The sequence below is a fragment of the Schistocerca gregaria genome, chromosome 11 (assembly GCF_023897955.1).
Source record: "Schistocerca gregaria isolate iqSchGreg1 chromosome 11, iqSchGreg1.2, whole genome shotgun sequence".
Lineage (NCBI taxonomy): Eukaryota > Metazoa > Arthropoda > Insecta > Orthoptera > Acrididae > Schistocerca > Schistocerca gregaria.
The window spans coordinates 107,607,472-107,751,650 of NC_064930.1; the positions used below are offsets into that span (position 1 = coordinate 107,607,472).

At 42.1% G+C, this 144,179-nt stretch overlaps 1 protein-coding gene across 1 annotated transcript; it reads left to right on the top strand.

The window, feature by feature from the left end:
• The first annotated feature begins 30,474 nt into the window (after positions 1 to 30,474).
• LOC126295363 (potential E3 ubiquitin-protein ligase ariadne-2) lies at positions 30,475 to 101,202 on the top strand. The gene is made up of 3 exons (XM_049987842.1): positions 30,475 to 31,330; positions 73,923 to 74,768; positions 95,642 to 101,202. Exons 1-3 carry the CDS (start codon positions 30,735 to 30,737, stop codon positions 95,646 to 95,648), a joined length of 1,449 nt encoding a protein of 482 aa, XP_049843799.1. The 5' UTR covers positions 30,475 to 30,734; the 3' UTR covers positions 95,649 to 101,202.
• Positions 101,203 to 144,179: the final 42,977 nt, after the last annotated feature.

The following is a 144,179-nucleotide window of genomic DNA, read 5'->3' on the forward strand; positions in this document are numbered from 1 at the left end:
AGTCTTGGAATCTTTGTTTTTAATATATATACACTCATGGAAATTGAAATAAGAACACTGTGAATTCATTGTCCCAGAAAGGGGAAACTTTATTGACACATTCCTGGGGTCAGATACATCACATGATCACACTGACAGAATCACAGGCACATAGACACAGGCAACAGAGCATGTACAATGTCGGCACTAGTATAGTGTATATCCACCTTCCTCAGCAATGCAGGCTGCTATTCTCCCATGGAGACGATCGTAGAGATGCTGGATGTAGTCCTGTGGAACGGCTTGCCATGCCATTTCCACCTGGCGCCTCAGTTGGACCAGCGTTCGTGCTGGACGTGCAGACCGCATGAGACGACGCTTCATCCAGTCCCAAACATGCTCAATGGGGGACAGATCCGGAGATCTTGCTGGCCAGGGTAGTTGACTTACACCTTCTAGAGCACGTTGGGTGGCACGGGATACATGCGGATGTGCATTGTCCTGTTGGAACAACAAGTTCCCTTGCCGGTCTAGGAATGGTAGAACGATGGGTTCGATGACGGTTTGGATGTACCGTGCACTATTCAGTGTCCCCTCGACGATCACCAGAGGTGTACGGCCAGTGTAGGAGATCGCTCACCACACCATGATGCCGGGTGTTGGCCCTGTGTGCCTCGGTCGTATGCAGTCCTGATTGTGGCGCTCACCTGCACGGCCCCAAACACGCATACGACCATCATTGGCACCAAGGCAGAAGCGACTCTCATCGCTGAAGACGACACGTCTCCATTCGTCCCTCCATTCACGCCTGTCGCGACACCACTGGAGGCGGGCTGCACAATGTTGGGGCGTGAGCGGAAGACGGCCTAACGGTGTGCGGGACCGTAGCCCAGCTTCATGGAGATGGTTGCGAATGGTCCTCGCCGATACCCCAGGAGCAACAGTGTCCCTAATTTGCTGGGAAGTGGCGGTGCGGTGCCCTACGGCACTGCGTAGGATCCTACGGTCTTGGCGTGCATCCGTGCGTCGCTGCGGTCCGGTCCCAGGTCGATGGGCACGTGCACCTTCCGCCGACCACTGGCGACAACATCGATGTACTGTGGAGACCTCATGCCCCACGTGTTGAGCAATTCGGCGGTACGTCCAACGGCCTCCCGCATGCCCACTATACGCCCTCGCTCAAAGTCCGTCAGCTGCACATACGGTTCACGTCCACGCTGTCGCGGCATGCTACCAGTGTTAAAGACTGCGATGGAGCTCCGTATGCCACGGCAAACTGGCTGTCACTGACGGCGGCGGTGCACAAATGCTGCGCAGCTAGCGCCATTCGACGGCCAACACCGCGGTTCCTGGTGTGTCCGCTGTGCCGTGCGTGTGATCATTGCTTGTACAGCCCTCTCGCAGTGTCCGGAGCAAGTATGGTGGGTCTGACACACACCAGTGTCACTGTGTTCTTTTTTCCATTTCCAGGAGTGTATATATATATATATATATATATTAGCTCGCTGAGGGAGTGACACGTGTAAAGGGGCCCAAATCACAACAGGTGGAATAGTTACTGATGGTGTACAGGGCCACAGCAGATCAGCCCCAAAGCTTGCATTACAAGCCGCCACCACCCCGAGTTACCCAAAACCAGAGGCTGTAGCAAGGGCGGTGCCTGCACAGACTCCGAACCACAGAGACCCACAACCCTAAATCACCCAATCGAGGTGTGAATGAAAACAGCCTGACCGAGAAACAATAACCACATTCCCATGGATAGGCAAATGGAAACTTTGGTGGGACGACCTCAACAAGACCACTGGTGAAGAAACTCGTGCACTTCACTAGAACTTGAAAACCTTCTCTTAACTCTGTTACATACCAACAGCTCTCAACTTCTCACACTCCACCTCAGCGCTAGGAACACGTTGCACTTCCTTGTGTTCATCAGAGCCAACTGCTGCCAGTGGTTTCAACGGCCAATAAGAAGATATGCGGTCCCATGCATTGATCCCCTGCACCACGGCTTCTAAGCTCCATAAGCCACGTACATGCGGGTAAGGCAGACTTAGCCCCTGACAGCCGAGAGATCGGCCAAAGCACGTGGCGAGCAGTTGACGACCCCCGACAACAGGGCCCCGCTAGCGCCACCACCTCTCTCGGTCACCGCCCAGTACGTACACTTCGATAGGTACGCGACTGTACACTTGCTCCACCTCCCGCCAGAGGGCAGTAGCGATCCAAACAGCGCGCCAAACTGAAAGCGCCACAGCAAACACTAGACGCGAAGCGAAAGCACTCTGCCTGGAGCGCTTTTCGAAGAGCCGAACACAACTACTGTTCAATCATGAGGAGGAATATGCCTTTCTGTCGCATATTGTCACAGGTGATAAAACACGGTGTCACCATTTTGAACTGGAAAGCAAGCGTCAGAGCAAGCAGTGGAAACATGCGACTTAACTAACTCCCAAGAAATCAAAGACCGTGCACACCAGTTCTGGTAAGCTCACGATGTCCTTCTTTTTTGACAACAAGGGCCCACTGCTTGTCGAGTTCCTGCAACCGGGAACCACCGTCAATGCCCAGCGTTACCAAGCCACTTTACAGAACCTTAGATAAGCCATCAAGTTGAAATACCTAGACATGTTGTCCAGTGGCGTTATCCTCCACGATAATGCCTGCCCACACACGGCCAATGCAGTGAAGATGACATTGCAGCAGTTTCGGTGGGAAACACTGGAACATCCATTGTACAGTCCTGACCTTTCACGTGTTCGGCCTCTAAAACGAGCTAGTCACGGACATCGATTTGCAACAGACGACAAAGTGTGTGACTGGGTACAGGCCTGGATCCGACAGCAGTCTACTGGGTTCTTCGAGGATGGAATCGAACAGCTGGTGTCGCAATGGGATAAATATGCCGACAGTTTTGGCGGCTATTTTTGAGTATGTGTACTTTGTCTAACTACATTTTTGAGTTAATAAAATCATTACCGTTACCAGAATGAGATTTTCACTCTGCAGCGGTGTGTGCGCTGATATGAAACTTCCTGGCAGATTAAAACTGTGTGCCCGACCGAGACTCGAACTCGGAACCTTTGCCTTTCGCGGGCAAGTGCTCTACCATCTGAGCTACCAAAGAATGACTGACACCCGGTCCTCACAGCTTTACTTCTGCCAGTACCTCGTCTCCTACCTTCCAAACTTTACAGAAGCTCTCCTGCGAACCTTGCAGAACTAGCATTCCTGAAAGAAAGGATAATTCGGAGACATGATGGTAGAGCACTTGCCCGGGAAAGGCAAAGGTCCTGAGTTCGAGTCTCGGCCGGGCACACAGTTTTAATCTGCCAGGAAGTTTCATTACCATTACTTTACACTAGTGACTAGGTTTCATTTGAATGCCCCTTATACAATGGACCAAGAAAAATAGAACCATTAAAGCTAAAAGACATTCAATACCTGAAAGGTTATACCCAAAACATCTTCTTAAAACAGTATTACAATAAAGTGAAGATAGTTCACAGACCAGAGGGAGGGTTGGATGAAGAGAACTGTTCTGCAATGATAACTGAAGATACATAAATACAGTAAATTCCTATGTACTTGAGTAACAATGTTCACTATAGTTTTCCTACTTCTCAATGTAGAAAGGCATGAAAAAATGTCAGAATGTGTTACAGAAACCAAATTTATGAAATATTATTAGAGGAATATGCTTATTAGTATTAATTAAGGGTCATATCTGGTATTAATAAGTTATTTGAAGAGAAAAATACATGCACTCTTAAATATTCAGTACATCTTTTATACCACTGTTAAGATATTGCCATAAGTATATTGTTTGTGTTATGATATAATGTTTTCAACGGTTCTTAATTAGCACTTATTTCTGAAGAGATATGTGTTGTTAAACATTCAATCATTCATAAATTTAGACAACATAGTCTACGGAGAGCAGACGTGATGCTACACACATCAACAGAGTTTTGCATCACCCCAGTTCCCAGAATTCCTGAAGATAGACGTTGACTGTGGATATTGTATCACAGACACAGTCCTTTGACTGTTCAGAGATGTCTCTACACCTGCCCAAACATGTAAACAACCACGTATGAGCAGCACCTATTAGACGGAGGGGTCAGACAGCTGATCAGTTCCAATCATTCCACCAGGAAGGAGGTACACAGCTCGTGTTGTCTATAGTTCAACCGTACCTAGACGGTCAATACCAGGGTTCGAACCATTGTTATTTTGTACCAGGAAGATCTCTCAAAAGGCGAAGTATTCAGGTGTCTCGGAGTGAACCAAAGCGATGTTGTTCGGACTTGGAGGAGATACAGACACAGGAACTGTCTATGGCATGCCTCACTGAGGCCACCCGAGGGCTACTACTGCAGTGCATGACTGCTGTCTACAGATTATGGCCAGAGGAACCCTGACAGCAATGCCACCATGTTGAATAATGCTTTTCGTGCAGCCACAGGACGTCATGTTATGACTTAGTCTGTGTGCAATAGAGTGCATGATGTGCAGCTTCACTCCCAATGTCCACGGTGAGGTCCATTTTTGCAACCACGACACCATGCAGTGCAGTACAGTTGGGCCCAACAGTGTGCATCACGTTCTGTTCACCAATGGGTTTCACACATGCCTTTGGCTCCCTATGGCTGGTGTTGGCTGCCCCTCAGTTTCTGACACCATGCTCGTACTATCATTTGCCTGTTATTAAGTTTATTTTCAAATGTGTCTCTGTTTGTATGAGATAATTTTATTTTCAGCTAACTTTCATCAAACAATGAACAAATGGTTCTACATCATTAGAAATAACTTTTCATGGTAAGAAGATTATTTCCTTAAATGTATTTGAATAAGACAGTTACGTGTTACACAGCGTGAAACAGTACATTTTTCTCAGCAATGAGATAATAAATATTTAACGAGCCTTTATACTGAAATAACATATTCATTAATATTAAAAAAGACGATAACCAACATTTCAGATGGATTTTCCCATGAAAAATATGCAAAACCACACAAAACAGTTAGAAAATTCTAAAAGAGATTATTCTGATTTGATAAACAGCTTCTCTACATTAAATTATGATATTTCCGAATTTTCCAGTTTACAATATGTAATGTACATTTCAGGGCAAGAACAGCTCAATTATCTTGGAATCTGGCTTCTGTGGGTTACCATAATGTTGACCCCAGTTCTTCAAACAGTCTGTTGTCAATAAGTAAACTACAAGTGGGTGGATATTACAGTTTATTCCAAAAGATGATAAAGCTATAAGTGTAGGTCAGACACGGGCAATCTTTGGTGATCCGCACGCCTGATCCACATACATACTTAAGGTAGTTGGCCACCTCGTCATATGACACGACAGCAATGCTCCTAGCACATAAACTCAAACCTATAGCTTCTGTAACATTAATATTTATGGGGCGATGTACCAATTTGAATGGTCCCCTTTTGCAACATGCCACACCAACAAATGATGCCTCAAAACAAGCATTTTTGATAGTATATTCATTATATGCTCACATCATCTTCAGATGTCCACATTTATTGACACATTGTAACACTGTATCTTTACTTGTGATGTTTGACAATTGCTGTCTTAAAAATTCATGTTGCAAAATTTTGCAATACCGTTAGTAAAGCAATAATGTATGTGATACATAAATAAATCTAAACACTGAAGATTGGTTGCCAAGCATCTTGAAACAGCATAACAGAAAAATAACCATCTTTAAAAACAACTGGGTGCAGCTAATTCATCACAAATTACCTTCAATTTCAACAGTTGCAGTGTTATAATATGTCCACAGCAGACAAGAATTATTTATTAACATTATCACAAGAAAGAAAATTTAATGGTGGTTTTTTATTTTTATTTATTATCACTGAGTTTTGAAATTAGTATTGAATTTTATATTATTCTGGCTTTTAAAATGTTTAACTCAAATGCAAGTCTGAATCAAATTAAAATTATCTTTGGCTAAACGAGTCTTCAATTAAAGAAAGAAAATTATGTACTTGAAAAATTATGTAAAAATATTTTTAAATATTGAAATTTGAATGCAATGTTCCAGATACTAACACCATAACATTTATGATTGATATTTTTTAGCTTGGCTCCTCTACTGGGATTGTCTGTTAGTGAGTATAATTTTGGGACGTGATTTACACTTGAAAGTTATTGAACTTAGTTTTGTGAAAAGTGAAATTTTAGCTGCAGGTTCTATTCTGAGCGCAAACTGGAGGAATTACACTGATTGGTGCTGTTAAATGCAATCATTCACTAGCAGATGTCCCCACAGAAAGTGAGCCACATTTAATTATCAAATTCATGAAAAAAAAGGCTGAGGAAGAAAAGCATGCTTAGTCATAATAAAACACAGTGAAATTAAATGGTTATAATTGGGCAAAATGAGCATAAATAACAAAATATCTACATTACAAAGTAGTAGTAGTAGTAGTAGTTGTTGTTGTTGTTGTTGTTGTTGTGGTCTTCAGTCCTGAGACTGGTTTGATGCAGCTCTCCATGCTACTCTATCCTGTGCAAGCTTCTTCATCTCCCAGTACCTACTGCAGCCTACATCCTTCTGAATCTGCTTACTGCTTAGTGTATTCACCTCTTGGTCTCCCTCTATGGTTTTTACCCTCCACGCTGCCCTCCAATACTAAATAGGTGATCCCTCGATGTCTCAGGCATGTCCTACCAACCGGTCCCTTCTTCTTGTCAAGTTGTGCCACAAACTCCTCTTCTCCCCAATCCTATTCAATACCTCCTCATTAGTTATGTGATCCACCCGTCTAATCTTCAGCATTCTTCTCTAGCACCACATTTCGAAAGCTTCTATTCTCTTCTTATCCAAACTATTTATCGTCCATGTTTCACTTCCATACACGGCTACACTTCATACAAATACTTTCAGATACGACTTCCTGGCACTTAAATATATACTTGATGTTAACAAATTTCTCTTCTTCAGAAACACTTTCCTTGCCATTGCCAGTCTACATTTTATACCCTCTCTACTTTGACCATCATCAGTTATTTTGCTCCCCAAATAGAAAAACTGCTTTACTACTTTAAGTGTCTCATTTCCTAATCTATTTCCCTCAGCATCACCCGACTTAATTGGACTACATTCCACTATCCTTGTTTTGCTTTTGTTGATGTTCATCTTATACCCTCCTTTCAAGACACTGTCCATTCCGTTCAACTACTCTTCCAAGTCCTTTGCAGTCTCTGACAGAATTACAATATCATCGGCGAACCTCAAAGTTTTTATTTCTTCTCCATGCATTTTAATACCTACTCTGAATTTTTCTTTTGTTTCCTTCACTGCTTGCTCAATATACAGATTGAATAACATTGGGGAGAGGCTACAACCCTGTCTCACTCCCTTCCCAACCAACCACTGCTTCCCTTTCATGTCCTTTGACTCTTATAACTGCCTTCTGGTTTCTGTGCAAATTGTAAATAGCCTTTTTCTCCCTGTATTTGACCCCTGCAACGTTCAGAATTTGAAAGAGAGTATTCCAGTCAACATTGTCAAAAGCTTTCTCTAAGTCTACAAATGCTAGAAACGTAGGTTTTCCTTTCCTTAATCTTTCTTCTAAGATAAGTCATAGGGTCAGTATTGCCTCATGTGTTCCAACATTTCTACGGAATCCAAACTTATCTTCCCGGAGGTCAGCATCTAACAGTTATTCCATCTGTCTGTAAAGAATTCGAATTTATTCGTATTTTGAAGCTGTGACTTATTAAACTGATAGTTCAATAATTTTCACATCTGTCAACACCTGCTTTCTTTGGAATTGGAATTATTATATTCTTCTTGAAGTCTGAGGGTATTTCGCCTGTCTCATACATCTTGCTTACCAGATGGTAGAGTTTTGTCAGGACTGGCTCTCCCAAGACTGTCAGTAGTTCTAATGGGATGTTGTCTACTCCCGGGGCCTTGTTTCGACTCAGGTCTTTCAGTTCTCTGTCAAACTCTTCACGCAGTATCGTATCTCCTATTTCATCTTCATCTACATCCTCTTCCATTTCCATAATATTGTCCTCAAGTACATCGCCCTTGTATAGACTCTCTATATACTCCTTCCACCTTTCTGATTCCCTTCTTTGCTTAGAACTGGGTTTCCATCTCAGCTCTTGATATTCATACAAGTGGTTCTCTTATCTCCAAAGGTCTCTTTAATTTTCCTGTAGGCAGTATCTACCTTACATCCCTACATTTGTCCTCTAGCCATCCCTGGTTAGTCATTTTGCACTTCCTGTCGATCTCATTTTTGAGACATTTATATTCCTTTTTGCCTGCTTCATTTACTGCATTTTTATATTTTATCCTTTCATCAATTAAATTCAATATTTCTTCTGTTACCCAAGGATTTCTACTAGCCCTCATCTTTTTACCTACTTGATCCTCTGCTGCTTCACTACTTCATCCCTGAAAGCTACCCATTCTTCTTCTACTGTATTTCTTTCCCCCATTCCTGTCAATTGTTCCATCATGCTGTCCATTAAACTCTGTACAAACTCTGGTTTAATCAACTTATCCAGGTCCCATCTCCTTAAATTCCCACATTTTTTCAGTTTCTGCAGTTTCAATCTACAGTTCGTGACCAATAGATTGTGATCAGAGTCCACATCAGCCCCCGGAAATGTCTTACAATTTAAAACCTGGTTCCTAAATCTCTGTCTTACCATTATATAATCTATCTGAAACCTTTATTTCCAGGCTTCTTCCATGTATACAATCTTCTTTTATGATTCTTGAACCAATCGTTAGCTATGATTAAGTTGTGCTCTGTGCAAAATTCAACCAGGGGGCTTCCTCTTTCATTTCTTTGCCCCAGTCCATATTCACCTACTACATTTCCTTCATCCCTTTCCCTCTACCGAATTCCAGTCATCCACGACTATTAAATTATCATCTCCTTTCACTATCTGAATAATTTCTTTTATTTCATCATACATTTCTTCAATTTCTTCATCATCTGCAGAGCTACTTGGCATATAAACTTGTACTACTGTAGTAGACGTGGGTTTCGTGTCTATCTTGGCCACAATAAGGCGTTCACTATGCTGTTTGTAGTAGTTTACCCTCACTCCTATTTTTTTATTCATTATTAAACCGACTCTTGCATTACCCCTATTTGATTTTGTATTTATAACCCTGTATTCGCCTGACCAAAAGTCTTGTTCCTCGTGCCACCGAACTTCATTAATTTTTACTATATCTAACTTTAACCTATCCATTTCCCTTTTTAAATTTTCTAACCTACCAGCTCAATTAAGGGTTCTGACATTTCACACTCCGATCCATAGAACGCCAGTTTTCTTTCTCCTGATAACGACATCCTATTGAGTAGTCCCCGCCTGTAGATCCGAATGGGGGACTATTTTACCTCCAGAATATTTTACCCGAGAGGACGCCATCATCATTTAACCATACAGTAAAGCTTCTTGCCTTCAGGAAAAATTATAGCTGTAGTTTCCCCTCGCTTTCAGGTGTTCGCAGTACCAGCACAGCAAGGCCGTTTTGGTTTGTGTTACAAGGCCAGATCAGTCAATCATCCAGACTGTTGCCCTTGCAACTACTAAAAATGCTGCTGCCCCTCTTCAGGAACCACACGTTTGTCTTGTCTCTCAACAGATACCCCTCCGTTGTGGTTGCACCTACGCTACGGCTATCTGTATCGCTGAGGCATGCAAGCCTCCCCACCAATGGCAAGGTCCATGGTTCTTTGGGGGACATTACATAGACCAAGCAATATCGCTGAGGCATGCAAGCCTCCCCACCAATGGCAAGGTCCATGGTTCTTTGGGGGACATTACATAGACCAAGCAATATATTTTATGACTGTACCAGATAATGGCTGAGAAGGAAGAGAAAGAACAAAAAAGTTGTGAGTCCTTGTTCGCTTAAATTACATAGATAATACAATTACAGAGATATTAATTTCATTATAATTTCAGTGTCTATTGTCTGCGATAAAATCGTCTCAGTGCTACTACGTGAAAACACACATTCAATAAACCCACCAAACTTGGGGAAACATTTCAAACAGATAACAAAATATGGCAGTAAGATAGCCAGTACAATCAAAAATAGTGAGAAACTTTGCGAATTTCTTCCATGCACTAGACTGAGACCAATTGCATGCCAGACATGGCCGACAGACCACAGCATGCTCTCCTGTGGTGTGGTCATGAAAAATATTCAGGCTTGTATACGATTTTGTTCAGTCTTACTACAAGTGCTATGTGTAGTGATTGTTTATTGGACAGTGATGAAAACTTGTGGCACATATGCTTAGAATCAAGACACAAAGGAATTAAAGACATTAGCTGCCAGTGGGCATTGTCTTATGTCAATGGGGCAAGCTGAAAATTTGTGCCAGACTGGGATTTAAACCCAGACCTTCTGCTTACTAGACAGATGCACTGAGACGACAACATCCGGATACAGTGGTCAACACAATGGCACCGACTACCCTAGCATGCCTCCTGTCAGACGCAAATTCTCAACTTACACCACTCACCATTGATTTAACACCCCTGCTCATTAGCCTCATTACATGTGGCATCTCGCCATTTCCTGTCAGAGTTCAAGCTTTGGGGGCATCTGTGCTGAACAGATAAGTGGCTGTCACTGCCTTAATTATATACATTGGTCAGCCAGAAATGACCACCAACCTGTTGTTGTTGTTGTTGTTGTTGTTGTTGTTGTGGTTGTGGTCTTCAGTCCTGAGACTGGTTTGATGCTGCTCTCCATGCTACTCTATCCTGTGCAAGCTTCATCATCTCCCAGTACTTACGGAAACCTACATACTTCTGAATCTGCTTAGTGTATTCATCTCTTGGTCTCCCTCTACGATTTTTACCCTCCATGTTTCATTTACTGCATTTTTACATTTTCTCCTTTCATCAATTAAATTCAATATTTCTTCTGTTACCCAAGGATTTCTACTAGCCCTCGTCTTTTTACCTACTTGATCCTCTGCTACCTTCACTACTGCAACCCTCAAAGCTACCCATTCTTCTTCTACTGCATTTCTTTCCCCCATTCCTGTCAATTTCTCCCTTATGCTCTCCCTGAAACTCTGTACAACCTCTGGTTCTTTCAGTTTATCCAGGTCCCATCTCCTTAAATTCCCACCTTTTTGCAGTTTCTTCAGTTTTACTCTACAGTTCATAACCAATAGATTGTGGTCAGAGTCCACATCAGGCCCCGGAAATGTCTTACAATTTAAAACCCGGTTCCTAAATCTCTGCCTTACCACCGAACTACTATTGCTAAAACCCGTCCAGATGACAACAGTGCCACCTGGTGAGGAATGACTGCTAGTCAGATACACACACGGTACATGCAGTATCAGTGAGCTTGCTGTCCTTGTGTAGAATGTAAAGGCACACAATCTATCTGAGTTTGACCGAGGGCAGATTGTGATGTCCCGGAGGATCGGGACAGCCATTTTGGCAACTGCACGTCTTGTGGAGTGTTCGAGAAGCACTGTGGTGAGTGTCTTCGACAAGTGGAGAAACCGTGTCCAGACATTGTGGGGTCGGGCAGTCACCCCTCATTACCGATGTCGGATGTCGTAGGCTGGACAGACTGGTGGAGCTAACATCAGACTTTAATGCTGGGCAGAGTACAAGTGTGTCTGAATACACGGTGCATTGAACACTCCCAATGACGAGCCTCTGCAGCCAATGGCCTGTACAAGTGCCAATGTTAACTCCACGACATTGGCACCTCTTACTGAAACAGGCCCGTGATCGTTGGCACTGGATGTTGGTGCTGTGGCAGAGCACTACACGGTATGATGAATCCTGGTACATGACTCATCGTGCTGATGGGAGGGCGTGAATCTGCTGTCTTCCAGGGGAACAGCTCCTTAACAGCGGTACATTGATCTGTTGTAGAATTTTAGAACATGTTTTTTGCTCGCATATCGTGTCATTTCTCGAAACCCAGAATCTACTCTGAAGGAATAGGCACGGATTCCGGAAACAGCGATCGTGTGAGACCCGACTCACTTTATTTGTTTGTGAGACCCAGAAAATATTCGATAAGGGCTCCCAGGTAGATGCCATTTTCCTCGACTTCCGGAAAGAGTTAGATACAGTTCCGTACGGTCGCCTGATGAACAAAGTAAGAGCCTACGGAATGTTAGACCAGCTGTGTGGTTGGATTGAAGAGTTTTTAGCAAACAGAACACAGCATGTTGTTCCCAATGGAGAGACGTCTACAGACATTAAAGTAACCTCTGGCGTGCCACAGGAGACTGTTATGGGACCATTGCTTTTCACCATATGCATAAATGACCTAGTAGATAGTGTCGGAAGGTCCATGCGGCATTTCACAGATGATGCTGTAATATACAAAGAAGTTGCAGCATTAGAAAATTGTAGCGAAATGCAGGAAGATCTGCAGCGGATAGGCACTTGGTGCAGGGAGTTGCAACTGACCCTTAACATAGACAAATGTAATGTATTGCGAATACATAGATAGAAGGATCCTTTATTGTATGATTATATGATAGCGGAACAAACACTGGTAGCAGTTACTTTTATAAAATATCTGGGAGTATGCATGCGGAACGATTTGAAGTGGAATCATCGTATAAAATTAATTGTTAGTAAGGCGGGTCCCAGGTTGAGATTTATTGGGAGAGTCCTTAGAAAATGTAGTCCATCAACAAAGGAGGTGGCTTACAAAACAACGAAGGAGGTGGCTTACAAAACGCTTGTCCGGCCTATACTCAAATATTGTTCGTCAGTGTGGGATCCGTACCAGATTGGGTTGACGGAGGAGATAGATAAGATCCAAAGAAGAGCGGCGCGTTTCATCACAGGGTTATTTGGTAAGCGTGATAGCGTTACGGAGATGTTTAGCAAACTCAAGTGGCAGACTCTGGAAGAGAGGCGCTCTGCATTGTGGTGTAGCTTGCTGTCCAGGTTTCGAGAGGGTGCGTTTCTGGACGAGGTATTGAATATATTGCTTTCCCCTACTTATACCTCCCGAGGAGATCATGAATGTGAAATTAGAGAGATTCGAGCACGCACGGAGGCTTTCCGGCAGTCGTTCTTCCCGCAAACCATACGCGACTGGAACAGAAAAGGGAGGTAATGACAGTGGCACGTAAAGTGTCCTCCGCCACACACCATTGGGTGGCTTGTGGAGTGTAGATGTAGATGTAGATGTAGATGTAGATGTACTGTGCTACGGAAACAAGCTGGTGGTGGTACCATCGTGCTACATGGAACATTTGTGTAGGCATCCGTGGGCCCATCGGAGCTCGAACAAGGCACTATGGTGACCGAGGAGTAGCGTAAACTGGTTGCAGACCATTTACACTCCTTCATTATGATCATGTTTCCCGACAGCACTTGTACTTTCCAGCAGATAATGTGCCATGTCACAAGGTTAGGATTGTAATGAAAACTATATATGACGGTAGTATCTGTTCCTGAAAGAACTGTTACCATAGATGAGATGCAGATTCGCTAGAAATGAAATGATTTTTAAATGGACACCCTAGCTGCAAACTTGTGTTGATGTACTTCATCGGGGACATATTGAAAATGTGTGCCCCGACCGGTACTCAAACCTGGGATCTCCTGCTTACATGGCAGACGCTCTGTCCATCTGAGCCACCGAGGGCACAGAGGATAGTGCGCCAGCAGGTACTTAAGGCCCGTCCACACGCAACGACCTGTCTGCGCACATCAGATCTGCGCAGACAGATCATTGCGTGTGAATGAAGATTTGCACCAACCTGACATGTGTGTAGATCTGGAAGTTGGAGTTGGAGGTTTGAGCGAAACCTCTCAAATGTTTGAGTTCAAACCACATCTGCGCAAACAAGTTGGAGCGTGTGGACAGGTGATCACAGCAAATCTGGCACGAAACAGCTGTTTGCTCAGTCTAGTGTTTGTATTTGTGCGCACAGGGCATTAAAATGACTGATACTCGTCAGTGTACTCGAGAGTTTGTAAGTGAATTCATTGAAATACATAGAAACCACCCATGTTTGTGGAAGAGTAAAGTAAAGAATATAGTGACCAAGACAAAAAGACAGCAGCATACCATGTTCTAATTGAAAAATTGTGGGTATTATTATTTCACTGAATTCTTGTTTCGATTTGGCAGTAGAAAATTCCAAATCATTGTAGCTCCTTCCTGTTGCTAGGAATCTTAATGTTACCGCCAGCCGTTCATGAGGAGAAATTTCCCTCCTCTGTACAAGTATTTTTTCTCATAATATGAGGGGTTACAAGCTTTAAGAGATAATTATAAGTTTTGACATCCATCCGCAAATAATTTCGCCAGTCGTTACGTTCGCCCTGCAACTCTCGCAGTAAATTTACGTGAGAAAACTGCTTTCGCTTTAGCAGCCACTGTCTACACCATTTTGACCGCTTTCTCTGTTTCCTGCAGTCAGTCTGAATGTTTTTTGCAATACAACTTGCAAACACAGACCACAACAGAACTTCCTCCATTTCTAAATTTCCAAACAACTGATTTAAATTTTTGATGTTTATGGGGAACGTAGTCACTTGCCACCGATATTTCTTTTCTACACCGACAGATGGCGGGCGAATAGCGGATTGGGGTTTGTGTCGTATGAACACACCACATTTGCAGTGAACTTTTTCACATACAGACATCTGCGCTGACGTCTGCGCAGACAGATCGTTGCGTGTGGACCGGGCTTTATCCCTTGCACGAGTAATGAGTATGATGGGCAAACATCTACTAAGCGCACTGCAAATGTAGTGGTGTGGACGTGTTGGGAATGTGGGTCTCACGGGGAGCGTGCAAGGGATAAGTTCCTGCAGGCACACTATACTCTGTGCCCTCAATGGCTCAGACGGATAGAGCGTCTGCCACGTAAGCAGGAGATCCTGGGTTCGAGTCCCGGTCGGGGCACATATTTTCAACCTGACCCCGATGAAGCACATCAATGCCCGTTTGGAGCTAGGGCATCCATTTAATTATCATTTAATTGTAATGAAAAGTTTCAAGGAAGGCAGTGGTGAGTCTCAACTGATGTGTTGGCTCCCCAACTTGCTAGGTCTGAACCCATTCGAACACATCTAGGGTGTGATCGAAAGTGGTGTCAGAGGTCATCGCCCCCTTCCCAGGCTTTATGGAAATTAGGTGACTTGTGCGTGCAGATGTGGTGCCAACTCCCTCCAGCGACCTACCAGATCTCATTGTTTCCGTGCCAAGATGTGTCATTGCTGTTATCCTTGCCAAAGGCGGACAATCTGGCTATTAATTAGGTAATCGTAATGTTGTGTCCCTGCGGTGATTGTTTTTTCAGACATATCTGAACGATCAGATAACATTTTGATCCTGCAGCTACTTTGAATCAAGACACAATAGAATTAAAGACATAAACTACCCCCCCCCCCCCCCCCCCCCTGCCATGAACCACGGATCTTGCCGTGGAGAGAAGGCTTGTGTGCCTCGAAGGTACAGATAGCCGTACCGTGGGTGCAACCGCAACGGAGAGGTATCTGTTGAGAGGCCAGACAAATGTGTGGTTCCTGAAGAGGGGCAGCAGCCTTTTCAGTAGTTGCAGGGGTAACAGTCTGGATGATTGACTGATCTGGTCTTGTAACACTAACCAAAATGGCCTCGCTGTTCTGGTACTGCGAACGGCTGAAAGCAAGGGGAAACTATGGCCGTAATTTTTCCCTAGGGCATGCAGCTTTACTGTATGGTTAAATTATGATGGCGTCCTCTCGAGTAAAATATTCCGGAGGTAAAATAGTCCCCCATTCGGATCTCCGGGCGGGGACTACTCGAGAGGACGTCGTTATCAGGAGAAAGAAAACTGGCATTCTACGGATCAGAGTGTGGAATGTCAGATCCCTTAATTATGCAGGTAGGCTAGAAAATTTAAAAAGGGCAATGGATATATTAAAGTTAGATATAGTGGGAATTAGTGAAGTTTGGTGGCAGGACGAATGAGACTTTAGGTCAGGTGAGTACAGGGTTATAAACACAAAATCAAATAGGGGTAATGCAGGAGTAGGTTTAATAATGAATAAAAAAAAAATAGGAGTATGGGTAAGCTACTACAAACAGCATAGTGAACGCATTATTGTGGCCAAGATAGACACGAAGCCCACACCTAATATACTTGTACAAGTTTATATGCCAACTAGCTCTGCAAATGATGAAGAAATTGATGAAATAAAAGAAATGATTCAGGTAGTGAAGGGAGATGAAAATTTAATAGTCATGGGTGACTGGAATTCGAGAGTAGGAAAAGGGAGAGAAGGAAACATAGTAGGTGAATATGGATTGGGGCTAAGAAATGAAAGAGGAAGCTGCCTGGTAGAATTTTGCACAAAGCACAACTTAATCATAGCCAACACTTGGTTCAAGAATCATGAAAGAAGGTTGTACACATGGAAGAATCCTGGAGATACTAGAAGGTATCAGATAGATTATATAATGGTAAAACAGAGATTTAGGAACCAGGTTTTAAATTGTAAGAAATGTCCAGGGGCAGATGTGGACTCTGACCTCAATCTATTGGTTATGAACTGTAGATTAAAACTGAAGAAACTGCAAAAAGGTGGGAATTCAAGGAGATGGGACCCGGATAAACTGATTAAACCAGAGGTTATACAGAGTTTAATGGACAGCATAAGGAAACAATTGACAGGAATGGGGGAAAGAAATACAGTAGAAGAAGAACGGGTAGCTTTGAGGGATGAAACAGTGAAGGCAGCAGAGGACCAAATAGGTAACAAGACAAGGGCTAGTAGAAATCCTTGGGTAGCAGCAGAAATATTGAATTTAATTGATGAAAGGAGAAAATATAAAAATGCAGTAAATCAAACAGGCAAAAGGCAATACAAACGTCTCAAAAATGAGATAGACAGAAAGTGCAAAATGGCTAAGCAGGGATGGCTATAGGACAAATGTAAGGATGTAGAGGCTTATCTCACTAGGGGTAAGATAGATACTGCCTACAGGAAAATTAAAGAGACCTTTGGAGAAAAGAGAACCACTTGTATGAATAACAAGGGCTCAGATGGAAACCCAGTTCTAAGCAAAGAAGGGAAAGCAGAAAGGTGGAAGGAGTATATAGAGGGTCTACACAAGGGTGATGTACTTGCGGACAATATTATGGGAATGGAAGAGGATGTAGATGAAGATGAAATGGGAGATACAATACTGCGTGAAGAGTTTGACAGAGCACTGAAAGACCTGAGTCGAAACTAGGCCCCGGGAGTAGACAACATTCCATTAGAACTACTGACAACATTGGGAGAGCCAGTCCTGACAAAACTCTACCATCTGGTGAGCAAGATGTATGAGACAGGCAAAATAACCTCAGACTTCGAGAAGAATATAATAATTCGAATCCCGAAGAAAGCAGGTGTTCACAGATGTGAAAATTACTGAACTATCAATTTAATAAGTCACAGCTGCAAAATACTAACGTGAATTCTTTAGAGACGAATGGAAAAACTGGTAGAAGCTGACCTTGGAGACGATCAGTTTGGATTCCGTAGAAATGTTGGAACACATGCGGAATAACGGACCCTAAAACTATCTTAGTAGAAAGATTAAGGAAAGGCAAACCTATGTTTCTAGCATTTGTACACTTAGAGAAAGCTTTTGACAATGTTGACTTTAATACTCTCTTTCGAATTGTGAAGGTGGCAGGGGTAAAATACAGGGAGCAAAAGACTACTTACAATTTGTACAGAAACCATATGGTAGTTATAAGAGTCAAGGGACATGAAAGGGAAGCAGTTGTTGGGAAGGGAGTGACACAGGGTTGTAGCCTCTCCCCAATGTCATTCAATCTGTATATTGAGCAAGCAGTAAAGGAAAAAATAAGAAAGGTTTGGAGTAGGTATTCAAATCCATGGAGAAGAAATAAAAACTTTGAGGTTCACCGATGACATTGTAATTCAGTCAGAGACAGCAAAGGACTTGGAAGTGCAGTTGAATGGAATGGACAGTGTCTTGAAAGGAGGATATAAGATGAACATCAACAAAAGCAAAACGTGGATAATGGAATGTAGTCAAATTAAGTAGGGTGATCCTGAGGGAATTAGATTAGGAAATGTGAGACACTTAAAGTAGTAAAGGAGTTTTGCTATTTGGGGAGCAAAATAACTGATGATAGTCGAAGTAGAGAGGATATAAAATGTAGGAAAGCGTTTCTGAAGAAGAGAAATTATTAACATCGAGTATAGATTTAAGTGTCAGGAAGTCATTTGTGAATGTATTTGTATGGAAGTGAAACATGGACGATAAATAGTTTGGACAAGAAGAGAATAGAAGCTTTCGAAATGTGGTGCTACAGAAGAATGCTGAAGATTAGATGGGTAGATCAAATAACTAATGAGGAGGTACTGAATAGAATTGGGGAGAAGAGGAGCTTGTGGCTGAACTTGACTAGAAAAAGGGATTGGTTGGTAGGACATGTTCTGAGGCATCAAGGGATCACCAATTTAGTATTGGAGGGCAGCTTGGAGGGAAAAAATTGTAGAGGGAGACCAAGAGATGAATACACTAAGCAGATTCAGAAGGATGTAGGTTGCAGTAGGTACTGGGAGATGAAGAAGCTTGCACAGGATAGAGTAGCATGGAGAACTGCATCAAACCAGTCTCAGGACTGAAGACCACAACAACTACCAGTGGGAATTGACTTGTATCAATGGGGTAAGTTGAAAATTTGTGCCTTACTGGGATTCGAACCTGTGTCTCCTGATTACTATTCAAAAGTACTGTGTATTGCAATATGGGTTATTGGTGAGAATGACCTGTGTTCTGCTGAAGATGCTCATGCTGGCAAAAGATGGTCATGTCTTTTATAAACATTTTATGCAGTGTGAAAAATATACTGTGTGTAACCTGATCTCTGATCTGTGGGAATGGTGTGCATGCAATGATGTAACATAGCATGGATAAGGTACAGTGGTGAGTGTGGTAACGCTTGCTGGATGTGGACATTTATTCCTTAGAGTCATTAATAATTGGATCTGTCTTCACAACTGATGTAATTATTTGAATCAATACAGCATATTATCATTGAAGATGTGTTTGTCATTTGGTAACTGTAAATAGTGAGACATTCTCTTACAGCATCACCCTGCCTGCAGACAAAGTCAAGATGAATAAGTTCGCAAATGGCCTCAGTACAGAGTAGCTGGACCATGAGAACAAAAACAAAACAAAAATGTGACCATATTTAAAGAGAACAATAAAGGGTAGCATCAAACTGACAGATCTGCCAAGCAGTGTTCCCCACTCATGTTACAGTCAAGATCTCTCTCTCTCTCTCTCTCTCTCTCTCTCTCTCTCTCTCTCTCTCTCTCTCTCTCTCTCTCACACACACACACACACACACACACACACACAGAGAGAGAGAGAGAGAGAGAGAGAAAACAGACTATGGATATTGTATCACAGAAACAGTCCCTTTGACTGTTCAGAGATCTCACTAAACCTGCCCAAAGATGTAAACAACCATGCACGAGCAGTGCCTATTAGACAGAGGGGGTCAGACAGCCGATCAATTCCAGTCATTCCTCCAGGCAGGAGGTACACGGCTCATGTTGTCTGTAGTTCAACCGTGTCTAAACGGTCAATACTGCACTTCGATCGCGTCTGCAATGCTACTTTGTGCCAGGAAGGGCTCTCAACGGTCATCCTGCAGACATCTATTGAATTATCTAGGGATCCTCACATTATATATATTCACTTATGAAATTTGTTGTTAATAATCCTACCCAGTTCAAAAGTAATAGCAGTGTGAATAGCTATAACACCAGCAGAAAGGATGATCTTCACTAAGCACGGTTAAATCTGACTTTGGCACAGAAAGGCGTAAATTATGCTGCCACAAAAGTCTTTGGTCACCTACCAAACAGCATCAAAAGCCTGACAGATAGTCAACCAACATTTAAAAACAAATTAAAAGAATTTCTAGATGACAACTCCTTCTACTCATTGGCTGAATTTTTAGATATAAATTAAGGGAGGGGAAGGAATAAAAAAGAAAAAAAAGAAAAGAAAAAAAACTTAAACATTAGTGTCATGCAATATTTTGTGTAATGTAATATCTTGTACAGACATCTTTTATTAACCTGACATGTTCCACATCATTATGAAGTGTCGTATTCATGATGTATGGAACAAGTATTAATCTAATCTAACATCTTGGAGTGAACCAAAGTGATGTTGTTTGGACACGGAGAAGATACATATACAGGAACTGTCGATGACATAACTCACCCAGGCTGCTCGAGGGCTACTACAGCAGTGGATGATCGCTACCTACAGATTGTGGCTCGGAGGAACACTGACAGCAACGCCACCATGTTGAATAGTGCTTTTTCTGCAGCCACCGGACTTCGTGTTATGACTCAGACTGTGCGCAATAGGGTGCACGATGCACAGCTTCACTCCTGACATTTGTGACGGGGTCCATTGCAACCACAGGAACATGCAGCACGGTACAGATGGACCCAACAACATGCCAAATGGACTGCTCAGGACTGGCATCACATTGTTGCATATGCTTTCAGCCAGACAATCGTTGGAGAAGTGTCTGGAGACCATCCGGTCAGGCTGAACGCCTTAGACACACTGTCCAGCAAGTGCAGCAAGGTAGAGGTTCCCTGCTGTTTTGGGGTGGCATTATGTGGGGCCAACATACGCTGCTGGTGGCCACGGAAGGCGCCGTAACAGCTGTGCGATAAGTGAATGCCATCCTCTAATCGACAATGCAACATTATCGGCAGCATATTGGCGAGGCATTCGTCTTCACGGACTACAATTCGCAACCCCATCGTGCACATCTTGTGAATGACTTCCTTCAGTATAACGACATCGCTCGACTAGAGTGGCCCCAGCGTGTTCTCCAGACGTGAATCTTATTGAACGTGCCTGGGATAGACTAAAAAGGGCTGTTTATGGACGATATGACCCATCAACCACTCTGAGGGATCTACGCCGAATTGTTGTTGAGGAGTGGGACAATTTGGATCAACACAGCTGTAGAAATATGGGGTGCAGCAACTCAAGCCAACCTAAGCACATTATTAATACTACAGAAAAAAGTTATCAGATTTATTTGTGGTGCCAAACCTCGAGAATCATGTCAGAATCTGTTCCCAAAATTAGGTGTGCTTACCATTATAGGTGTAGACGTATTGAAAGTTATATTGCTTGTGGAAACAATAAATCCAAATTTCAACTGTGACCTGCGCCAGTATGATACAAGGCAAAAGTTCAGATACCATGTAAATAGCCACAGAACAGCTTTATATGAAAAAATGCACTTCATGCTGGGCTGAAGCTAGCCAATACCCTACCAAAAAGTCTCACAACCCTTCCTACTAACAAATTAAAAATCAGCTAAAAAGAATTCTAATTGAAAACCCTTTTTATTCCCTAGACGAGTATTATAGCTGTATGAAAAGTGCTTCATAAGTATGTCAAGCTCATAGTTTTAAGTAACCTACAACTAACATAATGTTGATAACAACAATATTTGTAATACTGTGATTGTATACTACCAAATGTAAAATGCATTGAAATGTAAAATTTATTAATGAAAACAAATCTTTAGTTTGTAATTTATAAACTGACGTATTCAGAAGAATAATCTGTATGATGTCCTGAAACTGTATTATTTCTAGGGATTGTAATTGATTATTCGATGTTGAATAAATATTATTATTATTATTATTATTATTATTATTATTATTATTATTATATAACACTGCCTTGATGAATTTGTGGATAGTATGCTACGATGAATACAGGCAGCCATCAATGCAAGAGGACGCGCTACTGGGTATTAGTGTTGTTGTTGTTGTTGTTGTTGTTGGGATGTTTAAGGGGGACTAAACAGCTAAGGTCATCAGTGCCCCAGGTATTAGAGGTGCCGGTGTGTACAGCGATCTGGACCACCACCTCTGAAGATCTGGCTGTGTGGTGGCACAACATGCAATGTGTAGTGTTCACAAGCAATAAAAAGGGTGGTAATGATGTTTATATTGACCTCTATTCCAATTTTCTGTACAGCTTCCAGGACTCTCGGAACCGACGTCATGCAAAACATTTTTTGATGTGTGTATATGAAAAGGAAACATCACAGCTGACCACTATGCCATCCCAACACAGTGGTTATCACACCCACCTCCTGCCAGACCCAATATCTCACCTCTCTCTCACTGGCAGCTGTCTTCAGTTCCTTTGTGTCTTGATTCATAGTGGCTACACAACTGATATTGTGTCCATTCTTTTGGACTCGGTATCAAGCTGAGGACTGGGCAAAGTAAAGTTTTATGAACCTGCAAATAAATACTTGGGTTGCACAGAAGGTAAACAAATGCCGTTTACTACATACTCAGTCTGTGTTTGTGCCAGATGACCACTTGAGCTGACACACACTTATGTGCTTGGTGTGCAACATTAGTTTATTCTGTGGAAAGAAATAGCGACTTCGACTGACAATTATGCTCACTTTACAGCAACTTATACTCTTCAAAGTTGGAATTGTTTCATTATTTTAAAGTATATTATGGAATGGCTATTACTCATTTTAACTTGAAAACCAGCATGAGTACATTTCAAGTAAAATGATGGAATTCTTTGAAGAAAAGGGTGAGCAGTTAGAGTTTACATAAGTTGTACATTTCAGCCAGTCATAATTTCAAAACGACTAAATTGTAAGATAAGATAAGATAAGATACTTTATTGTCACATAACATGTTTTTATACAATCATTTGATTGAGAACATTGGTGACTCATCAGTCTTTAATCTAAGTTGTTACAGTATTTTATATACTACAGGAAATACGTCATACATACATTGCTTATTATAATAAAAATACAACATTATATTTTAAATATTTTCGTAACTCATCGAATCATTACTATAGCCTTCACACACCTATATGAAGTATGGATGTACTGAACGGGATACAAACCACCATATAATTCTATATATAAACATGAATATAAAGTTAACGTGTATACTTTGTATCTATATGGCTTCAAAAGTATACCATTTGTACTTGCATCTTTACTCCCTATTCCTATTTATAAATTCTTAACTATAACATTGCTTTTTATTCATTTAGAAATTCCTCTAGACTATAATAACATTTGCTTTTTAGGTATGTGCCAATGGTCTCCAATGTGGATTCACCAAATATTGACCTTATCTTATTTCTGATCTTCAAAGCCATGTAATATGGAGTATTTTCATATACTGTGAGTCGGTGACGAGGTAGCATGTATTTCAATTTATGTCTAGTTTCATAGGCATGTGTGAATGTATTTCCTTCAAACAGATGTGAGTTTTTCTGTTCAAAGAGAAGTATTTCATATATGAAGATGGAAGGAATTGTCATGAAGTCCAGGCTTTTGAATAGTGGTTTGCACGAATGTCTACTATTGGTTCTTGTCATTGCTCTGATTTTTTTTTCCATATCTTATAAGTGTTATGAAATATGCGTGGTATACAGTTTTCTTCACTGTTAAATCCGTTACTTTGTGTAGTACCCTCATTGCATAAACTAAACTATTTAATCTCTTCAGTAAACTGTCCACATGGTCGGTCCATTGCAAGTTTTTATTTAAAGTTACCCCAAGAAATTTTACAAAATCAACTGTGATCAGTTCTTTACCTGAATATTCTATTTGTGATATACATTCAGAAGTTTGTTTGGTCCTGAAGTGTATGATTTGGGTTTTTTCAAGATTTAATTTCATAGCATTGTCTTTTATCCAGTGTTCAAGTTCTTGTAGAGTTCATTTCGTGGTCCTTACTAATTCATCAGTGTTTTTGCAGCAGATTACAGCAGTTGAGTCATCTGCATAAAGTATTGTATTTGTATTTACTTTGCTAGGCATGTCATTTATGTAATATAAGAACAGAAGTGGTCCTAATATCGAGCCCTGAGGCACGCCTGCTTGAATTTCTTTCCAGCTAGAACAAGTTTTCTCTCCCTTTTGATGTATCACCGCCCTTTGGTATCTGTTTTTGAGATAAGATGAAAACCATCTTATAGATTTTCCATGGAAGCCATAGGTACCCAATTTTTGGAGCAGTAGCTTATGGTTTACTGTGTCAAACGCCTTTGAGAGGTCACAAAAAATACCAGATACACTTTGTTTGTTGTCAAGGCATTTACTTACTTTGGAGATTAGTTCATTTACAGGAAAGGATCGCATAATTCTCGGACGCAAACTTGGAAATCAGTGTTGGTCACAAGCTGTAATAGAAGCTGTTTTTATCATTAATCATAATCCTACTTCAGCTTTAGATGGAAAAATTCCAGCAACCCTACAGTGTAGAAGTCCTGTAGATCATACATTTTGTACAGCAACACACATCTTGATATAGGACAGTCAATGTGAAAATTATGTTAAGATGGTGTATGATGAGAGATGACAGTAGTGGTACATAACTCACACTGCAGAATACATATAGGATAATTTTTGGAAATTTGTGGTAAGGTCTTATGGGACCAAACTGCTGAGGTTATCAGTCCCTAAGGTTACACACTACTTAATCGAACTTAAACTAACTTATGCAAAGGATGACTTACACACACCAATGCCCAAGGGAGGACTCAAACCTCCGACGGGGTGAGCTGCACGGACCGTGACAAGACACCTCAGACCGCACGGCTACCCCACGCGGCTAGGATAAACTGATAAAATATAAGAAAGGTGGTGTGTGATGAACAGTGACAGTGATGGTACATAACACACATAGCAGAATACATATAAGAGATACAGACATACAATAATTAATTATCTTACTAATTAGAAATATCTACAAGTGATATACAGCTTATTACAAGTAATTAAAGTTTTGTTTCAAGAAATTCCTGTACGGAATAGAAACAGTGATTTAGTAGTAATTACTTTAATTTGATTCTCATTATTTTTGAGTTTTTTTGCTTGTTTTTATGTCTGCTGGGAGGTGTTTGTATATTTAATGCCCATACACTTAACCCCATTTGCATACAATTTTGTGTTGTGAGGTATAATTTGTAATTGAGTTTTGTTTCTGGTGTCCTATGTGGTTCAGTCTGCATTTATGTGGAGAGATTCCAAGTGCTGTACAGTAAAACAAGCTAGTTCCAATATATAGAGGCATGGCAGCGACAGGATTTTTAACTGTTGAATCAGTGGTTTACAGTGTTGAGTTCTTTTTTTACATTTCATTATTCTTGCCACTTGTTTTTGTAACTTGAAAATTATGAGAGATTCAGAGCTATTTCCCCAGAAGATTAGGCCATAGCTCAAGACAGACTCAAGCAGGGCATGGTACACCAGCTTTAAGGTATCTACACAGGCTGTTTCTTTTAATGATCTTAACAAATAACAGGTTTTCTTAAGCTTTTGTGACAGTACCTCAATACGTGGTTTCCAATTTAGAGTGTTACTGATGATAAGTCCAAGAAATTTGGTGTCCTGCCTGTTTGTAATGTCATCTTTGTCAATAACTGTAACTGCATTGAAGGGGGTAAGATTATCTAGTGTCGAAGTTCATACTTACAGTTTTTTGAGTATTTATGAGTAGTCTATTTGCTTCAAACCAAGATTGTAATTGACAAGTAGTTTCATTGTCTGCATCTTGCGGTCGGCATACAGAAAGGAGCTGACATTAGGTTGGGAGATCATTTACGAACAATACGAAAAGAACAGGGCCAAGAACAGATTCCTGAGGAATGCCATTTATGTACGGTATCTAGTGTATCTGACATGCAGTGCCTGTATGTATTTGATTTTCTTATTTCTACATATTGTTTTCTTTCACTAAGATAGCTACAGAACCAATTGTGGGCTACATCTCTATTCCCATACTTCTGGAGTTTCATAAGAAGCAGCTTATGGTCGACCATGTCAAATGCCTTGGGCTGATCGAGAAATATACCAACAGCAGGTTGTTTATGATCAACAAAACTTGAGCACTTTTCTAGAAATGCATACAAAACACATGTAGTGGACCTGTTTTTTTCAAAATCTGTATTGGGAAGATGTGATTATGTTGTTAGAATTTAAAAAAATTTCTAATCTAACTGACATACAGTATTCAAATATTTTTGAGAAGGTAGATAGTACAGCAAATGGCCTATAGTTTGCTATGCCTGTTTTCTCTCCCTTCTTGTAGAGAGGTATTTATGATATTTGACAGGCGTCCACTGATGTAATTTGAACACTTATGAAGTAAGAAGCAGGGTATCATATCATGCCCTGCAGAATAAATCTTTTTAACTCTTTTTTTAAATAATATCTTCAATTTCATATGGTGTTGTAGGAGATAGGAAAAAGGAGTTCAGATGAGTATTGTTTTTGAAAAGAGAGTGTACAGTGTTTGGAGAGTTAGTCAAGAAATTTGTGGGAAGAGAGTGTATAGTATTTGAAGAGTTGGTTAGGAGATTTGTGGAAAGTTCTGAAAAGTAGCTGTTGAATTTATTGGCAATTTTATGTGGATTTTCAGTCTTTTGTCCTTCTATATTTAGAGTGATTTTATCCTCTATGTTTAACTTTCTACCGGTCTTGAAGACATTATGCTTGTTTGGGTGTGTTGTGCACTTGCAAATTCCAAAGGAATTAATAAGAAGCAAGTGTGACACCAGGGCATCAAAGAGTTTTGTGACTGGATGGTTACACATTATGGTGTCCCAAACAACACAAATTTGTGTTCGGAAGAGACTTAAACTTTAAAAAGGACAAATTTCTATTTGATGTTGAAAGTAGTGATGACTGAATCATGAAGCAAGCTATTTAAATAGACAACATAACACAGAACACAGCAGAAGGTAAACATTGCCAGAATGAAAAAACTTTGGGGGATCTGAAGAAACTGCTGAAGCAACTCAGAGCTCTTGACTTCAGAAGAGATGCAGAAAACAGACCCTTTGCAGCAAAGCAAAAGAATAATAAGAAGATCCAGATACTTGGATGGCTATGTTATTTTGGCTTTGAATACAGAAAAAATTGTGGAAAATTTATCTCAGAATTTTGACGATGTGAAGGATAAGCACGATGAGGAAGAATAGACAAAAGCAATAAAGGAGTGATATTGGGCTCCCTATCATGCAATGGAACTTAGACTTATGTAACACTTTCAGAAAGCCATTGACAGCATCTACATCTACATTTATACTCCACAAGCTACCCAATGGTGTGTGGTGGAGTGCACTTTACATGCCACCGTCATTACCTTCCTTTCCTGTTCCAGTTCCATATGGTTCGCGAGAAGAACGACTACCGGAAAGCCTCAGTGTGCACTTGTATCTCTCTGATTTTACATTCGTGACCTCCTCGGGAGGTATAAGTAGGGTGAAGCAATATATTCTATACCTCATCCAGAAACGCACCCTCTCGAAACCTGGACAGCAAGCTACACCGCGACACAAAGCGCCTCTCTTGCAGAGCCTGCCACTCGAGTTTGCTAAACAGCTCTGTAATGCTAGCATGCTTACCAAATAACCCTGTGACGAAACGCGCCGCTCTTCTTTGGATCTTCTCTATCTCTTCCGTCAACCCGATCTGGAATGGATCCCACACTGATGAGCAATACTCGAGTATAGGTCAAACGAGTGTTTAGTAAGCCACCTCCTTTGTTGATGGACTACATTTTCTAAGGACTCTCCCATTGAATCTCAACCTGGCACCCGCCTTACCAACAATTAATTTTATATGATCATTCCACTTCAAATCGTTCCACACGCATACTCCCAGATATTTTACATAACTAACTGCTACCAGTGTTTGTCCCCCCTGTCATATAATCATACAATAAATGATGCTTCTTTCTGTGTATTTGCTATATATTACATTTGTCTATGTTAAGGGTCAGTTGCCACACCCTGCACCAAGTGCCTATCCGCTGCAGATCTTCCTGCATTTCGCTGCAATTTTCTAATTCTGCAACTTCTCTGTATACTACAGCATCATCCGCGAAAAGCCGCATGGAACTTCCGACGCCATCTACTAGGTCATTTATATATATTGTGAAAAGCAATGGTCCCATAAAACTCCCCTGTGGCATGCCAGAGGTTACTTTAACGTCTGTAGACGTCTCTCCATTGAGAACAACATGCTGTGTTCTGTTTGCTAAAAACTCTTTAATCGAGCCACACAGCTGGTATGATATTCCGTAAGCTCTTACTTTGTTTATCAGCAAGTAGATGTCAAAAGTAAAAAGAGATGTATCTGAAAATAGTAAAAGGTATAAAGCATGCCATTACAGGCTGACCAAGGGTAAAAGAGAGTAACTGTGAGGAGGGATCTACACCTACATCAACATCTGTACTTGGTAAACTACTGTGAAGTGCATGGCAGAGGTATTTCCCATTATACCTGTTATTAGGGTCTTCTCCCATTCCATTCATGTATGGAGTGTGGAAAAAAGATTGTTTAAATGTCTCCATTGTGCTGTAATTAATCTAATCTTGTTCTCACAATCCCTATGGGAGTGATAAGGATTGCAGTATAATTTTGGAGTCATCATTTAAATTTGATTCTTGAAACTTTGTAAGCAGGCTTTCTCAGGATAGTTTATGTCTATCTTCGAGAGGAAGGACAGCAATACAGCAGTCCCATTGGGCTTTTTAATTATTATTGCATACCAGATTTCAGCTATAAATAGCCATGTTAACTGCATTTGAGTGAGCTATAGTCAAACTAACTCCAGTCACCAAATAGCTTTATTGGTGTACAGTCAGGAGTAAACTGGTGACACGTACTGCTGGAAATTTGTTGGATTATTACTCCCATTGCAACTGGTTGTGGTATTTCTATCCTTCCTTATAATAATAGGTGGTCGCTGTCCACAATGGTTAAATATGGAGTCAAAGATGGTGAAGTGTCTCCGAAAGACTGCCAGCTCAGTTTCTTCAGCATCTGTGTGACACTCTCCGACAGATCAAACATTCGTCTTCCCCTTCTCTGTATATGTTCAATATCGCCTGACCCCCCTTCATCTTACCTAGTATGGGTCCCACACGTTTTAGCTGTATTTTAGGATGGGTCAAACAAGCGACTGGTAAATAACCACTTTTGTAGAGTGACTGCATTTTCCCAGTTTTCTATCAATAAACTGAAATCTGCCACCTGCTTCATCCATGACCGAACCTATGTGATCAGTCCATTTCATATCCCTACAAAGTACTACACCCCCAGGTAATTTGTATGCGTTGACCAATTCCAAATATGACTCACTGATATTGCATACTAATAGGATACTACGTTTTTTTTTTTCATTATGTGCAATAAAAAAACACAACATTTTTATCAAGTAAGTGACTGTACAAAATGCTTTCCTACACATAGAGCTAAATTTATCTGTGAAACCTATGACAGTTTATGATGATTATCATCGTGCATACAGCTACTACAGAAATGTGAACATAGAGTGAAGTATGTGGAAATAAAATACAATTTTATACAACTGTTCTACATTGGACATCTAGATGTTCAGTTATCAGCTCCAAGGAAAAAAGTGGCAGATATCTTAAGAAAGGAATTTATGAGTTCACAATTCAACAGTGTATTTCAGGTTGGGGACATTGAACCTGAGAGATGCTTGGTGTGTTAATATTTGTGCTTGTGATTTGCCACTATGTATGTGTCATTTTTGGAAGTCCCCAATTGGAATTATTAAATAGAGGGGGATGTTGAAGTATGAACAACTTGGTAATAATACTTTTATATTTTATCCTCTGTTATGTGTATTCCTCTCAGCCATTGTTCTTGTTCAGTACCTTGCAAGCAATGGTTACTCTCCAGTAATTGTAATATTGGTTAAACTATTATTAGCTTACTTGTCTAACTGTGGTTTCCCAATTTTTAACAAGATAATATTCAGAGAAGTTTCTAGTTACAACATACGGCTTGCGAGTGGCGAATCACTTTTACGTTTGGTATAGAATTTCTGCAAGGATCTATAACAGAGGGTTGCAGAACCACGGAATAAAAACACCTACATTGGCAAAATGATTGTATCGAAATGAATGAGAGGACAAGCATAATAAGAATAGCTCAAACTATGTCTGATGTAGAGATCATTAATAGTTTCTTTTTACATTTGTTTACGCGTGTGTGTGTGAACGAAGACGTCGAAGTATGTACGTTACATTTCTGGCCTGCACGCCCTGCACCCTAATCATTGTTAGTTTTCTACTTTTTAGTTACAGTTTCATAAAATGGAAAAAAAGTACGCGAATCAGTTTCGAATGTACCAATGTTCCCTTTGGTACAGATTTACTTCACATGTTTCTCTTTTAATTCAGACAGATATAATTAAGAAAATAGCCATATTTAGTTACGACGTTGTCCACATCTGTAATATTTACTCTCGCAATTTGAAATGAGCAATCATTAAATTTATTCACCACCAGTGCTCAGCCGCCATTTTTTTAAATGATTTCTGTTGCTGCCAACTGTCGGTGACCACACGCACTACGAGATGATCCGCAGCGCTGTTATGCGGTGAAGTTTTGCAGTAGCTGCGACAGCAAAAGTTAACCTACACACGAGTGGCTTTTGACATTAGTGTCGTCACTGGGTAGAGTGTTGATGCGATCAATAACATTTTAAGAGTGTGTTCTCCCTCGCTTGTTATGTGTACTACTTCATACCGTCGTCCAGTAGCAACAATAACAACAACAATAAAAGTTATAACGAAATCGTTTAGTGCTGCAGCTCATCGCTAGCAGCAAAGATGTCTGGAGAGGAATGCGAATCAGGAATGGATTATTCAGAGGACGAGTGTGGCTACGCGGATTATTACAATGACGAGGATGATTGCGAAATGGAGCAACCGGATCCGACGAAGCGAGATCCAGAATATTTTAGCTACGAGTGCCTGAGTGTGGAAGAAGTGGAACGGCATCTAAACGTCTCAGTTGAAGCATTAAGTAACAGCTTGCAGATAACCCCATCATTAGCTAAAGTGCTGTTGCATACTAACCGGTGGTCAGTGCAGGACATAGTGAAGAAATTCGGTGACGAATCTGTGAACCTCCTGGACCGCAAGTCGTCTGCGTCTTCTACAACGGGGGCGGTGGATCAGGGACAGATCCGCACAACCCTACAAGCCATCCAGTGTCCAGTGTGCTTACTAACGCAGCCGCATGATAAATTTAGCGCCCTTTCGTGCGGTCACAAGTTCTGTAAGGACTGTTGGTCGGTGCACTTTGAGGTGCAAATACTGCAGGGAGTTTCGACAGGCATTGGCTGCATGGCGAAAGACTGTGACGTTCTCGCTCCAGAAGACTTCGTTCTGTCACAGGTCTCACGGCCTGCCACCAGAGAGAGGTACCTTATTTCTCATAATTTTCAGCTTGTAATTAATAGACTTATTTTTCACCCCCCCCCCCCCCCCTACACACACACGCACTATATATATTCTTATACAGTTTAGCCTCAAATTTTATGTCCCAGTTGTTATTGTATTGGCCATCCTTCTCCAACAATCCCTTGTGTCGTTTTTAAAATGTATTCTGCTGGGTAACTTCTGTTAAATAACATTTGTATCATGTTTCCCATGTTATTCAAAAACAATACAAGAAGTTCTAGAGACCATTGTCAATGTAATTATTCATCCAGAAACTTGCTTTAAATGCTCAGAAATTAAAAATTGTGCACTTCGCAAAACGAAAAATGTATTATGACTGTGATATCAGTGAGTCACTATTGGAGTCAGCTAACTCATACAAATATCTGCTTGTACTACTTTTTAGGGATATGAAATGGAATGATCACATCGTCTCAGCTACAAAGGAGGTTGCTCACAAATCACATGTGTAAGTGGTTCTAGAATGTGTGTGTGGGACCTGTACCGGAGAGGATTAACAGGAAATACTGAATAGAAGGACAGCATGAATGGCCCCTGGTTTGTTTGATCCATGGTAGAGTGCACAGAGATACAGAAGGCAGTGAACTGGTAGACTGGTAGAAGATAGATATAAAAGTTTCTGTCTCAAGAAAGTATATTATCAAGGTTTCAAGAACTGGCTTTAATTGATGACTCTAGGAATATATCACAACCCCCTGTGTATTGCTCACATAGGGATTCTGAGGATAAGATAAGAATAATTACTGCATGCCAAGAGGCATTCAACAACATTCTTCCTGTGCTCCTTATGTGAATGAAATGGGAAGAGACTCTAATAACTGGTACAGTGGGGTGTACCATCTGCCATGCACCTCTTGGTGGATTGCAGAGTATAGATATGGATGTACAGGTAGACTGTTGTGCAGTTTTCTGTGGAGTCTCTCCCACCATTATATGCACACTTATGGCAGATCAGGGTGGTGTGTGGTTCAATTGAATTCAATTTGATAATATTTATTGGCAGTAGAATTGTCTGTAATTCACTGTGGTGTAGTACTCAACCCCTCCAAAAAATCATTGCATATTTGGAGTGTTCTATAAATGTGGGATCAAGGCTCCAGTTTTGGATACTACCCCAAATATGACCACTCTGGTGTAATTAGTAAAATTTTAAGCTTCTTTTGAATACCAACTACTCGCAAAGTAACGTATTACAGTCAAAATGAAATGTTCTGTTCAGTTAGGTGTTGATGCCTTTTCTTGTTTGGAGTTGTAATTTTGTGAAAAGGTCTATTTTCAAGAAGTTGAACTTAATAGCATTTTTATTTAAGCAACGCAGTATCAGTTTTACATATTCTGCATGATTAAATAAAACATCAATAGAAACTTAATCTGTTAGTAGGTAAGGTTTCATTTCTTACAAGTTAAATGTTGTACAACCCAAAAGTACACTTCAACTTCTGTGGCCAGTAACAGATCAATATTTATTCTTGGTTCCGTGTTATGGCCATGTTTGTGTCCGTAAGTGGAGACATATGCATGTCCTGTTTTTGCCACTCAAAAATGTATACGAAACATCTAAATACAAGTTTTGTCTGTATTTTAACTAAGCTAGTTTCATTTCAGTGGGCCTATTTAAAATATTTCTGGTATTTTTTAATATCAAGATAGACCCAATTAGTAGGATTGCTGGAGCATCCCATATTAATTACTCTATCCTTGTAACATACTAAAATATGCAATATAAATTATGAAATGTAACATTTTTTAACTCAAGGTTTTTGAGTTAACCAAAGAACAAGAGGTTTCAGTAATCTCCCAATGAAGTTAAATAGGCCTTGGAGGCTATTGTTGAGGAAAGGAAGGCTGCTACTGGTTTTACAATGCTCCAACAACATTAAGAAATGCAATTTCTGGTCTACCTCCACAAGAATCTACTGTCACCGTGTTTTTTTCTCTAATGGGGTTTCTAGGTACTAAGAAAAATCTCCATGTGTCTATGCGAAACCTTACTGAAAAGGCAGGTTCGTAAATTTCTAAGTCTCCTTTGCAAACATTCTGCCTGAGAATAAGTGATATGACTTTCTGTAGAGATACAAAAGTTTAGGCACAAAGATGCTGAATGTTAGTGGGGTCAGAGGGTGGGGAAAAAAAGGTTCCAGGAAGAATCTGAAAATGTAAATGATAAGGATATGTCAGATGATCCTAACAGAGTTTTTATTATGGATAAAACCTTTTTTCTGGCTCCTGAAGGGGAATTAATCATAGATTGAATTAACAACAATTTTCATTAGGCTAATTGTTTTTCTGTTCCACTCAGTTGTAACTTTACGTACTTTGTGCTATTTTGTTTCCTTATGTGCTTGTGTAAACAACAAATTACTTTATAACAAATGGATTTTACAATAACTTAAAGCTCTAGTTTTATTATAGGTTCCTAATATGCCGTCAAAAGTGGGGAAATGACTGGGCAGCCATATCTAGAATTAATGTGGCCAAAACTTGGGAAATGTATGAATTTATTCAATTTTTTTTTCATTTGTTATGAAACTTAAAAACATATATTCCTACATAGTTATAATGTACAGGCTTTGAAACAATAGGTATTATTTTTTGAAGTAATTTGCAAACTTTATTTCTGTAGTGAACATATAGCCTATTTTGAATTGTGGTGCCTTTGCCCTAATTACATCTAATCGTGATGTGAGTGCCTCCCTCCTACGGAGGCACAAAGATTTGCGCTGTGTGAAACTTTGTTTTTGTTTATGCTCTGAGTGTGTTTTTCCCCCTCCATTTTGCAACATAAAGTATTATAAAAATTTGTTTTTCTTTCTTGCTACAAATGTATCTTTAATCTACCACTAAAAGATCAGAATGAAAGTGGACAAGTCCATTAAAGTCAGTTTCCAGAGTAATGTCTGGAAAGGGAAACCAACGTTAATTAATTAAGCATGCAATTTCAATTGTTTCACAGTTCAGGTACTATATCTTTGGTAAGTATTTAAACAAGCTAGTATGCTACTTGATATTCACTTACTTGCATACAGTTATTACGCTTTTACCCATTGTAGATGTGGAACACTATAAAAGATAAATGGAGGTTATTGGAATGGCTGCAGGCAGTCATTTTTCATGATGGTAGAGATTGTTTTATTTTACCATCACCAGTTTTGAGGTGCATAGTGACTCGTCGTCAGATGGTATACACGTCTTCTTTGATTGTTAACTTTTTTGCAGATCAATGTGTGCAGTGCTATATTTGCCAACATCACATGTGCTCCAAGAATAAACACAGATTGTAAATAACTCCATATGTAAATTCCCACAAGGCTACTAACGAATAAGAAATGTATGCTGTGTGATGAGGAGTTGCTGTGTGTCTTGAAAGCAGTGGGGCTGTGGTAAACAAAAAAATTCCATCGTCACATAGGTGACCAGTTGCATTCATTTTAATGATCTTCGTACTGTTATTGCTTGGAAGGATAAAATTTATTGGATGTTGTTCACTTTCTGTCTGAAACTTCAAGGAAAATGTATGGCATGAAATTTATTATCAGTATTAGTTTTGTCTTAAGGAGTATACATATCTGTTTCTCATTATATCAGTTAAAACACCTTTCATATTCTCTATTTTCAAAGAATTGGTGCTTAGATACCCTGTAATTTTATTACACATAACACAACTGCATAATGAAGTTCTTAACATTCGAATAATAAGAACTAACATTGTCTTTCTGCAAAGTTCTATTGCTGGAGCATGTCTTCAAATCTACTGCAATGTCATTAAAGTATATGTGATTCATTGGTGTATCATATTGCAGGGATGATTTCAAATTGCTCTTCTCTTGTACCCTCACTGGTCTTCTGGATGTATCAATTGAATATTGATGCATAGTTGCATGACTTTCCAGAGGTCTTCTTTGTCCTTTGTTTCCCAGATTACCCTTTTGAAAGGACAAACAGAATTTGTTTGTTCGAATACTAATTTAGGGAAAGCCTTATTAAAATTTTGGCTAGCATATAATCATGCAATTGATAGCCCGTCTACTTTCAAATAGTATTAAGCTTCCAGAGTTCTGGTGCTTGCGATTTATTTCTGGGAACTACTGTGAATTTAGACATAAATTCCTCTTTGTTGATTTTAGAGTTATGATCCAATGCGCTGACATGTAAATATATTGTTGTTTTGTAACAATATTATGAAATTGATACTTGCTACTCACCACATAGCGGAAATCCTTAGTCGCAGATAGGCACAACAAAGACTGTCAGAAAGTGAGCTTTCAGCCAACAAGACCTTCATTGAAAATAGCTGTGGTGAGTAGCAACTATCCTTTTCATAAAATTGTTACATTCCATCCTGGATTTTCCATTGTTTCATTGTTCTTTTTACTATTTTTTTTCAGTTATATCAAGTCTGAAATCCTAGATAGGAGGAATTTTGGATGCATAGCATCTGTTTTTAGATCCGAAACTTGATCCAGTTTTAATTGAGATGTCACCATACCGACGTTTCAATTTTGTCCAGTACGTGAGTCTAGAAGCAGAATGCTTGAAGTTTCAGACATTCTGTCTTAAATATTCACCGATACTAGATTCTGTCAATATTTTTTTAAAACCGTCTGCCACTTCATGGAACCATTTAAACTCAAATACAAGTATTGCTGTTTATTTACAAAACATTAAAACTGAAAAGATAGGGACTCCAGGTGTCTGTAAATGTTATAAAACAAGACTGTTGTGAAGTTGGTTCACTAAAACTGAAAGCAGCTGCCTGCCTTTTTTAGGGAAACAGGTCTGGTGTAACATGGTGAAAAATTGATGCTACACTGTCAAGTAGCATTCCTATTTTGGTTTTACAGAGTACTCTGCAACACTTACCTCTTGCCTAGCTCGAATTTATTGCTAATCTCTTGCCCGGTGCAAAGTCCCTGGGTGTCTGGAAAAAATCATAAGTGACTCCTGTATATCAGAAGGGTAAAATAACTGACCCGCAAAATTATGGACCGATATCTTTAACATCTATTTGCTGCAGAATCCTTGAAGATATTCTCAGTTCGAATATAAATCATTTCCGGGAGAAGGGAAAGTGTCTGTCCACAACCCAGCAAGGGTTTTAAAAAGTGTTGCTTGTGCTAAACTCAGCTTGCTCTTTGCTCACATGATATGCTGCTGCAAACTGTGGGCGAAGAGCGAGAGACAGATTCCATATTTCTATGTTTCTGAAAAGCCTTTGACACAGTGCTGTTTATGAAAGTAGAAGCATGTGGAATAGGTTTCCAGATACGTGAGTGGCTCTAAACCTTCCCAAGTAAGACAAACCAGTACATTGTACTCGACCACTAGTGTTCGTCAGGGACGAGGGTATTGTCAGCAGTGCCCCAGGTAAATTTGATAGGAGTGCTGTTATCCTATATATACGAGGGAGAGTTTGAAAATAAGTTTCCCCTGTCGACTGTGGGCAGAGTTGTGTGATACGGGTGAAAGACAACACAGCAGGTGAACACACAAGTGCGAGACACCGATGCACTATTGGGTAGAGGTTGACCGTGACGAGCAGATGGGGTTTTCGCAGTGCCTGCGCAAAGTGGAGGCCAACCACTCAATCTTTTCCCGGAGTTATGGAGAGAAGGTGTGTTTTGGAATTGTGGTCACAGGCAAAAGTGAGAGCTGTTATCTGCTATGAATGAGTGTGTGGTGTATCAGGCACAGAAATTCATAACCACCTTGTCGAGGTGTACGGGTCAGGTGTGATGTCAAGGCAGATGGTGACAGCAATTCAGTGACGGATGTCAGTAAGTGCAAGACATACCGAGACCTGGACGGACGTGCACGGGCACTACAGATGCAAATGTCAGGAAGGTGGATGACACGATTAAAGTGAACTGACGTATCTCCATCGATGGAGTAGTGGCAGAACTTGGAATCGGACACGAGCGAGCTCACAAGATCTTCTAAGACATTCTTCGATATAGGAGGGTGTCAGCACAATGGGTGCTCCGCCAACTGACCCTTACACACACGGAACAATGCATGGCGTTCAGGCTGGAACAGCTCGTGCGTTACCACAGATCTGTCACTGACCTTCTGTTTTGGATTTTGACGCGAGTCCACCATTACACGCCAGAATCGAAGGCCGCATCTGTGGAGCGGAAACATCCGTCATCACCTGTCCGAAAGAAGTTCAAAAGAACTCCATCTGCGGGTAAAGTGCTACTCACCGTTTTCTGGGGTGCCAAAGGAGATTCGCTGCTGGACTTTCTGGAGGATGCAACCGTCAATGCTACATGGTACTGTGCCACTCTGTCGAAACTGAAAGAGATTATTCGGAAAAAGCTGCCTGGCCTTCTCAGATTCTGCCTTCGGATGGCAATGAGAGACAACACACGGCGACGGCAATGCAAAACCGTATTGCAACTCTTGGTTGGGAACGCCTACACCATTCGCCTTACAGTCCGGATCTCACCAAGTTACTTCCATCTGTTTCCTGCTTTGAAGAATACTCTTGGCAAAGCACTTTGGCAGTGATGCTGATGTCAAACCAACCATTGAACGCTTCTTCCGCATGCAGAACCCAGATTTTTTTCCTGGAACGCTTTTTGAAGCTTATAAAGCGGTATGACAAATGCCTCAATGTACTTGGAAATTATATAGAAAAATACGAGGTACATTCAATTTCTAAGGCCTCTGATTTTTTTTCTAATTAACTACTCACCCAAAATCGATGAAACTGGCATTACTTCTTGATGTAATCGCCCTGCACACATACACATTTTTCACGACGCTGACGCCACGATTCCATGGCAGCGGCGAAGGCTTCTTAAGGAGTCTGTTTTGACCACTGGAAAATCGCTGAGGCAATAGCAGCACGGCTGGTGAATGTGCGGCCATGGAGAGTGTCTTTCATTGTTGGAAAAAGCCAAAAGTCACTAGGAGCCAGGTCAGATGAGTAGGGAGCACGAGGAATCACTTCAAAGTTGTTATCACGACGAAGGTGTTACGTAACGTTAGCTCGATGTGCGGGTATGTTGTCTTGGTGAAACAGCACACACGCAGCCCTTCCTGGACGTTTTTGTTGCAGTGCAGGAAGGAATTTGTTCTTCAAAACATTTTCGTAGGATGCACCTGTTACTGTAGTGCCCTTTGGAACGCAATGGGTAAGGATTATGCCCTCGCTGTCCCAGAACATGGACACCATCATTTTTTCAGCACTGGCGGTTACCCGAAATTTTTTTTGTGGCGGTGAATCTGTGTGCTTCCATTGAGCTGACTGGCGCTTTGTTTCTGGATTGAAAAATGGCATCCACGTCTCATTCATTGTCACAGCCGACGAAAAGAAAGTCCCATTCGTGCTTTCGTTGCGCGTCAACATTGCTTGGCAACGTACCACACAGGCAGCCATGTGGTCGTCCGTCAGCATTCATGGCACCCACCTGGATGACACTTTTCACCTTTTCAGGTCGTCATGCAGGATTGTGTGCACAGAACCCACAGAAATGCCAACTCTGGAGGCGATCTGTTCAACAGTCATTCGGCGATCCCCCAAAACAATTCTCTCCACTTTCTCGATCGTGTCGTCAGAGCGGCTTGTGCGAGCCCGAGGTTGTTTCGGTTTGTTGTCACACGATGTAATGCCTTCATTAAACTGTCGCACCCACGAACGCACTTTCGACACATCCATAACTCCATCACCACCTGTTTCCTTCAACTGTTGATGAATTTCAATTGGTTTCACACCACGCAAATTCAGAAAACGAATGATTGCAAGCTGTTCAAGTAAGGAAAACGTTGCTATTTTAAGTATTTAAAACAGTTTCATTCTCGCCGCTGGCGGTAAAATTCCATCTGCCGTACGGTGCTGCTATGTCTGGGACGTATTGACAATGAAAGCGCCCTCATTTTAAAACAATGCGCATGTTTCTATCTCTTTCCAATCCGGAGAAAAAATATCAGAGGCCTTAGAACTTGAATGCACCTCGTAAAGATATGTCTTATCTTTAATGTCTCATTCTCTTTGTTTTTCCTTCCACAGTTGACAGTTGAAACTTATTTTCCAACTCCCCCTCGTACATAAATGATCTGACAGAGGGGCGGGCAGCAATCTGGTGTTGTTTGCTGGTGATTCTGTGGTGTATAGAAAGGTGTCGTTGAGTGACTGTAACGGGATACAGGGTGACTTAGATAAAATTTGTAGTTGCTGTGATGAATGGCAGGTAGTTCTAAAGTAGAAAAAATGTAAGTTAATGTGGATGACGTTGAAAAAATGTAAGAAATGGAATGAGCACGTAAAGATTGTACTAGGGAAAGTGAATGGTTAACTTTGATTTATTGGCAGAATTTTATCAAAGTGTGTTTTATTGTGTAAAAATGTGTAAAATGTGATTTATTAGTCTCATTACATACGTTGTACAGATCATATGATCTGTTGTACAGGAGACACATCAAGTTTAGCAAAAATATAATTATAATGATTTACAGAAATTCTTTTTACACTATTTTAAGAATAATGCCAATAAATAAAACACTACAATATTTACTATAAAGCAACAGTTTACCAATTTCCTATGTTGTACACAGACAACACTACAATATTAGCTATAGATTTTTATTGTTCAAAGTGTCAGACTGTTTTCCACGAATTCTTCAATGTTGACAGGGGATCTCAAGTTGATTCCGTATTTCTAGATTTCCGGAAAGCTTTTGACACCGTTCCTCACAAGAGACTTCTAAACGAGCTGCGGGCCTATGGGGTTTCGTGTCAGTTGTGCGACTGGATTCGTGATTTCCTGTCAGGAAGGTCACAGTTCGTAGTAATAGATGGCAAATCATCGAGTAAAACTGAAGTGATATCAGGTGTTCCCCAGGGAAGCGTCCTTGGACCTCTGCTGTTCCTGATCTATATAAATGACCGGGGTGACAATCTGAGCAGTTCTCTTAGGTTGTTCGCAGATGATGCTGTAATCAGCTGCAAAGCGATTTAGAAAAGATTGCTATATGGTGTGGCAGGTGACAGCTGATGCTAAATAACGAAAAGTGTGAGGTGATCCACACGAGTTCCAAAAGAAATCCATTGGAATTGGATTACTCGATAAATAGCACAATTCTGAAGGCTGTCAATTCAAGTGAGTACCTGAGTGTTAAAATTACGAACAACTTCAGTTAGAAAGGCCATATAGATAATATTGTGGGGAAGGTGAGCCAAAGGTTGTGTTTCATTGGCAGGACACTTGGAAGATGCAACAAGTCCACTAAAGAGACAGCTTACACTACACTTGTTCGTCCTCTGTTAGAATATTGCTGCACGGTGTGGGATCCTTACCAGGTGGGATTGACGGAGGACATCGTAAGGTTGCAAAAAAGGGCAGCTCGTTTTGTATTTTCACTCAATAGGGGAGAGAGTGTGACAGATATGATACGCGAATTAGGATGGAAGTCATTACAGCAAAGACGTTTTTCGTCGCGGCGAGATCTATTTACTATATTTCAGCCACCAACTTTCTCTTCCGAATGCGAAAATATTTTGTTGAGCCCCACCTACATAGGTAGGATTGATCATCAAAATAAAATAAGAGAAATCAAAGCTCGAACATAAAGGTTGAGGTGTTCGTTTTTTCAGCGCGCTGGTCGGGAGTGGAATGGTAGGGAGATAATATGATTGTGGTTCGATGAACCCTCTGCCAAGCACTTAAATGTGAATTGCAGAGCAATCATGTAGATGTAGTAACATTTCTCTGTTAAAATATTTTGGAGTAAACTTTTCAGCAAACCATGGTTATATGTTTATTCCTTTTAATTTTTTTATATATTATATGTTACATAGGAGACCACATATAGGACACTAGTGCAAGTGTTTGGGAACCCCACCAGATTAGATTAAAGGAAGAAATTGAAGCAGTTCAGAGGCGGGCTTCTAGATGATACTGGTAGGTTTGAACAACTTGCAAACATTATGGAGATATAAATGTAGGCTTCTGCAGCCATTGTCACAGTCAAAATTTTTCTGGGTTTGGGACCGCATTCTCAGTATACAGGATGAGCACAAAGTCTTTCCCTGATTATAACAATTTATTAAAGAATAACTGTTCAACGTAATAATTAACATTGATGCCGTTACATAGGTTAGTGTTAGTAGTTTTTATTTTAAGACCACTTACATTAGTAAACCTCAATGTGTGCTCCCTTGGTAGCTCGGAAATTGTAGAGGCGGTATTGCAGTTCCCACCAGATGTTTGGTAATGTGTGTTGTGTCACAGTACCCACAGCAGCTTCTATCCTAGCCTTCAGTTCGTTGACATCAGCAACTGGTGTGAGAAAGACTCTGTCCTTGATACAGCCCCAGAAAGAGTGTTCAAGTGGCGTAATGTCTGGTCTGGAGAGCGGGGTGGCCAGACTGATGGACCGTTTCTTCAAATCTACCGATCTGGAAATGTTTTATCCAAGAAGTCACGCACAGTCAGAGCCGGGTGGGGGTGGGGGGTGAGTGCTCCATCTTGCTGGAAAAGTATCCATGGTGGATATTCTTCTAACTGTGTGGCAGTGAACTGTTGCAAAACGTCTAAGTAAATGTTAGTGGCAATGGATTTTTCCACAAAAAAAGATCCAAAAACCTTGTTATGCATGAGGCCGTACCAAACATTAACTTTTTTCCTGTCTCGCTGGAACTGTACAGTAGCGTGTGGAGACTCTGAACTCCATATACGGACATTGCGTCTCTTTACCATTCCAGTGGCATATGAAAGGTGGATTCATCGGTAAAGCATACGTGATTCAAGTAATTGTTAGTGCCATCAATCCTGTTGAGAATCTCAGTAGCAAATTCAGCACGTGTCAGCAAATCATTGGGTTGCGAGACCAGCACGATTTGCTCTTTGTAAGCATGCAGCCTAAGCCTTTCGTGAAGAATCTTCGCCACACTTACTTGCAGTATTTGAACTTGACTTGATGCTTGACGAGTTGATTTAGACGAACTCTGCTGAAACGATTGCAGAACACAATTGACAGTTGCACCACCTACACGAGGCCTACCACTTTGAGGACGATCTTCAATGCTGCCCGTTTTGTTACACTTTGCATACCATCGCTTTATTGATTTAATTATGCCCATAAGAAGCCCGAAATTTACGCCGAACACTGACGGGCGAGTTTATTTTGTGAAACGAAAGCACACATTGTGCTTTCTCCTGCTTCGACACAATTTAGCTGGCGACTAACGTGACCTAACGGACCGTGTTGGTGTTGTAGAGTGCTAGTGTCACCTGTTGCTCACAACAACTAGTAACACTAACCTATGTAATGGCATCAAAAGTAACTTATTATGTCAAACTGTTATTCTGTTATAAATTTTTATAATCAGGGCAAGACTTTGTGCTCACCCTGTGTATAAAACTACCGACATTTCGGTCCCTGTTCACAACCTGAGGAAGGTTGCTTCCAACAGACACCAAATCATCAGTAGTTTTATAGACAATGGGGTCACAAACCAAGAAAAAAATTTATTGAATGTTACGGAGATATTTCGGGAACTGGGATGAGAATCACTGGAGGAAAGCGACACGTTCTTTTCGAGGAGCACTATTGAGCAAATGTAGAGAACAGACATTTGAGGCTGACTGTTGAACGATTCTACTACCTCCGATGTACAATTTGCATAAGGACCGTGAAGATAAGATTGCAAGTGGAACAGGAAAGGAAATTACTGGCATTGGTACTGGGTATGCTCCGCTACACATCGTATGGTGGCTTACAAAATATATATATATAGGTGTGGAATTGTTATGATATAGCACATGATAGAAGAGTGATTCAAAAAGTAATGGCGAAGTATTTTTTGTGAAGCCTGTATTTACTTACAGCTACAAACAAGATGTCACTTTTAAAGATAATTATCCTCCTTTTTGGTACACTTCTCATACCGTTACACCAACTTTTCTGTTCCATTTGAATAAAAGAACTTCAATTGTGTCTGCAACACAGAGTGCACAGCTTCCTTAGCCTCTTCTTCACTTTCAAATTGTATTCCTCTGAGAGCATCCTGCAGGGGAAATCCGTAGAAACAAGATCAGGGGTGTATAGGGGATGCAGTATGGCCTGAAATCTCAGTCTCTGAATGGTGGCAAAAGTTGCGGTTGCAGTGTGGGGGCACTTGTCGTGAGGGCTAGCTTTAGCTTGTACTCCAGTGTGGTGCTGGACCGAGCACACATTCACTGTTTCACCCCTTTTCTGATAGTGGAAGAAGTCAAAAGAACCTTTGCAGCAGAGTGTTGAGACTCGAATTGTTTCTTGGCTAGAGAAGATGTGGGTCGCCCATCCACAGCTCGTGTTCTTGCGGTCGTGTTCTCGCTTCCCGAGCGCGGGGTCCCGGGTTACATTCCTGGCGGTGTCAGGGATTTTTACCTGCCTCGATATGACTGGGTGTTTGTGTTGTCCTCACCATTTCGTCATCATTCATGAAAGTGGCGAGATTGGACTGAGCGAGGTTGGGAATTTGTACGGGTGCTGATAGCCGCACAGTTGAGTACCCCACACATCTATCATCATCATCATGTTTGTCGCCATTCCAAAGACTGTCATTTGCTTTCTGGTTCATAGTGATGCACTCAGGTTTCATGTCCTGTTAAGACACGTGTCAGAATGTCGTGTCCTTCAACATTATATTGCACCGGAAATGATGTGGCTGCCTGAATACGGGTCATCTCGTGTTCAACAGTGAGCGTCCTAGCCACCTGTCATCCACACAAAATACGATATTGAGAACCTCGCTAATTACGGTACAACTAGATTCAACACTGGTACTCAGATCTCTGGCTAATGCTTCTACAGTAATATGTCAGTTCTCATGAATCGTGGCATCCGCAAGTCGCACAACATTAGTAACGGCCTTGCTGGGACGACTAAAGTGATGCTCTGTGACTGACATACGTCTGGTTTTAAAGGCAACTACCCACTCGCACACTCTTTTCTCACTAATGCAGCCATCTTCATACATTTCCAATATCCTTCTACAGATTTGTCATGGTTTTATGCCCTCCGACCACAAAAATTGTTTTTTCTACAGTGCACACAGATAGGAATGCGGCCATTTTGTTTCCTTTCCTATTCAGCTTGTCTTGCCATTTGTCAACATATGCCTGAACTTCTCAAAGCACACATATTCGCTTCCTGCAAGTTTAAATGACTGATGTCTTAATTGCATTTAATAGTGATAGTTTGTTATTACTTTTTGAATTACTCTTAGTATAACTTAGCATTGTGGTGTTTAAGGGGGAAAATCTACATAAAATATCTACATAAGAAAAAGAAAAAAAAGCTGATTGAAGTATAGGGTAGCCCAAGCTCAAAGTATGGGAGTTTGGTTGAGAGTTGACAAAGCCAGCAAATGTGTCAAAATAGAAATCAATGTTTATTAAATGAAGTTTGTGGTGACAACCAAGTTAAATTTATGTTCCTGATCAAAACCCCTATTTCCTCACTGTGATTTGATATTTCCACTTTTAACATGTATGATGATGGCATTAGTTAAGAACATTCCTCGACCAAATCCCCTACACTTCGTAATTTCGTGTTGTTAATTATGTCAACCATGTGTCGTTCCTTGAGGTTTGTCTCTCTCACACGTTAGCTGCATCATTGTTTTGTAGGCACACTATTGCTTTGATAAGTTTAACTGTACTGGTGAGAAACATTGCAGTGTTAAGAGTGGAAAGCAGGTGTTTAAGATATGTCTCCTCAATAGCAATTACGGGGTCAGCGGCTTTCCCATTGCATGCTGTTGTCAACAATAGATCATGTGATGAATGAAGTTGACACTACAAAGCTTGACTTGAATGAAGAGAGAGAATTGGATTCTTGTTCTTTATTTCCTATGGTTTGCAGATGATATTATGTTCCGATAGATTGGAATGCAACGAAATCACCGGAATTTCCAGCCAAATTGGAAATAAGACATAAAAGTAGGTTACTGCAACAACAAATGTACACTGATTAGCTAGAAAATTATGAGACCTGACCTACTATCAATGTAGACCTATCCAGGTGATAGCTGTGTCACCTGGCGAGGAATGATTGCAAGTCACACACACACACTTTACATGTAGTATCAGTGAGTGTGCTGTCTGTGTGTAGAATGGGGAAGGCACACGAAGTAGCCGAGTCGACCGAGGGCTCATTGTGATGGCCTGGAGGCTCAGCACAAGTATTGCGGAAACTGCACGACTTGTTTGGTGTTTGGGGAGTGCTGTGGTGTCTTCAGCATGTAACAAAACTGAGGTGAAACTGTATCCAGACGTAAAGGGATTGGGCAGCCACCTCTCATTACAGATGTGAGACACCGTAGCATGGGCAGTCTGGTAAAATACAACAGGCGGTGAACTGTGGCAGAACTACACTGCTGGCCATTAAAATTGTTACACCAAGAAGAAATGCAGATGATGAACGGGTCTTCATTGGACAAATATATTATACTAGAACTGACATGTGATTACATTTTCACGCAATTTGGGTGCATAGATCCTGAGAAATCAGTACCCAGAACAACCACCTCTGGCCATAATAACGGCCTCGATACCCTGGGCATTGTGTCAAACAGAGCTCGGATGGCGTGTACAGGTACAGCTGCCCATGCAGCTTCAACACGATACCACAGTTCATCAAGAGTAGTGACTGGCGTATTGTGACGAACCAGTTGCTCGGCCACCACTGACCAGACGTTTTCAATTAGTGAGAGATATGGTGAATGTGCTGGCCAAGGCAGCAGTCCAACATTTTCTGTATCCACATTGGCCCATACAGGACCTGCAACATACGGTCGTGCATTATCCTGCCGAAATGTAGGGTTTCGCAAGTATCGAATGAAGGGTAGAGCTATGGGTCGTAACACATCTGAAATGTAATGTCCGCTGTTCAAAGTGCCGTCAATGCGAACAAGAGGTGACCGAGACTTGTAACCGATGGCACCCCATACCGTCACGCCGGGCGATACGCCAGTATGGTGATGATGAATACACGCTTCCAATGTGCGTTCACTGCGATGTCACCAGACACGGATACGACCATCACGATGCTGTAAACAGAACCCGGATGCATCCGAAAAAATGACGTTTTGCCATTCGTGCACCCAGGTTCGTCGTCGAGTACACCATCACAGGCACTCTTGCCTGTGATGCAGCGTCCAGGGTAACCGCAGCCACGGTCTCTGAGCTGATAGTCCATGCTGCTGCTAACGTCGTCGAACTGTTCGTGCAGATGGATGTTGTCTTGCTAAACATCCCCATCTGTTGACTCAGGGATCGAGACGTGGCTGCACGATCCGTTACAGCCGTGCGGATAAGATGCCTGTCATCTTGGCTGCTAGTGATACGAGGCCGTTGGGATCCAGCACGGCGTTCCATATTACCCTCCTGAACCCACCGATTCCATATTGTGCTAACAGTCATCGGATCTCGACCAACGAAAGCAGCAGTGTCACAATACAATAAACTGCAATCGTGATAGGCTACAATCCAACCTTTATCAAAGTTGGAAACGTGATGGTACGCATTTCTCCTCCTTACACGAGGCATCACAACGTTTCACCAGGCAATGCCGGTCAACTGCTGTTTGTGTATGAGAAATCTGTCGGAAACTTTCCTCATGTCAGCACGTTGTAGGTGTCACCACCTGCACCAACCTTGTATGAATGCTCTGAAAAGCTAATCATTTGCATATCACAGCATCTTCTTCCTGTCAGTTAAATTTCACGTCTGTAGCATGTGATCTTCATGGTGTAGCAATTTGGATGCCCAGTAGTGTAACATCAGGAGCACAAGTGTGTCTGAACACATATTGCATCTAACACTTCTAAAGACAGGCCTCTGCAGTCGACAACCTGTGCATGCGCGGGTGTTAACTCCACGATATTGGCGACTGTGAGTGGAATGGGCACGTGACCATCAGCACTAGACTTCAGCACAGTGGCTGAGCGATGCACGGTCTTACGAATCCCGATATCTCCTTCATCGTTCAGACGGGAGGGCGTGAGTTTGTCACCTTCCAAGAAAACAGGTCCTTCAACCTGTACTGCGGGACAGAGATGAGCTGATGGCGGCTCCATTGTGCTCTGGTGATCATTTGTGTGGGCATCCGTGGGTCCAGTGCAGCTCATGCGAGGCACTGTGATGGCCGAGGAGTATTGTACATTCTTTGCTATCTATGTAAACCCTGTCATGACGATCACGTTTCCCGATGTCAGTGGCATTTTTTGACAAGATAACATGCTGTATCACAAGGGCAGGACTTTGATGGAGTGATTCGATGAACAGAGTGGCGAGTTCCAGTTTAGCTCACCAGATCTGTACCCGATCAAAGACACCTGGGACGTGATTGAACGTGGTATCAGAGCTCATCACCCCCCCTTCCCAAATTGTGTGTGCAGAAATGGTGCCAACTTTCTTCAGCAACATACTGAGACGTCATTGCTTCCGTGCTGTGATTAGTCGTTGCTATTATCTGTGCCAAAGGTGAACATTCCAGCTATTAGGTAGGTCGTCATAATGTTGTTTATTTATTTATTTACTTAGTTACATGTCTAGTTCCATAGGACCAAATTGAAGAACAAATCTCCGAGGTCATGGAATGTCAATACATGAAAAGGAATAACAGATAAGATGTTAAGTCGAGCTGTAAGTTTAATTACACCCAGTCAACAATATGACATAAAAATCAGTTTAATTTTTCAAGCAACTCCTCAACAGAATAGAAGAAGTGACCCATGATGAAGCTCTTCAGTTTCGATATGAAAGCACTTTGATTACTGCTAAGATATTTGAATTTTTGTGTTTGTTTATTGACGATGGATGCAGCAGTATACTGCACACCTTTCTGCGCAAGAGTTAAGGAAGTCTGATCCAAATGCAGGTTTGATTTCTGCCAACTATTAACTGAGTGAGAGCTGCTTATCCTTGGGAATAAGCTAATATTATGAACAAGAAATGACAGTAAGGAATATATAATATTGAGGGACCAATCTCAGAGTACCCAGACTTGTGAACTGGGGTTGACAAGCTTGTTTCTGAGCCAAAAACATCCTTTTAGAATGGGAAGAGTTACCCCAAAATATAACACCATGTGACATAAGCAAATGAAAGTAAGCAAAGTAGACTGATTTTCATGTCGAACGATAACTTACGTACCGTTTGAATAGTAAAAATGACAGCATTAAATCCTTGAACAGAATTCTGAATGTAGGCTTTTCATGACAGTTTACTGTCTATCTTGACACCTAGAAATTTGAGCTGTTCAGTTTCACTACTCATATGCCCATTTTGTGAAGTTAAAAGTCAGGTTTTGTCTAAATGTGCGTTAGAAACTGTAAAAACTGACTCTTACTGTAGTTTAGAATTAGTCTATTTCTACAAGCCACGAACTTATGTCATGAACTGCAATATTTGAAACCGAGTCAATGTTTCATACAACATCCTTTACTACTGAGCTAGTGTCATCACCAAAGAGAAATATTTTGGAGGTACCCATAATACTAGAGAGCATATCATTTATATAAACAAGGAACAGGAGTGGCCTCAAAACTGCCCCCCCCCCCCCCATTTGCCCATACCCCACTCAGATCCCACATCACAGCCATTCTCAACACTGTAAATAATGATGTTTTGCTGTCTGCTGTTAAAGTAAGATGTTCCAACTTCTGGAGCAATATTTTGTTATCAATACAATCAAATGCTTTAGTTAAATCAAAAAATATGCCTAGCATTTGAAACCTTTTGTTTAATCCATCCCATACCTCACAGAGAATATAGCATTTTCAGTTGTTAAAACGACTTCTAAAGTCGAACTGTACATTTGACAGCAAATTGCTCAATATCCTTTCATATGCAGCCTGTTCAATAACTTTAGCAAACATTGATGTCATAGAAATAGGTCTAAAATTGTCTACATTTTCCCTTTCTCCCTTTTTATAAAGTGGCTTTACTACTGAGTACTTTAATCATTCAGGAAACTGACCCTTCTTAAAGGAAAAAAATACAGATATGGCTAAGCACAGGGCTAACATGTGCAGCACAGTACTTGAATACTCTGCTAGACACTCCATCATACCAACGAGAGTCCTTTAGTCGTCAGTGATTTACTTATTGACTCAATCTCCCCCTTGTCAGTATCACAGAGGAGTATTTCAGACATCAGTGTTGGAAAGGCATTTTCCAAGGGAGTTATATAATTCCCTGTAGAGACTAAATTTTTATTTAATTCACTAGCAATACCCAGAACATGATTGTTTAATAATGTACATATGTTTGATTTATCAGTAACAGAAATATTTTTACTACGAACTGACTTTATACCATTGACCTTGTGCTGATGACCAGACACTTCTTCCTTCACAACTGACCACATGGTTTTAATTTTATCCTGTGAATTAACTATTCTCTTTGCCTTCCTAATAACATTTTAAGCCCCTTACAATACTGTTTGTAGCTCGATTGTGACTGCTTCTAACATTTTGATATAATTCCTGCTTTGTTCTACATGATATCCTTATCACACCAGTCAGCCTTTAACTGCTGGTACTGCATGTAGAACGTTCTAATGGAAAGAAACTCTAAAAGAGCATGAGAAATGTGTTGAAGAAAGCATTATTTTGTCATCTGTGTTATCGCCACTATAAATCTCCTGCCACTCTTGTTCCTTGACAAGGTTAAAAAAAACTCTATATTGCTGTTGGTTTAACTTTCCTACATAGTTTGTAATTATATGTGACATTTGTTTGAATACAAAAGCCTGTCAGTGTTAAAATTTGTGTGTCATGGTCTGAAAGGCCATTCACCCTTTTAGTAACAGAATGCCCATCTAGTAATGAAGAATGAATAAAAATATTGTGTATGGCTGTGCTACTGTTCCCCTGCACACTAGATGGAAGATACACAATCTGCATGAGATCATATAAATTTAGGAATCTACCAATGTACTTTTTCTTGCTCCATCATATACAAAATTTATATTGAAGTCACCACATATAAATAATTTCTGGTACTTGCCACAAAGTGAAACAAGAACTGCCTCCAGCTTGTGCAGAAATGCTCTGAAGTCAGAGTTAGGGGACCTATAAACAACAACAATTAGAAGTTTAGTTTCACTAAATTCAACTACCGCTGCACAACATTCAAATGTGTGTTCAGTCCTGTGCCACGATACGTCTATGGACTCCAACGGAATACTGTTTTTTACATACATGGCGACTCCCCCACTCCACAGAGAACTCCTTATAAAACAGCCAGCTAATCTGTTTCCAGGTAAAGGAAGCCTCTGAATTACCGGTAACTTTATCTCTAATACCTCTTATATTTTGATGAAATATGCTGATTCCTTCTCTGCTTGGATACCTGACCTCCTCTGAAGGTGATTTCTTAGTTAGAGGGACTCTCTTTAAGCAGGTATACTTATCAGATGACTTCAGTCTAAAAACGGTGCAGCTGTAACACCAACTACTACAGGAATTTTTCCACGAGTGATCCCACCACTACCCACTACATTGTCACCTATAAACTTTGCCAGCCACCCCTTCCCATTGATGTGCAGGACATGCTTGCTGAAACCTGATCTACTGACAGGTCCAACTGGCAGCTCTGAGATGTGACCCATGCCCTCTGCCATCAGCGCCCTCTCCAGTCCGATGTTAACGCACCTAACAGCCACATTAAGATGAGGCCGATTGTGACGCTGAAACAGTTGCACGAAATGCACATTAGTGCCACCAGTTTGAGTAGCTGTCTTTACAAGGTCACCACCTACATCATATTCCCCGTTCCTGTCAAGACTACTCCCTGCTGCATCCATGATTGATACCTGATGCTGTTTTGTAAAATTCGTACATAGCTCTCCTATACTCCCAGACACCTGAACCAACCCTGCACTAGGCTTCACAAAACTGGTGACCTGGTACTCGCTCCTCAACACTTCCTGCAACTGCTGGCCCACACCTCTTCCATGCAAACTGCCTAGCAGCAGAATCTTCTTCTTTCTGTTAGACTTTAACTGCTTTCCTCCTAACTGCTTAGACACTGGACTCGCATTCGGGAGGACAACAGCTGGATCCTGCATCCGGCCATCCTGATTTAGGTTTTCCGTGATACCCTAAATCACTCCAGGCAAATGGTTCCTCTGGAAGGGCATGGCCGACTTCCTTTCCCATCCTTCCCTAATCCGATGAGACCAATGACCTCGCTGTCTGGTCTCCTTCCCCAAACAACCCCCCCCCCCCCCCCCCCCCAGCCCCCCAGTGAAAATATTTGAATAATTCCCACACCATAACCCACTATTCACAAATCTACAACAAAGCCCATACTTCTCACTTGTGGTAAAATTTTACAGTAACTGAAAAAGCTATACATCTACATTACCTAAGTTCAATTAAACTCGTGGAACTATTTACAGGGTGTTACAAAAAGGTACAGCCAAAGTTTCAGGAAACATTACTCACACTCAAAGAAAGAAAAGATGTTATGTGGACATGTGTCCGGAAACGCATAATTTCCATGTTACAGCTCATTTTAGTTTCGTCAGTATGTACTGTACTTCCTCGATTCACCGCCAGTTGGCCCAATTGAAGGAAGGTAATGTTGACTTCGGTGCTTGTGTTAACATGCAACTCATTGCTCTACAGTACTAGCATCAAGCACATCAGTACGTAGCATCAACAGGTTAGTGTTGATCACGAACGTGGTTTTGCAGTCAGTGCAATGTTTACAAATGCGGAGTTGGCAGATGCCCATTTGATGTATGGATTAGCACGGGGCAATAGCCGTGGCGCGGTACGTTTGTATCAAGACAGATTTCCACAATGGAGGTGTCCCGATAGGAAGACGTTCGAAGCAATCAATCGGCGTCTTAGGGAGCATGGAACATTCCAGCCTATGACTCGCGACTGGGGAAGACCTAGAACAATGAGGACACCTGCAGTGGACGAGGCAATTCTTTGTGCAGTTGACGATAACCCTAATGTCAGCATCATTTATGGGGGCATTTGAAAGCTCTCGTCTACGAAACCCTGGTACCAAATGTAGAGACTCTTCGTGCTCGTATTGTGGACGGCTGTGATACAATACGCCATTCTCCAGGGCTGCATCAGCGATTCTGTGCGACAGAGGGTGGATGCACGTATCCTCGTTAACGGAGAACATTTTGAACATTTCTTGTAACAAAGTGCTTGAAGTCACGCTGGTATGTTCTGTCGCTGTGTGATTTGAAGAGAAGTCATAAAATGAGCTCTAACATGGAAAGTAAGCGTTTCCGGACACATGTCCACATAACATATTTTCTTTCTTTGTGTGTGAGGAATGTTTCCTGAAAGTTTGGCCGTACCTTTTTGTAACACCCTGTATAGACCTAACAATATTGGTCTCCAAATTCTTTCTCCACTAAGAGAGCACCAATTTTTATTAATACTAGTAAACCATAACTAGTACCAATACCAACAAAGCTTCAAACAATTTATTAGCTAAAACCAAAAATTCAACTGGCCACTGGAACACTCAACGAAGTTAAAACACTGAATGAAAATTTTACTGGTATATTTCACTAGAAACAATAAGAACCTTCAGCTGCAAAATACCGCACAAAATTTACTAAACGATTTCAATGCACAGAAAACTCAAAAACAGTGAGCGAATGTTTCCAAAAGTTTATTAAACTGTTATTTTGCTATGAACAGCATGAGACACCATTGTAAACTACTAAATTTAATAACTGCATAACAGTGCACAAACAACTTTGTTAGAACTTAACATAAAAACCGCTACAGCTAAAACTGCACGTTGTGAGATGTAAACGCACTGCTAATATTTGAATGAACGTTTGAAAACTTCCAAACTTAATATTCGAATACAGTGCACAAACAACTTTGATAGTGCTTATCTTTATAACCGCTAAGCTGCAACCGCATACTTCGAAATGGAAAGACACTACTGAGGCGTGGCATGTGGATGAATGATTTGAGCACACTTGTGAATAACAGACCACTCGAGTCATTAACACAGAAAGAAAGACTGAGTTGAATGAAATCCAGTAGTAAGCTACTTTTACAGCAAATATTTACAAAAATAAACTTTAAAATAAGTAACTGAAGACCAAAACTTTATAAAATATTGACGAGCAATTTCAACAGCAGCCCAAGTCATGTGACGTCACACCAGAGACCAAGACCTACACTGGCTTGAGCAGTGTATATCTCAGGTTATGCCACACGTCAGTGTATTATGGAAATTGTATGTTCATCTTGAGTGCTAATTCTCTTCACTCGCAAGCAATTTAACACATTCCATTCCAAACTAGGCCTCGGGCTACGCTATAGGTCAGTTTTTCGCTACTTGTAGTTTTCTCCTATTTACATTCATTGGCTCCACCACTCACAGCCAAACTGTCACTTTCTAACTGATCTTTGCCTACACTAAGGGTCAGTCTGTCACTACGTGTGTCTCTCTTCAGTTCACATTCATTGACACTGTGAACTCACAACAAAATTGCCGCACTCCAGCCTAACCTAGGCTTCAGGCTTTGCTAGATATCAGTCTGTCAGCTCATGTGGTTTTTTCAGCACCAAAGAAACCAGTAAGCAACCTTAATATTCATGACAACCAGATCAGCAAAAGTTATTCTTGCACTCCCCATGTTGAATACAAATGTAATTAACTTGTAGCTTTTGCAGAAAGAAATAATTAGTTGTAGTGATCCTCATCAACTACCATGTTACTATCACCTGATTGACTTTGACGGATGTCAACAAATTCCCAACACCGGTACACAAGACGAGACCCACGTACACCATTATTGCACTATACCGTATTCCTTTTTCTACCTTTCGGTTGATGGATCTGAAGATCCCCATGACTGCTTCTGTGAATAGTTTTGTTGATGTTGAATCTTTTTGCCTGATTCCTCTTCAAATTCTCTGTAACTCACTGTCCTCGTGACGTCCAGTGAGAGCTGTGGCACTAGTGTATGAAATCTTCAAAATACCCCTATATTGGTTCAGTGAGTGCCTTTTTTCTCAAGGATTGCTAATTATAATCTGTCATAGATCCCTTGCACGAAACACCACACCCTGTTCTTGGAAAAAAGCACAGATCACACCTGATTACAAGAAGAATAGTAGAAGTGATCCACAAAACTACCATCCAATATCCTTGACATCAGTTTGTTTTAGAATCTTGGAACATATTCTGAGCTCAAACATAATGAGGCGTCTCAAACAGAATGACCTCTCAGTGCCAACCATCGTGGGTTCCGAAACCAAAATCTTTACTAACAATTTCAAACATGTGATAGGTACGATAGGCAATTACATCTCTATCATTAAAACTTTCAAGACCAGGTACACTGGAAACTCCGCTACCTCCTCTTACTATGGCAACGGTGAACCATCCATTTCCATGTGAGAAGGTGTCGTTTATATCCAAGCTAAAATTAAGAGAACATCCAAGAAATACACAGGGTCCATCGACGAGGGCGTGGGTTGCAACACTCTTCACTGGAATGCGATTTTTCTTGTCTCCTGATGTTGTAAGTTCAATGTTTTCTATGGTTTTGTAGACTGTTGTGCAGGTACGATGATACCTCCTGTAGGGCAGGTTGGCAGCGTTCAATGCAGTTGCCTGTGCAGCAGCAAGACACAGACCTAACGTAGCGCTCGCTTATATACTGTGGGAGAACTTTGACCTTAGATAAGGACTTAGAGTTTTCGCAGTGGCCAGCGGAACATTATGCCGGACGCGTACACTAGCCGTACTAGGTGTGCATGTCCCCGCTGGCGTACCCATACAACAGTCTACAAAATAATAGAAAACATTGAACTTACAAAAACATCTGGAGACAAGAAAAATCGCATTCCAGTTAAGAGTGTTGCAGCCCACGCTCTCATCGATGGACCTAGGATGTTCTCTTAATTTTAGCTTGGATATAAACGACACTTTCTCACATGGAAATGGATGGTTAACCGTTGCCATAGTAAGAGGTGGTAGCGGAGTTTCTAGTGTACCTGGTCTTGAAAGTTTTAATGATAGAGATGTAATTGCCTATCGTACCTATCATATGTTTGAAATTGCTAGTAAAGATTTTGGTAAATCAGTTTATGACTCAACATCTCCTCTTTTGAGCTCAAACATAATGAGGCGTCTCGAACAGAATGACCTCCTCAATGCCAACCGTCGTGGGTTCCGAAAACATCAATCGTGTGAAACCAAACTCGCACTTTTCTCACGTTACATAGTGAAAGCTATGGACTGAGGCAGTCAGGTAGGTGCAATATGTCTTGATTTCCAAAAAGCATTTGACTCGGTACCATACCTACACTTATTATCAAAAATACAATCACAAGAGGTATCAAGTGAAGTTTGTCACTGGTTTGAGGACTTTTTGGTAGGGAGGGCACATCATGTTATCGTAGATGAAGAGACGTCATCAGAAGGAGAAGTAACTTCAGGTGTGGCCCAGATTGTGATTGTGATCTATTACTGTATATGTTATGTTATTCTCACAGATCGTAAATGCATTTACATCAATTTCCACCTTTAAGGTTGTCCTGTTTCATTAACCCTGTACAGGAAAAATGCGTGCAATACCAAATACCTACATAAACACGTTTTTACGACAAATAACCGTGGCTTTATATGAATTTTCAGCACTGTATTTGTCCTTAGTGAAAAAACCCACTGTTTTCATCTTATTAACCCATTTAGTCCTGACAATATGAAAAATATATAATTTTAAATTTTTTCTCGTAATGAACCTTTATGATTATAGTAAGCAATGAAAACAAGTAGTAGTTGGCAAAAAGTAAACAATCAGTCGAGGCACAGAGAACAATAAGGGCCTAAAGCACACTGTCGTTGATTTTGAGATTGTAGCATTATGCAGGCTCCTGACATCTTTTGATCTTATGATGAACCAGCTTTATAAGAGCTGTTCTCCTTACTCTCTGTACATGAACATTTTTGATAAGCCGTCTCGCCAACTTCTCCAGTATTCGCTTCTGTAAGGGTCCAAAGCACAAATTTTTACAGTTGTAGGAATGCTACCTGGCCACACTGATGCCTGTTTCTTCACAGTAACTGGAAACTCTTGAAGGAATACTCTACCTTCATCTCTTGGTTTCAGCATTCCAGCTCTTAAAATTTACAGTGAAGGTTCCAGAACCTTAGAGAGTGTTACTGATCTCACTACCAAACAAAAAGTTGATTTTGGTGGTAACAAAGTACATTTCACAAACTTTACAAAGATGAAGTTTTCAACTGGTTGCCATGAAATGTTGTTTGAAGTAACATATTCTTCATTGAACAATGGAAAATCCAGCATAATATTATTCTTCATTGAAGTCATGGGAGACTACCATTTTCTTTAAGCCACATCAAGGCAGACCACAGTTTCTCATTTCCTCTCAGTTTGTAGATCTGTTGCAAAATCTAATGCCCAAAGACATTATGTGGGAACCAAATTTCAAAACAGAAAGACTTAACAAAATGACTAGATCAAACTTGAAACATACGTACCTAACAAAATTAGTAGATTTGATGTCTAAAGTGAACAGACAGTTTCATCTGAACCTCAAGGCAGAGAATGGGCTTCACGAAAATTAGGACCATGAGGTTTTGGGATAGGTTGTAATTGTGCGAGCCGTGCATTTTGCTATCTGTTTTTTATGTTCTGATTCTAGTGTTACATTAATTACAAACCACATAACAGTCAAAGAGAGACTGTTGCCACTAGCATATACATGAAAATTTTGCAGATTAGCTTCAATAGTAATAATAATAATAATAAAAATAATAATAATAATAATAATAATAATAACTAAAATGTGGTATAATGTGGGTTCATGATTTTTTATATGAAATGTAGGATGTTGAGGTTTGATTAAAAAACAAGTCAAGCCTATGAGACTGATAGTTTGCTTACAAATCTGATTTTTGCAAATATATGTTTTTCTCAAAAATTTTTTTCTGTGCTTTGGGTCCTTATGGTTCTCACAAGGGAACCTCCCCATCGCACCCCACTCAGATTTAGTTATAAGTTGGCACAATGAATAGGCCTTGAAAAACTGAACATACATCAATCGAGAAGACAGGAAGAAGTTGCGTGGAACTATGAAAAAAATAAGCAAAATATACAAACTGAGTAGTCCATGCACAAGATAGGCAACATCAAGGATAGTATGAGATGAGGAGCAACGTGGTCCCGTGGTTAAGGTGAGCAACTGCAGAATGAGAGGTCCTTGGTTCAAGCCTTCCCTCGAGTAATAAGTTTATTTTTTTTATTTTCAGACAATTATCAAAGTTCCAGCACTCACACATAATCAACTTCGCTCTACAAAATTCCAGGACATGTTCAGACTTGCTTGGACATATGCAGGATTTGACGGTCTACACATGGAAAAATTTGAAAACGTTAAAAACATGTTTTGACAGTGCACAGAGAAAACTGTGCGGCTGTGAAACTCTTGCGTTCATTTGTTGCAGTTTATGTGACAAACTCTTATGTTTTCATTACTTTTTTGGGAGTGATGATCACATACACGAGAAAACCTAAATTGGGCAAGATAGAAGAATCTTTTTACCCATTCGCCAGGTGTACTAGTTAGGTGGGTCGACAGCATATTCCTGTCATTTGACGCACATGCCGTCACCAGTGTCGTATAGAATATATCAGACGTGTTTTCCTGTGGAGGAATCGATTGACCTGACCTTGCGATCAAATGTTTTCGGTTCCCATTGGAGAGCCACGTCCTTTCGTCTACTAATCGCATGGTTTTGCGGTGCAGTCGCAAACCACAGACACTAAATTTATTACAGTGAACAGAGACGTCAATGAACGAACGACAGATCATAACTTTGCGAAAATAAAGAAAGTAAAATTTACTCTACTCAATGGTCCGAAGATGACCACAGTAGTGGTCGAAACCAGTCCCCTTGATAAATAAATCGTGATCAAGACTGTTTTTAATAGTAAATAAAAAACAAAAGAAAAGGAAGCAACAAGTAGTGGTACAGGGTACCCTCCACCGTGCACTGTACGATGGCTTGTGGAGTATTAATGTAGATGTATATGTATATGTATATGTATATGTATGGAGCATGGGAAAAATGATTGTTTGAGTGTTTCTGTATCTGTTGTAATAATTCTAATCTTAACAAACCTGTGACAATTCGCACCTCCTCCTCTGTATACGTTCAATATGCCCTGTTAGTGCTACCTGGTATGGGTCCCACACACTTGAGCAATATTCTAGAACTGGTCAGATGAGTGCTTACAAGCATTCGCCTTTGTAGACTGATTGAGCTTCCCCAGAGTTCTACCAATAAACCGAAATCTACTACCTGCTTTACCCACAACTGGGCCTATGTGACCATTCCATTTGACGTCCCAACAGTGTTACACCCAGATATTTGTAGGAGTTGACTGATTCCAGGTATCACTCACAGGTATTATAGTCATAGGTTACGTCTTTTCATTTTGTGAAGTGCTCAGTTTTATGTTTTTGAACATTTAAAGCAAGTTGTCAATCTTTGCACCATTTTGAAATCTTATCAATATCTGACTGAATATTTATGCAGCTTCTTTCAGACTGTACTTCATTGTAGATAACTGCATCATCTGTGAAAAATGTGAGATTATTATTAATATTATCTGCAAGGTCATTAATATGTAAAGAACCGCTAGGGTCCCAATGTACTTCCCTGAGGCACACCCAAAGTTACTCCTACATCTGACTATGAATCTCCATCCAATATAAGATATTGTGTTTTCTCTTCCAAAAAGTCCTCTGTCCAGTCACAAATTTTGCTCGATGCCCCATATTGTTGTACTTTTTACAAGAAGTGTAGGTGTGGTACTGAGTCAAATGCTCTTCAGAAATCAAGTAATACAGCATCGACCTGACTGCCTCGATCCAAAGATTTCAGTACGTCGTGTGAGAAAAGTCCGAGCTGGGGTTCAAATGATCGATGTTTTTGGATTCTGTGGTAGTTGGTGTTGAGGAGGCCATTGTGTTCAAGATACCTCATTGTGTTTGAGCTCATAACATTCTAAAATCAATCTGATGTCAAATTGAATGGTATTTTGTGTATCACTTCTACTTCCCTTCTTGTAGATAGGTGAGCCGTACATTTTTTCCTAGAAATAGGCACAGTTTTTTGTTTGAGGGATCTTTGTTGTTGTTGTTGTTGTTGTGGTCTTCAGTCCTGAGACTGGTTTGATGCAGCTCTCCATGCTACTGTATCCAGTGCAAGCTTCTTCATCTCCCAGAACCTACTGCAACCTACATACTTCTGAATCTGCTTAGTGTATTCATCTCTTGGTCTCCCTCTACGATTTTTACCCTCCACGCTGCCCTCCAATGCTAAATTTATTTTAGTGCTGCCACCTTCTGTCTGTGAGCGATTATTGCACAGTGACGTCAAACGTAGGCGGTAGTCACGTTAATGTAACTGTCTGGACCGTGTGATAAAATTTGTTGTAGACATGCTTGCTCATTTACAGATGACTAGGATACAGAAATTTTACACTCGAATGTTTATGGGAAAATTCCCCAATTTCATTCAGTGAAATTGTATACACTTGCAACCCAAAGTTTGTTTTATGCTGAACATTTTTCTCCATTAAGCCGAGATACTGTGTTCTAACTAAGGAACGTGGCATCAGTCTGGTCAGCAGTATGAGCTGCCTCCCGAAGGAAAAACGGAGCAACTGTGTCACACAATCATTGTTTGCAGTATTCCCAGTGGTTCTGATAGAAGACATTTTTGGTCTTCAGAAATGTCACAGTACGTGCTTTGGAAATGTCGTAATACGAAGATCGTTTAGTAATTGAACAGACAAATTGGTCTGGGGGAAAAACTGTTAGTAGGGCAATTTTGGCACTTTTATGACCTTAAGTTGGTGTCACTGGCACTGGCCCTGATCACTGATATACCAACATTGTTTTGTTTATAACCTCAAGGTCGCAAGTCCGCTCGAAACGACCACATTAGTCGAACAACCCCCTGCTATTCATTTTTTACTTGCTGAATTCAAGAAACCAGTGGATATATGCTGTAGAATGTCTAAAGTTTATGGTGAAGGTCGTATGAGTCGCGCAAATTTTTACAAGTGGCTAGAGCAGTTCAAAAATGGTCACGACACAGTGAGTGACGTAACACCGTTATGGCCGACCAGTTGCAGTTTCAACTCCCTTATTTGAGAGTCGAATTGCTGACATTATTCGTGCTGACCTCTGTCTGACTGTGGAAATGCTAATTGATAACATTCGAGTTAGTACTCGGACAGTTCATAACATTATCTGTAAGAAGCTGAAGTACTGCAAAACATGTGCAAGATGGGTCCCAAAGGAGTTGACGTGGCTTCACGAGGAAACAAGGTTGAGAGTGTGCACGCAGCTAAAGGAACGTTATGAAAGAGAAGGTGAGCACTACCTCGACAAAATTTGAACTTGTGATAAAACGTGGGTTCACTATTACGAGCCAGAATTAAAAAGACAAAGCACCGAGTGGAAGCACACGAACTCATCTGTCAAGAAAAAATTCAAAACCCAAGCATCAGCACAAAAAGTGCTGATGGTGTTTCAGGATGCTGAAGGTCCAATTTCATGTGATTACCTTGAAGAGCAGTAGACAGTGAACAGCCACTATTCAGATTTGCTTTTTAAAAATGTGAAGCCAGCCATGAGAGAGAGACTTCGTGGATCTCAGAGGAGAGGTGTGTCTCTCCAGCAAGACAACGCACATCCTCGTACTGCCCCATCTCCCTTACAGTCCTGATTTAGGACCTTGCAATTTCCATTTGTTTGGTGCACTGTAGGAAGCATTACACGGGAAGAGGTTCCAGGACAATGAGGATGTGAAAAAGTTTGTGGGAAATTGGTTCAAACATCAAGGTAAAGAGTTTTTTGCAGCTTGAATAAAAAAGCTTGTAGCTCGTCTGAACAAGTGCATAAATGTTCAGGGGGATTATGTTGAAAAGTAGAAAAAGTATTATTTTGTAAAAATAAACGCTTTTTTCTACAGACCAATTTGTCTGTCGAATTATTGAATGACCCTCATACACGAGCATAAAATATGTTGTAAAATTCTACACGAGACCGACGTAATTGAGATCGGCCCATTATTGTGTGTGTTCGCTTAACGATAATTCTCGAAAATGGAAAAGGTGTGTGCATTTTTCCAGTCACTGGGAATGTTTCTGACCTATACTGACCTAACATTTACTGCTGTTCGAAGAGAAGCAGGTTCGTACACATGCTCTGTTTGGAATCCAGTAGGTATATGTCCAGGTCCTCTGCTTAGCGAATTTACTTGATTTTGTATGTTTTGGAATCTCAGAACTCTTCTTGTAATAATACTTAAGGTCAGCAAACAAAACCTATTACATATATATGTAGTGTCTCTTCTTTCAGACTCGGCCGTGACTGGTCGTCGTCTTAATTCGATCGGGACAGTTGAATATTTGTGCCAGATTAGGTTCATCTACATCTACATTTACACTCCGCAAGCCACCCAACGGTGTGTGGCGGAGGGCACTTTACATGCCACTGTCATTACCTCCCATTTCTGTTCGAGTCGCGTATGGTTCGTGGGAAGAAAGACTGTCTGAAAGCCTCTGTGCGCCCTCGAATCTCTCTAATTTTACATTCGTTATCTCCTCTGGAGGTATAAGTAGGGGGAAGCAATATATTCGATACCTCATCCAGAAACGCACCCTCTCGAAACCTGGCGAGCAAGCTACACCGCGATGCAGAGCGCCTCTCTTGCAGAGCCTGCCACTCGAGTTTGCTAAACATCTCCGTAACGCTATCACGGTTACCAGATAACCGAGTGAATAAACACGCTGCTCTTCTTTGGATTATCTCTATCTCCTCCCTCAACCTGACCTGGTACAGATCCCACACTGATGAGCAATACTCGAGTATGGGTCGAACAGTGTTTTGTAAGCCACTTTCTTTGTTGATGGACTACACTTTCTAAGGACTCTCCCAATGAATCTCAACCTGGTACCCGCTTTACCAACAGTAAATTTTATATGATCATTCCACTTCAAATCGTTCCGCACGCATACTCGCAGATATTTTATAGAAGTAACTGCTACCGGTATTTGTTTCGCTATCATAAAATCGTACAATAAAGGATCCTTCTTTCTATGTATTCGCAATATATTACATTTATCTATGTTAAGGGTCAGTTGCCACTCCCTGCACCAAGTGCCTATCCGCTGCAGATCTTCCTGCATTTCGCTACAATTTTCTAACGCTGCAACTTCTCTGTATACTACAGCATCATCCGAGAAAAGCCGCACGGATCTTCGAACCTTGCTCTCTGGCTTACTAAGCAGATGGACTGACCACTGCACCATCTGTGCACACAGTAGCTAATTTGTATTGGCTGCTGGACCAAAATGGTGTCTGTTCTTTCAGTCACGTCTGTTTATATAATTAAGGCGACAACAGCCAATGATGTCTTACGTGCAGATGCACACCATGCTCGATCTTTTACAGGAATCAGCTAAATGCTGCGAGTAACTTGTCCCCCTTCTTGCTGCTGTGTAGCGTAGGTCTCTAGTAGAGCGTAGCGTTCCAAAGGATTTGAAAAGGGCGCATGTTACCCCGTTTTCAAGAAGGGACATCGGACAGATGTGCAGAACTATAGACCTATATCTCTAACGTCGATCAGTTGTAGAATTTTGGAACACGTATTATGTTCGAGTATAATGACTTTTCTGGAGACTAAAAATCTACTCTGTAGGAATCAGCATGGATTTGGAAAAAGACGATCGTGTGAAACCCAGCTCGCGCTATTCGTCCACGAGACTCAGATGGCAATACACACGGGTTCACAGGTAGATGCCGTGTTTCTTGACTTCCGTAAGGCGTTTGACACAGTTCCCCACAGTCGTTTAATGAACAAAGTAAGAGCATACGAACTATCAGACCAATTGTGTGATTGGATTGAGGAGTTCCTAAATAACAGAACGAAGCATGTCATTTTCAATGGAAAGAAGTCTTCCGAAGTAAGAGTGATTCCATGTGTGCTGCAGGGGAGTGTCATAGAACCGTTGATATTCACAATATACGTAAATGACATGGTGGATGACATCGGAAGTTCACTGAGGCTTTTTGCAGATGATGCTGTGGTGTATCGAGAGGTTGTAACAGTGGAAAATTGTACTGAAATGCAGGAGGATCTGCAGCGAATTGACGCATGGTGCAGGGAATGGCAATTGAATCTCACTGTAGACAAGTGTAATGTGTTGCGAATATATAGAAAAATAGATCTCTTATCATTTAGCTACAAAATGGCAGGTGTGCAACTGGCAGCAGTTAATTCCATAAATTATCTGGGAGTACGCATTAGGAGTGATTTGAAATGGAATGATCATATAAAGTTGATCGTCGGTAAAGCAGATGCCTGACTGAGATTCATGGGAAGAATCCTAAGGAAATAAAGTCTGAAGACAAAGGAAGTGGGTTACAGTACGCTTGTTCGCCCACTGCTTGAATACTGCTCAGCAGTGTGGGATCCGTACCAGATAGGGTTGATCGAAGAGATAGAGTAGATCCAACGGAGAGCAGCGCACTTCGTTACAGGATCATTTAGTAATCGCGAAAGCGTTACGGAGACGATAGTTAAACTGCAGTGGAAGACTCTACAGGATAGACGCTCAGTAGCTCTGTACGGGCTTTTGTTAAAGTTTCGGGAACATACCTTCACCTAAGAGTCAAGCAGTATATTGCTCCCTCCTACGTATATCTCGCGAAGAGACCTTGAGGATAAAATCATAGAGATTAGAGCCCACACACAAGCATACCGACAATCCTTCTTTCCAAGAACAATATGAGACTGGAATAGAAGGGAGAACCGATAGAGGTACTCAGGGTACCCTCCGCCACACACCGTCAGGTGGCTTGCGGAGTGTGGATGTAGATGTAGATAATGGGTGAGGCGCACAACATTATTCGTGTGTGAATAAATTGAGAATTTTATCTGTTGGGAGACGTGCTAGGGTAGTCTGTGCATTTGCTTTGACCACTGTGTTTGGACGGTTTAGCGATCAGCACGTCTGCCTAGTAAGATGGACACTCAGGTTCAAATCCCGGTCAGGGACAAATTTTCAACTTTCCCCATTGATTCGATTTAGTGCCCTCTCACAACCTATCTCTGTAATTCCCTCGCGTGTTAAAATCTACGAGGGCTGTCTGAAAAGTAATGCCTCCACCTCGGTAACTCTTTGACAGATGGCAGCATTGGTATGCACCAGGTACTGGATTCTTCTGTAGCCTCTTCTCTACAGCTCCAGTTGACGGGAAGCCTCAGCATTGAGCGGTTGTGTCATTACAGTGTAAAGTACGGAACCCTGCGCAGCTGGTCGGTCAGTGCAATTTAAGCAACGTGCAGTCATTGAATTCTTGAGAAGGTGTCACCCCAAAGGATATTCGTCAGAGAATGAAAGCAGTTTATGGTGATTTTGTTGATGTGAGTACCGTGCATCTTCATTCTCGTAACACGAGAGGAGTTCCTGGCAAATTTCAAGTCTGTGTGCTTTCATTTCAGGAGTCAGCGTCCGGGATACCCGTCGTGCACAGATCTCATGATAGCCGAGCATAGCAATAATGTGACCCACACGTTCTTGTGAAATGCCAGTTGTGCCTGCAATTTCTCTCTGAGTGATACGATGAACGCCCTGAATAAATCTGTCAAGATTTTCCTTGTGAAACTCGGTGGTTGCCATCACAGAACGTCAGACTCTTTGTTTGTCACGCAGGTCAGATGTTTCCACCTCAACATCTTTAAACTTACTCACCCAACGACGCACAGCACTCACATCAACACAATCACCGTAAATTGCTTTCATTCTATGAATCTACATTGTGGTGACACCCCTGTTGCCAACAGTTCAATGATTGCAGTGAACGACTGTCTGAGCAGGATTCCATATTTTACACTGTAACATAGCAACTCTTCAGTGCTAAGGCTTTCCACCAACTGGAGATGTAGAGAAGAGGCTTCGGAATATGCCAGTAGCTAACGCATAACAATGCTGCCAACTGTTGAAGAGTTATGAAGGTGGAGGTATTACTTTCCAGTCAGCCTTCGTATTATACACTACTGGCCATGAAAATTGCTACACCAAGAACAAATGCAGATGATAAACAGGTATTCATTGGACAAATATATTCTACTAGAACTCACATGTGATTACATTTTCACGCAATTTGGGTGCGTAGATCCTGAGAAATCAGTACCCAGAACAACCACCTCTGGCCGAAATAACGGCCTCGATACACCTGGGTATTGAGTCAAACAGAGCTTGGATGACGTGTACAGGTACAGCTGCCCATGGAGCTTCAACACGACACCACAGTTCATCAAGAGTAGTGACTTCCGTATTGTGACGAGCCAGTTGCTCGGTCACCATTGACCAGACGTTTTCAATTTGTGAGATCTGGAGAATGTGATGGGCAGGACAGCAGTCGAACATTTTCTCTATCCAGAAAGGCCCGTACAGGACCTGCAGTATGCGGTCGTACACTATCCTGCTGAAATGTAGGGTTTCGCAGGGTATGAATGAAGGGTAGAGCAACGGATCATAACACATCTGAAATGTAACGTCCACTGTTCAAAGTGCCGTCAGTAAGAACAAGAGGTGACCAAGACGTGTAGTCGCTGGCACCCCATACCATTACGCCGGGTGATACGCTAGTATGGCGATGACGAATACACGCTTCCAATGTGCGTTCACCCCGATGTCGCCAAACACGGATGTGACCATTGTGATGCTGTAAACAGAACCTGGATTCATCCGAAAAAATGACATTTTGCCATTCGTGCACCCAAGTTCGTCGTCGAGTACACCATCACAGACGCTCCTGTCTGTGATGCAGCGTCAAGGGTAATTGCAGCCACGGTCTCCGAGCTGATAGTCCGTGCTGCTGCAAACGTCGTCGAACTGTATGTGCAGATGGTGGTTATCTTGCAAACTGCATCTGTTGACTCAGGGGTCGAGAAGTGCTTGCACTTTCCGTTAACAGCCATGTGGATAAGATGCCTGTCATCTTGACTGCTAGTGATACGAGATCGTTGGGATCCAGCACTGCGTTCCGTATTACCCTCCTGAACTGACCGATTCCATATTCTGCTAACAGTAATTGGATCTCGACCAGTGCGAGCAGCAATGTCGCAATGCGATAAACAGTCGTGATAGGCTACAATCTGACCTTTATCAAAGTCAGAAACATGATGGTACGCATTTCTCCTCCTTATACGAGGCATCACAACAACGTTTCACCAGGAAATACTGGTGAACTGGCGTTTGTGTATGAGAAATCGGTTGGAAACTTTCTCATGTCAGCACGTTGTAGGTGTCGTCACCGGCGCCAACTCGTGTGAATGCTCTGAAAAGCTAATCATTTGCATATCACAGCATCTTCTTCCTGTCGGTTAAATTTCGCGTATGTAGCACGTCATCTTCATGGTGTAGCAATTTTAATGGCCATCAAATACAAACCCCCCCCCCCTCCCCCACACACACATACTCGCTAATGCAACTCACACAAACATGACCACAGTCTCTGGCTGGCTGCTGAGGCGCTGCTCGACACTCGACACTGCAGTGCATTATGGGAGAGGCAACTGTGTGGTGGGGGTAAGGAGGGAGCTGGGGGGTGAGGGGGTGGAATAGCAGGGTAGGGGTCGGGAATGGGAAAGAGCTGCTCATTGGAGCCTACAGGGAAGGCGCAGGGCAGCTAAGTGCAGTCGGGAGGTTAGACTAAGGGCAAGGGGGCGGAGAGGATAAGGAGAGAAGTAAAAAGACTGTGGCTGCATTAGTGGACTAGAGGTCTGTGTAGTGCTGGAGAGGGGATGCGGAATGGGCTAGGTGGGTAAGGATAACGACTAACGAAGGTTGAAGCCAGGTGGCTCACGGTACCATAGGACATACTGCAGGGAGAGTTCCGTCCTGCGCAATTCGGAAAAGCTGATGTTCGTAGGAAGGAGCCACGTGATACAGGCTGTGAAGCAGTCACTGAAATGAAAACCTTCGTGTCTAGCAGCGTACCCTGCGACGAGACAGTCCAGCCGTTTCTCCACCACAGTTTGTCGGTGGCCGTTCGCGTGGACAGACAGCTTGTCGGTTGTCGGGCCCACGTAGAATGCAGCACAGTGGTTGCAGCTTAGCTTGTAGATCATGTGACTGGTTCCATAGGTAGCCATGCCTTTGATGGGAGAGTTCATACAATGTTGGTCAATATTTGGAAAACATAAGACATGTTGTTGTTGTTGTGGTGTTCAGTCCTGAGACTGGCTTGATACAGCTCTCCATGCTAATCTATCCTGTGCAAGCTTCTTCATCTCCCAGTACCTACATCAGCCTAAATCCTTCTGAATCTGCTTAGTGTATTCATCTCTTGGTCTCCCTCTACGATTTTTACCTTCCACGCTGCCCTCCAATACCAAATTGGTGATCCCTCGATGTCTCGGAACGTGTCCTACCAACCGGTCCCTTCTTCTAGTCAAGTTGTGCCACAAACTCATCTTCTCCCCAATTCTATTCAATACCTCCTCATTAGTTATGTGATCTACCCACCTAATCTTCAGCATTCTCCCGTAGCACCACATTTCGAAAGCTTCTATTCTCGTCTTGTCCAAACTACTTATCGTCCATGTTTCACTCCCATACATGGGTACACTCCATACAAATACTTTCATAAACGACTTCCTGACACTTAAATCTATACTCGATGTTAACAAATTTTTCTTCTTCAGAAACGCTTTCCTTGCCATTGCCAGTCTACATTTTATATCCTCTCTACTTCGACCATCATTAGTTATTTTGCTCCCCAAAAAACAAAACTCCTTTACTACTTTAAGTGTCTCATTTCCTAATCTAATTCCCTCAGCATCGCCCGACTTAATTCGACTACATTCCATTATCCTCGTTTTGCTTTTGTTGATGTTCATCTTATATCCTCCTTTCAAGACATTCTCCATTTCATATAACTTTGCAATGTTACACCCAGATATCCAAATGACATGACTGTGTCAGCCAGGCCGCTATTAGTGCTTCAAACAATACGGGTTTGAAACTTCCTGGCAGATTAAAACTGTGTGCCCGACCGAGACTCGAACTCGGGACCTTTGCCTTTCGCGGGCAAGTGCTCTACCAACTGAGCTACCGAAGCACGACTCACGCCCGGTACTCTCGCAGAAGAGCTTCTGTAAAGTTTGGAAGGTAGGAGACGAGATACTGGCAGAAGTAAAGCTGTGAGTACCGGGCGTGAGTTGTGCTTCGGTAGCTCAGTTGGTAGAGCACTTGCCCGCGAAAGGCAAAGGTCCCGAGTTCGAGTCTCGGTCGGGCACACAGTTTTAATTTGCCAGGAAGTTTCATATCAGCGCACACTCCGCTGCAGAGTGAAAATCTCATTCTGGAATACGGGTTTGATTTTCCTACTCATCTGCATTAACTTGCGTTCTTCTTCTGGGTCTGCAACTTTGCTTCTGCCGTTTTTTCTCGAAGTTTGTGACTTTATTGTGAAAAACTTACAAAAAAATTGATTCATAATATTGCCCATCGCTGGCCACTACATTCTCCCATCTTTCGGATAGCGTACATATCCCGTGGCGGAAGAACTGGGCCTCTTTTTGTGGGGATCCATGAATCGATTCAATTTTACACTCGTTCATATGACCGGAAGTGTTGGTCAGCCAGACTGTATGCCACTGATCGAAAAAGGTGGTAGTCAGGGAGAACAATGTATGGAGAGTATGGCGGGAGGGATAGGATTTCTCGTTTCAACGTTTCCTTGTATATTTTGATGGGTTTTCCGACATGGGGTTGAGCACTGACCTGCTGCAAAATTACCTTTACGTGTCTATCGCTGTATTGTGGCCGTTTGTGTGTCAGTGCTGGGCCCGAACGCACCACTTCCTTTCGATGATGAAGTCATGCGACTGTCTTCGTCTGTTTCAGTAGCTACGATAACATTCTGTCTTCCACCACTGTGCCGGTCTTCGACATCAAAATCACCGTTCTTAAGGCATTGAAAACATTCTCTGCACGTTCTTCCACTAATAGTGTCCTCACCATTGGTCTTACCCAGCATTTCAAGAGCCACAACCGCAGGTATCTTCATGTCAAAGCAGAAAATTAAAACTTCCCGCAAATGGCAAGAAATGGGTACGTAAGTTGACGTACTTAATCGAGAATAACCTTATGATGCAATCACAAATCGTGTAATGTTTTTATGGCATTATGTTTACAGGTGCGTATGACCAAACAGCCGAACCCCATTTGTCACTGTTGGGATGGTTCCTTTGAAAGGGCACGGCCGATTTCCTTCCCAATCCTTCCCTAACCCGAGCTTGCGCTCCGTCTCTAATGACCTCGTTGTCGACGGGACGTTAAACACTAACAACCACCACCACTACCACCATTTGTCACTACTACCATCTGTTGCAAAACGGCGGAAGCAAAGTTGTAGACCTAATACTTTTGGAGCTAGCTGTCATTCGTCACACCAATTGGAAATTTTAGCTTTGACACCGCCCTGTACCCCACAGCATTGTCAGCGACAACTGCAGATTGCTGCCCACCCTGTTTGCCAGATCATTTGTTTATACAGAAAATAGCAACGGTCCTGTCACACTTCCCTGGGGCACTCATTGCGTTACCCTGTCTCCGACGAACACTTACTGTCGACGAAGACGTACTGGGTACTATTACTCGAGAAGTCTCCGAGCCAGTCTTATACCTGGCAACCTATGCTGTATGCGAGTACCTTCGTTAACAGTGTGCAGTGGCGTACTGTGTCAAATGCTTTTCGGAAATATGGCAGTATGTAATCTGCCTGTCGCCCTTCATCCGTAGTTTGCGTCATATCGTGTGAAAACGGGGCAAAGCTGAGTTTCACACGACTGATGCCATATAAAATCGTGAAGATGTGAGGATGTAAGTGTCTGGGCGTTGAGGAAATTTATTATATTCGAACTCAGGATATGTTCAAGAATTTTGCAGCAAACCAATGTTAAAAGATATCCGTGTGTAATTTTGTGGGTCCGTTCTTTTGCCCTTCTTATAGAGACACGAATTCTTTACAGACGAATGGAAAAACTAGTAAAAGCCGACCTTGGGGAAGATCAGTTTGGATTCCGTAGAAATACTGGAACACGTGAGGCAATACTGACTTTACGACTTATCTTAGAAGAAAGATTAAGGAAAGGCAAACCTACGTTTCTAGCATTTGTAGACTTAGAAAAGCTTTTGACAATGTTGACTGGAATACTCTCTTTCAAATTCTAAACGTGGGAGGGGTAAAATACAGGGAGCGAAAGGCTATTTACAATTTGTACAGAAACCATATGGCGGTTATTGGAGTCGAGGGGCAGGAAAGGGAAGCAGTGGTTGGGAAGGGAGTGAGACAGGGTTGTAGCCTCTCCCCTATGTTATTCAATCTGTATGTTGAGCAAGCAGTAAAGGAAACAAAAGAAAAATTCGGAGTAGGTATTAAAATCCACGGAGAAGAAATAAAAACTTTGAGGTTCGCCGATGACATTGTAATTCTGTCAGAGACAGCAAGGGACTTGTAAGAGCAGTTGAATGGAATGGACAGTGTGTTGAGAGGAGTATATAAAATGAACATCAACAAAAGCTAAAATGAGGATAATGGAATGTGGTCGAATTAAGTCGGGTGATGCTGAAGGAATTAGATTAGGAAATGAGACACTTAAAGTAGTAAAGGAGTTTTGGTATTTGGGGAGCAAAATAACTGATGATGGTCGAAGTAGAGAGGATATAAAATGTAGACTGGCAATGGCAAGGAAAGCGTTTCTGAAGAAGAGAAATTTGTTAACATCGAGTATAGATTTAAGTGTCAGGAAGATGTTTCTGAAAGTATTTGTATGGAGTGTAGCCACGTATGGAAGTGAAACATGGAGGATTAATAGTTTGGAGAAGAAGAGAATAGAAGCTTTCGAAACATGGTGCTACAGAAGAATGCTGAAGATTAGATGGGTAGATCATATAACTAATGAGGAAGTATTGAATGGGATTGGGGAGAAGTTTGTGGCACAACTTGACCAGAAGAAGGGATCGGTTGGTAGGACATGTTCTGAGACATCAAGGGATCACCAATTTAGTATTGGTAAAAATCGTAGAGGGAGACCAAGAGATGAATACACTAAGCAGGTTCAGAAGGATGTAGGTTGCAGTAGGTACTGGGAGATGAAGAACCTTGCACAGGATAGAGTAGCATGGAGAGCTGCATCAAACCAGTCTCAGGACTGAAGACCACAACAACAACAACATAGAGAAGTCACGTGCACATTTTGCCAATTGCTCAGGACATTTTTCCAGGGGGGAGATTCGTGAAAAATACAAACTAAGGAAGGTCAATATTTTAAACATAGCTGCACAACAGCAATGGTTCCACGTAATAAAATTATAAACAGCCGACCAGTTGCAGTGGATAAAGAATTCTTTACCTAAGTTTCGACAAATATAAATTTGTCTTCCTCAGAAGGTGGCAATTTTACATTAGTAAGGACTAATGGACCATCGCCGTTTTTACAAATGTCGGCACAGATCCATTTGTCAAACATGAAAAATAGCCCTTGAATTCGGGTTTGTCACGTAAATATAAATTAGTACGTGGATCTTACAGAGCTCACAACTAAGGAAGGACTTGCTTCTTTTCAACACTTTCAGTTGTTTCTCAACACCGGGGAATGCTTACTACTGTGTTTTTTTCTTTCCTTTTCCTTTTTCTTTTCTTTTCTTTTCTTTTCTTTTCTTTTCTTCTCTTTTCTTCTTTCTCTGTAATAATAAGCCATCATTTGAGTGTCTATTACTGTATTTTTATTCTGTTCTATCGAGATTTCAGCTTATATGCAATTATCGAGTATACTGCTAAGTGTTCTTAGACCATTAACATGTCATATCTCTCGAGGCAGTCCAAAGCAGGAAACGAGACCAACATAGGCCTTTAAGATGTAACTGTCCAACTACGTGTTAGCCTTGTTTACCGGCTTTGCCCTGCCTTAACGGATATGACATATTACTGATCTAAGGACTTTCAGCATTATACTTGATAATTAATGGCATAAAAGCTGAAATCTAGATACAGGGTGTATACGACCCGGGACAACCGGGAGATCCGGGAAAACCCGGGAATTTTTTAGAATTCCGGAAATTTTCCATTGTTTCTGTTATCAGTTAAATTTTTATAATTTTCACTGGTAAGAACCGATACTCAACAATGGATATTACTAATCTTTTTTTTGTTTTTATTTCATTTTGTGGTGCAGTTCTTGTTGTCTCCGTGCTTGCTAAGATATTACTGTATCCCGTGCGAGAATGTACGATGAATTTCTTAAATGACAGAGCGTTTGACTCAAATTTAAAAATCGACTCTTTGATAACGAGCCATTTATATGAATTTCGAGCCCAGATGATCAGACATTTATGTCGTTATTAAAAATTTTACTGGCACATTTGTGTGATATATCTTGACGTGTAATACGCGAATAAAACACCAACATTATATGCGAAAGCTTAGCTTCTCTTGCAGCGTATTAATCTTATAGACCAATATTATATGTGAAAGCTTTGCGTGTAGCAACACAGTGTATATTAATTTAAACCATTAACTTTTTCTATTTGTGTGTTCGCGCTTCTTAACAGCGATGTTGCTATTGGCTGACTACATCACGTGTCCTAAGCTCTGAGTACCCGCTGGCGAGATCACGTGACATGAGCTATGACTGGCTTACGAAACCGGAACGCAATCTCGATTTCACTGCTTCGCAAAGTAACATGCGGTATTTGGTGGAATTCGAATTTATACTTTCGTAAAACGAAAATATGCAGCGTACATGTTGCTGCACATCAAAGATCTTTCCAACACGTGTTTTTTTTTTTTTTTTCCCCTGTGTTTAGTTTTCTAAAGCGCCGCGAAAATGTACGCCCGCGTATAAAACCATAATCGTTTAAAGGACTTATAAGTTGTACAGTTCCGAGAGACAATATCCTGGCAGTTAACAGGAAAAAAAGTATGTTTTCACCCGGAAGAAAGTGTATTTTTAACCGGTAAATCCAGGAGAAACCCGGGAATTTTTATTTTCCTTGTCCACGTATACAGCCTGAGGTAGTACAAAAGATAAATACAGTAATACACGGCCTCCACGTATACAGCCTGAGATAGTACAAAAGATAAATACAGTAATACACGGCCTCCACTTATACACCCTGAGATAGTACAAAAGATAAATACAGTAATACACGGCCTCCACGTATACACCCTGAGATAGTACAAAAGATAAATACAGTAATACACAGCCTCCACGTATACACCCTGAGATAGTACAAAAGATAAATACAGTAATACACGACCAAATGGCAGTTTATTGTTTCAAAAAATATAGCACGATTGTGGCTCGAGAATATGCTTATTACTGTGTCGTCCGTACCGGAGTGTTTTCCGAGTGTCGCGCAGCAGGCGAGTGATAGTATGAGGCGCGCGGGGCCTGGCGAAATAGCGAGGTGTGTGGTCCGTGTCCGCAGGTACCAGCAGTTCGCGTTCCGGGACTACGTGAAGTCGCACCCGGAGTTCCAGTTCTGCCCCGGGCTGAACTGCCGCTGGGTGGTGCGCGCCAAGGAGCCGCGCGCCAAGCGCGCGCAGTGCTCCAGCTGCGCGGCCGCCTTCTGCTTCCTGTGCGGCGGCGACTACCACGCGCCCACCGACTGCGCGACCATCCGGCGCTGGCTCACCAAGTGCGCCGACGACAGCGAGACGGCCAACTACATCAGCGCGCACACCAAGGACTGCCCGCGCTGCCACGTCTGCATCGAGAAGAACGGCGGCTGCAACCACATGCAGTGCTACAACTGCAAGCACGACTTCTGCTGGATGTGCCTGGGCGACTGGAAGTCGCACGGCTCCGACTACTACGAGTGCTCGCGCTACAAGGAGAACCCGGACGCGGCGCAGGAGTCGGCGCTGACGCGCGCGCGCGAGGCGCTCAAGAAGTACCTGCACTACTACGAGCGCTGGGAGAACCACTCCAAGAGCCTCAAGCTGGAGGAGCAGACGCTGCGCAAGATCCGGCGCCGCATCGACGACAAGATCATGAACGCGGCGGGCACCTGGATCGACTGGCAGTACCTGCTGGACGCGGCGGCGCTGCTGGCCAAGTGCCGCTACACGCTGCAGTACACGTACCCGTACGCCTACTACATGGAGGCGGGCCCGCGCAAGGCGCTCTTCGAGTACCAGCAGGCGCAGCTCGAGGCCGAGATCGAGAACCTCTCCTGGAAGGTGGAGCGCGCCGAGACGACCGACCGCGGCGACCTCGAGAACCAGATGGACATCGCCGAGAAGCGGCGCACCACCCTGCTCAAGGACTTCCTGTAAGGCGCCGCCGCACCTGGGTACGCATTTCCCTCCCCCGCTCCTCCCGCCCTGACAGCTTGTCGTCGCGTAGCGGACTGCTCCCTGTCTTCGGCGGAAGGTCGGTGCGACGTAGCTCGCCGGGGTAGTCTGTCTCTCGACGGAGAGAAGTATTCCGAAGTAAGAGTGATTTCAGGTGTGCCGCAGGACCGTTCCTATTCACAGTCTACATAAATGACCTTGTGGATGACATCGGAAGTTCACTGCGGCTTTTTGCGGACGGTGCTGTGGTGTGTCGAGAGGTTGTAACGGTGGAAAATTGTACTGAAATGCAGGAGGATCTGCAGCGAATTGATGCGCGGTGCAGGGAATGGCAATTGAATCTCACTGTAGACAAGTGTAATGTGCTGCGAATACATAGAAAGATAGATCCCTTATCATTGAGCTACAAATTAGCAGGTCAGCAACTGGAAGCAGTTAATTCCATAAAATTTCTGGGAATAGGCATTAGGAGTGATTTAAAATGGAATGATCATATACAGTTGATCGTTGATAAAGGAGATGCCAGACTGAGATTCATTCCAAGACTCCTAAGGAAATGCAATCCGAAAACAAAGGAAGTAGGTTACAGTACGCTTGTTCGGCCACTGCTCGAATACTGCTCAGCAGTGTGCGATCCGTACCAGATAGGGTTGATAGAAGAGATAGAGAAGATCCAACGGAGAGCAGCGCGCTTCGTTACAGGATCATTTAGTTATCGCAAAAACATTACGGAGATGATATATGAACTCCAGTGGAAGACTCTGCAGGAGAAACACTCAGTAGATCGGTAGGGGCTTTTGTTTAAGTTTCGAGAACATACCCTCAACGAAGAGTCGAGCAGTATATTGCTCCCTCCTACGTATATCTCGCGAAGAGACCGTGAGGATCAGAGAGATTAGAGCCCACACAGAAACATACCGACAATCCTTTTTTCCACGTACAATACGAGGCTGGAATTAAGGGAGAACCGATAGAGGTACTCAGGGTACCCTCCGCCACACACCGTCAGGTGGCTTGCGGAGTATGGATGTAGATGTAGGTGTAGATTCTACCGAGCGTTTTAATCCGTAATGCGGAATAACTCGGAAACAGGTTAAAATGTTTTAGAGAGGAGTTGTCGGTGGCAAATTGGGTCAGATATTGCTACTAATGGCTGTTACCTTCGATGTAATTGTAAAGGTGATTTGGAGGTTAAAGTGAATGTTTAAAATGGGAACCCTAATATCTGAGATTTAAAAAGAGTGGCAAATATTAATTATAAAATGATACGTTATTCGACGTCGTGGAAATGTTTGATGAAGGTCAAATAATCGAGTGCATTTAAGCGAATACATTTTTAGTTCTAGTAGGAATTAAATCAGAGTACAGGAGAGATACAGCAAAATACAATGTTAGATAAAAATTCTAAAGGCCTCCAGAAAAATTACATGTGAGGGGACCCACTTGACGACTTGTAAATCGGTGATGTATGTTTTATTTATGTTTGTTCTGTCTTAAAATGTCAAAAAAACATTTATCTGTTGCGATATATTTATTTTTGCCAATAAACATGTTAATTAATACGTAAATTTCAAATCTTTCCTTGTTTTTTCCTTAACCCACATAACAAATATGGGTTTCCGTGAAACAAAACTCGACCTTCAAATGACCTTCGATAACTGAGGTCATATTCTTGGTAGTGACTTTTGACCCCTTATGCTCATTCCAGTTTGTATCTGACATTGTATTTCGCTGTATCACTCCTCTCTTCAGAGTTAATCTGTACTAGAACTGAAAACATATTTGCCTATTTGACTTTCATCAAACCTCAAATAATGTATCATTTGATACGTGAAATTTGCCAATCTTTGCAAACCTTAGATCAAATATTAGGGTTCCCATTTTTTTAAAAATCACTTTAACCTCCAAATCACCCAGAAAATCCTGTTGGAGGTCACGACCATCAGTAGCAATTTGTGTGACCCTCTTTGTCACCTACAATTTTTAGCTAAAATATTTTTCTGTATCTCATCTCTGTCTCGAGTTACTCACCATTGCATATTAAAATGGTCCATCTCATATCGTGCACACTCAGTGGCCACCACCTGCGGCTCCGGTCTTAGCTGCTCACTTGCGTGAATGTGTTTATGCCCATTGCTGAGGAAATCCTCGCACAAATGGAAAAATGGCTGACATCGAAACAAGTGTCCAAGGAATAGAAAAGCAACTGGAATCACTCAACAGAGGAAAGTCCACTGGACCTAACGGGATACCAATTCTATTCTACACAGAGTACGCGAAAGAACTTGCCCCCTTCTAACAGTCGTGTACCGCAAGTCTCTAGAGGAACGGAAGGTTCCAAATGATTGGAAAAGAGCACAGGTAGTCCCAGTCTTCAAGAAGAGTCGTCGAGCAGATGCGCAAAACTATAGACCTATATCTCTGACGTCAATCTGTTGTAGAATTTTAGAACATGTTTTTTTGCTCGTGTATCATGTCATTTCTGGAAACCCAGAATCTAGTACATAGGAATCAACATGGATTCCGGAAACAGTGATCGTGTGAGACCCAACTCACTTTATTTGTTCATGAGACACAGAAAATATTAGATACAGGCTCCCAGGTAGATGCTATTTTCCTCTACTTCGGAAGGCGTTTGATACAGTTCCACACTGTCGTCTGATAAACAAAGTAAGAGCCTACAGAATATCAGACCAGCTGTGTGGCTGGATTGAAGAGTTTTTAGGAAACAGAACACAGCATGTTTTTCTCAATGGAGACACGTCTACAGACGTTAAAGTAACCTCTGGCGTGCCACAGAGGAGTGTTATGGGACCATTGCTTTTCAAAATATATATAAATGACCTAGTAGATAGTGTCGGAAGTTCCATCCGGCTTTTCGCGGATGATGATGCAGTATACAGAGAAGTTGCATCATTAGAAAATTGCAGTGAAATGCAGGAAGATCTGCAGCGGATAGGCACTTGGTGCAGGGAGTGGCAACTGACCCTTAACACAAACAAATGTAATGTATTGCGAATACATAGAAAGTAGGATCCTTTATTGTAGGATTATATGATAGTGGAAGGAACACTGGTAGCAGTTACTTCTGTAAAATATCTGGGAGTATGCGTGCGGAACGATTTGATGTGGGATGATCATATAAAATTAATTGTCAGTGAGACAGGTGCCAGGTTGAGATTCATTGCGAGAGTCCTTAGAAAATGTAGTCCATCAACAAAGTAGGTGGCTTACAAAACTCGCGTTCGACCTATACTCGAGCATTGCTCATCAGTGTGGGATCCGTACCAGATCGGGTTGACGGAGGAGATAGAGAAGATCCAAAGAAGAGCGGCACGTTTCGTCACAGGGTTATTTGGTAACCGTGATAGCGTTACGGAGATGTTTAGCAAACTCGAGTGGCAGACTCTGCAAGAGAGGCGCTCTGCATCGCGGTGTAGGTTGCTCACCAGGTTTCGAGAGTGTGCGTTTCTGGATGAGTTATCGAATATATTGCTTCCACCTACTTATACCTCCCGAGGAAATCATGAATGTAAAATTAGAGAGATTCGTGTGCGCACGGAGGCTTTCAGACAGTCGTTCTTCCTGCGAACTGTACGCGACTGGAACAGAAAAGGGAGGTAATGACAGTGGCACATAAAGTGCCCTCCGCCACACACCGTTGGGTGGCTTGCGGAGTATAAATGTAAATTTAGATGTAGATGGCTTTGAACAATAGCTTCATACACTGATAAGTCAAAACATAATGACCACTGCCCACTGCGACATCGTATGTCGCGTGGTGGCATTGTGGGCATGTGACATGGTAAGAAAAGTGTGTAAGCAGAGCATACACAGACGGGGGATCGCCCTAACGAAGATATGGGTTGCAAATGGGGAAATCCATTGAGTTTGACAAAGGGTAGATTATTATTACGCAGAACCTGTGTACGAATATCTCGACAATGGCAAAGCTGGTCGAATGTTCACGTGCTACTGTCGTGAACATCTGTGGAAAGAGGTAGGAGGAGAGTGAAACTTCCACTGGGCAGACTCTTCACAGAATGTGGGGCTCGGAAGCTTGCCGTGTAAAGTAGGGTAGGTGGCAATCTGTGGCACCTCTGCCACAACATCGTCGATGCTGGTGTGCGCACAAGTGTTTCCGAGCTCACCATTTATTGTACACTGTCGAATGTGGAGCTCCGCAATGGACTACCCCTACGTGCTGACGTGTTGAGCCGACAACCTCTATTGAGACTGCAGTGGGCAGGGACTGTAGGGATTAGATTGTCAGTCAGTAGAAACATGTCTGCTCTTCACGTGAATCATTCTGGCTCGATTCGCATCTCCACGAACGCCATTATCGAGGTGAACGGCAGTCCGAAGTGTGCTGCACGTTGCGGGTGCAGGCTCCTGCGAGCAGTATTGTGCTGTGGGACGCATTCTCCTGTGCTCGAGTGAGACCTGTGGTAGTAATCGAAGAGAAGCTGACAGCAGCAGACCACTCGCATCCCTTCACGGTTGACGTCTTCCCCGACAGCGATGTCACGTTTCGGCAGTTTAATTGTCAGTATCTCAGAGCCAGAACTATGCTACAGTTCGAGTCTCGGTCCGGCACACAGTTTTAATCTGCCAGGAAGTTTCGTGCGGAACCTGTTCGTGCCGTACACCAATCAGCAGCCTGTTATTTACACGCATTAAGTGACTGGTGCACAGATATCTAGTGCTACGTATCCTCCACACACGTACCGACAAGCTGTCAGATCCCTAATAGTCAGAATCAGTGATGTACTTCGTTCCAAACGTGGACAAACAAGTTAAGCTAGTGGTGATAATGTTTTGGCTCATCAGTATATATAACAGTCTTACTGTTTTGCCAGTCTGCAACTCATCTTTATGTCGAGTAGTAATCTATCCTATCCCTAGAACTGTTGTTATTCCAACCTGGAGTTTCCTATGTGAGACTCCTTGTCTCTGCTGAACTGATGCGCCATAAATCTGCCTGAATTTCCTAACTGTAGTCGAGCATTGGCCCCCTTTACAGTTTTTACCCCCGCCCCCTCCCACACTTACCTGACTTACCAAACTGACAATTTCTTGATGCCTCAGGATGTGTGCTATCAGCCAATCATGTCTTTTAGCCAAGTCGGGGCATAATTCTTTTTGAGGATTCCGTACCTCAATCGGGAAAACAGGACCCTTGTTTAATTACAGGGTGTTTCAAAAAGAATATACATATTTTGATCCATATATTTATTAAATTTTAATGAAACTTTACATGCATATTTACAAAAAGTTCAGATTACAGATGTTCAGTATGTCCTCCATCAGTGGCACAAACAATGTCACATCGATACTCAAATTCCTCCTATACTCGGGCAAGCATTTCCTTCGTCACTGTGTTATAGCAGTACGGATCCGGCTCTTCAACTCTTCAAGGTTCTGTGGGAATGGTGGTACATAAACGTTGTCTTTAACGAAACCCAACAGGAAGAAGTCAGACGGTATCAAATCCGGTGACCTGAGAGCCCAGTTGAGATGTGCTAAGTTGCCAGCTCCTTGATGACCGATCCAACAGTTCAGTAGAGTTTCATTCAGATATTCACACACGTGGTGACTCCAGTGAGGGAGTACCACCCTCTTGTTGAAAAATGAAGTTGTCTTCGTGGAGCCTCGAAAACAACCAATTTTGTAACATAGCGAGATACTGCTGACCAACCGTGGCTCCATCAAAGAAGAATGGGCCATAAACAGGTGATCAGGATATCGCACAAAACACATTCATTTTGAGGGAATCTTGTACACTTTCAATGGTTGCGTGTGGGTTCTGTAGGCCCCAAATGCGAACCACTAACGCGGAAAGTCACTTCATCACTGTATACAATACATTGTGCGAAAGTGTTATCACTGTCAATAACATCAAGAATCTCGTTACAAAATTCCACACGTTTGTGTTTATCATCAGGACGCAGAGCTTGTAACAGCTGTAACTTGTACGGCTTCATAACCGACCGACATCTCAAAACATGCCGAATTGTTGTTGTAACTCTCAACAGGCACGACAAGTTGATTTTGAAGGACTGCGCTGGAAAGCAGTGTGAATTCTTGCAACATTTTCTTCAGGAACATGGGGGCAGCCAGGACTCTTTCCTTTACATACACATCCTGTACCTAGAAACTGTTGATACCATCTGCAAATGTTCCACCCATTTGGACGATCAATTAGGTACCTCTACCTGAAACATCTTTGCACTGTAATCACAGAATTGCACTTGGCAAACTTGAGAACATAAAATGATTTCTGCTGCGGACTAGTCATTTTAAACATAGGGCAATTACCAAGCAAAACAGAAGACAACTGACATCTAGCAGCTATTAATATAAACTAGACTATGTGTTCGCTTCTCCAATAGCCGAGCCGAAGTGCAGGGATCGATAGTTTGGACAGAATAATACTTTGTAATAAGTATATTGTTTTTGAAACACCCTGTACTTTGTTGTCCGTCTGTCTGTCTGTCTGACTGTTAACAATATTTTTACATGAATGCGTGGTGATGACAAGCAGATAGAAGAAGTTGGCAGTGTCAAATTCTTGGAATTACAGCTTAATAATAAATTTAACAAGAAGGAGCATACCACAAAACTGCTGAATTGCCTAAACACACTCTTATTTGCTATGCGAATGTTGTCAGACGTAGGTAATATAACTATAAAAAAGCTGGCGTACTATGCTTACCTTCATTCCGTAATATCATATTATCTTCTGAAGCAAGCTAAAGATTTCAGAGTCCAGAAATGTGCAATATGAATTATTTATGTTGGGAACTAAAGAACAACCTGCAGAGGGTAGTTTAAGGAACTGAGAATATTAATTACTGCTTGGCAATGTGTTTATTCCTTAATGAAATTTTTCATTAAGAAACATATTTTTTTTCAAACCAGCAGTTCAGTTAATGGAATCAATACCAGAAATAAGAATAACTTTCATGATGATTTAAAGTCACTTACTTTGGTTCAGAAAGGTGGCCACTAGCCAGCAGTAGACATGCTTCAGTAACGTGCCAGCAGCCATAAAAAGTTCAATTAATAATAAAGTTCCATTTGAAGTGAGTGTAAAAGATTTATTGGTGGCTGCTCCTTCCACTCCACTGATGAATTTTTTAGCAGAATCGATTGAATCGTGCGTGTTGTTAATAATATCACTTAATGTGAATATTGTGTACAATCAGTGTTGTATACAAATTCTGTGCAGTAATGCGATCATTGTAAATAGCTGCTGAAAATGTTTTTATTTTATTTCTTTATATGATGATACATGGCTACAACAGCCTAAGAATTACAAATTCATCTGAGTGTATTGAACATTTAATATTTGGTGACAAGTTATATATTCTTTTAAATGTAAGTATGCTTAAGAATTTCTTTTTTATTTTTCCAATTCCACATGCACTACGGCAATTTCATTTAGGCTCTGTGGAAGGTACATTAGCGTATCTGTTCTTATTATGTAAATATTTATTGTCTATCCTTGTATTTTGACATGATCCACATTCTAGGAGATCTCCTCACTGTGGATTAATTGGAACAAAAAAATTCATCTATTACAGGGCGTACGTAAAGTCTGGGAACACCAATAATTTATTGCACAAGAATTAAATATTGTGCAGATTGCATTTTGAAGAGAAACTATGAAAGTTTTGTTTTTTACAAACAGTTGATATGTGAACCACAAGGGATCCGGCAGACATCAATAGGGTAATCGAATTCTTGCCGTACCTGTCCCTACATGGCGTCGTCGACTGTGGCAGTCGCTTCCCCTATTCTCTCCTGGAACTCTGCTACATCACATTTAGAGGTGCTACATAGACCAGATCTTTAATTTGTCCCCGCAGAAAAAAGTCACACGGAGTTAGATCTGGTGATCGGGGAGGCCATTTCATGAAACAGCTGTCCCTTTCTGTAGCACATCAATCCACCGATGTGGCTGCTCCGTGTTCCAGTACCCATGAACTTTCGAATGAAAATGGGTGGAGACCCAGCCTGCTGAAAGATGATCGGAGAGTCCAATTGGATTTGAGGCATCAGCCATTGCTGCAACATGTCCGAGTAGAAATATCAAGTGACATTCCTCTCAGTGAAGAAGAATGACCCGTACAGTTTTAGACATGACGAGACACAAAAGACGTTTCCATTTGGAGAGTCACATTCAAATTCAGTGTATTCGTGTGGATGCTTCGTACCCCAACTGGACAATCGTGCCTGTTCACTTTCCCATTAGTGTGAAAAGTGGCTTTGTCGATAAAAATTAAGCGATCGACAATGCCATCCCTATCCTCAATCAATTGTTGCAACTGCGAACAAAACTTAAAACGCTTGTTTTTGTCGTCATTATTGAGCTTCTGCACTGGCTACAATTTGAATGGTTTCACAGACAGCTTCTGTCACAAGACTCTCCACACTGCCATTGTAGCCATTTCGAGTTCACGGGATGCACAACGCACCGATTTCTCGTACACACTCCAGATTCAGTTCACTCACACTGAGACGCCCACTTCTCTTTGTGGGGCACAAACAACCTGTCGCAACGAATTTGTTTTGCCAATGGTAAATGGCTTTCCTTGTCCTTTTGTCGAACTCGGACACATAGAAAGCTCGCTCTGCACCCGAATTCGACACATTTGTGACTAGCACCGACTATCAGCAAATTACCAAACTAGGCTTTGGTGGAGTTCATGAACGGCAGGAAAAAAAAAGTTTCAGGGTCCTCTTCAAAATGAGATATGTATTATATGTGCACAATGTTTGGTTCTTGTGCAATAAATAATTGAAAATGTTCCCAGGCTTTATGTACACGCTGTATAATCTGTCTGTACTTTCAGACATGTCCCAAAAAAAAAAAAAAAAAAAAAAAAAAAAAAAAAAAAAAAAAAAAAAAAAAAAAAAACACAAACAGTCACCACATATTTGTGTAACTGATTAACCTCAATGGACAACAGATCCACCAGATTCAGTCTGGGTGCTTAATTATGTCCGACCTCCTGCGAGAATCTCAAAGTAGCGATCACGGAGGACACGGACGGAGACTGTGGACAGATGATGATTGGTAGGAATCTGGGTCAGCCTAGAAGCGTGCTGAGCTAATCCGCACAGTTGCAAAAACAATGTGAGTGGCACATAGGGTTAATGCAACTGCCTAGTAATTAGGAGATCCCAGGTTCAAATCCTGGTCCGGCACACATTTTCACTCACTGCCACTTGTTCTGCACGAATTTCCGCTGCAACTGACATCGATAGTCTCTTCCCTTCCCTTTCTTTTCTCCCCCCCTCCACCTTCAGTCAAAAAAATTTTCTCAATAACAGGTAGATGTATCGAGGAGAAATTTATGTCATACGCTGAGATCTGTGGTTCCTCAGCTGTGTAAAATGTGAATCTTCTAAGTCACAGCAGTCAAAAGATACGGTCATTCATTTTGGTACTTACGAACCCCCACGTCGAAACCCGTAGGGTATCTCACGTTGGAGTCGAGTTGTGAAATTTGGCAAGAAGCCAGCTTTCACAGTTCACTTAAAGGAAAAAATTATGAAACGCCTAATATGAGCAATAGAGTTATACCTTGCCTGACGTCCGTCTTTTACCATTGTGACCCAGACGGCCTGACTATTATACTGATTATTATAATAATGGCTGCCTGCCTCCTACATGACTTTATTTCATATTTATACTGTTGAAATTGAAACATTCTTAAAAATTTGGAATCCCCGGGACCGACACCTCACCAGTATCAATGTCGATAACAGGCAAAAATGGTCGAGTTTCTCGATTCCCGGAATGGATGAATTGTATACGTAATTAAGTTTGTACAGAACCCTTGGTGTGGAAGTCTTCCTAGCTCTTTTCTCTGATTTGATTTAGTTTATTTATTTATTTATTGTTCCGTGGGACCGAATTAAGCAGAAGTCTCCATGGTCATGGAACGAGTCAATGCATGAAATTATAACACGATAGTAGAAACAGATAAAATGAAATATAAGAAACACATTCAGGTGACAAGTCGCAAGTTTAAATAAAGAAAATCAACAATGTAACACTGGAATTTGCTTAATTTTTTAGCTCTTCCAGGAGCTCCTCGACAGAATAGAAGGAGTGAGCCATGAGGAAACTGTTCAGTTTAGACTTAAGAGTTTGGGCTACTGCTAAGATTGAAAATGGATGCAGCAGAATACTGCACTCCTTTCTGCACAAGAGTCAAGGAAGTGCAATCCACATGCAGATTTGATTTCTGCCTAGTATTAACTGAGTGAAAGCTGCTAACTATTGGGAATAGGCTAATATTGCTAACAACAAACGACATTAAAGAAAATACATACTGTGAGGGCAATGTCAGAATTCCCAGACTATTGAATAGGTGTCGACAAGAGGTTCTCGAACTTACACCGCATATAGCTCAAACAGCCTGTTTTTGAGCCAAAAATACCCTTTTTGAATGAGAAGAATTACCCCAAAAAATAATACCATACGACATAAACGAATGAAAATATGCGAAGTAGACTACTTTTCGTGTTGAACTGTCACTTATTTCAGATACTGTTCTAATGGTAAATAAAACAGAATTTAGTTTCTGAACAAGATCCTGGACATGGGCTTTCCACATCAGCTTACTATCTATCCGAACGCCTAGGAACTTGAAATGTTCCGTCTCGCTTATAATATGCCCATTCTGTCTGATCAAAATATCGGTTCTTCTTGAATTGTGAGTTAGAAACTGTAAAAACTGAGTCTTACTGTGATTGAGCATCCAATTATTTTCCACAAGCCACGAGCTGCTGGGCTGTCATAGTCTTGCAGTGGATCCTGATACAGTTTGGAATTCCTATGTAATGGTCTGGATAGATGTCTGCCTATTACATGTTACAACCTTTTTCAGCTGTCAGTCAACAGACGAGGTTGGCGTGTACGCTTTTGTGCGGTACGTGTCCCTTCACGTTTACACTTCACTATCATATCGGAAACAGTGGACCTAGGGATGTTTAGGAGTGTGGAAGTCTCGTGGACAGACGTATGACACAAGTGACAGCCAATCACCTGACCATATTCGAAGTCAGAGTTTTGCGGAGCGCCCCATTCTGTTTTCTCACGATGTCTAATGACTACTGATTTTGCTGGTATGGAGTACCAGGCAGTAGGTGGCACTGCAAGGTGCCTAATATGAAAAATATATGTTCTTTCAGTGTCCGGATACTTTTGATCATATAGTGTATGTCTAGATGGATGACATCCATAAAACATAATGGAATGGAATTTGTTTTATTTACTGTGTTGTTAATATAGGTTGTGCATTTAGCTTCAGTAGTAATTTTGTGTAAATTTTTGACTGTTGTCAAATGACAGATGACTCAATTGATGCATTATGTTTACAAGTAAATTATAGCTTTCAAAGTGCTTTCAATTGTGAAAGCAGCCAATCAAATTTTTACCTACATGTAAGAAATAAAAATCACAGAATGAATGCAATCAAAAGCGCTTTGTAAATTCTACATAGGACACCAAATGGCCAGACCATGAACATTTTGGAAGAACTAGAAATTTACACACACACACACACACACACACACACACACACACAGATATTCGAGTGACATGGAAGTGGATCTCAACATAAAAATTACCTTGAAAACTTAATTAATGCAATAGAAAAAGAAAAAGGATGAATACAGCATGATAAACAAGAAACAATAAACAACATTAAGATTGAACATCTACACAATGCATAATATCTCTGCAAATAATATCGCTGACTATGTAAGATATAATGCATCAATGGAACAATCTGTCATTTGAAAACTGTTAGAAAGTTATACATTTCTCTAGAAGATGAATACATAACCAATATTAACAACACAATAAATAAAAGAAATTACTTTGCAAGATGTTTTATGGATGCCACTCCACGTAGGTGTATGTATAATATAAAAGTTGTACAATACTGTTACATGCATGTAGAATACAATGCTTATCAAATGCAGTATCAACAGGTGTGTTTGAAAATGGCATAAATGCCAAAACAGGTTTGTGGTGAATCCAAATAAAAGAACCAAGTAATACACTGTTTGCAACTCATTTTGTAAAAGTATAAAGCAGATGTCATATTATGAGCTTATGCCAAAGAAGAAGTTATTTAATATAATGCAAGGCAGCTGACTCTAATACCATTCTTTGATTCTTCAATGCAAATTTCTTCACTAGCCCTTTTGTGACTAATTCTTTTTACCATTCTCAGGTGACCTTATCTAACACACAGTTCAAGAGAACTAGGAACAATCACTGTGTCAGTTTTAATTAAAAACTCTTTGGAGAGATCTCCTTTAATTTATACCTTTGGATGTGTCTGTGATAGAATATATTTGTTAATTCCCACTGTTTTAGATTCCACTCCAAATTTTGTCAAGATGCCAAACAATACTGCCCACTCAACCACTTCAGCCTGAAGACTGGTCTGATGAAGCTCTCCATGCTACTCTTACCTTGTGCAAGCCTCTTCATCTCTGAATAACTATTGCAACATACATCTTTCTGAATCAATTTGCTTTATTGGTCTCCCTCTACAATTTTTACCACCCGCCCTTTCCTACAGTACTAAATTGGTGATCCCTTGATGCTTCACAATGTGTCCTATCAACTGATCCCTTCTTTTGGTCAGGTTGTGCCATAAATTCCTCTTCTCTCCAATTCTCTTCAGTATCTCCTTGTTAGTGACATGATCAACCAGTCTAATCTTCAGTATTTTTCTGTAGCACCACACTTTGAATGCTTCTATTCTGTTTTTGTGTAAACTGTTTATTGTCCATGTTCACTTCCATACATGGCTATACTCCTCACAGATACCATCAGAAAAAACTTCGTAACGTTTTTATCTATATTTAATGTTAACAAATGTCTGTTCTTCAGTAATACAGGGTGTCCGAAAAGTCTTTCCCTGATTATAGAAATTGATAAGTCAGGCTAGAAGTAAGATACAAATATGAACTGGTGTCTAATTGTTTACAAACTATCAAAGTTTTTTTCATACGTCAGTAAACTTCCACTTCCATTGTTGCCCAATGACAGTACACGTCGATATGATTCTGCGGTCAAAATGCTATCACGTATTGAGAACAATGATGGTTATCTCAGACGAATCACCTTTTCCGACAAAGTGACCTTTTTTGTCAGTGGAGTAGTGAATCGCCATAATGTGCGCATTTGGGGTTCACAACCCCCCTGGCTAGGTCATGGAGCACACCAGGGGCAGTCCAAAGGTGAATGTTTGGTGTGCGCTATTGCACGATCGAATTATTGGGCCATTCTTCTTCGCTGAGGCTACCGTCACATCTGCAGTGTATCTGGACATGTTGCAACTGTGTGCTGTTCCTCAGCTGCTTCAGTATCACCCAGATGTCTTGTTTCAGCAAGACGGTGCACTGCCTCTTTGGGGTTTGGACGTCCGTGCCTATCTCGATATGACCTTTCCAGGGCGATGGATTGGTCGTGATGGGCCAACGGTTTGGCCTCCACGCTCTCCTTACACAACCCCATTAGACTTCTTTTTATGGGGTTATGTCAAGGGCAAGGTCTACCGAACACGTGTACCAGATCTTGAAACCATGCGGCAACGGATAACCACAGTCGTTGAATCGATCCCTCCAGTGATGTTGGCTAATGTGTGGACGGAAATTGAATATCGCGTAGATGTGCTGCGTGCTACCAAGGATGCTCATGTGGAAGTTTACTGTTGAGTGAAAAAAAACTTTGATAGTTTGTAAACAATTAGACACCACTTTCATATTTGTACCTTACTTCTAGCCTGAGTTATCAGTTTGTGTAATCAGGGAAAGACTTTTCGGACACCCTGTACTTTTCTTGCCATTGGCACCCTACATTTTATATCCTCTCTCTAGTTCTACCATCACCAATTACTTTCCTGCTCAAACAGGAAAAGTCATCTACTAATTTAAGAGTCTCATTTCCTAATCTTAATTCCCTTACCATCACCTGGTTTAATTCGACTTCATTCCATTAGCCTTGTGTTGCTTTTGTTGATGTTCTCCTTTCAAGAGAATATCCATTCCATTCAACTGCTCTTCCGAATAATTTTCTGTGTCTGTAACAGCAGCAAACCTCTAAGTTATTATTTCTTTTCTCTGAACTTCAATTCCTACTCAAAATTTTTCTTTTGTTTCTTTTACTGTTTGGTCAGCATACAGATTGAATAACATCAGGGATAGGCTACGACCCCATCTCACACCCTTCTCAACCACTGCTTCCCTTTCATGCCTCTTGACTCTTATTATTACAATCTGGTTTCTGTGCAAGTTGTAAATAGCCTTTTGCTTCCTGTGTTTTATCCCTGCTACCTTCAGAATTTGAAAGAGAGTATTCCAGTTGACATTGTCAAAAGCTTTCTCTAAGTCTACAAATGCTATAAATGTAGGTTTGCCTTTCCATAATCGATCTTCTAAGATAAATCATATGGTCAGTATTGCCTTATATATTTCCACATTTCTCTGGAGGCTAAACTGATCTTTGCCAAGGTCGGCTTCTACCAGTTTTTCAATTCTTCTGTGAAGAATTCATGTTAGTATTTTGCAGCCATGACTTATTAAAGTGATAGTTTGGTAATTTTCACACCTGTCAGCAACTGCTTTCTCTGGGATTGGAATTACTACATTCTTCTTGAAATCTGAGGGTATTTCGCCTGTCTCATACATCTTGCTCACCAGACGCAAGAGTTTTGCCATGGCTGTTTCCTCGAAGGCTATCACTACTTTTGACAGAATATTGTCTACTTCCGGGGGCCTTGTTTCGACTTTTATCTTTCAGAGCTCTGTTGAATTCTTCACACAGTATCATATCTCCCATTTCATCTTCATCTACATCTTCTTCCATTTTCCATAATATTGTCCTCGAGTACATTGCCCTTGTATCGACTCTCTATATACTCCTTACACCTTTAAGGTTTCCCTTCTGTGCTTAGGATTGGTTTACCATCTGAGCTCTTGATATTAATACAGCTGCTCCTTTTCCCCCCAAAGACCTCTTTAATTTTCTTGGAGACAGTATCTATCTTTCCTTTAATGAAATGTGCTTCAAAATCCTTACATTTGTCCTCTAGCCATTCTTGCTTAACTATTTTGCACTTCCTGCCAATCTGATTTTTAAATATTTGTATTCCCTTACACCTGCTTCATTTTTGTATTTTCTCCTATGACGAATTAAATTCAGTATCACGTGTGTTATTCAGGAACTTCTGCTGCCTTCAGTATCTCATCTCTCAGAGCTACTCATTCATTTTCTACTGTATTCCTTTCCCCTGTTCTAGCCAACTATTGTGTAATGCTTCCTCTGAAATTCTCACCAACCTCTTGTTCTTTCAACTTATCCAATCTGATTAATTTCCTACCTTTTTGCAGTTTCTTCATTCTTAATCTACAGTCCATAACCAAACAGTTGTGGTCACAGTCCACATTGAAGTGTTTTTCTTGTTGATTTAGGGTTTTATGTACCTCCTGGCTCACTCTTTGTAGTTGAAGCTGAGTCAGAAAACTTCAGAAGATCTGTCACCTCATACGAGGCGTGTTTGAAAAAGTCCGTGCAAAGTCCAAGAGATGGCACCACTGGCACGTATCGAGATCGTGTTTAGTTAGTAGCGTCTTTGAAAATAATGCACACCAAGTTTCAGCCATGTTGGTCTATTTCTTTGTGTTTGGCATTCGTGTGAATCAAGGACGTAGAGTGATTGTCAAAAAATGTACGAAAAAGAATTTCGTGTGGTGATTAAACATTACTTTATGAAAGGCAAAACACCTCAGGAGACTAAAGAGGAGCTTGATAAACATTATGGTGACTCTGCACCTTTGATTAGAACAGTTTATAAGTCGTTTCAAAATTTTCAGAGTGGCCATATGGGCACAAGTGATGCCAAACATTCTGGACGCCCTGTGGAGGTTACGACTCCAGAAATCATTGATAAAATCCATGATATAGTGATGGATGACAGAAGAGTTTAGGTGCGTGAGATTGCTAGTGCTGTGGGCATCTCGAATTAATGGGTACACAATATTTTGCATAAAAATTTGGACATTAGAAAGCTATCCACAAGATGGGTTCCACGATTGCTCACGCTTGACCAAAAACGAAATTGTGTGAAGTGTTGCGAGGATTGCTTGCAGCTGTTCGGAAAGAATCTGCAGGACTTTGTGTCGTTTCGTCACTGTGGATGAAACATGGATATATTACTATACTCCTGAGACCAAACAACAAACTAAACAATGGGTTACCGAGGGAGAATCTGCACCAAAAAAGGGGAAGATCACTTCCTCAGTTGGAAAAGTTATGGCGACTCACTTTTGGGATTCGAAAGGGATAATCCTCGTTGACTATCTGAAAAAGGGTAAAACTATTACAGGTGCATAATATTCATCGTTATTGGACCGTTTGAAAACCTAGCTGCAAGAAAAGTGCCGACGATTAGACCACAAAAAAGTCCTTTTCCAACACGACAAATCAACAGCACACACCTTAGTATTTGTGGTTGCAAAATTAATGGAATTAGGATTCCAACTCGTTTCACATGCCCCCTATTCTCCAGACTTGGCTCCCTCGGACTACTATTTGTTCCCCAATTTGAAAAAATGGCTGAGGTGACAAAGATTTTATTCAAATGAGGAGGTGATTGCAGCAAATAATAGCTATTTTGCAGACTTGGTCAATTCCTATTATTCGGAAGGGATCAACAAATTAGAACAGAGTTTGAAGAAGTGTATAAGTCTAAAAGGAGACTGTATCGAAAAATAAAAAAGGTTTACCCCAAACACGAAAGTAATTTTTATTTTTGCATGGACGTTTCAAATGCCCCTCGTATAGTGCCTCCACCTGTTGGATCTTCATGAAACTGCAGGGACTGAACTAAGAATAATCCAAGATACCCCACAACAAATTCCGCATTTTTCCAACTGAAACAGGCTGAGAAATAAAATGTATTGTGCTACTTATTGAATGCCCCATCTAGGATGGCACATAAAGTTAATTATAATGCTCTCATTAGTGCACTTTTATGCAAGGCTGAAAGTGCGAAACAAATAAGGTTGCATCATTTAAGTAAATTGTTAGTGTATTAAGGATCTATTTATAGCTTTTGAACCGGAGTGATAAAATACTTCACTACTTATACCTACTCAAAATCAATGCTGTGATCAGATTCAGGCTTTAGAAAAAGGATTAACTTCAGACACCAGTTTTTCCAGTAATAGACTTATTCTCACAATGGCTAACAGAGGAATAAAAGGCTAGATGCTCAACAATCCTTAAATGAGCATAACAAGATTATACAGGGTGAACATTAATAAAACCAACTGTAGGGACGGATTCTTGATTGGAAATGGAAGAAAAAAAAGTGTGTCTGGAAATCCGTTGTTGGCACAGTAGATGGTGCTGATGAATGAATGAAAGTATCTCTGACTGTGTGTTGCAGGCTGTGTGATTGACACAACATACTGTAAGCAACAGAACGGTCTGATATTCATATCAGGAACAAGCCGAGATAGTGTTATACACTTGCCTGGAGCTTATACTAGGGTTCGTCTCAATATCCAGTAAAACCCGGTCCTCCACTACCATCTTGTATGTTCGTCTGTCTGAAAGGACCTGCGATCACACAAGTGCCCAAAAAGGGCTTGACACATTGTGTGATGTCGGTGTCTGTGACGGTATTCGGTTCGGTACAGTCATGCTGCCTCTCAATTGTTTCTATCAGCTTGGCCGTACACAGACATCCATCTCGGATTGTTCCTGACATAAATACCGGGCCATGCTTACAGTAAGCTGTGTCAATCTTACGGCCTGCAACACACGAGGAACGCACGGTCAGAGGAACTTTCATTTGTCGGCACCATCTAACATAGCAACGGAGCATTTCTGAACACATGTTCGTAGGACTTTCTTCCTCCGTATCCAGTCAGGAACCTGTCCTTGCAGTTTGTTGGTTTTATTCGTGTTCAGCCTGTTTTGGGGTGGCGGGTGGAAAATAAATGTTGTTATTATATAGAGGGTGGCGCACGAAATGTGTTACTAATTGTTTCTTTCACAATTTACGATGCACTTTAGATATCCTGCTGGGATCTCTACAGCAGTACTGGCAGAGATTGGAAAAACAAATGAGTTACGAAAGTACGTGTAATTCACGATACTGCCGCTAGGAGACTAGTAAGAAGCAATGGCTGACAATGGAAGAAATTTGTACAGGAAGGAACAGTATTGGAAGCGAAGCGACCTCGGCCCGAGCCTGTTTGTTCGCCGAAGAATATTGAAGCGGTACGTGTTGCTGTACAGAGAAGTCCCAGGAAATTGTGTAGAAAGGCAGCAGTGTAACTGGGAATATCCAGACGCAACATTCAACACATTCTTAAAAGTGACCTCCATATGTACCCATAGAAGATGACCTGTGCACGGAAGCTCACTGAAGAACACACGCAGCAGAGACTACTGTTTGCTCAGTGGGCGGAGGATAGGGAAGAAACTCTCAACAACGTTTGGTTTTCAGATGAGGCGCGTTTTTATTTAGATGGTGTGGTTAACAAACAAAATGTACACTTTTGGGCCACTCTTAAACGGAAAGTGCTTCATGAACGACAACATTATGCTCTGAGGATTACAAAGTGGGCAGCAATTTCCAGTCACGGACTTATTGGACCCTTTTTCTTTGAAGAAGCTGTGAACAGGGAGCGTTATTTGAGCACGCTTCGCTATAGCTTCATTCAACAGCTTCTTGCTATTGCCTTGCCCTTCAACACGCAGTGGTTCATGCAAGATGGAGCAAGGGCACATACTGCAAACACTGTGTTGGAGATTTTACAGGAGCATTTTGACATGCGGATCATTTCACTCCGGTTTCCAGGTCGCTTCAATGACGGACAAACTTGGCCCCCCAATAGTCCAGACCTCAATCCGTGTGACTTTTTTATTTGGGGCTAAAGGAAAAAATTTTCCCGAAATGTCCACGTGATTTAATGGAGCTCAGAAGACTTAATCATCAAGCTTGCAGTGAAATTATGGAAGACATGTGCCGTAGGGTAATCACTAACTTCAGTGTTCGTTTGAAGGAAGTTAGGAAACGGAATGGTGGACTTATTGAGCATGTGCTGAGTTAGAACAAATCTCCATGGACGGCTCTTCATTGTAGTATATGTTCGTTTCAGATTGTATTGACAATAAAGTTTATATTCAAAAACAAAATGGTAACACATTTTGTGCACCACCCTGTATATATTGTTTGCCGTTATCAATACAGGCTCTTTAACTACAATGTTGGTAACCAGAAAGTGATTAGCAAAAACGTGATGCCCACTCTGATGGAGAATAAAAGTTGTTGATTATTGAAGTTCATTACTCTGAGGATTTAGGGTGATGTCTGGGATTCATAGAAAATGCAGTTTACTATAACCATTTCACTATATTCTGATAACGATAAAGCGTTAAATTGCAGGCAAATGATTACCCATATCAGCTATTGTAGTATCAGAGCTGTTCAGAGTCTATTGGGCCCTAGATAACTAAACTGTTCAATAACCGTTATCGATGTAAATGTTCAGAGTGAATGCTCGCCAAAATTTGATGTTAATGCTCATCAAACGCCACACTAGTAATGGTATAAAGTCTGCCCTGTGGCAACACGTGAAAATATAACATATACCAACTGAGAATAAATCACTGAAGTTGTTTCGTTATTAACTCTTTACCCCAATGTGAACTCACTGGTAAGTGCATATCGAGTTACGTAATACGGCATCTGAGGCTGTTCCTTGCAACTGCACAGACGCGACGCGGCTTCAGACATGGAGTGCATGCTGTTACGAATCTAGAAGAGAACTGGGGCCTGACTCTAGCTCACAGTTCTCTTATTTATATAGCCACGGTGTGGACCACCGGAAGTGCAGCTGACAACATTTGCCTTCCTAACTAGCCGCTCAGGCTAGTAAAGCACCACTTCAACTTACTAAATAATTAATTGCTTCATTTGCTGAAGGCCAATGAAGCTCTCAGTTTAATTGTGCAATCAGCACACAGGTAAGTAACTATAATAAAATTCTAATGTGGCTAGGTTAAATACTTTTGGCGAGAGAATAATTTTAGTTGTACTGCACGCAATAGGTGAGCTCTGAACTTGCCCTTTGGAGAGACACTACAGCTTTAGCTTTATAGCTACCTTTTTGAAACTTTTCACACCTTTGTTATTATAGCGTATCTCCCTTCTACCTAAATCTAAACATCCTTGCTGTATCTAATCACTTACTTAATCTATCTTGCTTTCGAACTTTTAGGATACAAAAACAGAAAATCATGAATTTCAACCAAAATATTACTTTGTGAGGTCCAGCATGCTGTGCTGTGCCATTAAATTACAATGAAAAAGGAATATGAATATAAATTTTGAAGTTTCTAGCTCAGTCCCGTTGCTCTGATGATTTTTACATAAAGCGTCCAAATTTCGAAAACTGTTGAAGTTACTAAACTGAAACTTAATACGTGATTACTTTAGCATCATTCCTGACATGCTATTAACTTTTCAAATTATTTATTTTACTTTTAAGGTATTGTGCAACATTCGTCATGTCATAGCTAGTTACAGCGGACTACGCTGGCACGCAATGGAAACCATATGAATTTTATATGGCATGAGTAGGCTGCTTCCCTACACTGTATGTGGAGACTAACTGCTTTCGAGAAAACCGATAGAAGTCTAGTCGTGTCAAGTGTACCGTTAATGTAAAGCCAGGCGCTAAAAGGGTTAAAATTTTTGTATTTACACTTATAAATGTAACGTTATGTTTGTATGTGCAGGGGATGATCACGCGCTGTAGTGGATTGAGCTGCAGTGGTCTCAGGGAGAGAAGATTTTATAGAAGAAACACCACCCACCTGTCTTCACTCGTGGAATAGTCTTAATTATGGAGACGACAATGACGACGGTGAAGATATTGTTGACAGTTTGCTGTGCTTCGTATGGTGCCTGTGAGAGATGGAATGTGTGGGAAACACTGAACGAAATTGCTCTGGTACTGCATAACAAATACTTGTCACAATGTTGACAGGGGTAGCAGTCTTTTGCTACTAAAGAAGATAAGTTTCCCATAATCATTTTTTTTGGCAGCTGGAAGATAGTGTGTCTTACCAAAGAAGGTCCACTTGTTACAGCACCGGCAGATTCACTCCCTGTGCACCTATGGAATGCATCCTCGGTTTTCAGCCAGTTTCTTTTGCTGTGTTACTTTTAGTAAGGATCTCGTCAGACGCAGTGTAGTTTCTGTTACTGTTTTGTATTTTGTTTGCTTAACTATAAAACCTGAAAAACATACATAATGTGCTTATTAGACTGTTTAATTGCCCGATTACTATACTTGCTTTCCTATCTTAGTGTTTTGTGCTGTACTACCAGTTAGCACTTACTGTTATTGTGACGTTTTACCTCTTACACAGTTACAAAAAGAACTGTGCCTTAGGGCATTTTTTATACCATTTTCGTATCTCTGTGACTGATGTCGTCCTGGGGAAATGAAAGCTTTTACAATGTGCCATGTATGTAGATCGTATGTGTATTGAAGGGGATTTAGTCTTTCTTTGGAAAGGAAGAAAGTTTTGAGCTGGTGAAAACTGATATGAAGATGCCATTTTTTGAAATTGTGTATTGTAATTCTATTCTGCAGCTGGCGCTGTTACTTTTAATTTAGTGACAATAATTTTTTACTAGGGACACTTCTGATTGCAGATGGCAATATTGCCCTCGAGAATGTAATTGGGGTAGCTCTTTGTGATTATTCACTGGCAGTAGCTTGAAAAAGCAAACACATCCACAACGGTATAGTTTATCATTCATATTTTCGTGTAAGTGGTATTATGCAGAAATATAAGCTCTGTCATACATTACTGGACATGAGGTTTGCCTGTTTTGTGAAACACTGTTTTTTCCTAAGACCTCTACACCCATCATAAGTGAGTTTTGTGTGTTCATATCTGTGAGACGTGAACTTGTTTTAAGTGATGACTAATCTGTGAACATTTGTTTTGCATAACAGGCAGTCAAAATGATGAATATGCATTTTACATATTGTTATTTTCTTCGCTGTGGTCTTTATTATGAAGAATGGTTCGATGCAGCTCTCCGTGCTATTCTATCCTGTGCAAGCATTTCATCTCCGAATAAATACTGTAACCTTCATCCTTCTGAATCCGCATACTGTATTCATCTTTTGGTCTCCCTCTACAATGTTTAGACCCCACTCTTGCCTCCAGTACTAAATTGGTGATTTCTTGATGTCCCAGAAAGTGTCCTACCATACAGTCCCTACATCTAGTCAGGCTGTGTCACAAATTTCTTTGCTCCCCAGTTCTATTCAGTACCTCCTCATTAGTTACGTGATCAACCCATCTAATCTTCAGCATTCTTCCGTAGCACCAAATTTCAAAAGCTTCTATTTTAATCTTGTCTGAACTGTTTGTTGTCTGTGTTTCACTTTCATACAAGGTTATAATCAACCAGAGTTTATCTTGCCTGACTCAGATTGGGAGAAGATGAATATTTTTGGGCCAGCAACTAACAGTAACCACCGAGGAAAAAAAGAGAGCATATTTAAGTAATTTAGACTTTAGTATTATTCTTTATTCTAAAAAATCAAGAGGGAAAATTTTTTATTAATGTATCAATATCAGGTTCAAAGTGGTTGCAATTACCAGGGTGTTCCCGAGGTGTTCCATCTGAGATTTTGGTTCTATTTTTATTTTTTGTGTGCTTTACCCTTGAAAATAAATGTTCACAAACATATGTGCTTCCAAACAAATACGACATGTAAATGCACAACTGTGCACCAAACAATATTTATCTCTGAGCAGGTATGATTCATAAAAGTCCAACAAAGGTATGTGATCAAATTTTTCTTTTAGTTGGGTATCAGACTGCAATTCGATACAGTCCATCTGCAGATCTGCTGTCAGTGTTTGTAATAGGTGTCACATAAATACAAAATATTTATTTTTTTGAAAATCCTGAAATCGATTTTAAAAATCTTACATCGTACAAAAAATGTGGCTGCGTATTTCAATCCATCTTTGAGATTATGTTTGGCCAGCATGTTGAAATGGAAAAAAAATTGTTTGCATTTACATGTGCTTACCACAATTTCATTTGGAATGATTTTATTGTTTGAAACAGTGTATTGATACCTGTTTAAGTCATTTAAGTCAGCAGTCAAATCTACCAAAATGCTAAGTTTGTCAACCAGTTGGCATCATCAAGTTCTGGCGAAATCTTTTTAACACTTGGTCTTGAATGAGTGACCTCATTTCTGTAAAATACGAAATACCACCTACTCAGCATCCGGACTTCTGAGGAATTCCTGGAATTGACGATAATTCAAACCGTATACGAATCCAGTCGGTGGACTATTTAGTGAAGAAACTGAATTGAACAAAAGCTCATTTCTTTGCACTAATCCTCTGCCATGGTAGAAATTGCGCACAGAAGCAAAAAGATTTCTTGAAAGCCCTTCGTGGAGACATTCATGTTCAACTGTGGATCTTACTTGTAGCAATGGAAATGATATCAAATTAACCTGCTATAACAGGCTCATGGAACCGTTAGATAGCAAACAGCAGATAGCAGCAATCCACTTGAAGATTTCTAACTAATAACGACTTTCTTCAGTAATAATAACTAGGATGGAAAAGGTTCTTTATCACAACTGTATAGAAATAACACATAATTTGCTTGTATGTCAATAAATTAATTTCATTATATGTTTCTAAATCTCTAAATTTGCACACGAAACTGACGTAGCCAGAAGATAACAGACCAGCGCATCTGAGATTGGCCAGTGCTACAAACAAGGCTCTTGAGGTTCAAGTACATCGTGGGAGAATAGCATCGTGTGGCAGGAGTTTCAAATGAAAATACGTAATTCATCGTAACTTAACACGGACTCTCCCCATCCCTCCCCCCGTCCCCTCCCTCAGTTGTACGATAGAACTCACTTCTCAGACTGCAGCAGTACTTGCGTCGGTCCACACAACCCGCAGGTTGGACACCTCTGCTCTAGAAAAATATGTCCCAAAAAACCTTCCTACAATTAAATTTACGTCCATAGTTAACAGCTTACTCTTTTTGAGAAATACTTTCCACAGTATAGCAAGCCTTCATATAGTGTGCTCTCTACGTCATCCATCTTCAGCTTTATTGTGCTGCTCAAATAGCATAGTTCCTCAAGTTGTAAAGTAATTCCATGAGCATCATCTAATTTGATGTGATCACATTGCATCACCTTTGTTTTACCTTTATTTATGTTTCTTTTGCAGTGACTCTTTGAGGCTGTTCCCATTTTATTTTTCAATGGACTCGCATTCGGGAGGATGACGGTTCAATCCCGCGTCCAGCCATCCTGATTTAGGTTTTCTATGATTTCCCTAAATCACTCCGGGCAAATGCCGGGATGGTGCCTTTGAAAGGGCATGGCCGACTTCCTTCCCCGTCCTTCTCTAAACCGACGAGACCGATGACCTCGCTGTCTGGTCTCCTTCCCCAAACAACCTCTACCCATTCTATTTTTAAAGTAGTTGTTACACTAGAGAAAAGTTCAACTGGTAACAAGGCCAAAATAAGTGTTCTGTAGTAAATATGCTCATATAGTGGAGAAGCGGTAATGAGCTGTGGACTGTACTGTACCCTAACTGGAACCATAGTTGTGGCCACTACCGGCAGCCACAAAGTCCTACACAAACTAAAAAGTAATTCACGCGTTATATGCGCAGTTGCAAGTATGAACAACTGTCAGCTGTGTAAAGGAATGACAACAGTGAAAATTTGTGCCAGACTGGGACACGAACCGCGATTTCTGACATTACGCGAGTGATTGCCTTAAAGGTAAAACTGCACCGAGCGGAACTGAAATGCACGAGAGTGGTGTGGCACGACGCAGCTCTGTTTAGTATATCACATTTGAACCGCAGTGGTGCAACATTACGTTGCAGATTTTGTAAGTAAGTCTTTTGGCAACCTCCGAGCAAAATGAAAAATGTGCTGTAGGTATGATGATAGTTTATTTGTTACGTGAGGAAGAACACTAAATTTATATATGTGAACACTCGTGTTGTGACCTCGGAAACGGTAGCGAGACGGCAATCTTTTCACAGACAGATTCGTCAACGAAACTTAAAGCAGATACCTTGACCGTACTGGGCCCAAAATAATTACCGGACACAAAGATTCGACTGCCTCACGTGGTTGTCGGAGATGCAGCTTATTCATTAAAAGCCTATTTGATGAGACTTTATCCCGGTACAGAATTATACAACCAAACGAAAAAAGTATAAGGTTATACAGGGTGTTACAAAAAGGTATGACCAAACTTTCAGCAAACATTCCTCACACACAATGAAAGAAAATATGCTATGTGGACATGTGTCCAGAAACATTTACTTTCCATGTTAGAGCTCATATTATTACTTCTCTTCAAATCACATTAATCGTGGAATGGAAACACACAGCAACAGAACGTACCAGCGTGACTTCAAACACTTTGTTACAGGAAATGTTCAAAATGTCCTCCGTTAGTGAGGATACATGCACCCACCCTCCATCGCACGGAATCGCTGAAGTGTACGAACACTTCGACTGAAATGTGCAAAAGCTCCATCGTGCATGACCCACATGTTGTGTCGTACTTGTAAAGGCACATGTTCTAGCAGCACAGGTAGGAATCCCATATGAAATCATGGCGGTGAATCGAGGAAGTACAGTACATACTGACGAAACTAAAATTAGCTCTAACATGGAAATTAAGCGTTTCCGGACACATGTCCACATAACATCTTTTCTTTATTTGTGTGTGAGGAATGTTTCCTGAAAGTTTGGCCGTACCTTTTTGTAACACCCTGTATACTTAAAAGAATCTGAAGGGTTTCAGAAAAGCTTTTCAGAAATATGTGCCAGAAATTTAGGATTTACTATTGCAGGATCTGTTTGAGTCCTTGACATGTAGAGAATGCTGTTCTTGCTATCTGGTTTGTCCACAATTTTCTCGGACAAGATACAGTGTCGTGTGACAATAAAGAGATGCAGTTATGAGACCTTCCTCGTACAGGGGGCAGTTTTGTAAATAATGCTATCCAGATACTGGGTAGTGTCAAAGATTCCCCCACGAGGTAGATAGGTGTAGCAAAATGATGTGGTAAACAGAGGACGTCATCAAAGAGAGAATAAGTAGCAAAAAATTGTAATAATAAAGACATAATTGTCCGTTAAGCAAAATAAAAAAAAGCATGTTATTTGTAACCATTTGTACATTACATTTACTCCCACTTCCTTGACGTTTTCTTTCCAAATGTTGCTTTTTCTGGTACTATTCATCAATGTTTATTTTTTCCTCATCTAACATTGTTTGGATAAGCGACTTTCATATTTCGTGTCAAAAGAGCTACGTTTTGAATGATGTGTAGTGTCTCGATACTCGTAGTATCTTGTACAATTTCGTACGTACAATATTTGATTGTGGATGCCACACTGTTCTGCTGCAGTGCAGTTCTGGTCGATGCGGTCCTATCTTAACTGCTTCGGCTACCTGTGCATAACTCGTGGCCACACCCAAACTTCAATATGTCTTCGTTTTTGCATCACAGTCTGTTCTCGTACACACATTATGTAATTTCCGTAAAGGGGAGGACATTTTAATTGAAAGTTTTTGCCTGGTATCGGTGGATAAATATGATGTTACAGGGCCTGTATTGTTAAGAAGAATGATATAATGTTCTTCGGGACACGCACACATGTGTTCGTGTCTGAAGGAACATTGCACGGTCGTTAACAACACGGGCAGTACAATATTTATCTGCCAATACCAGACAATGGCATTCAATTAAAAATTTGTTTCCTGCAATATCATAAAAAGTATTTGTAGACTGTAGACGGACAAGTACGTATAACACTGATGGGGGGAAAAGAAGGAATGGGGAGGGATTGGGGGGGGGGGGGAGGGGAAACCACTGGATAGCACAAGCTTGTGTCTGGGATCTTTGCCCAAATACAGCTCGAGTGCAGGCTTTCTTTGTCACGGCACTGGGAGGGGAGGGCAATGAGTCTATCACCTCAGCTGCCTTTTACCGTCCTGGGGGATAAGCCGGTACTTTGACAGAAGGCTGAAAGGACACGGGGCCATCTGGAGGGTCTGGAACGAGGAAAAACGCAGGATGGAACCCGGGAGCTCTAGGGCCAGAGCATAGCACTCCACCCACTACACCACCACAGCCGCAAAAAGAAGACATCAGGAATTTCCAAAGTTAATGGAGGGAGACGGTGCGGAAATAACCACGAGAATTGGGAGGGGTGCGGGAGAAGGTACCCGCGAAATAAGTTTGAAAATAAAAGTATGTGACATGTCATATTTTTATAGTTTTTTCCTTTTATTTCTAAGCTGTTTAATGGAGGTGAAAAAAATTGAGTAAAGGCAACTGTAGTAAAATACAATAGAAGCATTATGAATTAAGTCCAAAAAGCTGCTCATTTTTTAAGATATTTATGTAATCACGACAGGCCTGTTTCAGTACTATTGCCATCATCAGGCAATCTGAAAGTAATAGTTTTGTTATATACTATTTTCTAGGGCAGACAGTAGCCTACTTGTCATATGAGATTGACAACCATACATTTATGGAATTCTTAACTTACCTATAACGTCGCCGGGTCTTTCAAAGTTATTTTATGGTGTAGCTGTCACAGGCTATATTTGTTGGAAGTTATAGCCTGAATATGACAAGTAGGCTACCGTCTGCCCTAGAAAATAGTATTTAATAAAACCATTACTTTGAGATCGCCTGGTGATGGCAATAGTGCTGAAGGAGGCCTGTCGTGATTACATAAACATAAAAAAAAAGAAGTAGCTTTTTGGACATAATTCATAATGTCTTTACACAACTTACAACGAACTGCGTGTCCATTGGAAACAAAATTACAATAGAAGCAGGCTGCACACAGGTGTCTCACAGTTCATGTTACACATTTCTTGCGGTTGTAGAGGGTATTTAGTAGATCAGGTTTTGCATAGCAACCCACATCTGTCGTATGACGACTCTACAGAGCGTCAGACTTATAGATGCCGGTGCCTGTAAATGTGTGTGTGTATATACGTGGTGATTCCGTGGTAACATAACACACTTTCCAGGATAATGGAGAAGTATAAATGTATCAATTTGAGGTAAGGGTCTGTGAACCAGAAACGAATAAGTCAAAGGTTATAAGTGAAAACAGTTCTGATACCTCTGAAGGGTAGGCAACTTTCAGAGTATGAGCCAAAACAAGAAAAAGGTGTAGTCAACAAGGAGGTTATCGGCCGCGCGGGATTAGCCGAGCAGTCTAAGGCGCTGCAGTCATGGACTGTGCGGCTGGTCCCAGCGGAGGTTCGAGTCCTCCCTCGGGCATGGGTGTGTGTGTTTGTCCTTAGGATACTTTAGGTTAAATAGTGTGTAAGCTTAGGGACTGATGACTTTAGCAGTTAAGTCCCATAACATTTCACACATTTTTTCGGAGGTTATCAGAATGATTTTCACTTACACTTTCGACTCGTTCATTTCTGAACTTGGGACTTTTACCTCAGATTGATACATTTATTCTTCTTCATCATCCTAGAAAATTTGTAACATCATCAGCACAGAATCACCCTGTGTATGCCTACATTTACAGCCACTGGCACCTGTAACTTTGACACTCTGTAATGTCGTCTGACGATGTTTCGGGAGGTGGGCTCCTGTGTAAAAACTGATCCCTGAAGTCCCCTCTACAACCTATAGAACAGTGTAACAGAAATGGAAAACAGCCTATATGACAGCTGTCAGTTACTTGTTTCCCCAAAGATAACTGTTGCATAAACTTCGAGTTTGACACGTTATCCAAATATGATTTGGTAAGAGAGGTGAGAATGTATCACCTCAGTGACACTTTGTCAAACAGATGAATGGCATCACAAAAGCCACCAAATGCAGCTGTGCAGTGTATTTGCTCGCAGACAACTGACTTCAATTAACGACTATCTTCCAGTCACGGATCCAGGGAAATTGTCATTTGTTCACTCTTGGTGGGGCCAGTGTGATGTTTCTGTGGGCTCCTGGTCATGTCGTTGTGCCAGGATATAAGACTGATGCCAAAGCTGCAGTCCTCGTACCTCAGCCCGCGAGTACCTGTATTCCCTCCGATGATCTGTGTGTTGTCGTCTGTCAGGAGGTGGTGTCTCTTTGGCATTGCCAGCGGTCCTCCTTTCACGGAAACAAGCTCCGGCTTATTAAGCCTCTCCCAGTGGCTCAGACGACCTCCTCTCGGTTCTCCTGCCGGGAGGAAATTATTTTAACTCGGCTGTGTATTGGGCACTGCCTTTTTTAGCCACCACTTCGTACACATTGCTCTCAAGCCTCTCTGCCACTTCTTGATGGAATGTCAATTTTTAACCTTTTATGTGCTCGTTTGGGTTTGCCATCTGAGTTTTGCCAAATGACGCGCAGGCTGTCGACCACATTTTACTTTTTATCCGCCAGAGCAATATGGTGAAGACCATTTAGTTTTTAGTTTTGGACCTCCGTTTCTGTGTGGTATCTTTTTTATCTGTTTTCCACTTGCCTGTTTTTAGCTGTCATTTATCATGTCAATTGGGACTGATGTGTAGTCATTTTTTAACTCCTCCCTGTCTTCGTGTTCTATAGTTTTGACTTGGGCGCATATGACACCAGTTGTTTTTGTGCCCTAAAGCAAAACAAAACCAATCTTCCAGTCACGGATTAACTTATGTCAGGTTTAAAAGAACGTGCATACGTGTCAAATACGGATGTGTTTCCATTTGCAGCCTGGCACTTGTACTAGGTTGTTATAATCAAACTGATGGTGATTCGAGTGCTGCAGTGCAGGCTGTGTACGTCACAGGATGCTGGAACACTGTAGGTATATTTGTTAGTCGATGTACTTGCAGTGTATGCTGAAAAAAATAATAGTACCACTTTCTGTCGCAAGGTGAAAATATTGTGCTTTAAGTAGTCGGAATGTGGTGTGGGTGCAGGAAAGGGGAGGAACCGTCAAAGACACAATAGCAGTGGTTCCGGCTCATTTATTAGGATAGGGTCACAAGTTACAATGTGTTTTCAATACGGTCTCCCGACTCAGCTTGTTCTGTAACACGGCACGGTCGACAGTTGGTCACAGCGTATCCACTGTAATCGGAGTGATATGTCGTCGTATGCTATCGTTCAGGTCGGAAAGAGTCCACGTACGTCACAGATAGGTGAGATCCTTCCGATATCCCCACAACAAAAAGTCACTCTGATTTAGGTTGGGGGACCTGGAAGGCATAGAGATGATGTGATCTTTATCAAAGGTTTCTCGAAGCAAATCTTTTACCTGACAACTGACATGTGTCGTTGCCCCATCTTGTGTCTAAATATTGGTGTGGACACAGTCGCATTCTTGCAAAGCTGAAGCCCACAAGGTGTCATCTCCTCGAAAAATGGGCGAGTTGAAGGAGCTCGTGAAACTGCACCACGCAGTCACATAAGCTGAATGCAGTGGGCGTTCCTACACAACGTGCGGTAGATAGAACCCTGCACGTGACAGTTCTGTGTGATCACGGCACGGTGCATAGTAAAATTTGCCTCGTTCATCCAAAGAAAGTCTCCCGGCCACGTGTCGTCCTTTTTCGCGCGCGCCAAGAAGTGAAGGGCAAAGTCAAGGATTGTAGCCTATCTCGGGGCTTCATTTGGTGTACATTCTGAATCTCGGAGTGATACCAGTGTAAAATACACCACAAAATATTTTGAGCTGTTGACCAGGGAGAGAGAATTCCTGTGACATAGCTTGAACACCGCCTGCTAAATTTGAGCCGTGTACTGCACGGTTGATTACAGCTACAGCAACTTCATCTGCCATAGGAATGGCCACCTCCCTCTCCCTGCTGCACCACCCAATTCACCTGATTCTTTAGATTTCTTGATCACACTCTTTAGCCCCATTATTGAAACAGGGCTTCACTGCAGATGTTTCTGTTGGAATATTCCCTGAATAAAGATACTTATTTCCGACAGTATACAGCAGGGTTGCAGGTTCGAGTCCTGTCACAGTTGCCACTTTATAATACAATAAAAAAATATGTGTAGATGTATGGAATTAATGAGATTAATTTTTTGGCACTTGGACGAGCACAATAAGCTGGACTACGCATGTAAATGAGTTCATATTAGTTCGTATTAATTCTGCGTGGATGAAATAGTCTTTCCCTTGCTGTAGATTTATGCTTACCGATTAATAATACTATGTCCGATTGCCGTATCCACCTACAAAGCCTCGACTGTGTCCACGATATGGCAATCGGATCTTCGTGATAACTTCGAAGCATGCAGGTGGGCTTCAATTCTTATTATTACAGTGCTATTCGGAATAATAACTAAATTTTTCACTAACTAAATAAGAATGTATTATTTGTTTTACACACATCAAAAAAATACAGACTTTTCACTCCGCTACCGCCGATTACATTCTAAAATAACATCTACCTTCGTTCATTAGCAGAGAGAGAGTCCTTCCTCTTACCGAGGGACAGGGGAAACATCTTATATTCTTTAACATTTGAAAATCAAAAATACACGATGGTAGGTGCAGGCTCTACGCTGGGCTACCGCTTCACCTTTTCTCTTTGCCTTTAAAGAAAACGAAACATAAAAGCAAGAAATCCAAAAGGTACATCACAGCTGCTGTTGCTGCTGTTCTGATAAAACAACTTTACCAGCAGTGCACAGCCTTTCTTCTCAACAGCCATTGTGTTTCATGTGGAAAACTTAAACTTTCTTAACTCTTTGCACCAACATTCACTTAATAAAAGGAATCGACACACACTGCGAAATGGACAACAGCATACTGACGTCAAAACAGAAACATTTCACATTCTGGCTGCTTACAGGACCGTATTTTCACCTGCTGTCAGAAAGTAGAACTACAGCCATATATGTATCAAATGGGTAAAGCATTTTTCCACATAGAATTTATTTATTTAAATTTTCACAACCATTATTGTCCTTTTTAGCTATTAGCCATGTTCATCTAGAAAAAAATGCCCTAGATATAAAAATGGCAGCGTATTCACACTGTGTGCTTATGTTCTTGATGTTTAAACAATTAGCTGGTGCGCGTAACACGGGATCAAAGATACGTGCACCGACTCAGTGTCAAAAACATTGAGAACGGTTAAATTTGGAAACCAAAACGAGTGGCAGCATGTAATGTGGATACACTGACATTTTAATGCACACAGCATCTTTTTCTAATTAAAGACTGGATAATGACCTAAATAGGCAAAACTAGTTGTTACATTAATTCATTTCCCTCTGTGATCTCTCATATTATATGTCAGAGCCTACACTGATACCCTGTAAAACTCTCACTCTTCGTTTGTGGGCTCTGATGAATGTTTCGGTTTGTGAGATATAATAAATGGAGTGCCAGATGGCAAGCCTTGTTTAAACTGAAATCTCCAGTTGTTTTAGTCAGGGTCATCACTGATGTTCCTCGCACCTCTCCTCGAATCATTAGAAGAGTCCTACATACGGCGGTGCCACATTTATACGGAATGGGTACACATACGCCTTTCGGGGATGTACATCATTTTTAACATTGCAAACAAGACTTATTATCTTTGTCGAGGGGAGTTAAATACACTGATGCTATGTATCTGTATGACACAAATCTTTCCAGATATTGGGCCACCGTATGATAGATATGTGATCCTCGACTTCTCTCTCCATGTGTTCCGACAAGGGGAAGGCCTCAGACACGGCCAACCGATTCGGCTCAAATTTGGCAGGTTGCTTGTGTACAGCCTAAAATGAAGGAATCTAAGATATTTTGGGTCAACACCCCCTCGTTTTTGAGAAAATCACCCCAAAGGTTAAGACGAGCAATCGACACAAAATTGACGGGATCGATAGGTAATTGTAAGTAGAGCATTTTTCATCATCAGGTATGGGGTCCGAAAATGCATACTTGTCCAGAAATGGGGGTAAGAAACTTTTACAACAGCCACTTCTGTACCGACACGCATAAAGCTTTTCGCCGGCAGCGCCGATAGCGCATTGGCCAAGTTAACTGACTCGGAATGGGAGAATGCGGGTTCGAATCTCGAAGAAACCTAGCGGGTGTTATTCTTTTTGTTTGTATCTTTCCATATCTCAGTTGATAGGGATAGGATGGTTGATAAGGTAAGTAAATCAGTAAGAAATGATAATAATAACGTAGGCAAACTAATTTCCCAAATGCCATGAGTTAGTAAAGTATTAAAGTCTTAAGCCTTGTCACACGAAAACAACTCCAAGTAAGAGTGCTGCGAATTCCTCACGAGGGATCACAGATGGCCAACCGTGCGATGCTTGTTTACAGCGAGGCACGGGACAGAATTCACCCGCGGAGAGTTAAGTTGTGCCGGTTGCCTCTTTATCATAGTTGTGAATCTGGAAGAGTGAAGGTGTCCAGCATGAGCCTTATAGAAGTCAATCGGAAAGAGTTGTTTTCTGTCATTAAGCTGCCGCGAACCTCGCGGATACGTGTAGTGATTTTTCCATCGTTAATGCACCAAATGAAATACTTTTCCTGAACGAATACAGTGCCCTTCCATGAGTAACATATGACGAGTACTGTATGTAGTTTGTAGTTATTAGCTCATCTGTTTATGCTGTAGTAGCTAGTTATTGTTTGTTGTGTCCTATCTTTTGAGATTCGAACCCGGGTTCTTAGAGACCCAGCCAGTTACCTTGACCGGTGCACTATCGGCACTGTCACCGAATGGCATTTATCGTGCAGGTACAGAAGCGGCAGTTATAAAAGTTTCTTTCCTCGATTTCTGGAAAAGTTTGCATTTGTGGACCCCATACCCGATGATGAAAAATGCTCTATTTACAATTATCTATCGATCACTCCAGTTTTGAGTCGATCACTCTTCACAACCTTTAGGGGCGATTTTCTCAAAAACGTGGGGGTGTTGACCCAAAATAACTTATATTCCTTTGTTTTAGGTTGTACACAAGCGACCTGCCAAATTTGAGCCCAATCCGTTGGCCGTGTCTGAGGCCTTCCTCTTGTGAGTCTGGACCTCCTTCTCTGGTATTCGCAATTTCGACTGCCGCACCTGCTCAGTTTGAGTATCCGTTCCTTTGAAACAGTATTCGTAGGTGTTATAATTCTTCAGTGAGGTTTTGGAAAACAAAAGTGCGTCTGCAGGTGAAGTGGGCAGCGGGTGTCAAACACAATAGCGGTGCAAGACCGACAGCTGTTCACAGTGTGGCCAGAGTTAGCAACCTCGACTGGATATCTCTAAGTGCACCATTCATCCGTCACGCCAGGAAAATGTGAGAGGTCACTCTGGTAGACGAGCTGCGATTATCTCTTCTCTCGTACATTCTCTAAATGCGAGCTGTGATTCACATGTGTCTCTTTCGCATTTCTGCACTCGTTCTAAACTGCCAGGTTTGTCTATTTGTATGTGTGCCTATGACACGCCTGGAATTCTGTCTGTCTGTTTCGAAGTGGTCTGCTTTTTCGTGTTCTGCCAGTGAAGGTTATTTGGCAGAGGCTTTAAAGTTGTATGTGCTTCATAATAATCTGTGTTAAAATTTCACAGAGGACTAAGTGTTCATTACATACAACAGCAGGTGTGGGGTATAAGCCACAGAGGCAGATACGATACCACCCAGGTGTTTTTAGATCGTTGAAGCAGTTAACAGGTCAAAATGCTGAGAATGTTGGCACATTGTGTTATGGAATTTGTGTGAAAGCCACAATTCTACCCACGAATTGTATCCGGGAATAATATTGTCATCTCGTGGAACTACTAATAAATGTTTTGTACAGTTTTGGCTAACTGGGATTTTCAGACTTGCTATTGATTTACACAATTTTTAATTTTTAACTCGCAAGAAACTGTCAGGAGGAGGATTGTAGATGTTTAGTAAACTCGGAATGAATTAAGAAATTTATGTTAAAGTTTCAAATATAAAATGCAGATTTTACACTGGGCTTTTTCTGATACATTATTGAAAGAAAAATAAGAAACTGAACAGTGCATATTTGGGACTACACTCGGAAGTGTTGGACAAATGTGGATCAGTTGTAAGAAATGTGCCTGTTTATACGTGAACACTCCCTTTTCCCCCCTAGCATGTAGAGTAACGAGTAAGATGAATCTGAGCAGTGTAATGTGTATGCCGATTAATGTTAACAGTTGTGGGTTTTAACCCAGAGAGCTGGAGTGTGAGGATGTGCAACTTGTTTCGCGTATCTCTTGTGTCGATGCTCTCTCGCTAACCACAGTTTGTTTTATATACTGTGCTGTGGTGCCGAGGAGAGCTAATCTGAATGTGTAAATTTTCTTTGGCATATGCGAAAGTGTCTCGTATAGTTTACATTCGGTAAGTTTTAAAGTCTTACACAAGTTTTCTAGTGTATACAGCTGGTCTGTGTACTTTGAGTAAAGCTTTTTGCTGTTTACGAAAACAAAAACAGTTGCTATAAGTGTTTTGGTGTATTCCAGAATGGTTACATTTTAGAATTGTGAATTTGTAGGCTTTTGTGCTTTTCACATACTCCTGCTTGTGTACGGTGTTTTGGAGACATTGGAAGATTTCTTTTTACCATTGTTTTGTAAATTGTTTGAATCCAGTATTTTGTAGCTGTATGAGAGGATCAGTGGAACTGAGTTGTACAATTTTCTTTCACCAGCAGGAAAATAAAATTGCACTTCCATAAATTAAAAGAAAAACTTTGTTTCATTACCAAAGTGTGATTTGATTTGTGTGATGATGTGCAAGATAGTCCATTTTTGAAACATTTATGTAGGCTGTCAACTTACACGAGTCGTTTCCTAGTTACCTGCAACAAGTACTACAATGCAGTATTACATAATCATCTTGCAGTACAACGCAACGCAATCTTTAAAATTTGTGGAATTCAAAATAGTCTTTGATTACAAAATTTTTCCTTAATTTTATGACCGAGTTCGATCCCTGAGGTCACTGTCAGAGGCGTCTGTCTTTCTCAGTGAAGGTAGTCACCATATAAAGGTGTAAAACATAATGCAACTGTAATAAATGAGTAATTTGTGTTAATGACTGTTTTATTACATTAATATATTTTGACAGTGCCCATGTTGCCTAAAAAGCTTTTTATCTTTTGATTTGTTGATAGGGGCATACAAAAAAGAAGGAACATTTTGTTAACTCTGGGGCAAATGGGTTAATGAGGTAGATCGCACATACGAGGTCTGTCTAAAACATATCCAACCTTCAATTTTCCCGCGCCAAATAGAGACAATAGTGCAGTGCCACTGTACACAGTAAAGGAAGAGACCTTTATGTGGATATGTGAATTTTGTCCCCACCTTCAAGCAATTCAGTTGCTGCCTGTTGGTCGCCGAGTGAGGTGCTACATGACGTGTTCGTCGGGCTACTGATTCCCTCAAGATGACTGAAATTTTGAGCAAGACACTGCATCAAATTTTGTAAAAATGGTGGTGATAATCAAAACGAAACAATTCGTAAGATACAGGAGGTGTTGGAGAATATGCAATGAGTGTAACACAAATTAAGGAGTGGTTCAACCGATTCAAAAATGACTGCAGATCGGGGGAAAGTGACCAGCGTTCTGGCAGGCCCCAAACTGCTCAGAATGCAGCTGTTGTCGAGAGGGTGCAAAATTTGGTGATGGCAGATCGTCGTTTGACCGTTTGGGAGATTGCCCGAGAGGTTGGAGCAAGTAAAGTTTCTGCACGTGCAATTTTGCGTGACGATTTGAACGTGCTCCGAGTGCAGCAAAATTCGTGCCAGAGTTGTTGTCGCCGGAACAAAAAGACCTCCATTTTGACGTTGCACAGCACCTTCTGGACACCACGGACACTGATCCTGTGTTTCTGAACACCGTGATAAATGGAGACGTGGCACGGCGGTACAGGTAAGAACCAGAAACAAAAAGACAGTCATGGCAATGGAAGCATTCCGAGTCTCAAAGGCTGAAGAAAGTGCGGCAGGTATGAAGCAAAATCGAGGTGATGCTGTCTGTCTTCTTTGATTTCCGTGGAATTGTGCATCATGAATACGCACCGGGAGGACGCACAGTGACAAAGGAATACTATCGAGATGTTCTCCGTGACGCAGTTCGACGTAAAAGACCAGATGTGTGGACAGCGAAAAACTGGCAACTGCATCACAACAATGCCCCCGCACATTCGTCCCAAATCGTCCAAACACGGAATTACAGCCGTTTGCCAACTTCCCTACTCTCCAGACATAGCTCCTTGCGACTTCCGGTTGTTTCCAGAATTGAAGACGCCACTGAAAGAATCCCGTTTTGCGAGTAGAGAAGAGATAATGCAGAACACGATGACGGAGCTGAACACCATTCCGAAAGAAGGCTTCCAGAGGTGTTTCCGGCAGTGGAAGGATCAGTGGGCTAAGTGTGTGCAGGCACAAGGGGCCTACTTTGAAGGGGATTAGGCTCCCAACCCCGTCAGGCATTCGAAATATTTTTTCTGGCCAAAGGTCAGATAGTTTGTAGACAGGTCTCGTAAGTACTGGCAACAGTGCATGCGCACACACACCTGCCTGTGTCGCTACATTTTGCAGGCAGCACACACGGTGACAACAATTTGGCAGATAGTTTGTGGTGAGGTTAGAGGTGGGTAGCAGGCGAAAAGCCACAGGACAGAAGGTTGGGAGAGCAGCCTTTGGCTCAGAGGGAGGCAAATGTGCGTGCGAGGTAGGCAGTGAAGCGGGCGAGTTTGGGTGTGCAATGACGAAACGGAGGAGTGGTTTCAGAGGAGGTTGTAAGGTGCCTCTTACGTAAAGAAGACATTTTTACTAGTTTTAATAAATTGTCTCTTATTGATGTATTCACGATAGTTAGGAAGTGCTGTAGTCCGTAGCGGGCCACGAGTCGGAGAGCATTCCCCACACTGGCTGGCTAGGTGACGAAGCGTAAAGGGGTGGGGCTCGGCACTGGACCGTAGCAACAAGCGTCAGAGCTGCACCGCGCACAGGTAGGAGGAAATCCAACGACACGACCCACCGAGGCGGATCGAGGAAGGTGCGACTTACACTCGCAAATTCCGGGTGGAAATGCTGACCACTCATACTGTACATCACATATACCACCCTCTACAGACTCGCGGCTAAGCTGAGTAATAACAGTATCAGTTTAGAAGCAAGTGGATCTTGCAAGGTGCAGGACAGAGGAAGGTGAGACTGTTGAATAGAGGGCATGGCTGCAGTGGTTTTGCAGAGACAGGCCAGAAGGGTTACAGGAATGAACAATTTGTTGCAGTACACCATAACCCTCCTGGCAAACCTCCACTAATCCACTGTGTGCACAACCTCTACACAAGTTTCCCCTACCTCTGACCTGTCACAACCCACTCCACTCGTCCACATTGTCAAGTGCCACATGCTTTCATTGGCTCTGGTGCCGATTTGTCACATTCCTCTGTCCCTCCACTGAGATGGCAGACAATCCTCCCTCCTGCCTCTTTCCTCCCTGTACCCACCCTACACAACACACCCTCATGCCTGTAATGCAATACATTTTTTCTTGACCAACTTCGGTTGCAAAAAATGCAGAATTTGTTGAGGGACATCATGGAATAGTCCTGCTTGAGCCCATATAGTTTGTAGTGTCACATGCCATTTACGCAAACATCATTTCACACTCCTTGTGTAGTACAAGGAAAGATGATCGTATCAGAATAGTATCAAGTAGGGAGTAAGTCACGGAACACGCACTGTGCGCGGGGGTTTGTTTTCATATGTGCAGACATCAAACGGGAGGTGTGGCGACAACTAAACGGCTTCACCTGCTGTGGGCGAGGCCTTTTACATTTTGGCAGCACGGCTTGGTTGTTGCTTGACTATCAAAGAGCAACCGCACTCTAAAAACGAAAACAAAAGACAAGATGGTATTGTGACAGGTGAAATACCGAGCGAGGTGGCGCAGTGGTTAGCACACTGGACTCGCATTCGGGAGGATGACGGTTCAATCCCGTCTCCGGCCATCCTGATTTATGTTTTCCGTGATTGCCCTAAATCGTTTCAGGCAAATGCCGGGATGGTTCCTTTGAAAGGGCACGGCCACTTTCTTTCCCAATTCTTCCCTAACCCGAGCTTGAGCTCCGTCTCTAGTGATCTCATTGTCGACAGGGCGTTAAACACTAACCACCACCACCACCACAGGTGAAATATATTGTAATATTAAAGTCACATTGAGCGTTTTAGGCATATGTTGTATGAACTGCAGTTCATGAGTCACTCTAATGCTCTGTACACTCATTCAAGCAAATATATGTTGTAAAAGAAAGTAGTGGATGTGCCTTTTGTGACATCTGTAGAATTTATCTTCTTTTGCTCTAATAACAGCTGCAGAATGTGAAGAAGTGAAATCTCGCATGGCTACGTATAGGATTGTAGAGGCACTGATTAGCAGGATCTCTGCTACGGCAGCCAGTTTTGTGGAAGTTCCGATAGGCGGCAGCATTATACGAGGCCTTCAAAATATTGTCTGTAACAGAGTTGCATTCCGAGCAGACAGCTTTCACTGAGTTTTGTTTGGCAGAAAACCAGAGCATCGTAGGTATTCGCAGGCACTCGGAGATAGAGCACGGAGAGTCATCGGGCGAGGTGTCTGTCACCGATGCAGTGAGGTCGCCCGAACCTGTCTGATGCCCAGCGTACCGTTCGGCTACAAACACCTGTGACTCCTGCAATGCTGGAACATCCGGACACCCTCAGTCGAGGTGATTGAGGGATCAAAATTAAACGCCTCGCTGCTCGAGTGGATGACTGTGTTGGTAGTGTTGACAGCTGTCCACCATTTGTGATACCTGGCCAACCAGAGTGGCCGAGCGGTTCTCGGCGCTACAGTGTGGAACCGCACAACCGCTACGGTCACAGGTTTGAATCCTGCCTCGGGCACGGATGTGTGTGATGTCCTTAGGTTAGTTAGGTTTAAGTAGTTCTAAGTTCTAGGGGACTTATGACCTCAGCAGTTGAGTCCCATAGTGCTCAGAGCCATTTTTTGTGATACCCGAAAGGTGTGTGCCCGCCAGGTTCCTTGCCTTCCAACTTCCATCTGTGTGGACCAATGAAGGATGTACTCTACAGGAAGCAGTTTGCGAATGAGGTTATTGATGCGGCAAGGCGTCTGCTCCGGCATCGACCAGTGGAGTGGTACAGTGCGGGCACAGAGGCGCCCCACTAAGGCGATGTAAGGCCGTCACATTGAATAGAGATTATGTCGAAAAATAGGATTCGAAGCCAAAAGAGCAGGGCATAATATGGTGTATTGGAATCCTGAATAAAACATACGCTTTCAGAAACGAAATGTTACTGAACACCCCTTACAGCAACACAGGTGCACGCGAGTAAGACATGCACATCTGATGATGACCTTATAGGTTGAAACCTGTTGTAAAATAAAGGACACAATTATGCAATTAAAGACTGTTGAATTCCTAGAGATCATATAGCATCATCCTAAAAATGAATTTTATTAGGCTTTCCAACATCATGATTTCAACAGGCTCTTTAATTGAAACTTCCAGGCAGATTAAAACTGTGTGCAGGATTGAGACTCGAACTCGGGACCCTTGCCGTTTGCAGGGAAATGCTCTACCATCTGAGGTCCCCAAGCACAACTCACGTCTGGTCCTCACAGCTTTGCTTCCCCTGGTACCTCGTCTCCTACCTTCTAAACTTTACAGAAGCTCTCCTGCGAACCTTGCAGAACTAGCACTCCTGAAAGAAAGTATACTGCGGAGACATAGCTTAGCCACAGCCGGGGGATGTTTCCAGAATGAGATTTTCACTCTGCAGCGGAGTGTGCGCTGATATGAAACTTCTTGGCAGATTAAAACTGTGTGCTGGACATCAATCTGTCATCATAAATCTTCAATACAATAAGCTATGACAGGTTCGTCAGTTACGGCAAAATGCGCGAATATAAACATTTGGTAACGCAACATATCAATCTGTTAATACAGTATTTAGATTTCACATTCGTTGGCTTCGATAACCTAGCCTATAATTTGGACTAAGCAGGACATCAATCTGTCATCACAGATCTTCAGTACTATAAGCAAGCCCCTTTTAATTAATCACAGTTTCGTTTAAATCAGGAAACTTGATTTTGTACGAATCACATTTCAGCACCTTCCTTCCGGCAACAGCATTCATTTGGAGGTGCGAGCTGTTCAAGCGAATTTTCAAACTACACTGAAGAGACAAAGAAGCAGGTATACCTGTACATAGGGCCTCTGTGCGCACTCAGAAGTGCCACAACACGACGTGGCATGGACTCGTCTAATGTCTGACGCAGTGCTGGAGATAACTGACACAATAGATCCTACAGGGCTGTTCATAAATCCGTTAGAGGACGAGGGGGTGGAGATCTCTTTCTCAACAGCACGTTGCAAGGCATCCCAGATATGCTCAAGAATGTTCGAGTCTGGGGAGTTTGGTCGCCAGCGATGGTGTTTAAACTTAGAAGAGTGTTCCTGCACCCACTCTGTAGCAATTCTGGACGTGTGGGGTGTCCTGATGGAATTGCCCAAGTCCATCGGAATGCGCAATGGACATGAATGTATGCAGGTAATGAGAAAGGATGCATACACACGTCACCTGTCAGAGTCGTATATAGACGTATCAGGCGTCCCATATCACTCCAACTGCATATGCCGCACACCACTGAGGAGCCTCCACCAGCTTGAACAGTCCCCTGCTGACATGCAGGGTCCATGGATTCGTGAGGATGGTCCCATACCCATACACGTCCATCCGCTCGGTGCAGTTTGAAATGAGACTCATCCGACCAGGCAACATGTTTCCAGTCATCAGCAGTCCAATTATGATACTGAGGGGTCCAGGCTAGCGGTAAAGCTTTGTGCTGTGCAGTCATCAGGGGTACACGAGTGGGCCTTAAGCTCCAAAAGGCCATATCGGTGATGTTTCGTTGAATGGTTTTCACACTCTTATTGATGGCCCAGCATTGATCTGCAACAATATGCGGAAGGGTTGCGCTTCTGTCACATTGAACGATTCTCTTCAGACGTCATTAGTCCCATTCTTGCAGGATCTTTTTCCAGCTGCAGCGATGTTGGAGATTTGATATTTTACTGGATTCTGATATTCACGGTACACTCGTGAAGTGGTTATGTGCTGTGTCCCATCGCTCGTGCGCTGGCTATAACATCAGACTCACTTAAATCTTTGATTACCTGCCATTGTAGCAGCAGTAACCCAGTTAACAACTGCACCAGACACTTGGCGTTGCCGACTGTAGCGCCGTATTCTGCCTGCTTTCATATATCTGTCTTTGAATATGCACGCCCATACCAGTTTTTTGGCGCTACAGTGGATATGCATATAAATTCTACAGAAAAAGGTACATTCCCCGGAAATCTGAACAGGATTTTCTTTTTAAGCTGATGCTTTAATCAGTCAGTAAGGGGTCATAGTAGGGTGTAGAGGAGCTATGGCTCAAGCTTAAAAGAATGGTTGACCATGCAGTGGATAGATATCTACATCCACGCTTCGCAAGCCACGTGGTGGTGTGTGGCGAAGGGTACCTTGAGTACCTCTATCGGTTCTCCCTTCTATTCCGTCTTGTATTGTTCGTGGAAAGAAGGATTGTCGGTACGCCTCTGTGTGGGCTCTAACCTCTCTGATTTTATCCTCATGGTCTCTTCGCGAGATATACGTAGGAGGGAGCAATATACTGCTCGACTCTTTGGTGAAGGTATGTTCTCGAAACTTCAACAAAAGCCCATACCAAGCTACTGAGCGTCTCTCCTGCAGAGTCTTCCACTGGAGTTTATCTGTCATCTCCGTAACGCTTTTGCGATATGTACCCAGTAGACAGTCAATAATGGGAGGGAACCACAGTGGTACTCAATCACTGCAAAAAAATTCCAGAGAAACACCGATTATGACATAACAGGTGTAAAACAAAGCGTAGGTCAACAGATAGAGGGATGCTGAATGAACTTCGTTTGGATGACAAGAGAAAAATACGTGATACCAGCCATAGCATGATACTGTGAAATGATCTTTCACAGAAACCGAAGAAAATTTTGCTCTGGTTGTGCACCGGTGTACTGCCCGTCCATAGTGTCCAACGGGCACAATATTTCGGTGTTCAGACAAGTCGCCATCGTCAGGTGCGCTGACGAAGTGAGCTCCCGAGGGCGGGCAGCCATCTTAAATCCCTTCCCCTAGCAAGACGTTCTCTCCGCAGTCTGCGCCCGCGCATCAGCAGTCGGTGAGACCCCAGGGTCGGCGTCTGTGGTGGCGTCGGTGTAATTGCATCGTTCATTTACTTTGCTGAGCGTCTTTCTAATTAGATGCAATGCCAGTTCCCATGCCCCGCTGAGGTTGTAGCCGCTATCTCAGTTGATGAGTCCGTCCCTGGTGCGAATTTCGGTAGCCTCTCTAACAACGGTGTTCTGGTATTTAGATGCTGGGGTACCCAAGTCGAGTGTGCCTCTGGTGTTCTCAGCAATGATCTTCGATGGTGCGCAGTGTCTGTCCAATATAAGTCTTCCCACAGTGGCATGGAATCTGGTACATTCCGGCCTTCCAGAAACCGAGATCGTCTTTGACACTTCCCAATAATGCTAGCGTTTCATTTGGTGGACAAAAGACAGTTCCTACTCGGTGTTTCCTCAATATTCGTCCTATTTTCGCCGATAGTGCACCAGTGTATGGTATATAGGCAGTGGCTATTTCTTTCTCCATGACTTCTTACGTCTCCACACGCTGTACTGTAGAGGTGGGGCGAAGAGTGGATCTGATCTGCCATTACGAGTACCCGTCTTTCCGTTATACAGGTTTGAGGTGTAGCAGCTCTTGGGGTAGAATCTCTGCGTCAGAGATGGTGCACGCCCTGTGCACCAGTGCTTTTAGCACCTCATTCCTCTGCGTAGGGTGGTGGTAGCTATCCGCTTGCAATTACAGGTCAGTGTGCGTTTTCTTCCTGTATATCCCGTGGCCCAGGGTGCCATCCGCTCTTCTTTTGACCATGGCGTCCAGGAATGGTAATCTTCACTCTGCTTCTGTCTCCATAGTGAATTTGATGTTCGAATGTACGGAGTTCAGGTGTGTATGGAAGTCTAGGAGGTTGTCCCTTCCATGGGGCCAGATCACGATCGTGTCATCCACATAATGTAGAAAACAAGTAGGTTCCATTTGGATGACACCAAAGCTTCCTCCTCAAAGTACTCCATACAGAAATTCGCGACCACAGGCGAGAGTATGCTCCCCATTACGACTCTTTCTTTTTGTTCATAGTATTCTCCATTAAAGAGGAAGTATTTGGAGGTCAGAACCTGCTTGAAAAGGTCAGTCGTCACCTCGTCAAATTTCTGTGCAATAAGCTCAACTGAATCTAAAGAAGGCACTGTGGTGAATAATGATAGAACGTCAAAACTCACCAGGATGTCTGAGTCTTTCAGCTTGAAGTTGTTGAGATGTTTTACGAAATGCCCAGAATCACTACTGTGATGAGGGCATTTACCCACATAAGGGTTTAGTATTTCTGCCAGGTAATTGGTTAGCAAATATGTAGGTGCCCTAATGTTGCTGATAATTGGGTGTAACGGCACCCTTTCTTTGTGGCCTTTAAGGAGTCCATAAAGTCTTGGCAGTACAGGTCCTTGAGGTGTCAATTTCTTGGCGACACTTTCTGCTAAAAATGCGTCCTTGAGAAGAGCTCTGGGCGTGGTCAGCGTTGTGGGGTCAGCGTTGATCTTCCTGTAAGATTCGTCATTTAGTAGGCTCTGCATCTTCTCAATATAATCCTTATGAGAAAGAACAGCCGTAGCTTTGCCATCGTCAGCCGGTAATACAACAATCTCAGGGCTCTGTCTCAGGTCTCAAATGGCTGACCTCTCCCTGCTGGTAATATTCGACTTGATGGGTTTAGTTCTCGTCAGAGCACGGCAGGTTTCCCGGCGTACTTCTTCAGCTACTTCAGCTGGTTGTCGCACAGCAACCTGTTTAACTGAACTGACAATGTCTGCTACCAACGTGGACCTAGGTGTCGTGATGAAGAATCACAAAGAAATTCTGTTAGTGACACCAAAATTAGTGTCCAGCCCCTAGCGAATGAGATTGCAGCTGAACGGAACGTAACAAATCAAAAGCTGGATTACATACTTCACGCCTTCAGATATTACAGGACAAACCAGGATAATTGCCCCAATTTAATCCTTGTGCGTCTGCAAAGCTGAATGAAATAAGTGCTAGTGTCATTGGTGTTGAGAAACAGCTGAAATCGTTAAAACTGAACAAAATCTCCAGGCCCCAAAGTAATCCATGTCGTCCACAGCTCGAGGTCTAGTGGCTTGTGTTGCAGCCTCTGGATCAAGGGGTCCTGGTTCGATTCCCAGCTGGGTTACGGATTTTCTCTGCCAGGGGACTGAGTGTTTGCGTTGTCCTCATCATTTCATCATCATCATTCATGACAGTGTCTAGATTGGACTGTGAAAAATAGGACTGTGTAAAAATTTGGAATTTGTATGGTCGCTGATGACCACACAGTTGAGCGCCCCACAAATCAAACATCATCATCGGAATCCCTGTCAGATTCTGTACCAAATTTGCGGCTGAGTTACCATATCATATAACTATAACCTATTGTGGATACCTCAAACAAAGAAGCAGTGCCCAGTTCTTGGAGAACAACACAGGTGATACCCGGCTACAAGAAGGGTAGTAGAAGTGATCCACAGAACCACCGTCTAATATCCTTGACATCGATTTGTTGTAGAATCTCATAACATATTCCGAGCTCAAACATAATTAAGTATCTCGAACAGAATGACCTACTCCATGCCAACCAGCATGGATTTCGTAAAACATCGATCAGCTGAAACCCAACTCGCATTTTTCTCACATGTAATACTGAGAGCTTTAGATCAAGACATCCATGTAGATGCAGTGTTTGTTGATTTCCGAAAAGCATCTGACTCAGTACCACACCGACGCTTATCGTCAAAAGTACGATCAAACGTGTATCGAGTGAAATTTGCAATTGGACTGAGGACTTTTTGGTAGGGAGGACGCAGCAGGTTATCTTGGATGTAGAGCCATCATCAGATATAGAAGTAACTTCAGGTGTATCCCAGGGAAGTGTGTTGGGACCCTTGCTGTTCATGTTGTATATTAACAGCCTTGCAGACAGTGTTAAAAGTAAGGTCAGGTGTTTTCTGCCGTTATCTACACACATAAAAAAAAAAGATTTGCATCTCCTCGGTTCCGAGAGTTCCGAAACCTGTACAGAAAACATCATTTCCACCCTTTTTATTGCTCATGAAAACCACACATTGCATGTTGTACCACCATACAGCGAGACCTTCAGAGGTGGTGGTCCAGACTGCTGTACACATCGGCACCTCTAATACCCAGTAGCACGTATATTGCATTGATGCAAGCCTATATTCGTCGTGGGATGCTATCCACAAGTCCATCAAGGCACTGTTGGTGCAGATTGTCCTCAAGGGCGATTCGTACCAGATTCCTGAGAGTGGTTGGTGGGTCACGTCGCCCATAAGCAGCCCTTTTCAATCTATCCCAGGCATGTTCGATAGAGTTCATGTCTGGAGCGCATGCTGGCCACTCTAGTCAAGGGATGTCATTTTCCTGAAGGAAGTCATTCACAAGACGTGCACAATGGAGGCGTGAATTGTCGTCCACGAAGACAAATGCCTCGCCAATATGCTGCCAATATGGTTTCAGTATCTGTCAGAGGATGACATTCACGTATCGTTCAGCCATTACGGTGCCTTCCATGACCACCAGCAGCTCCACATACTGCCACTCCAAAACAGCAGGGAACCACCACCTTGCTGCACTCGCTGGACACTGTGTCTGAGGCCTTTAGCCTGACCAGGTTGCTTCCAAACAGGTCTCCGACGACTGTCTGGTTGAAGGCATATGCGACACTCACCAGTGAAGAGAATGTGATGCCAATCCTGCGCGCTCCATTCAGCATGTTGTTGGGCCCATCTGTGCCGCGCTGCACGGTGTCGTGGCTGCAAAGATGGACCTCGCCATGGACGTCAGGAGTGAAGTTGAACATTATGCAGTTCCTGTCTCTCTGTATCTCCCCCATGTCCCAACGACATCGCTTTGGTTCACTCCGAGACGCCTGGACACTTCCCTTGTTAAGAGCCCTTCCTGGTTCAAAATAACAATGCGGATGCTATCGAACGGCGGTATTGACCGTATAAGGCATGGCTGAACTACAGACAACACGAACCTTGCACCTCCTTCCTGGTGGAATGACTGGAACTGATCGGCTGTCGGACCCCCCTTCATTTAATAGGTGCTGCTCATGCATGGTTGTTTACATCTCTGGGAAGGTTTAATGACATCTCTGAACAGTCAAAGATGCTGTGTCCATCATACAATATCCACAGTCAACGTCTATCTTCAGGAGTTCTGGGAACCGGGGTGATGCAAAACCTTTTTAATTTGCAAAATGAAGTGCTGTATGCAAGAAGCTACATAAATATTCAGTCCGATCTTGATAAGATTTCAATGTGGTGCAAAGACTGGCAACTTGCTTTAAATGTTCAAAAACTTAAAACTGTGCACTTCACAAAACGGAAAAATGACTAGAGTATCAACGAGTCAGTGTTGGAATCACTCAACTCATACAAACACCTGGAATGATCACATAGGCCCAGTTGCGGGTAAAGCAAGTAGAACTCTTTGGTTTATTGGTAGAATACTGGGGAAATGCCGTCAGTATACAAAGGGCATTGCTTAAAATCATTCGTGCGACCCACCCCTACCAAATAGGACTAACAGGGGGTATTGAAGTTATATAGAGGAGGGCAGCACAAATGGTCACAGGTTTCTTTTTATCCGTGGGAGAGTGACATAGCGATACTGAAGGAACTGCACTGGAAGACTCTTGAAGACAGACGTAAATTATCCCAAGAAAGTCTATTGACTACGTTTTAAGAATCGGCTTTGAATGATGACTCTAGGGATATACTACGATCTCTTCTGTATCGCTCACACAAGGACCGTGAGGAAAAGATTAGAATATTTACTGCACACACAGAAACATTCAGACACTCATCCCTCTCACCCACCTTACGGGAGCGGAACGCGTAGAAACCGTAGTAAGTGGTACATCTACAATAACAGTGGGACGTACCCTCTGCTGCGCGTCTCATGGTGTTTTGTATAGTGTAAATGTAGATGTAGCGTGACTGTGACGGCATCTATCGGTCTGCTCAATAGCTGAGGATGCTTTAAACGAGCTTGGCTCCGGACGCCTGTCGTAGGGGAGAGTGGGACACATTGAATCATAAAAAATATTTCTTCGTGTTACTCATGCAATAATTCTATTACAGAGTTGTGATTTACAGATGTTACAGTTTAATCATTCAAGTATCAAATCGCCTTATATGACTGCATTGTCATTAATTGCTTTTTAGCAGCATGCATTTGAACAAAATTTGGTAAATGGTTTACCTACATCCACATCTACATCCATACTCCGCAAGCCACCTGACGGTGTGTGGCGGAGGGTACCTTGAGTACCTCTCTCGGTTCTCCCTTCTATTCCAGTCTCGTATTGGTCGTGGAAAGAAAGTTGTCGGTATGCCTCTGTGTGGGCTATAATCTCTCCGATTTTATCCTCACACTCTTCGCGAGATATACGTAGGAGGGAGCAATATACTGCTCGACTCTTCAGTGAAGGTATGTTCTCGAAACTTTAACAAAAGCCCGTACCAAGCTACTGAGCGCCTCTCCTGCAGAGTCTTCCACTGGAATTTATCTATCATCTCCGTAACGCTTTCGTGGTTACTAAATGATCCTGTAACGAAGCGCACTGCTCTCCGTTGGATCTGCTCTATCTCTTCTATCGACCCTATCTGGTGCGGATCCCACACCACTGAGCAGTATTCAAGCAGTGGGCGAACAAGCGTACTGTAACCTACTTCCTTTGTTTTTGGACTGCATTTCCTTAGGATTCTTCCAATGAATCTGTCTGGCATCTGCTTTACCGGCGATTAATTGTATATGGTCACTCCATTTTAAATCACTCCTAATGCCTACTCATATATAATTTATGGAATTAATTGCTTCCATTTGTTGACCTGCTATATTGTAGCTAAATGATAAGGGATCTTTCTTTCTACATATTTGCAGCACATTACACTTGTCTACATTGAGATTCATTTGCCATTCCCTGCACCATGCGTCAATTCGCTGCAGATCCTGCTGTATTTCAGTACAATTTTCCATTGTTACAACCTCTCGATACACCACAGCATCATTCGCAAAAAGCCTCAGTGAACTTCCGATGTCATATAACACAGTTGGTCTGATAGTCCATATGCTCTTACTTTGTTCATTAAACGACTGTGGGGAAGTGTATTGAACGCCTTCCGGAAGTCAAGAAACACGGCATCTACCTGTGAACTCGTGTCTATGGCCATCTGAGTCTCGTGGACGATTAGCGCGAGCTGGGTCTCACACGACCGTCTTTTTCGAAACCCGTGCTGATTCCTACAGAGTAAATTTCTAGTCTCCATAAAAGTCATTATACTCGAACATAATACTTGTTCCAAAATTCTACAACTGATCGACGTCAGAGATATAGGTCTATAGTATTGCACATCTCTTCAACGTCCCTTGTTGAAAACTGGAATGACCTGTGCCCTTTTCCAGTCCTTTGGAACGCTACGCTCTTCTAGTGACCTACGGTACACCACTGCAAGAAGGGGGGCAAGTTCCTTCGCGTACTCTGTGTAAAAGCGAACTGGTATCCCATCACGTCCAGCGGCCTTTCCTCTTTTGAGGGATTTTATTGTTCCTCATGTAGGGTACAATGAACCACTTTGAAAAGGTTCATTGGAATAACCTATTTAGCATACAAAGTAATTGTAAATGTACTTTAAACATAATGTTTACATATATTCCATACGTGAATCATATAATTAAATCTGTAGGCACAGTCATGTAACTTATTTTGGAATTACCGAATATCCATGGACTCGAACCTGATTCCAAATTTGAAATATGATTTTTGTCTCTTTGTCACACCATCAGTAGCAGGCCATGGAAGCATGTAAAGTATGTTGCTAGATGGAACAAAAGCTTCATCCTTTACCTGAGGAAAATAAAACTTCCCTCTCATTTTTTCACTTTTTCTCGAAAATGATAGCTGATAGTCTCCTGCATCATCCTTCGGTTTCAAAATCTTCCCCACATAGCAAACCGGTGTTTTGTTTTTCATTTCAAATTTGGTCAAAACGAAATCATCTGTTTCTGGTAATTTGTCCAAGTCTTTAAAGTTGTATTCAGATTCACCATACACATCCACGTTGGCATCACTCTCTTCATAATGCACCTCACTAATGTCGTCATCTGATTCCTGCTCATAAAGCTTCCGGTTTTCCGGTTATCCTTTTTATTGGGATGTTTTGTGGCTTGTAACAAATCTTTCTCCATTGTATCAGTTGCAATTAAACTTCTTCCTCTCTTACATTTATTGTGCTTCTTTCTGTTCTCTGCAAACAGCTGCTAGCATGAGTTTCTGAGAAGTAGATACCTTAGGAGTTGTGAAGCAACTCAAATCGCTTGATATGGGCAAGTCTTCAGGTCCAGATTGTATACCAATTAGGTTCCTTTCAGAATACGCTGATACAATGGCTCCTTACATAGCAATCATATACAAGCACTTGCTTACCGATAGATCTGTACCTACAGACTGGAAAATTGCGCAGGTCGCATCAGTATTTCAGTAGGCTAGTAGGAGTAATCCATCGAACTACAGACCTATATCATTGACGTCGGTTTGCAGTAGGGTTTTGTAGCATATACTGCATTCAAACATGAATCACCTCGCAGAGAACGATCTATTGATACGTAATCAGCATGGTTTCAGAAAACATCGTTCTTGTGCAACACAGCTAGCTCTTTATTTGCACGAAGTAATGGCCGCTATCGACAGGGGATCTCAAGTTGATTCCGTATTTCTAGATTTCCGGAAAGCTTTTGACACTGTTCCTCACAAGCGACTTCTAATCAAGCTGCGGAGCTATGGGGTATCGTCTCAGTTATGCGACTGGATTCATGATTTCCTGTCTGGAATATCGCAGTTCGTAGTAATAGACGGCAAACCATCGAGTAAAATTGAAGTGATATCAGGTGTTCACCAGGGAAGCGTTCTGGGACCTCTGCTGTTCTTGATCTATATAAATGACCTGGGTGACAATCTGAGCAGTTCTCTTATGTTGTTCGCAGATGATGCTGTAATTTACCGTCTAGTAAGGTCATCCGAAGATCAGAATCAGTTGCAAAGCGATTTAGAAAAGATTGCTGTGCGGTGTGGAAGTGGCAAATGACGCTAAATAACGAAAAGTGTGAAATTATCCACACGAGTTCCAAAAGAAATCCGTTGGAATTTGATTACTCTATAAATAGTACAATTCTCGAGGCTGTCAATTCAACTAAGTACCTGGGTGTAAAAATTACGAACAACTTCAGTTGGAAAGACTACAGAGATAATATTGTGGGGAAGGCGAGCCAAAGGTTGCGTTTCATTGGCAGGACACTTGGAAGATGCAACAAGTCCACTAGAGAGACAGCTTACACTACACTCGTTCGTCCTCTGTTAGAATATTGCTGCGCGGTGTGGGATCCTTACCAGGTGGGATTGACAGAGGATATCGAAAGGGTGCAAAAAAGGGCAGCCCGTTTTGTATTATCACGTAATAGGGGAGAGAGTGCGGCATATATGATACGCAAGTTGGGATGGAAGTCATTAACGCAAAGGCGTTTTTCGTCGCGGCGAGATCTATTTACGAAATTTCAGTCACCAACTTTCTCTTCCGAATGCGAAAATATTTTGTTGAGCCCACCCTACATAGGTAGGAATGATCATCAAAATAAAATAAGAGAAATCAGAGCTCGAACCGAAAGGTTTAGGTGCTCGTTTTTCTCGCGCGCTGTTCGGGAGTGGAATGGTTCAAAAATGGTTCAAATGGCTCTGAGCACTACGGGACTTAACTGCTGTGGTCATCAGTCCCCTAGAACTTAGAACTACTTAAACCTAACTAACCTAAGGACATCACACACATCCATGCCCGAGGCAGGATTCGAACCTGCGACCGTAGCAGTCACGCGGTTCCAGACTGAAGCGCCTTTAACCGCACGGCCACTCCGGCCGATGGAGTGGAATGCTAGGGAGATAGTATGATTGTGGTTCGATGAACCCTCTGCCAGGCACTTAAATGTGAATTGCAGAGTAACCATGTAGATGTAGATGTAGATGCTTCTGGATGTCCTCGAATTATTTCAGGAGAAACTCCATTAGGAAAAGCTGTTTGGTGTTAAGCACTGCTGGTGGTCTTACTGCAGATCTTGTGGATGGCTGACATTGACTGAGGCTTGTCCTGCAGATTGTGCATCCTTGATATGATGGAGAGAATTAAAATCTGAAGTTGTTCTGTTTGCCTCCATCACCCTGTCTGTTACTTCGCTGACCATAAATTCTTCATCAAATGGAAATATTCCACATTTCTTGAAAGCCGAGCATATGTTACTGGGTGTCATTTATCTGTCATGTGCAACTTTGACACATGCAGCTACATCATAAATAGTGAGAGGAGTGGCTTTCCTGTGTAGGAGTTTTGAATTTAATGCTGAGTAATAAGTTCCCTTGAATGAAGGGAACATTCCTACATTTAGAGGCTGCGGTTTGTTTGAGGTATGTGGGGGTATAGTTAGCATAACCACCCCATTGGCTTTTGCTACATCTATTACCTCAACTGACAGATGGCTTTCATGATTGTCTAAAATTAGAAGCGCAGGATTGTCTTTGCTACTAATGGATTTGTGGATGAAATGTTTCACGACACTCACAAAAAGTTCGTTATTTGTCCAGCCAGTCTTTGTTGTTGACCCCCAGGTGCCTGTTGGTGCATTACTTATCATATGTTGTTTAAACTGTACTCGAGGAAATATCATTGTGGGGGTAGGAAAGTGCCACCTGCACTGATTATGCAACAGGTGGCCACTAAGACACCACGGTCTCTACTAGTAGCTTGAGAAATCTGTTTACTTCCCTTTTGTGCCACTACCTTTGGAAGCCTATCTGGTACTGGTTTCATCCAGATTGAAAATCCTTGTACCATCAGCGAAAGTAGGGTATCTCTGGTAAAGGTCTTTCAAGTTTTGGAAGAAATTCGAAACACTATACCGATTAAGGGACGTTGCTCTGGGGTTTGGATACATAAACTGGGATTTCGTTTGATGAACCCATAGAATCAGTCCACACCAGCCATTCCCTCTGTCCAGTTCATAGGATATTGCAGACAATTTTTCACAGCCAGCTCACTTGCTAAGCGTCTGCACGTTTTAGTGTCAACACCAAAGCATATCTTAGAAGAATGCAACAAATACTCCACTAATTCTTTCTCCTGCTCCACATTAAATACCTTTCGATTTTCATAGTTTGGTGTCAATCTTTCACTGGAACCACATTTAATGTTTTGAACATATCGCCGAAGAGTAGGGTAAGGTATTGAATGAGATTTACCTGCTTGGCGAACTGCCATACCCTTATTAAGAACATCCTGTACAGCTTGTTGCATAACATCGTGGTCAGTGTTACCTCTGTCCGTCTTCCTACGGTACAAACGATACATCTTCAAACGTGATAATATAAAACAGGACTGCTGAACGTCTTTAATTTCGAAGCCTTAAATACCTACACATATGCATTTACCCATGCTAAGGAAACAAAGTACAGAGTGCTTGTATTGGAGAGTTAAAATATTCCTGGGGCACAATGGACCACCCTGGGCCACAACGAACCATGGCTCTTTGTGCCCCAGGAGAGCTTGGTTCAGGGTGCCCCAACAGTACCAATTTCAAACCAAACTCATGTAAGGTTATGTATGAACATTGTTAATATTTGAACATCTATATCATTAAAATACAGTATTGATATTGTTACAGTGACCTACTTTCTCTAAAATTTAGAGACAAAGGAGTGAACAAAATTCAGTCTATCTACGTCTCCAAAAATTTGTCACTGTCGTGAAACTAACATATGACCTGTACAACACTAATGGCGGGAACTAGATCGTGCAGAAAACAAATGGCAGTCGATATAGCAGTACTAACAACATATGCGCAGAGGAAAATATAATTTACCACCTTATACTGAAATTATGCTACCTGATTCATTGTGCCATGTGGTTCAGAGTACCCCACTCTCCCCATAGTGTTACATAGACATCTATAGTTGACGCATCCGATATCATCGATAACATTTTTGAAAACTATCGACTGTTTTGTACAGCTATTTCAAATGAAAAACAGCTTTGTAAGGATTTTTATTGCTTAAAATACGGCAATACAAGATATGAAAATTATGTTTTATAAAAAGTAAGATATTTAAATTCTTATCCTTCAGTCTGTTGTTTAAAAAACGACATTGAAAGATACACGCAAGGTGTTTAGATTCTTCTTCTTTAGTCTGTTGCGTTTTTAAGTAACTATTTATCCTGCCTTGGAGGAAACACACTCTGCAGGAACTGCAGTTGCTGGATACCACAAAAATTTAATGTCCATTACACGCAACATGCGTTTACATTTTGCACAATATTCTAATACACTGGCATGCTTGCCTATTACAGGTTTTTCAAGATACTGATGTCCAATTATGGAATCACTGACTGGTGTATCGACATCGATATTACACTGTTGCTTAATGGGATAAAAAACGTAGATCATCCTACTTCTCACTGTTAGACGTATCAGTAGACTTATTATCACTGCTCATGGATGCATTTGTTTCAGGTATTATTCTTGTAGTTGATGCAATGATTGCAGCATACTCTTTCTGAAATACTTGTGCAGCGTTCTCTGCTTCTTGAAATGTGTCGAAACAAGCTGGCAGAAGTGGCCGAGCGGTTCTAGGTTCTTCAATCCGGAACCGCGCCACTGCTACGTTCGCAGGTTCGAATCCTGCCTCGGGCATGGATGTGTGTGATGTTCTTAGGTTAGTTAGGTTCAAGTAGTTCTGAGTTCTAGCGGACTGATGACCTCAGATGTTACGTCCCATAGTGCTCAGAGCTATTTGAACCATTTCTGTGCTGAAACAAACTTTTATTTTAGCTGCTGTTGTTGTTGTTGTTGTTGTTCTTGTGGTTGTGGTCTTCAGTCCTAAGACTGGTTTGATGCAGCTCTCCACGCTACTCTGTCCTGTGCAAGCTTCTTCATCTTCCAGTACGCACTGCAGCCTACATCCTTCTGAATCTGTTTAGTGTATTCATCTCTTGGTCTCCCTCTACGATTTTTACCCTCCAATGCTAAATTTGTGATCCCTTGATGCCTCAGAACATGTCCTACCAACCGATCCCTTCTTCTAGTCAAGTTGTGCCACAAACTCCTCTTCTCCCCAATCCTATTCAGTACCTCCTCATTAGTTATGTGATCCACCCATCTAATCTTCAGCATTCTCCAGTAGCACCACATTTCGAAAGCTTCTATTCTCTTCTTGGCCAAACTATTTATCGTCCATATTTCACTTCCATACGTGGCTACACTCTGTACAAATACTTTCAGAAACAACTTCCTGACACTTAAGTGTTAACTCGATGTTAACAAATTTCTCTTCTTCAGAAAAACTTTCCTTGCCATTGCCAGTCTACATTTTATATCCTCTCTACTTCGACCATCATCATTTAACCTAGGATCTAATAATGTCACAAGCATATTAACTGTCAGTTTGTTAAATGTTATCACTCCTTCACTGACTAATTTAATCAAGGAATGCAGAACACTTCGTCCTTTACTAGTTGTTAAGGTGCTTTAGAAGTCTGAAAACGTTGCAGCAGTGCCTCGTACAAGAGGTATAATTAAGGAAGCAGTGATGTATGAGTCCAGTGAGGTTGTTGTTATTGCTACTTCAGAAGGTTCAAGAAGATATATTATCTCTTGTGTGGCTAAGTAATTTTCTGCTGTGACGGTAGGCAGTGCTTTTGAACTTTCGTTGATCGCAAACTTAGTTTCACTTTGTACTTCCAAAATTATTTTGAGCGTGTGGCATGAGCTGTTCCATCGGCACCTCTTGTATCAGTCTCAGTTCTTTTTTGTTTGCTCTTTTCTAAACACTGCACAGTTTGTCATTGGCTAGTGTAGAGTTATTAAAGAAAGTCACAATAGCCTTTGTTTTCAATAAAATTTTGGAAAATGTTTCTGCTTTGAAACAACCGTGTACTGTTAAGTTGATGCAATGGGCAAAACAGGGTGATTGTCGAATCCTAAAGATTTAGGCAGCTTTTTCGTTACTGCATTGTTGTCTATAACCACTATTACTATTTTATCACGGATATTGTATTTTAGTAAGATTTGATTGATGACCTGAAAAAATGTAATATTGAAGCAAGCTGCCAGTATGTCCGAAATTTTGCATAATATTGTCTCAGGGTGTTCCATTGATCGTGAACGGGCCAAGTATCTCATGAAATAAGCGTCAAACGAAAAAACTACAAAGAACGAAACTCGTCTAGCTTGAAGGGGGAAACCAGATGGCGCTATGGTTAACCCACTAGGTGGCGCTGTCATAGGTCAAACGCATATCAATTGAGTTTTTTTTAAATAGAAACCCCCATGTTTATTACATGTTCCTTAGTACATAAAGAAATATGAATGTTTTAGTTGGACCACTTTTTTCGCTTTGTGATAGATGACGCTTTAATAGTCACAAACATATGGCTCACAACTTTAGATGAACAGTTGGTAACAGGTAGGTTTTTTACATTAAAATACAGAACGTAGGTACGTTTGAACATTTTATTTCGGTTGTTCCAATGTGATACATGTACCTTTGTGAACTTATCATTTCTGAGAACGCATACTGTTACAGCGTGATTACCTGTAAAAACCACATCAATGCAATAAATGCTGAAACTGATGTCTGTCAACCTCAATGCATCTAGCAGTACGTGTAATGACATTCCTCTCAACAGCGAGTAGTTCGCCTTCCGTAATGTTCGCACATGCATTGACAACGCACTGACGCATCTTGTCAGGCGTTGGTGGATCACGATAGCAAATATCCTTCAACTTTGCCCACAGAAAGAAATCCGGGGACGTCAGATCCGGTGAACGTGCGGGCCACGGTATGGTGCTTCGACGACCAATCCACCTGTCACGAAAAATGCTATTCAATACCGCTTCAACCACAGGAGAACTAAGTGCCGGATATCCATCATGTTGGAAGTACATCGCCATTCTGTCATGCAGTGAAACATGTTGTAGTAACATCGGTAGAACATTACGTAGGAAATCAGCATACCTTGCACCATTTAGATTGCCATCGATAAAATGGGGTCCAATTATTCTTCCTCCCATAATGCCGCACCATTCATTAACCCGCCAAGGTCGCTGATGTTCCACTTGTCGCAGCCATCGTGGATTTTCCGTTGCCCAATAGTGCATATTATGCCGGTTTATGTAACGCTGTTGGTGAATGACGCTTCGTCGCTAAATAGAATGCGTGCAAAAAAACTGTCATCGTCCGGTAATTTCTCTTGTGCCCAGTGGCAGAACTGTACACGATGTTCAAAGTCGTCGCGATGCAATTCCTGGAGCGTAGAAATACGGTACGGGTGCAATCGATGTTGATGTAGCATTCTCAACACTGACGTTTTTGAGATTCCCGATTCTCAAAAATGGTTCAAATGGCTTTGAGCACTATGGGACTTAACATCTCAGGTCATCAGTCCCCTAGAACTTAGAACTACTTAACCCTAACTAACCTAAGGACACCTCACCCATCCATGCCCGAAGCAGGATTGGAACCTGCGACCGTAGCAGTCGCGCGGTTCCAGACTGAAGCGCATAGAACCGCGAGACCACCGCGGTCGGCTTCCCGATTCTCGCGCAATTTGCCTGCTACTGATGTGCGGATTAGTTGCAACATCAGCTAAAACAACAACTTGGGCATCATCATTTGTTGTAGGTCGTGGTTGACGTTTCATACGTGACTGAACCTTTCCTGTTTCCTTAAATAACGTAACTATCCGGCGAACGGTCCAGACACGTGGATGATGTCGTCCAGGATACCGAGCAGCATACATAGCACACGCCCGTTGGGCAATTTGATGACAATAGCCACACGTCAACGCGATATGGACGTTTTCTGCAATTGGTAAACGGTCCATTTTCACACGGTTAATGTTGTTGTTGTTGTTGTGGTCTTCAGTCCTGAGACTGGTTTGATGCAGCTCTCCATGCTACTCTATCCTGTACAAGCTTCTTCATCTCCCAGTACCTACTGCAACGTACATCCTTCTGAATCTGCTTAGTGTTGTCATCTCTTGGTCTCCCTCTACGATTTTTAGCCTCCACGCTCCCCTCCAATACTAAATTGGTGATCCCTTGATGCCTCAGCACATGTCCTACTAACCGATCCCTTCTTCTGGTCAAGTTGTGCCACAAACTTCTCTTCTCCCCAGTCCGATTCAATACTTCCTCATTATTTATGTGATCTACCCATCTAATCTACAGCATTCTTCTGTAGCACCGTATTTCGAAAGCTTCTATTCTCTTCTTGTCCAAACTATTTATCGTCCATGATTCACTTCCATACATGGCTACACTCCATACAAATACTTTCAGAAATGTCTTCCTGACACTTAAATCTATACTCGATGTTAACAAATTTCTCTTCTTCAGAAACGCTTTCCTTGCCATTGCCAGTCTACATTTTAAGTCGTCTCTATTTCGACCATCATCAGTTATTTTGCTCCCCAAATAGCAAAACTCCTTTACTACTTTAAGTGTCTCATTTCCTAATCTAATTCTCTCAGCATCACCCGACTTAATTCGACTACATTCCATTTTCTCGTTTTGCTTTTGTTGATGTTCATCTTATATATTCCATTCAAGACACTATCCATTCTGTTCAACTGCTCTTCCAAGTCCCTTGCTGTCTCTGACAGAATGACAGTGTCCTCGGCAAACCCCAAAGTTTTTATTTCTTCTCCATGGATTTTAATACCTACTCCGAATGTTTCTTTTGTTTCCTTCACTGCTTGCTCAATATACAGATTGAATAACATCGGGGAGAGGCTACAACCCTGTCTCACTCCCTTTCCAACCACTGCCTCCGTTTCATATCCCTCGACTCTTATAACTGCCATCTGCTTTCTGTACAAATTGTAAATAGCCTTTCGCTCCCTGTATTTTACCCCTGCCACCTTCAGAATTTGAAACAGAGCATTCCAGGCAACATTGTCAAAAGCTTTCTCTACGTCTACAAATGCTAGAAACGTAGGTTTGCCTTTCCTTAATCTAGCTTCTAAGATAAGTCGTAGGGTCAGTATCGCCTCACGTGTTCCAACATTTCTACGGAATCCAAACTGATCTTCCCCGAGGTCGGCTTCTACTAGTTTTTCCATTCGTCTGGAAAGAATTCGCGTTAGTATTTTGCAGCTGTGACCTATTAAACTGATAGTTCGGTAATTTTCACATGTGTCAACACCTGCTTTCTTTGGGATTGGAATTACTTTATTGTTCTTGAAGTCTGAGGGTATTACGCCTGTCTCATACATCTTGCTCACCAGATGGTAGAGTTTTGTCAGGACTGGCTCTCCCAAGGCCGTCAGTAGTTCCAATGGAATGTTGTCTACTCCGCCTTGTTTCGACTCAGGTCTTTCAGTGCTCTGTCAAACTCTTCACGCAGTATCGTATCCCCCATTTCATCTTCATCCACATCCTCTTCCATTTCCATAATATTGTCCTCAAATACATCGCCCTTGTATAGACCCTCTGTATAGTACTTCCACCTTTCTGCTTTCCCTTCTTTGCTTAGAACTGGGTTTCCATCTCAGCTCTTGATGTTCATACAAGTGGTTCTCTTATCTCCAAAGGTCTCTTTAATTTTCCTGTAGGCAGTATCTATCTTACCCCTAGTGAGATAAGCCTCTACATCCTTACATTTGTTCTCTAGCCATGCCTGCTTAGCCATTTTGCACTTCCTGTCGATCTCATTTTTGAGATGTCTGTATTCCTTTTTTTCCTGCTTCATTTACTGCATTTTTGTATTTTCTCCATTCATCAATTAAATTCAATATTTCTTCTGTTACCCAACGATTTCTACTAGCCCTCGTCTTTTTACCTACTTGATCCTCTGCTGCCTTCACTACTTCATCCCTCAAAGCTACCCATTCTTCTTCTACTGTATTTCTTTCCCCCATTCCTGTCAGTTGCTCCCTTATACTCTCCCTGAAACTCTGTACAACCTCTGGTTCTTTTAGTTTATCCAGGTCCCATCTTCTTATATTCCCACCTTTTTGCAGTTTCTTCAGTTTTAATAGATTGTGGTCAGAGTCCACATGTGCCCCTGGAAATGTCTTACAATTTAAAACCTGGTTCCTAAATCTCTGTCTTACAATTATATAATCTATCTGGAACCTGTCAGTATCTCCAGGCTTCTGCCATGTATACAGCCTTCTTTTATGATTCTTGAGCCAAGTGTTAGCTATGATTAAGTTGTGCTCTGTGCAAAATTCTACCAGGCGGCTCCCTCTTTCATTTATTTGCCCCAGTCCATATTCACCTACTACGTTTCCTTCTCTCCCTTTTCCATCTACCAAATTCCAGTCACCCATGACTATTAAACTTTCGTCCCCCTTCACTATCTGAATAATTTCTTTTATTGGATGATACATTTCTTCAATTTCTTTGTCATCTGCAGAGCTAGTTGGCATATAAATTTGTACTAATGTATTAGGTGTGGGCTTCGTATCTATCTTGGCCACAATAATGCATTCACTATGCTGTTTGTAGTAGCTTACCCGCATTCCTATTTTCCTATTCATTATTAAACCTACTCCTGCATTACCCCTATTTGATTTTGTGTTTATAACCCTGTAGTCACCTGACCAGAAGTCTTGTTCCTCTTGCCACCGAACTTCACTAATTCCCACTATATCTAACTTTAACCTATCCATTTCCATTTTTAAATTTTCTAACCTACCTGCCCGATTAAGGGATCTGACATTCCACGCTCCAATCCATAGAACGCCAGTTTTCTTTCTCCTGATAACGACATACTCTTGAGTAGTCCCCGCCCGGAGATCCGAATGGGGGACTATTTTACCTCCGGAATATTTTACCCAAGAGGACGCCATCATCATTTAAACATACAGTAAAGCTGCATGCCCTCGGGAAAAATTACGGCTGTAGTTTCCCCTTGCCTTCAGCCGTTCGCAGTACCAGCACAGCAAGGCTGTTTTGGTTATTGTTACAAGGCCAGATCAGTCCATCATCCAGACTGTTGCCCCTGCAACTACTGAAAAGGTTGCTGCCCCTCTTCAGGAACCACACGTTTGTCTGGCCTCTCAACAGATACCCCTCCGTTGTGGTTGCACCTACGGTACGGCCATCTGTATCGCTGAGGCATGCAAGTCTTCCCACCAACGGCAAGGTCCATGGTTCATGGGGGGAGGACAGGTAATGTATCACGTAGCAAATTCTGTCCGCACTGGTGGAATGTTACGTGACACCACGTACTTATACGTTTGTGACTATTACAGCACCATATATCACAAAGCGAAAAAAAATGGTAAAACTAAAACATTCATATTTGTTTACGTACTGCACGGATATGTAATAAAAAAAATGGGGGCTCCTATTTAACAATACGCAGTTGGTGTCTGTTAGACCTATGGCAGCGCCATCTAGCGGGCCAACCATAGCGCCATCTGGTTTCCCTCTTCAAGCTAGACGAGTTTCATTCTTTGTAGTTTTTTCGTTTGATGCTTATTTCTTGAGATATTTGGCCCTGTCACTATCAATGGACCACCCTGTATACAAAAAAATAATTCTCATAAAAATTGGGCCAGTATATTCCTTGTCGATTGTATGTTGAACTTCACTGTCTTAGAAGCAAGGGGAAAGCAGGAAGAAGAAAAGGAAGAATAAGAAGAGGAAGGTCAGCATAGTGATCTGCCGGTGTGCCCCAAGGCTCCGTCCTCTCTCCCCTTCTGTGCCTTTTGTATACGGCGGACATGCCGCCGCCGTCACCCCCCGTCCACCTTCTCCAGTTTGCCGATGACACCGCCTTCCTTGCCCTTGCCCCCACCCTCCAGCGCTCCCAACACCTTCTCCAGTCCCATCTTGACCGGTTCACTGCTTGGTGCAACCAGTAGTTTGCTCAAGGTCGATCCCTCCAAAACCCAGGCGATCATTGTAGGCAAAAAAAAACCTTCCTTTCGCCTGCTCGATTTCTATCTCACCATCTATGGCCGTCCTATCGCCCTCACCCCCACCCTTAAGTACGTTGTCGTCACCTTCGACCGTCGACTCTCCTGGACCCCCCACCTCCGGACAATCCAAGCCAAGGCACACTCCCGACTGCGTCTCCTCGAGCTCCTTTCTGGCCGCACGTGGGGTCTGGACCCCTCCACCGACCTCCTCACCTATAAATCCCTCATCCGCCCTATCCTCTGGTACGCCCATCCGGCCTGGATCTCCGCCCCTTACCTTTTACAAATCCCTTCAGATCCTAGAACGCCATGCTCTCCGCCTCGCCTATCGCATCCGTCTCCCCTCCCCCCACACGGATCCTGTACGATCTCATTCCATTCCCCCACCTCCTCCTTTTCCTTGAGAGGATACGGATCCTGTACACCTCCCGCAAACTCGATCCTCCTCACCCCCTCGTCTCGCCCATCCTCTCCCGCCCTTGCCCGCTGCCGTGCCTGTATTCCCACGTCCCACCCGGTCTCCATCTCTCCACCCTCCTTACCCTCTCCCAAGGTGGCTTCCGCCAGCTCCCCCTCCCTGATGATGTCCTCCTCCCCTCCATCTACCCCTCCTATCAACTTTGATTCCCCCCACTTCCTGTGTCCTTTCCGTTAGACACCCTCCCTCCCTTCCCCATCCTTCTCTTCCATTTTCCCCCATCCCCCTTCCTCCCCCTCTTCGCCCGGGCTTCCCCTCCCCCTTCCTCCCTTCCCCCTATCTCCTCTGCCCATGGCATCTCTGCTCTCTCATTTCCCTCTCCCACCCCCGTCCCCCTCCCTTGGCAGGTCCCCAGACTCGTACACGCTCAGTGGACTTTCGCGCGCCGGAGATCATCGCCATGTGTCTCGTGTGTGTGCCTTTGTTTTGTGTTTAGTGTTCTTTCGCCGTCACGTCTCCACTGTTCACGTGTGCCGTCGCAGTCCTCCGTGTTATGTGCGCCGTGTCAACAAGTGTTAATGTATTTCTTGTCCAGCGTGAACGGCTTCATGTTTTTTGTATCTACTTTTTTTTTGTCCGCCGTTTTTATTGTATTGTCTGTGTCACCTATATGTCATATTATTGTACTACTTAAGGCTGAAGAGCAGCGTAGTATGCTGCTGACAGCCCGCCTGTATGAGGTGCTTAAACTTACAATAAATATAAAAAAAAGCATAACGAATAGGGATGCGAGAGGGGAAATGGTTGCTGGCCTGCTACACAATGGTGCTACCTTAGGAGTGCATTCTTTGTAATGAACTGCATCAGATACAGTATAAACTGCACATAGGAATAACAAGATTGAAACTGCATTGAAGAGATCAAAGGTGTCTTCTTCACTGGTTATGTTTCTTCCGGGTTGAGTTGACAGTACGAAATAAAAGGGCCATCACTCTAATGCAGTACTACAGCTGCTACATCGTGTCCTGAGAGGGAGAAAAGGGGTTACTGGTCAGTCTGCACTCCCGAGCGGTACAGAGCAGAAGTCGGAAGGACAATTCATAGTGAAGGCATTTGCTTTCTTCTATCTGAGCCAACACTGGTACAGGCATTTACTAGATGCAGGTGGTGAGATTCGGTAGGGAACTCGTTGTGGAGACTCTGGGGCAAACGGGATTTTGAAATACTTGTTTATTCCAGACAAGACTAATTAACACACTGGGGGCTAGTTCTATGGTTAGAAAAAGCATGAATAGCACTGTGCAGTGCAGAAGTCCCAGGAGTGGATGCTAACCACAGTAGCGAACACTAGCGAAGGAACTTGCCCCCCCCCCCCCACCCACCCCTTCTTGCAGCGGTGTACCGTATGTCTCTAGAAGAGCGTAGCGTTCCAAAGGATTGGAAAAGGGCACAGGTCATCCCCGTTTTCAAGAAGGGACGTCTAACAGATGTGCAGAACTATAGACTTATATCTCTAACGTCGATCAGTTGTAGAGTTTTGGAACACGTATTATGTTCGAGTATAATGACTTTTCTGGAAACTAGAAATCTACTCTGTAGGAATCAGCACGGGTTTCGAAAAAGACGATCATGTGAAACCCAGCTCGCAATATTCGTCCACAAGACTCAGAGGGCCATAGACACGGGTTCCCAGGTAGATGCCGCGTTTCTTGACTTCCGCAAGGCGTTCAATACAGTTCCCCACAGTCGTTTAATGAACAAAGTAAGAGCATATGTCCTATCACACCAATTGTGTGATTGTATTGAAGAGTTCCTAGATAACAGAACGCAGCATGTCATTCTCAATGGAGAGCAGTCTTCCGAAGTAAGAGTGATTTCAGGTGTGCAGCAGGGGAGTGTCGTAGGTCCGTTGCTATTCACAATATACATTAATGACCTTGTGGAGTGATTTAAAATGGAGTGACCATATAAAATTAATAGTCGGTAAAGCAGATGCCAGACTGAGATTCACTGGAAGAATCCTAAGGAAATGCAGTCCGAAAACAAAGGAAGTAGGTTACAGTACGCTTGTTCGTCCACTGCTTGAATACTGCTCAGCAGTGTGGGATACCAGATAGGGTTGATAGAAGAGATAGAGAAGATCCAACGGAGAGCAGCGCGATTCGTTACAGGATCATTTAGTAATCGCGAAAGCCTTACGGCAGTGGAAGACTCTGCAGGAGACACGCTCAGTAGCTCGGTACGGGCTTTTGTTGAAGTTTCGAGAACATACCTTCACTGAGGAGTCGAGCAGTATATTGCTCCCTCCTACGTATATCTCGCGAAGAAACCATGATGATAAAAACAGAGAGATTAGAGCCCACACAGAGGCATACCGACAATCCTTCTTTCCACGAACAATACGAGAGTGGAATAGAAGGGAGAACCGATAGAGGTACTGAAGGTACCCTCCACCACACACCGTCAGGTGGCTTGCGGAATGTGGATGTAGATTTAGCAGAATCTTAAGGCAACAACTTAGTTGCAAAACAAAACATACTGAAAGTCACATTGTTCGCCGAGGCACTCCAAGTCAGAAAGCAGACTAACGCGGTGCTGGACCAAGGCTGGAGTCGACGACGCGCATTCGGCGCCCAGATCGTCTGACTGAGAACTCTTCCAAAATGTGAAATCTAGGGATTTTAAAGAGTCGCGTGGGGCACCATTTGTCCCACATAAAGCCACCCAGTCAATCCCGCAGGTCCCTGCCAATCGCGGTTTAGTTAGGTCCCCCCTACTGTTCCAAAGGCGGGGATGTTAATGCTGTTGCACCAAGTCCGTATTTGGTATCAACATTGTTCAGCTGAAAGCTAAACGTAACTGCTCTGCCAAATAAGGCTTACAACATTACTGTTATACGTCATTTACCCCCGCCCCTCTGGCTTCCCGGAGTAGGGACTGCTAGGTCAACAGTTTTTGGCGTTTTCAAAAATGGTTAAAATGGCTCTGAGCACTATGGGACTTAACTTCTGAGGTCATCAGTCCCCTAGAACTTAGAACTACTTAAACCTAACTAACCTAAGGACATCACACACGTCCATGCCCCAGGCAGGATTCGAACCTGCGACCGTAGCGGTCACATGGTTCCAGATTGAAGCGCCTAGAACCGCAAGGCCACAACGGCCGGCCGGTAGAAAGAGCACAATAGGGTGTTAATGAAGGATAAGGAATTGTGTGCCAAGAGACAGCATTGCTGGCACCTTCACCCATCGTATCAACGTATTCCTATAATATGAGTAGCGACAATAAAGTAATGAGACTGATTTTCTTTGCAAGATGTGACAACCCTGCAGGCTTGCGTAGGCACAATATCTTTGACCTTGGTCTATAGGCTGCTTCTAGTCCAAGCGGCATATCGATGCAACTGCTCAGTCGTGAGTTGTGATGTAATAAGTTAATACGTGTTTGTGTCTCTTGTCACGGGAATGGAACCACATAATATTGCACAACGGTAAGCTATTTCTTTTTGTGTTAAATTGGGTGAAAACATGACGACAACTTGCACGTAGTTTCAGAAGGCTTTCGGAGAGGAGGTTATGTCAAGAGCTGAAGTTTTACGTTGGCATAAAATGTTTAGTGAAGGCAGAACGAATGTTGGAGGTGAAGACCGCAGTGGACTACCATCAACCTCACGGACGGATGTCAACCTGGCCAGCGTGTGTGAACTCGTACGATCTGATCGCATCGTGATAATGCGCCATCCCGTACTGCTCTGTCACTACAGCAATTTTTAACCTCAAAACTAATTTCAGTACTACCACAGCCACCTTATTCATCAGATATCGCTCCGTGCGACATTTTTAATATTACCAAGAGTCAAAACGGTGGTCAGGGGACACCATTTTCAAACAACACAAGACGTCTAAAAAGCTGTGACAAGGCTCTTGGAGGATATTACAGAAGATAAGTTCCAGAAGTGTTACCATCAATGGCAGAATCAGACGGGAACTACTTTGAAGGAGACAACACTAAATTTGACTAAAACGGTAAGCAACTTTTTCTTCACATCAGTCTCATTACTTTATTGTCGCACCTCGTATACCCGCGCTGATCAAAGCCTGCACTTAAATGTAGATGTCGTGTGACCAGGGCCTCTCGTAGGGTAGACCGTTCGCCGGGTCGGCTTCACTGTAGTGGCGATAAAACAGCTTCCATTACAAAATAGCTTAGAGTTTTCCATTACCACTGGAAAGTTCCAATCCGCTTAGTAAGGCCTATATTTACAACTTGCTATGGTTAGTCTTTTTTGGCAAATATATGCATTAACATTGACACTATTTTGTAAGCACTAGAAGTTTTAATTCTGTGCCGATTCGCTAACACAACGGAAGCGCTTCCACATAAATCGCACACCAAAGCGCAGTGTTCATATACTCGGAAGACAGCAACACGGTGATTGTAACGCCACTGCCAGCTGATTTTGCTGTGCTGTATTAATTTTGGTTCACACTGTGTCGGGGTTCGCGTTCGCTTCTCACTTGTTAGTGTACTATTGCACAAGTCTTAAGCGAAAACTTTGCGCACGGAAATAACCATGTTTTGAGAAAGCGCATTATAGAGACATCTACACTACTGGCCATATTATTGCTACACCACGAAGATGACGTGCTACAGGCGCGAAATTTAACCGACAGGAAGAAATAAGGTGCTGTGATATGCAAATGATTAGCTTTTCAGAGCATTCACACAAGGTGGGCGCCAGTGGCGACACCTACAACGTGCTCACATGAGGAAAGTTTCCAACCGATTTCTCATACACTAACAGCAGTTGACCGGCGGTGCCTGGTGAAACGTTGTGTTGATGCCTCGTGTAAGAAGGAGAAATGCGTACCATCACGTTTCCGACTTTGATAAAGGTAGGATTGTAGCCTATCGCGATTGCGGTTTATCGTATCGCGACATTGTTGCTCGCGTTGGTCGAGATCCAATGACTGTTTGCACAATATGGAATCGGTGGATTCAGGAGGGTAATACGGAACACCGTGCTGGATCCCAACGGCCTCGTATCATTAGCAGTCGAGATGACAGGCATCTTATGTGCATGGCTGTAACGGATCGTGCAGCCACGTCTCGATCCCCGAGTCAACAGATGGGGACGTTTGCAAGACGACAACGATCTTCACGAACAGTTCGACGACGTTTGCAGCAGCATGGGCTATCAGCTCAGAGACCGTGGCTGCGGTTACCCTGGACGCTGCATCACAGGCAGGAGCGCCTGCGATGGTTTACTCGATGGCAAACCTGGGTGCACGAATGGCAAAACTTTTTTCGGACAAATCCAGGTTCTGTTTACAGCATCGTGATCGTCGCATCCGTGTCTGGTGACATCGTACTGAATGCACATTGGAAGCGTGTATTCGTCATCGCCATACTGGCGTATTACCCGGCATGATGGTACAGGGTGCCATTGCTTACACGTCTCAGTCACCTCTTGTTCGCATTGACGGCACTTTGAACAGTGGACATTACATTTCAGATGTGTTATGACCCGTGGATCTACCCTCCGTTCAATCCATGCGAAACCCTACATTTTAGCAGGATAATGCCCGACCGCATGTTGCAGGTCCTATACAGGCCTTTCTGGATACAGAAAATGTTCGACTGCTGCCCTGGCCAGCATATTCTCCAGATCACCAATTAAAACGTCTGGTCAATGGTGGCTCGTCACAATACTCCAGTCACTACTCATGATGAACTGTGGTATCGAGTTGAAGCTGCAGCTGCATGGGCAGCTGTACCTGTACACGCCATCCAAGCTTTGTTTGATTCAATGCCCAGGCGTATCAAGGCCGTTATTACGGCCAGAGGTAGTTGTTCTGGGTACTGATTTCTCAGGATCTATGCACCCAAATTGCGTGAAAATGTAATCACATGTCAGTTCTAGTATAATATATCTGTCCCGTTTATCAACTGCATTTCTTCTTGGTGTGGCAATTTTAATGGCCAGTAGTGTATGTCGAAATGTGTTGCTTATTTGTAGTAATGAAACAGAAAATACATTAAGCCTGTTGTAACGCTGGCAGCGTACGTAAAGAGAACACAAATGACACGACGCCTTCAGATTTCTATCGACAAAAGTGTTGAGGGTGAGTTGGGGCGGGTAGGGGAGGGGTGAAACTGCCAAGAAATTCCTTACAAGTTACGCCTATTTGACTTACATCGACATGTACTGATCACAAGAATGAAACCACACTCAGCATGGCACTTCAAAAAATGTTAGTTACAAGTTCATAGATTTTGCATTGTGATGAACTGCAGTTTTTTAAAAAAAATTTTTAAATATGGGTGAAACTAATTTTTCGTTTATAATTGTGTCAAGTCAATGGCAGTATCTCTTCATTTGCGTTGCTTCTCCACATGTCTGTTGCAGAACTAGAAATATAAGATTTTGTAAGGGCTTTCTCTAAGTTATTTTTTTTATCTCTTCCTATAGTTTTGAGGTCAGTAAACATTTCAGTGTGGTTTTTATCTGTCAACAGATATCTGCTGTCTAAGGCACAAACAATTTTTTTCAAGCCTTGATGGTCGGAAATTCTGTACGGCAGCATGTCGATAGCAATCACTTATGCATAGA

Excerpts from the sequence above, each read along its gene's own strand:
- LOC126295363 (XM_049987842.1), top strand. The coding sequence starts at position 30,735 with ATGTCTGGAGAGGAATGCGAATCAGGAATGGATTATTCAGAGGACGAG. Across the intron at positions 31,331-73,922 it reads CGGCCTGCCACCAGAGAGAG|GTACCAGCAGTTCGCGTTCC; the intron begins GTACCTTATTTC and ends CCGTGTCCGCAG.